Source organism: Zingiber officinale, chromosome 6A (assembly GCF_018446385.1).
Source record: "Zingiber officinale cultivar Zhangliang chromosome 6A, Zo_v1.1, whole genome shotgun sequence".
NCBI classification, from domain to species: domain Eukaryota; kingdom Viridiplantae; phylum Streptophyta; class Magnoliopsida; order Zingiberales; family Zingiberaceae; genus Zingiber; species Zingiber officinale.
The window spans coordinates 149082699-149225706 of NC_055997.1; the positions used below are offsets into that span (position 1 = coordinate 149082699).

At 39.0% G+C, this 143008-nt stretch overlaps 10 protein-coding genes, 1 long non-coding RNA gene and 1 pseudogene across 18 annotated transcripts; 4 read left to right on the forward strand and 8 right to left on the reverse strand.

Moving 5' to 3' along the window:
- Positions 1 to 9349: 9349 nt before the first annotated feature.
- LOC121995486 lies at positions 9350 to 10464 on the reverse strand (annotated as a pseudogene).
- A 1924-nt stretch (positions 10465 to 12388) lies between these two features.
- LOC121998694 (protein LYK5-like) lies at positions 12389 to 14024 on the forward strand. The gene has a single exon (XM_042553714.1). The coding sequence runs from the start codon at positions 12515 to 12517 to the stop codon at positions 13832 to 13834; it is 1320 nt and encodes a 439-aa protein (XP_042409648.1). The 5' UTR covers positions 12389 to 12514; the 3' UTR covers positions 13835 to 14024.
- A 731-nt stretch (positions 14025 to 14755) lies between these two features.
- Positions 14756 to 18010, reverse strand: LOC121998695 (deoxyhypusine hydroxylase-B-like). Its single transcript, XM_042553715.1, has 7 exons — positions 17790 to 18010; positions 16380 to 16513; positions 16058 to 16293; positions 15840 to 15978; positions 15334 to 15460; positions 15063 to 15181; positions 14756 to 14967 (listed from the first exon to the last, which is right to left on the reverse strand). Exons 1-7 carry the CDS (start codon positions 17944 to 17946, stop codon positions 14935 to 14937), a joined length of 945 nt encoding a protein of 314 aa, XP_042409649.1. The 5' UTR covers positions 17947 to 18010; the 3' UTR covers positions 14756 to 14934.
- Positions 18011 to 25404: 7394 nt separating this feature from the next.
- On the reverse strand, positions 25405 to 39410 carry LOC121998696 (ATP-dependent helicase BRM-like). Of its 2 annotated transcripts, XM_042553716.1 has the most exons (14): positions 38831 to 39408; positions 36458 to 37615; positions 35018 to 36313; positions 34800 to 34912; positions 34460 to 34547; positions 34283 to 34369; positions 33141 to 33233; positions 32967 to 33050; positions 32580 to 32783; positions 31209 to 31454; positions 29560 to 31137; positions 28935 to 29456; positions 26799 to 27050; positions 25405 to 26394 (listed from the first exon to the last, which is right to left on the reverse strand). In XM_042553716.1, the coding sequence occupies exons 1-14, from the start codon at positions 39014 to 39016 to the stop codon at positions 25681 to 25683; spliced, it is 6621 nt and encodes a 2206-aa protein (XP_042409650.1). In that variant the 5' UTR covers positions 39017 to 39408; the 3' UTR covers positions 25405 to 25680. The 2 variants fall into 2 exon arrangements, with proteins under 2 accessions (XP_042409650.1, XP_042409651.1); XM_042553717.1 differs by lacking the exons at positions 25405 to 26394; positions 26799 to 27050 and having other exon boundaries at positions 29309 to 29452; positions 38831 to 39410.
- A 1622-nt stretch (positions 39411 to 41032) lies between these two features.
- LOC121998697 lies at positions 41033 to 43425 on the forward strand. Of its 2 annotated transcripts, none has more exons than XM_042553718.1 (3): positions 41033 to 41174; positions 42251 to 42485; positions 42689 to 43425. In XM_042553718.1, exons 1-3 carry the CDS (start codon positions 41159 to 41161, stop codon positions 43302 to 43304), a joined length of 867 nt encoding a protein of 288 aa, XP_042409652.1. In that variant the 5' UTR covers positions 41033 to 41158; the 3' UTR covers positions 43305 to 43425. The 2 variants fall into 2 exon arrangements, with proteins under 2 accessions (XP_042409652.1, XP_042409653.1); XM_042553719.1 differs by having other exon boundaries at positions 41045 to 41174; positions 42256 to 42485.
- Positions 43426 to 43489: 64 nt separating this feature from the next.
- On the reverse strand, positions 43490 to 45676 carry LOC121998699 (pentatricopeptide repeat-containing protein At3g29230-like). Its single transcript, XM_042553720.1, has one exon. It carries the CDS (start codon positions 45530 to 45532, stop codon positions 43835 to 43837), a length of 1698 nt encoding a protein of 565 aa, XP_042409654.1. The 5' UTR covers positions 45533 to 45676; the 3' UTR covers positions 43490 to 43834.
- An 11812-nt stretch (positions 45677 to 57488) lies between these two features.
- LOC121998700 (pre-mRNA-splicing factor SLU7) lies at positions 57489 to 62484 on the forward strand. Its single transcript, XM_042553721.1, has 10 exons — positions 57489 to 57643; positions 58312 to 58475; positions 58567 to 58679; positions 59097 to 59510; positions 59742 to 59877; positions 59976 to 60275; positions 60552 to 60768; positions 61932 to 62035; positions 62116 to 62184; positions 62268 to 62484. Exons 1-10 carry the CDS (start codon positions 57628 to 57630, stop codon positions 62343 to 62345), a joined length of 1611 nt encoding a protein of 536 aa, XP_042409655.1. The 5' UTR covers positions 57489 to 57627; the 3' UTR covers positions 62346 to 62484.
- Positions 62485 to 72058: 9574 nt separating this feature from the next.
- LOC121998702 (probable ascorbate-specific transmembrane electron transporter 1) lies at positions 72059 to 73135 on the reverse strand. Its single transcript, XM_042553724.1, has 4 exons — positions 72977 to 73135; positions 72840 to 72888; positions 72551 to 72750; positions 72059 to 72474 (listed from the first exon to the last, which is right to left on the reverse strand). The coding sequence occupies exons 1-4, from the start codon at positions 73133 to 73135 to the stop codon at positions 72175 to 72177; spliced, it is 708 nt and encodes a 235-aa protein (XP_042409658.1). The 3' UTR covers positions 72059 to 72174.
- Positions 73136 to 73497: 362 nt separating this feature from the next.
- LOC121998703 lies at positions 73498 to 75049 on the forward strand. The gene is made up of 2 exons (XR_006116557.1): positions 73498 to 73893; positions 74485 to 75049. It is a non-coding gene; the product is annotated as an uncharacterized LOC121998703 (long non-coding RNA).
- Positions 75050 to 75262: 213 nt separating this feature from the next.
- Positions 75263 to 79559, reverse strand: LOC121998701 (myosin-1-like). Its single transcript, XM_042553722.1, has 6 exons — positions 78845 to 79559; positions 77139 to 77271; positions 76918 to 77064; positions 76707 to 76837; positions 76416 to 76625; positions 75263 to 76074 (listed from the first exon to the last, which is right to left on the reverse strand). The coding sequence occupies exons 1-6, from the start codon at positions 79217 to 79219 to the stop codon at positions 75601 to 75603; spliced, it is 1470 nt and encodes a 489-aa protein (XP_042409656.1). The 5' UTR covers positions 79220 to 79559; the 3' UTR covers positions 75263 to 75600.
- Positions 79560 to 81916: 2357 nt separating this feature from the next.
- Positions 81917 to 93060, reverse strand: LOC121998704 (katanin p80 WD40 repeat-containing subunit B1 homolog KTN80.2-like). Of its 6 annotated transcripts, none has more exons than XM_042553727.1 (19): positions 92851 to 93060; positions 92597 to 92720; positions 92065 to 92195; positions 91294 to 91411; positions 90657 to 90883; positions 90467 to 90569; positions 89937 to 90007; positions 88196 to 88270; positions 87971 to 88114; positions 87675 to 87864; positions 86880 to 87572; positions 86746 to 86802; positions 86578 to 86660; positions 85161 to 85313; positions 84010 to 84084; positions 83775 to 83887; positions 83565 to 83681; positions 82583 to 82651; positions 81917 to 82271 (listed from the first exon to the last, which is right to left on the reverse strand). In XM_042553727.1, the coding sequence occupies exons 2-19, from the start codon at positions 92622 to 92624 to the stop codon at positions 82211 to 82213; spliced, it is 2508 nt and encodes an 835-aa protein (XP_042409661.1). In that variant the 5' UTR covers positions 92625 to 92720; positions 92851 to 93060; the 3' UTR covers positions 81917 to 82210. The 6 variants fall into 6 exon arrangements, 5 of the variants coding, with proteins under 5 accessions (XP_042409661.1, XP_042409659.1, XP_042409660.1 ...); XM_042553725.1 differs by having other exon boundaries at positions 92597 to 92724; XM_042553726.1 differs by lacking the exon at positions 92597 to 92720 and having other exon boundaries at positions 92846 to 93060.
- A 909-nt stretch (positions 93061 to 93969) lies between these two features.
- LOC121995487 (ABC transporter G family member 9-like) lies at positions 93970 to 96049 on the reverse strand. The gene is made up of 4 exons (XM_042549216.1): positions 95969 to 96049; positions 95114 to 95903; positions 94711 to 95042; positions 93970 to 94626 (listed from the first exon to the last, which is right to left on the reverse strand). Exons 1-4 carry the CDS (start codon positions 96047 to 96049, stop codon positions 93970 to 93972), a joined length of 1860 nt encoding a protein of 619 aa, XP_042405150.1.
- Positions 96050 to 143008: the final 46959 nt, after the last annotated feature.

Below are 143008 nucleotides of genomic sequence, written 5' to 3' on the forward strand. Positions count from 1 at the left end.
GTCAGCGCCATGCGTCCACAATTCAAATATCTTCATTTGAAAAAGGGTTTGGTCGACTGAACAAGAGGTTTAGTCGATCGATCAAGATATTTTATCAGTCAATTGAATGGATGTTCAGTCAACCGAGGTTAGGTAGATCGAACGGATGTTTAGTCGATCAAACAGAGGTTCGATCGACCGGACAGGCAAATAATGGAGAAACATATCAGGATCACAAACATGGTATCATAGTATAATCGGTCAACTGAAACTGTGGATCGGTCGACTGAACCTAAAATGGAAATGACAGAAATTCAGATCGAATCTTCGTTAGAATGGAAATTCAGGGGATCGGTTGACCGATCAAGTTGATCAGTTGACCAAACCATAAATGCTCATAAACGCGCAAAGATCATATCTCGACATAGAAGGAAAGCAAGGTGTTCAGTCTGTAGGACCGTTAGATTCGATAGAGGGGGGGTGAATATCGATTCGCAAAACAAGAGTTTAAGCGCAGCGGAAAAAGATAAAGTAGACACAAATATTTTTACTTCGTTCGGAGCCTGTGACGACTCCTACTCGAAGGCCCGTGGTCCTTGACCACTTTCGTTGGGCAATCACTAGCAAGTCGAAATATGATTACAGAAAAAGTACAGGAGATGCTAGTAATAATAAAGCAATACCGACAAAAGGAAAATTAAACAAAAACCGGAAGAGAACTTTTGTCGGAGCGTCGTTGACGTCGCACTTGAACGTCGAGCAGCAAGATCAGCAGAAGAGTTCTCAGTCAAAGTTTTTTCTGAAGCTCCTGTCTGGGGCTTCTTTTATATGCTGTTCCGGGCGCCTGGAGTGTGACGTAACTGCTCAAATCAAGATGCTCCACGTAGCGACGAGGTGTCTGGATAAAATTCGCCTTCCGGGCGCCCGGACCACCTTGTTCCAGAAAGACTCCTTTTTCCTGCAAAACAAGGTTAGTCCGAGGCAAATATATATCTTGTAAAACAAATGGTTAGCACAGTTAAAGTTCAACAGATAGATAAAGAGAGTATGACTTAGATTCCGCCTTTCCGAGACCGGAATCTAGTCACGATCTCGACTTAGACATCCGAAATGGATCTAAGCCGGATCGACGCCTAATGTCCCCTTCCCGGGAACGCGTCCTCACAGTCACTCCCCTCCAGTGACTTACCTCACTTACCTGCCAGACGTCTGGTCAACCCGTTGACCCGTCTAGACTTCTCGCCAAGCGTCCGGTCAGCCCGTCGACCCGCTTGGACTTCTCGCCAGCTATCCGGTCAGCCCGTCGACCTAGCTGGACTTCTCGCCAAGCGTCCGGTCAGCCCGTCGACCCGCTTGGACTTCTCGCCAAGCGTCCGGTCAGCCCGTCGACCCGCTTGGACTTCTCGCCAGCTATCCGGTCAGCCCGTCGACCTAGCTGGACTTTTCCTGCACACTTGATCAAAGTGTCAGACAACAACACAACTAACTTAACCTATTTGTCATTCATCAAAACCTGGGTTAGACCGTTAGTGCTACCCGCACCAACAATCTCCCCCTTTTTGATGGAATGACAACCTGGTTAAGTTAGTGAAAGCATATGTACGAAACAACATGCATTTGTGTGGTTTTAAAGTCAGTTTGTGTTTTCAAATTGGTTTAGCTAACTTAACCACCTAACCCTCCTCCCCCTTTAGCATTCATCATCAAAAAAACAAGGGTAAATAATCATAGTGTAGAGTTACTGAATAACACTTAAACAATCATAGTTCAGAAAAGTACAATCTTTCAATCCAAGAAAAGAACAAGTTGACTTGGGGGAGTATAAAGTTTTGAAAACTTGTATAAAGCAGTAGTTTTTAGCTTTTAGAAGAATTTCAAGATTTAAATTTACAAACATAAGTGTATAAGGTCTAAATTTCAAGATTTAAATATTCAAAACAAGTTTCAACTTTGAAACGCTTTTTCAAACATAAGTTTTCAAAACAAAAAATTCCAAAACTAAGTTTGAAAAACCTATTTTTCCAAAACTGATTTATTTTTCACCACTAAATTTGTAAACGATTTAATTTAAACCTTAAGTTTTGACAATGATTTAAGTTTGAAAAATCTAACTTTCATAATTTTCAACACTGAGTTTTGCAAATCAAATTTCAGTTTACAAATATTGATTTTGAACTTTACTTTTAGTTTTCAAAGGAGTTTGGGAGAACTAACTTTGATAAAGTAAAATAAAAAAAATCAAACTTTTAAAGTTCAAAAGTACTAGTTTCAAAACCATGGTTTAAAATACTTGAAAAGTTGAGTTTTCAAAGACTAAGTAAAAAGGATAAAAAGTTTGTGATTTAAAACAAACAATTTTGAGTTGATTTAAAAAATTTCACAATTTTAAGCAAGTTGATTTTGAAGATTGATTATTGAACTTTGATTTTCAAAATTAAGGAAAAAGATTTTGAGAAGCTTAGTTTGTAAACTTAAGTTTTGGAAAATCTAATTTCCACAATTTTCAAAACTAAGTTAAATCTAATTTTCAAAATCAATTTTCAATAAGATGTAAAACCTAATTCTTAAAAACAGCTTAGTTTTATAAGAGTTAGTTTTCAAAAGTAGGTTTAAGAAATTTTTAAGAAAACATTTTTCAAACAAAATTTAAAATATTTTATATAAAGGAAAATTTTAATTAATTCCTCCCCCTGAACCTGACATAACTTTAACCAGCTGTCTAACCAATTAGGTACTAACTAACTATCAGAAGATAGTAGCTTTCACTTGGTTAGTCAGATTAAGTTAATTACAACCAGTCAGTGTTTGACTTGACTGATGAACTTTAATCTGATTAATATCTGAATTGTATTTAACGTCCGGACTTATGTTGATACTGAAATTAGCATCTTAAGTCCAGACAGTTGGCCTATGCATCTCACCCCTTTCTATGTTTATCAAACAAAAGCAAGGTAAACCTAAGGTGTTGGTGAGATGCTCAAGAACTAGACCTATGGGCACATGCTTTCTAAGGATTCAAAACTAGTCTAAGGCCAAAACTGTTTTTGAAAGTCTAAGAATGGAAAGTTTGAAAACAAACAAGTTTAGCCTATAAGTTAGTAAAATCATTTTTGAAAGTATTTTTGAAAGATCCTAGTCTATTAAGCACATCCCTAATTTTCGTCGTAAGTTGCTAAATTCACTTTCAGGGAGAGGTTTTGTAAAAATGTCAGCTAAATTTGATTTGGACTCAATGTACTTGAGTTCAATGTCGCCTTTAGTAACATGATCCCTGATGAAGTGGTGTCTAATTTCAATATGTTTGGTTCTTGAATGATGCACAGGATTCTTGGTTAAGTTAATTGAACTTATATTGTCAATTAATATTTTTACATTTGTGATATTTAAGTTGAAATCTTTTAGAGTATGCATCATCCATAATATTTGTGCAACACATTCGCCTATAGCTATGTATTCTGACTCAGTTGTAGACAGAGCAACACAATGTTGCTTTCTACTAAACCAACTAACAAGTGATGAACCTAATAATTGGCATACACCACTTGTGCTTTTGCGGTCTAATTTGCATCCAGCATAATCTGAGTCAGAATACCCTATTAGTTCAAAATTACTTGTCCTAGGATACCAGATTCCTACATTTGTTGTTCCTTTAAGATATCTAAAAATTCTTTTAACCTGTGTCAAATGGGATTCCTTAGCACAAGTTTGGTATCTAGCACACATACTAACTGCAAATAAAATATCAGGTCGACTTGCAGTTAGGTATAGTAGGCTACCTATTGCACTTCTATAATATTTTAAGTCAACTGGTTTTCCATTTGGGTCACAATCTAAGATTGTGTTTACAGCCATCGGTGTTTTTATTTCTTTTGTATTTTCCATTCCGAATTTTTTAAGTAATTCTTTGGTGTATTTATGTTGAGAGATATAGTTTCCTTCATTTGTCTGTTTGATTTGTAATCCTAAAAATAGGTTAGTTTTCCCACTAAGCTCATTTCAAATTCTTTTTCCATTAGATTAATAAATTCTTCTAAAAATTCTGAATTTGTTGAGCCAAATATTATGTCATCCACGTATATTTGTGCAATAAATATGTTTGTATTTAATGATTTGACAAACAAGGTTGGGTCAATTTGACCTTGTTTGAATCCTTTAGATGTTAGGTAAGATGTTAGCCTCTCATACCACGCCATGGGTGCTTGTTTAAGTCCATATAGGGCTTTCTTTAATTTAAAAACATAATCAGGGTGTTCTAAGCTTTCAAAACTAGGAGGCTGACCTACATAAACTTCTTCTCTGATTAGTCCATTAAGAAAGGCAGACTTAACATTCATTTGGTATAGTTTAAATCCCTTATGGGCTGCATAACTTAGTAACATTCTAATGGATTCTAATCTGGCTACTGGGGCATATGTTTCGTCATAGTCAAGTCCTTCAACTTGACTAAATCCTTTGGCAACCAGTCTAGCCTTATTTCTAGTAATTTCCCCAGTTTCACTTAGTTTGTTTCTGAATACCCATTTTGTTTCTATTATTTTCTTATTCTTAGGTGGTGGGACTAGGTCCCAGACCTCATTACGCTCAAATTGGGCTAGTTCTTCTTGCATAGCTATAATCCAATCTGGGTCTAGTAGGGATTCATCCACAGTTTTAGGTTCAATTTTTGAAATTAATGAGATTTGACTTAGGTTTCTAAAGGATGATCTGGTTTGAACGTCTGGGTCACCAATTATTTGATCAGTTGGATGATTTGGGTTTACCCTTATTGTTTTAGGAGGTTGATTCTCTTGATGTTGTTCCTCGTCTTCATGATTTAGAGTTTGGTTGGTTTCTGGAACAAACTCTGGGGGTTGTGTAGGTTCTATGTCTTGTTTAGTTTCTTTAAATTTTACATTAGTAGTTTCTTCAATTTTTAAGGTAACTTTATTATAAATTCTGTAGCTTCTACTGTTTAGGGAATATCCTACAAAAATTCCATTTTCAATTTTAGAGGTGAATTTTCCTAAGTGTTCTCTTGTATTTAAGATAAAAACTGGGCACCCAAATACCTTAAAGTATTTTATGTTTGGTTGTTTATTATAAAATATTTCGAAGAAAGTTTTGTTATGAGTTTTATTTATTGTTGTTCTGTTCTATACATAGCAGGCTGTACTAACGGCTTCTGCCCAAAAGTATTTAGGTAGGTTATACTCATTTAACATTGTTCTAGAAGCTTCAAGTAAGGTTCTATTTTTTCTTTCTACAATTCCATTTTGTTGGGGGGTTTTAGGGCATGAGAACTCATGATGGTAACTTTTTTCTAGACAAAAACTGTTAAAGTTATGATTTTTAAATTCTCCCCCATTGTCACTCCTAATTCTTTTAATTTTAAGATCTTTTTCGTTTTCAATCTGTTTGCAAAAATTTGTAAGAATTTCAAAAGTTTCATCTTTATGTTTTAAGAATTTTACCCAAGTAAACCTAGAGTAATCGTCTATAATTACTAAACAGTATAAGTTTCCATTAATGGATTTGACTCCATGGGAGTCAAAAAGATCTAAATGTAGAAGTTCTAAGATTGAGTTAGTTTGTGGTTGATTTGTTTGTTTGTGGGTTGATTTAGTTTGTTTTCCTTGTTGACAAGCATTACATATAGTTGAATCTAAGTTAGGTAACTTCGGTAAGCCTTTTACAAGTCCATTTAGTTTACTTATATTTCTAAAGTTGGTGTGAGACATTCTCCTATGCCATAACCAAGTTTCTTCTTTTTGTGTTAAATAACACTTAATGGAAGAAATGGTTAAGTTGATGACATAGATGTTGTCTTTTCTAAAACCTTTTAGGCTTATGGTAGGATTATCTAGATGTTTGATTGAGCATTCTGTAGATAGAAACGTGACCTTATACCTAGTATCACACAATTGACTTATACTTAGAAGATTATATTTAAAGGTTTCAACAAGTAAGACATTTGTAATTATAAAGTCTGATTTTAATTCAATATTACCTATACCAATTACCTTGAGTTTGCCGTTGTTTCCAAAGGCAACTGTTCCTAGGCTTTTGTAAGTGAGTTGAGTGAACTTGGTGTGATCTCCAGTCATATGTTTGGAGCAACCACTGTCCAAAATCCACTTGGTTTCCTCATTCGGGCCTTCGGAAACGAGTACGGACTCGTGGCTTGTTTCGGGTTCAGACCCGTCTTCATCTTCCGACTCGTTATCTGTTTCGACTTCGCGGGCCATCAGTGCGAGGTGGCTCTGATGTTTCTGCTCTTCTTCCTCCGATTCGTCCGAGGAGTCGTCCCACGTTGCTTTGAGTGCCTTCTTTTTGGTTTGTTTTGGTTTGTCGAACTTTAGTTTTGGACATTCGTTCTTGTAATGTCCCTTTTTGTTGCAGCCGTAGCAAGTCACGTTCTTTTGTTCTGAGGGAGAGCTGATCTTTTGAAGATCCTTTTTGCTGAAGCTCCTCTTTCTCCTGGTGAACATTTTTCTTACCAAGTTCACCAGGTGTTCTTCGTCTTCAGAATCTTGATCGGAGTCTTCTTCAAGTTCAGGCTTGCTTTTCTTTGAGGAACCTGCAAATAAGGCTACACCTTTCTCGGCTCCAGCATTAGTTTGTTCGTGCAACTCTAATTCACAGAAAAGCTCATCCAATTTTAATTTAGAAAGATTCTTGGAAATTTTGTAGGCATCCACTATTGATGTCCACAAACTATTACGTGGAAAGGCGTTTAATGCGTACCTTATCAAGTCTCTGTTCTCCATCTGGTGGCCTATCGCATGGAGCCCGTTGAGGATGTCCTTGATCCTCGCGTGGAGTTGATTCGCTGTTTCTCCTTCCTGCATTTTTATATTAAAAATTTTATTTAAAAGCAGGTCTCGTTTTGTTACCTTAGCGTCGCTTGTTCCTTCGTGCAGCTCGATCAGTTTGTCCCACAATTCTTTAGCGTTTTTGTGTGGACCGACTCTGTTTAGCTCTTCTCTTGTTAGTCTGCACTGTAGGGTGTTGATCGCTTTGTTTTCTGTTGATGCTTTTTTCTTGAGATCTGCTGTCCAGTCTTCAGGATCCACTAGATTCCCGGCGTTGCCCACTGGAATTTTGTAAGGTTTCGTAATGCTCATCCACTGGTCGAAGTCTGTCTTGAGGTAGACCTCCATGCGCTTCTTCCAGTAAGGGAAGTCGTCCCCGTTGAAGAGTGGAGGTCGCACTGTGCTGAATCCTTCTTGTTGGGACATTCTGTGCACAGATAAATAACCAAGAAAAAATATCCCAAGACTTGGTCTTGGATTAGTAGTGCGGGAAGAAAAAGATAAAAAAAAACTAGATTCGTGTTGCACTAATTTAAATTGATTAGTTAAATATTAAGTTATTGAAACACCAGTTTTAAAATTAATTAAAAAAAATTCACCCCTGTCTGATTGGTGGTTGCACCAAATCAGAGCGGTACCTGCTCTGATACCACTTGTAGGACCGTTAGATTCGATAGAGGGGGGTGAATATCGATTCGAAAAAACAAGAGTTTAAGCGCAGCGGAAAAGATAAATGAACACAAATATTTTACTTCGTGACGACTCCTACTCGAAGGCCCGTGGTCCTTGACCACTTTCGTTGGGCAATCACTAGCAAGTCGAAATATGATTACAGAAAAAGTACAGGAGATGCTAGTAATAATAAAGCAATACCGACAAAAAGAAAATTAAACAAAAACCGGAAGAGCACTTTTGTCGGAGCGTTGTTGGCGTCGCACTTGAACGTCGAGCAGCAAGATCAGCAGAAGCGTTCTCAACAAAGTTTTTCTGAAGCTCCGCGGGGCTTCTTTTATATGCTGTTTCGGGCGCCTGGAGTGTGACGTAACTGCTCAAATCAAGATGCTCCACGTAGCTCCGGGCGCACGGACCACCTTGTTCCAGAAAGACTCCTTTTTCCTGCAAAACAAGGTTAGTCCGAGGCAAATATATATCCTGTAAAACAAATGGTTAGCACAGTTAAAGTTCAACAGATAGATAAAGAGAGTATGACTTAGATTCCGTCTTTCCGAGACCGGAATCTAGTCACGATCTCGACTTAGATATCCGAAATGGATCTAAGCCGGATCGACGCCTAATGTCCCCTTCCCGGGAACGCGTCCTCACAGTCACTCCCTTCCAGTGACTTACCTCACTTACCTGCCAGACGTCCGGTCAGCCCGTCGACCCGTCTGGACTTCTCGCCAAGCGTCCGGTCAGCCCGTCGACCCGCTTGGACTTCTCGCCAGCTATCCGGTCAGCCCGTCGACCTAGCTGGACTTCTCGCCAAGCGTCCGGTCAGCCCGTCGACCTAGCTGGACTTCTCGCCAAGCGTCCGGTCAGCCCGTCGACCCGCTTGGACTTCTCGCCAGCTATCCGGTCAGCCCGTCGACCTAGCTGGACTTTTCCTGCACACTTGATCAAAGTGTCAGACAACAACACAACTAACTTAACCTATTTGTCATTCATCAAAACCTGGGTTAGACCGTTAGTGCTACCCGCACCAACACAGTCGACCGATAGGAGGATCAATCGACCAAATGACTTTTCGATCGACCCAATGAGACTTATAAAAGGGGCACTTGAGGTCCGAGCCGAAGTAACTCTGCCATTTGTTAAATCGGTTCTTTATTTGTGCTCCTGCTATTCTGCTCTCTATCTTCACAAGCAAGCTGCTCCATCAAGAAGTGTCGACGAGCTTCACTTCTTACTCTTTGTCAGTATATTTTATTAGCTTGCATTGCTTTAATTTCAAGAAGATAGCAGTGTGTTGCTATCTTCTAGTTGCATTGTACGAATTGATTCTTTCTGAAGATTTCGCAAAGAATAGTTATAGTGAATTGTCCAATGGTGTGATCAAGGATCGCGGGTCTTCGAGTAAAAGTCAATATAGGCTCCAAACAAGTAACCATCTAAATATTCTGTATTATTTTTTCGTTACTACTTTGATAATCATTTTACGAATCGATATGAAAAAAAAATTAAAGAAGCGATATTCACCGCCCTCCTCCCTCTATCGCTCCCTTTCGATCCTTCATTTAGGACCGCTCAAATATATGTTGTGATTATGTAGATTTGAGTGAAATTCCCCATGTCTTTAGAACTGCTTGAATATATGTTGTGCCTTTGGAGATCTGAGTGAAATCCTGCCCTGTCTTTAAAATCGTTAGAATATATGTTGTGACTATGGAGATCTGAGTAAAATCTCACCCAGTCTGTAAGTCCGTTCGAATATATGCTTTAACTCTAGAGATCTGAATGAAATTCTACTTTGTCTTTAGGACCGCTCGAATATATATTATGACTTTAGATGGAACCATAAAAATAGATCCCTTGAGCCCGAACAGCTTTAGGACCATCCTGTCATATACAAAGTTGTTCGTCTTTCGGAGAAGAGGAAACTAAGTCTCAATTGACCAAACTAACCTATCATATGCAGGGATGTTCGGTTTGAGATTCTCATTTAATACCCCGTATCAAATAGTGTTCTTTGAAATAATCCAAGGACGTTGTGCTCTATATAATAATTGGTAAAATAAAAAATAAATATATCTTTTGAATATTTGGAAATTAAATTCAGTTTTTAGAATTCCACACCATAAGTGCGCCCTAGCTACATCAATTGATGAAAATTGTACGATCATTGAGAGTGTGTGCAATTTTATTTTTGGTGATTCAATTAATTGCAGTTTTATGTGGATTACTAACTCTTAATTACTTCTTTAATTCCATCCATGGCAATTCCGGGCGGCGGTGGCCAGAAGCCGAAGCGCTCGTCGTGGAACGCCTGGAGCCCGAAGTGATCGAAGTCGACGTATAAACAGTCAGCTGCGACCCCTGGCGTCGAGTCGCCGGCGATGCTTATTTGGGAGGACTCATCGGCGGTGGTGCTGGTGGAAGTGGGAAGGTTGAGGCGGGCGGCGCAGTCGCCGTAGAGGGAGTGGGCGACGTCGTCATAGGCGTGGGTGACGTCGAGGGCGGTGGCGAAGGTGCCGAGCCAGAGGCAGGTGCCGTGGTTGGGCTCGCGGATCTCGGCCTCCCACTTGCCTCAGGTCCGCTGGCGGACGCCGGGGAAGGCGCACACCTGGTTATCCGGCCCGCCCTTCCCCTTCATGCACCCCTTCCACGACCGTCGGAGCGAGCACCGCTTCTTCGCCAGTCGCAGCCTGTGGCGAATCCAAGAATTTAAATATGGAAGGACAATCACGATAAATGAGAAGTGATATTCTCCATTTCCATCGGCAGAATTCTATAATACTAAGGATTTCGTCGTTGACAAAGGGACGGCCGCCGATGCCGTCCCCCACTGGATCCGCGGCAGCCCCTGCTGCTTCATCTCCGCGTCGCCATCACATCGGCGACGCGGTGGCGCGGATTCAATCCGATGATAAAAAGAAGAGGAGGCCTGCGCAGGGGCCACGAGGTTGGCGGCGAATGGCCTCGGACAGATGAGGTAAGCAGTGACGTCAAGGATATTTAGGATTGGTGCGGCCTCCATTTTAGCATTCCCAGTCTGCACTACATATTATAATTTTTTTTTAAAAAAAAAACTAAATTATGAGGTTGGTATGCAAAAATGGGAGAGACGTCCCATTCGATGGGAATCATAAAGGGGTGTCTGTTTTTTATCCGGTATATTATTTGATATCGCATCAGTTAATTATATGAATAGAATAAATATATAGGGTAGCAATTATACAATCCTAATTATTAACTCGTTAATATTATTGAATAATTTAAATTTAAATCGTAACCGCTACAATTTAACCATTATTATAATGTGAATCTTAGATCAATCGGTCTGAGTTGTAATATTAGGTTAGCAAATTTAATCTATATATATATATATATATATATAAATGATGATAATTAAATTATAAGAAAATTTATTATTATAGAAATTGTTTTATCCTTTAATAGATATGGGTATAAAGATGGATATTTGATTGAATACGAGATAAAAAATATGAAACTCTTTCTATATCCAATTCATTATTATATTACTAATAAGTACTGATCCGGTGGTAAAGACGGGGCATCCACGTCGGCGGTGGTCAACGACACGTGGAGGTCAAAAGTCAATAGGGGCGGCCCCAAGGTCCTACCGAGCAAACAGAACATCTGATCGGTCGGCAGGATGTCCTCCGGGCCGATCGGATTATAGCTCGACCACAGGTCGAGCTTCTGACGCTTAAGGTAAAGGAGCTTATGGGCCGAGTGGACAGACCGCTCGGTCGAAGCACAGATCACTAAGGTGTGATCCCAGCCGAGCACAGGACCGAGGATCTTCCCGCTCGGTCCAATACATACACGTACTCGAGGGATAGGAGCGCCGAGCGGCAAGACCGCCTGGCCCCGGAACAGACAAGGGACTCAAAAAGACGAAAGGGACAACTAGTAAACATCATCCTCGAGACACCTGCCGCCGACAAGCAGCATGGTCGACGGCCGGACCGGACAGAGTATCGTACAGTGAAAGTTTCCACTGTCACATCAAGGATATGCTCGGACGATTACGGAAGGGTATCAGACGTGCTTTTCTGACACACACATTTGGAGGTATGCTTGGGGAAACGAGCACGCATCGAGAAACGTGCTCGCGCCTCCCCGAAGTCATATATAAGGACCCCAAACTTCGACGGAGGTATGTAGAATTCTCATCAATGTAGCCACAGTTACTCTGCCTCTTTTCTTCTTTGCCTGACTTGAGCGTCGGAGGATCGTTGCCGGGAACCCCCTCCCGGCTCGGCTTCTTTGCAGGTTCGTCGGAGATGCACATCACCAGTCGGAGTCACCGGAGAGCGCCACGCCCCCCAGTGTCTATCGACTCAGCGTTCGGACAAGTTCAAGTACGATATTATAGTAATTATAATTTCATAACTATTATATTATGGGCTTATCCTATTTATAAAACTAACTAATGAAATTAGGTTTCAGGAGATAATCATGTCACAGTGTATCTGTCATTTTTAAAAGGAGCTGATAGATGTCTTTTGATAAAAATATAAAAGGAATATCTCTTTACAATGAAGTCTAGATGTCCAAATATTTTTATCCAACGTAGAATAGGTTGAAAAATTCTGCTAGACTTGTTCTAATTATTTCATCAAACAACACGTAACTTAATAAGTGTGGGCTCATTTACAATTTTATTTTATTTTTCTTTTATAAAAAACGTGATAATAATTTGAATCTAATTAAAGACGAAATCACCAAATCCGGCTCGTCGGGCCGAACTGGAGCACATTCGAATCCGTTCACACAAGTCACGAGTCAAACCGCGAGCTAGAGAAACGTCGACGCACACGATTCGCGTGCTTTGGCTTTTCCGACTGCCGAGTAGAATCGGTACCCACGCGTCAGTCCCATCTCCATCCAATAGAATGACGGATAGTGAATGGGTTTTTTTAGTATTTATTTATTTATACACGGGACGCAAACCGAGTCCCCAGGTTATTCTTACCACATTGATCTCTCTTCGCCGGCGGCGTCACCGCCGTCGTCTCCTCTGCGTCCCCGCCGCTGTCCCGATCCTATGTTTACGATCTATGTGCGGGTCTCGGGCTTCCATGGAGGCATTGGAACCCGGATCCAGGCGTAGATCGCGAGCCTCCGCCACCGCCTCCTCCAGTGCCCCACCCTCTTCCTCCTATGGCGCCACTTCCTCTAATGGGACTCCTACGGATCCTGGAAGCCGACCGAGATTCCGTCGGCCCCCTACCTCAGGCACCTCCTCCTCCTCCAACACTTTTACATCCTCCTCTTCCTCCGCCCTCAGCCTCGCTTCCGTCCGCTCGTCCCTGCCGGAGCCCCCCGCCCTCTACCCCTTCTCGGAGCTCTGCGCCGCCACAAATAACTTCCTCGCCAAGCGCCTCCCTGGTGCCTCTTCCTCCACCTGGCGCTGCAGCCTCCGCGGCCGGGACGTTGTCGTCGTCCAGAAATCCCTCCGCCGCCAACGCGAGGACATCGCCGTCCGCCTCGCCGCCCTGGGTAGATCCCACCACAGCAGCCTCGCTCGCCTTCTCGGCGCATCCTCCGCGGACGACTACGTCTATCTCGTCTACGAGTACGTCTCCGGCGCTAGGCTCGCCGACTGCCTTCGCAACTCGCGGAACCCTGGCTTCACCCCGCTCGCCTCCTGGATCTCACGCGTCCAGGTCGCGGACGACGTCGCCCAAGGTCTCGAGTACATCCACCACCACTCCTCCGCGGCCGCCGGAGTCCACAATCGAATTACTAGCTCCGCCATCATCGTCACCGAACCCGGTTTCCGAGCCAAGATCTGTCATTTCGGCGCCGCAGATCTCGCGGGAGAGGTCTCCGAACAAGTTGCGGAAAAAGTGAGCGAAATTACCCCAATTCCCTCGCCGACATCGACGAGGAAAGGACCGGGCGAGCGGCAGAGGCACATCGAAGGCACACGGGGGTACATCGCGCCGGAGGTGATCTCCGGCGCGCCCATCTCCCCTAGGTCCGACGTGTTCGCCTTTGGAGTAGTGCTCCTGGAGCTGCTTTCCGGCGACGAGCCGCTCAAGTACCGGTACGACAAGCAGCAGAAGGAGTTCGACGTGGTCTCCCTCATCGATACGGCGCGGAAGGCGATGGGCACAGAGAATAAAGAGGAAGAAGAGGATCGGCGTGGGCGGGTTCGGCGGTGGGTGGATCGGCGTCTGCGGGACTCTTTTCCAGTGGAGGCGGCGGAGAAGCTGATCCGTGTGGCGCTACGGTGCGTGGAGGCGGAACCAGCGGCGCGGCCGGAGATGACATGGGTGGCCGGGAAGGTATCGAAGGCCTTCATCGAATCGAACGCGTGGGCAGGCAAGCTTAGGGTTCCGACGGATTTTTCGGTATCGATGGCTCCGCGTTAAGCGTAGGCAAGCACCGGCCCAGTTATTTTCCTCATTTTTTTAATTAACTATATTTTCCTTGAATAATTTTCATACGTAGGCAAAAATTCTGATTGACTGCAATCTGATAGAAAAACAAACACGTCGAAAAAGATACAATTCAATGTATCGGTAAACTATTGATAAATCCTTATTCATGAATGTTTCTTTATGTCTGCTCCCTCTTTAAACAAAACTTATTTTACACTTCCTAAATTTTTTTTTTAACTCTTTAATACATGAATTTATAAATTTACCCCCTCATTAATTCTTTTCCTCTCCCTCATTTTTTTTCTTGCCACATCCGTCGGACATAACAAAAGAAAAGCCCTAACCCTAACTAAGTACGTCAATCTTCACCTCTCCCCCATTTCATTTCCAATCACATTTATCAGTCCATCTCTATAAAGGAAAAGTTCTAACCCTAACCAAACAAAGTCATTTGTCCGCCAATCCCACCGATGACAATGTAAAGCTCTAATCGTCGAGATCCACCAACCGACCGACCAAATCCATCGACAAGGAGACTGAAGCAAACGACGAAAGATTCAATTTGCTTCAGTCTCCTCGTCGATGGATTTGGTCGGTCAGTTGATTGATCTCGACGATTAGAGCTTTACATTGTCATCGGTAGAATTGACGGACAAATGACTTTATTTGGTTAAGGTTAGAACTTTTCCTTCATAGAGATGGACTGATAGATGTGATTGGGAATGAAATGGGGAAGAGGTGAGGATTGACATACTTAGTTAAGATTAGGACTTTTCTTTTATTATGTCCGATGGATGTGATTGGGAAAGAAATGGGAGAGAGATAAAGAATTAATGAGGAGATAAATTTATAAATTCATATATTAGGTAGTTAAAAAAAAATTTGGGAAGTGTAAAATAAAGATGACTCGTATGGGAGCGGACATAAAAACATATATATATGCGGCTAGGGATTTTTCATTAAGTCACATCGAAAATAACAAAAAACGCTGTAAAAATAAATCCAGTTTCTAATTTGATAGCAGAGATTGCCGATTTAAACGACACTTAAGTAATGCATTGTGACTACTCGTCATACGTGAAGGCCTGGCTTTACTGGACTACTGGCTTCTGCATAAAGAGATACTGCACAGGAGGAAAAAGTTCAGGTTTTCCAGTTTTATATTTTCCACAAAATACATTAAAAAAAACCATGATTTTAAGTTCATATTGGACGTTACCTCGAACGACATGCCAGATCTTTCGAACTCGAGCATACTCAAAGCAACTTCACAGCTCTGGGAAACTATCGGATCTGAGTCCAGTGTGAATTCCTTCAGTAGGGCAACACATTCACTGTCTGAAGCAAGAAGAGAAGAAAACAAGGGCACCAAATGAGGAGATCTCTAGGGCCAAGGATTTGATATTAAAGAAACTGACAATTTAAACATCTCCGGGAAATTAAGATGGTGATGAATGAAGACGTATAAATGGATTTCAAGAGCAAAATACCTGCAATCGAACCGAGGGCCTCAGCAGCTTCATGTCTAACCATTGGGTGCTCATTCACATTTTTCAGAACATCAGATAGTGTGGAGGAAGCAATTTTATTCTGCAATTGACCTAAGACGTATGCAACCTGCATAACAAAACAAAGAGAAACCACTGGTTTATCATCTAAATTTTCTTAAAAGCAGTACACTAAATGACATTACACAAATCATTCTTTTATGAGTTGGCATCTAAAACAAGCATCTGCCATTATAAAAAACACAGATAAAATACCAAGAAAAATAACATGATCAATTTAAATTCATATCTTCATGTATCTCTTAGTGTCTGATAAACAAGCCAAAAGGCGCTGTCAATACTCAGCACCAACTATTTCGGGTTAGCCAACCAAAACACCTAACCCTTCGAAAGAAAAATTGCATTTCTTGTTGATGCAGAAATATTTCAAGATGCAAATTAACATACATATTTGTAGGAAAATATAAATATGGAGAACGTAGGCATACCTCGTGACGTAGCAAGGCACTTCCTGCATTTAATGATGAAACAATAGCATGGATCGCAGAATCTCCACCGTCATTTCTCAGAGCAAATAGCGCAGCATACCTTTCATATATCCCCTTGTCTTCACTCAACAGAACTTCCCTTCAACGAGAACAAAATAGCAATTAACCAGATGAAGTTCAATTAAGACTGCCAGGGTAATGAACCAATGATATTGCACCTCAATTGGTCAATTGAAGAGATAAGGGAAGTAGGCAATGCTGGATCAACTGACAGAAAAGGAGAATTTTTTGTAGATGATGTTTTGTCATCATTGTTGATGTTCACTTGTTCCTTAATTCGTCTGATAGCTAACTCGCATGTCTCCTGCACCTCCAGGGCAGGGTCATTTATCAAACTGTCTTCCAAAATTGGTATTATGCTGTTCAATCCAATTGCTCCAAGAGCTTCAGCTGCCTAAGTGTTAATGAGCTAATGAGTAAAATAAAGAGATGCAAGAAAAAAATGCTTGGCAAGGCTGATATTTAAAGAAAAATGTTAACCTCATGTCGAACAATTGGATGTAAAGAATGATCTTTTAGAACTTCCACAAGAGCAGGAATTGATTCAACATCCTGCATCTGACCTAGAGCAAATGCTGCCTCATGTGCAAGCAAATTTGAAGAATCCCTTGTAGCTGAAATGAGTATGAAAAAGATGGTTAGCCAAAATCAATTACCTGCCATTGCATTCAAGCAACAACCTTCAAGGATCACTGCAAAACTGAGTTTAAAAGTACAGACACATTTCTCCAAGCATCCTTTTTTTATGAAAACCAAATCATCAATCACTAAAGTAAAGGAAGAACCTACCAAGGAAAACATCTCCCTCTACCATCATTAGAGGCCAAGTCCAAACAATAAACGATACTTTTGCTACTCTAGCATGAGCATATTCCTAAATGATGGAATCAAAATATCAAATAAGGAAAAAGGAATCTTCACTCCCAACTTTGATACCAGCAAAATAGTGACCAAATTAGAAACCTTCAAATGATGACCAATAGAGGGAAAAAACTGCTACATAACAGTAAATGCACTCCTACTTACTTTGTGTTTTCAAGATTCTAAAAAAAATGATTTTCTACCAAGTCATGATTGGAATGCTAAATCTTTTGAAGCTCACTTGCAATGTTTATTGCAGCATAGATGAGTTTGTTAAGATGAATGTGCTAGGCTGCTAAAAATAAAATCCGAAATATTCCTGTCTCAAGCAGCAGGCATGTAGCACCACTAGAAGAAAAAATGAGAGAAAAATATGTTACGATTGAATTAATATTCAAAGATGACCAATAAATTGCATATAGTCAGGGATAAAATCAAGTAACAAAACTAAAAGGTTATAAAATTATGTTATAAGATTCTGAGGTACTAATTACACCACACAATCATGCATAATTCAGACAAAGGATTGGACAAAAAAAAGAGAGGAAGAATAACTCTAGAAACTGGTTCCAATGGTTCTCATACACAGAAATGAAGTGCACTTAACAGCACGACGAATTTTTTTAACTAAAAACATCTTCTAACATAAACCCAACAGCTAGTATTGCCCTCAGTCAATTTATTCCCTCAGATACCTAAACCACTGCTAACTCCACCGCAGGTCGCCAATCGCTTCCATATTTTATATCATTTGATTTTTTAACTCGCCAACTCAGGATTCAACAAATTGAAACAATCTACTTCCTGCAAGATCTTAGCAGCAACTGAAACGTAATATAATCACCAGAGTGAAGCAGCACCGATTCGATTGATTCGACCAAAAAAGAATAACTCCAACGCAATTAAAGTGCGAGAGTGCAATAAAATTCTAACCAATCAATCACCTGACCCGATGCATATAAAAAAGAACCAAAACTAAGCAGGTAATAAAATAAAAATCGAGAACTAGAGGTGATGATTGGAATGTACCGCTAATTAGAGCCTCGCGAGGTCCAGCGCCGCGGAGATTACGAAGGGAGAAGAGAGCCCTGAAGCGCTCAGAGATGGGTTGGTTGCCATCGAGAAGCCGGTCGCAGAGGAACCGCTCCATCTCCGGGGAGGACTCGAAGGCGCCTTCGCAGCCCATCGCCTCGCCGCGCCTTCGCAGAAAGAGGGAAAAAGAGAACAACGGAACAAACCCTCGCTCAGAAAAAGCAACGTCGCGTCGGAGCAACGCTCAGAGATGCGGATTCAGCGCTTTAAGATTCGCGAAAGTCTGCATCATGATTCGTAAATAGCCATGTGAACGGTTGACATCTCCATCCGCATACGGCTAACATGATGCTTTAATTAAAAAACGTGCGGAAAAAAGATCTGTAAATTGTGAAAAAACCCCACCGCTTAAACTTCATTCCCCGTCCCATGTCAGAAAACACTTATTCGTTAAAGATAATAAAAATTAATTTATCTAATTATCTTGATTTTATACAGATATAAAAAATTTAAAAGATAGTATGATTTTTTTTTTTAATTTAACATATTTAAATTAGAATATAGTCATATTTAGCACAACTTTTTTCCTTCTCGGCAAATTCATTGGGAGTCTTGTTAATTGATTGACTTAAATTGAATCGAAATTAATGGATTGATATGATGTTATGCTTAATTTGATAAAAAAAATATATTAAATATTCTATTTTACATGCATACATAATTTTTATAATATTAATTTTTAAAAATTAGAATCATTATCTGTTTTTTCTCAGAGGATACCATGGACATCATTTGATTTAGATTAGGCCCATATTCGATTTCATTTTTCAAATATCAGAATTATATGTTGATTATTTAATAATATTTTAATATTTACGGAGAAACTGACATAAGCAATGAAGAGTACCGTTGACTCCTTATAGTTTTAAAAATTCACTGGATCTAAAATGGGTTAAATCAGATTTGTCTAGATCTATCAGTAGGTTTCAATAAAAATCTAATAATGGATTTAGACATGTTCAATTTTTCATTTCAAGTCTTATAAATTTCTAAGATGATAAAGAGTTCAACAATATTCTACATTACTTATTTTGATTTTTTTGAAAATATTATAATATTATTAGAAGAATCATTTAGATCATGGTCTATATATGTTGTCTGATCTGAATCAGACCAGATTAGTTGTAATACAGATTCACAGCAAGTGAGGATCGAGCAGAATAAGAAGAGAGTATACGAAAAAAATCAGATTTGACCGGATAAAATGGAAAAAAGATACGAATTTTTAGACGTTTTCAAAGTTTGAGACGTCAATTCCGAGCCCCCCTTCTAGCAATTGCCGTTAAGTACACTCGATACGCGATCAGAAGAAGATAGGTTTGTTGCCTTCGATTCTTATTTACGGTTAATTAATCATGATGCCTTTGAATCAAGGAATCGACGCCGGTTTTGTGTTTTTACCTGTTGCTGAATCGCTGATCGATCGAAGGTTATTCTACTTTCGCTTGCATTTTTCATTTAAATATCGTCAGATTTGGGCCTGTTTGTGCGATCTTGCTTCTTTTCTCTGTCAGATTTAATCGTATTTAAATATTCGTTCTATTATCGAAAAATTCGATAAGATTCTCTGACCTATCTGTTTTACTAGTCTTAGTTTTCCCCATCGAATTACACATTCACTTAATCTGGTGGCCGAATTCTTTGGCTCCATTTGTAGACTGATCTGAAACATTATTAAAATATCGAATTGGGCAGAGGACTGTGAAGAAAATCAGAAGAGAAAAGATTTCCATCTCATCATAAGTTATTATTAGACCATCCACATCGCTGTTAATACTTTAATGTTAATATCCATGTGGATATACAGTAAATAGACTATATCATTAATATGTTTAAATAGTATGATAGATGCTCTTATAATTTATTCGAGAAGGTTAGTTGGATTTGACTGAAATAGAATAACAATAATTTATGTTTCTTGATCCCATGGAAAACACAATCTTTTCTGATTGTATTATCCCAGGCTCTCTTTCGGGAGTTTGTGGCTTTTACAAAATTATCATTTGGATCATAAAATATGTTGCGAATGACAATTTTTACATCCCCATCAATGAGAAGTAAAAAAAAGATTTTTTTTTTTCATTGAATTCGGTGTAGAAGTCGTGGAGAGCAGATTATCGATGATATAGCGTGAAAGTTGATCTGACTGGAGAATTCTGGAAATCACCTGTGAACAATTGTATAAGAAAGAGTAAAATCATCAATAAACAGATCTAGAAGGGGGTTTATGGCGCAACTACTTCGATCATCAAATTAGAAAACGATACTGGCAAAATAATGGCGCAATTTAAAAAAAATAATAATAAAATTAAAATTTAAAAAAAAAACAGTGGCGCAAAACAGAAAAGATAGAAAAAGACTTGAGTATGTGTGCACATATACATGTAGTAGTGGAGAAAGATTTTTTTTACAATGCCCTTACAATCCTTTAGATTTAATGAGACATTATCTTATTGTCAGTTAACTTTTCATGTCAGCATGCTTACACTATATATGGTAATTACATCGCAAGTATGAGGAGAATATGTTACGTATTTGTACACGGATACTATCTTCTGATTTTCTGATAAGCCCACGTGTTGTATTAATGGTGAAATAGGCTCACGGGCTAGGAGGCTTTATTGGAAGATGGACCTTTCATAGAGAGTCCACTCTTTTACGAGGCCTAAATGAGCTGTGACGATATCCCTAGAGGAGAGGGAGTAGAGTTCCATGCGGGTTCGACAAAGCTGGGAGTGGGGCCTTTAGAGAGCTTGTCCGATCGGCGGAACCGATTAGGAGAAGATGAAGAGCAAAGCCCCATGAGGGTTCGACGGAATCGGGAGTGGGGGTCATAGAGAGTTTGTCCTATCGACGGAACTGATTGGGAAAAGACGTGGAACAGAACCCCGTGCGGGTCCGACAAAGCCGAGAGTGTGGCTAGTAGAGAACCTGCCCAATCGGCGGAATCGATCGGTAGAATGAGGCTCTGTTAGGCCAGCTACTCAGCTTTTTAATCTATTTTGAACTTTGACTAACACCTGTACTGGCCTATTGACCCCTAGACCCTATTGGATGGTTGCTTTCTATTCACGGTGGCAAAAGACGATTGGCTCATCGTAACGCCTTAGCTAGTCTGTCCTCAAACCAACACGAAAGAGGTAAATCATGGATGATTATTAACTTTGAACAGTTAAATAGAATATGAAGAGGATAGATATCCTACTACCAGTCAATATTTGACCCCAAATCTCATAATGATAATATCAATATGTACTGACTAGCTGTCCATCCCGAGGGTATGACTATTTTCTATTCACCGTATCACACATGGTTGTTAATCTCAATCTGGACGAATTGAGTTGGATTAGAATCAACTTTGTTCAAAAGCCTAGAATATGAGGGAGATTGATGGAGAAAAGGTAGAGAAAGCTTAACGGGTAGAGTTTGCTAAAATTAAGATGAAATTATTTGAAATTTGATTATATCTGATTTTTTTAAAAAAAACAAAAGATTGGCTGATCTAATGGGCTTTCCTCACAATTGAAGAAGCTTTTATCTGTTGATTGCTCAGCTTTATTCCTGCTCGCTGATTGATCTTGATTATTGCACATACTAAGCACTAACAACTGAAGCAGTGTCCCTTGGACGTGGTTTTGTATTGAGGTTAAATGTTTGTTACTGATACAATTTTTTAGCTCGAGTTGAATCAGGAATAAATTATAAGTTTAAGTTCAAGAAAAGATAGCATTTTGTCTCTCTCTTAGTTGAGGGATTGATGATGATATTGTACAGATATTAATTTAGAATATTTGTATCATCTTGATTATGTTGGCAGCCTGTTCATTTTTGATGGCATTGAAGAAGGTGGCTTCCGAGCTTCACACTACTCAACTCATGAAATTTTGAAGCACGAGGAGGATCTAGCTATGGAAGAACTGCAAGAGGGTCAACATTTTGAAGAGGGAACGTACAAGATGGTAGATTTTACAGCAACCATTGTCGTTCGTTCATGCAAACAACTTGAGAATGGAAAAATAGGGAGATTCCTCCTTCATATTGTTTTTGTGCATCTCATTTCTATAGCGTTACAAAGAGCATGTGTGAGCACGCATAGAAACACATACTAGATTGTTTTAGAATACTATTGATACAGTAACTAAGGCAGGCCCTGAAGTCGGGGACAAAGTAAAGAAAGTTGATTGATGGGACGGTTAAAGTCAAAGAGGGGTCAAGATTGGGGAGTAGCACGGTCACCTGTTTCGATTGAGTGGTCTAGCCAATCGGATCCTGAGTCTCTTAGGGTTGATAAAACCTTGAGTTATTTCAGTGTCATTCAGAGCTAAGTCTTCTAGGTCACTCGGGGCTAACACGGGTACATATCTCGGCCAAGTGGTCTGGTCGATCAGACGCTACGGTTCGATCGGACATGTTAAGCACATGACTCGGACAGGCTCTTTGGTCGAGCAGAGAGACCAAGCGAAGACTAAGTCCCTGAGAGTGTCATCATTCTTTAACCGACTCAACCTTGTATGCAATGAGGTTCAATCAAGCGATAGAGGCGACTAGGTTGGCTTACAATTAGAACATATTAACGGTTCACCAACCCAACGACCTAATATTCCTTTTTGAAGTTTTGTGTAACGATTGTCAGAGAATTAAGGGAATATTCCCTATGCAATCTTTAAGATGGAAGCTTCCATCCTACAAAGCAAAGAGGTGGTGAGTTTATTTTTGGAAAGGTGTTAGAGTGTTAGAATGGTCAGTCTTTATTTGTAAATGTATTGATATTCGTATAAAAAAACTAATATTATATAAGGAGTCTCCTCCTAAAGGCGCATATACGCTACACAACCTTACGCACTCAGATCTTATTGTTCATTTCTACTGTTCACTACATTCTTTTTCCTCTTGGTCACTTGACTGACTTGAGCATCGAAGTGTCTATGTCAGGGACCCCTCCCTGGCCCGGTTGCTGACGTTTTCTTCCCTCTACCTTCTTTTTTGACACGCAGGGTCGCTCAGCGCCTTTTGCTTCCAACTCAAAAGTCTTCTCATGATCAACAGCAAAGCCACCTACCAGTGCATCATCTTTCTCAATTTTAGACATGATCAAATTATGATTATGTGACTGCTCCTGTGTAAATTGTGATATTCAAAAAATTATAGATTTTAGAATATCTTCTGATACGACGTGTTGTGGCTGACCTCAAAGGTAGTGTGAGGTCAATAATCAAGATGATATGTCAGTTAAGGTGTGCTTGGATCAAGTTATCATGTATAACCTTAGTTATATGATTACCAAGTAATCACATAACCAAGGTTACGGAGAATAAAACATAACCAAATGTTGTTTGGTTCAACCTAGGTAATGCAACAAAAATTTATTTTTTTGAAAATTTTAATGAATAACCTAATTTAATGTTTTACTATATTATCTTTAGTTACAAAACCAACCATATATATCTTTTAAACTCTATGTTTTTTTATAATTTTTTCTTTTTCACGTTTTTATTTATTTTTATGTTTTTCCTTTATTTTTTTATTTTTTATTTCTTTTCATTTTTTAATTTTTTTAAAATATTTTAAAGTTTTTTTTATTTTTTTACGTTTTTTTAATTGTTTACATTTTTTATGTTTTTAAATTTTTTTATGTTTTTTCTATTTTTTATAAATTTTTTACATTTTTTCTATTTTTTTATGTTTTCTTTTATTTTTCACCTTTTTTTACTATTTTTAAATTTTTTTTCTATTTTTTTATTTTTTTAATGTTTTTTACATTTTTTTATTTTTTCAAAGTTTTTTATTTTATTTTTTATAATTTTTATTTCTTTCTTTACATTTTTTATCACATTTTTCTCTTATTCGAGGATATTTTGGGTAAAAAAATTTTGTTAATCCCGAAATCAAGAAAAATCTTAGTTTTTCGATTCCGGGTTGCATGCCCCTTTTGCTGACGTGTCAGACATGAAACATTACTCAGGAATCATCGATTATCTAAATCAAACAGGGTTTTCATTGATAACCTTGGATGGATAACCAAGGTTATCAAGGATAACCCCCAACCAAACACACCCTTAAAGTCAAGGGAAGATGACAGTCAAAGTTAGGATGCGCATAGCTGAACGAACCACCTCTAACGGGCCTACAGGGCTCAGCTCTCCACTTTTTATAAGCAAGACTCCCAGCATAAAGTCGGGCAACCCTAGATCCGATCGAACCTACAGGGCTCAACTCTCCACTTCTCATGGGAAAGACTCCCAACATAAACCCTGGCGGTCCTAGAGCTAGCCGGGCATACAGGACTCATCTCCCCACTTATTATGAGCAAGACTCCTAGCATAAACTCGGGTGGTCTTAGAGCTGGTCGGGCATACGAGACTTAGCTCCCCACTTTTTTGTGTAAGTCTCTCAGCATACATTCGGTCGGATCCAGAGTCGGTCGGGCATTCGAGACTTAGCTCCCCACTCACATAGGCAAGTCTCTCAACATACAGTTAGTCGGAGACATAGCCGGTCAGACATACGGGGCTCAGCTCCTCACTCTCCTATAAAAGTCCGGCAGCATACATCTAGTCAGACCCAGAGCTGGTCAGACCTTTAGGACTTAGCTCCCTACTCATGTGCAAGTCTCTCAGCATATATCTATTTGGTCCCAGAATTAGTCATACTTCCAAATTCAGTTCTTCATCTTTCCTAAGTGCGGCTCTTAGTTACATCCGCCTAGTCCCAGATCCAATCGAATTTCCTCTAGGAGAGTATTATCAGGGAATCGTACTAACTTGTCAGAGAATAATAACTATTATCAGAGAATATTCCCTTATTCTAGCACATACACGCAATGGAACCTTCCTTGCCCTAGAGGAAGATTGTTGTACATACTCCATCATCCGATATATTTTGACACCTGACATTATGTGATACCTCATTATTGCGGAGGTTATGAGAGTAAGTATAAAATGACGCTCTCTCTATTAATCAGTACCGTTACATACACATACTCACACGTAGATGAACACACACGCATCCATCTACGATTCTACTATTCATCTTTTTCTCCATTTTCGTCAGGCTACTATTCTGACTTGAGTGTTAGTGTCTGCACTAGGGACCCCCTCCCTGGTTCTCGCTCTAACATTCTCGTTGGCTCTGTCTATGGTGTGCATAGGTCTGCAGTTTTCAGCTCGAAGTCTTTCTTTCGTCAACACTCCTGCTACCTCACCCGTCGTCTATGTACATAGCTTCAGGACGAGATCATCTTCTATTATAGAACATGCTCAATTTCGAAAGTCTTGAGTTTTAGGAAAAGATGAACTTGGCCATCTTGTTCCCCCTTCACATCCTCCTCCAAGTAATCAACCATGCAGTTGATGGTGAGCAATTTTATAAGAAGTAATTTTCACAACTGAAAGTGCTATTCTAAGCAACATGCCCCTGGAACCTGCTATTCTAAGCAACATGCCCTAGTAAATCATGACTTATGGACAAAATGCACATTATAACAACGAATTCTAAGGAACAGTACGGAGATCAGTCTACAACATCTTTACGATCAAGCCAAACAAAATTGACATGGCAATGAAAAATAATGGTTAATCATATTCTGGATACAATTTTTGTTTTGTCCCAACGGCATCTCTTGGTCTACAACATCATCACTATCACCGCCACTTCAAATGCAAGAGTTAAAATGGAGAGAGATTGGAATCGAAGCAGCAGTACAGAGAGTGTGGGTGTGGGTGTGGGTGTGGGGTGGATGACTGACTAAACACCAGATTTTAAAGGTTTACATATATTTGAAGAACGCCATACTAATTTTTTGCTTCGGCTAAGTTATCTACACTAAGACTCACATATGACTCGGCCGCCTTTTGCCAGTATCTGTCCTTGTTCGCCTCACAGGATTTGCCCATTGTACATCAGCCACAGCAGTGGATGATCCATTTCCTCCATCTGTTTGTTTCCTTTCATGATGTGCTCGGCTCAGTGGAGATATCACCTTTTGAGTTGGTTGTGTATCACTCTGAGCTTGAGCTTGAGCTTGAGCTTTGGTGGTGTTCCTTGCCATACTGGATGCATGAACTGATAATCCCTGATTATTAACCATCGACGAAGGCAACCAACCTTGATTAGACGGTGAATTGGGAGTATTTATCTGCTTTGAACCGGTCTTGTCCCTGTCATTCCTCCTTTTCTTGCAGATAACCAAGTCTCCTGGATGTGTCAAAAGCTGTGAACAGTCTGGCACCTGCTGCCTCGCGCCTCCACCAGTTGGCCTTGATTCTTTGTGGGATTTGGAAGAGTTTGACCTGGTCCTCCTTTCGTCGTGAAGAGGAGTTGATCCGGTGGGGAAGGTCTTGCTGAAGGCAGATGCTGATTCTGATTTGTTGGTTAGTGTCTGTCGCTTAATCTCAGTGGTAGAAGCAGGCCTTGGGGAAAGAGGTGAAAATCCAGGGCTGGAGAAGATCACTGCATTCTTTGCTTCACTGAAATCCGCATCCGGAAATGCTATCTTCATGATGTCGAAAAATAGGTCTTGAAGTTTTCGTGCCTCGAACCTCACCTGCGTGAGCAACAATTTAGCGATCATAACACCAAACTTCTTCAGTGAGAAAACAAAAGAAACCATATCCCCGTGAAACCTCAAGAATCTTCACATAAAACATCTTGCCTAAATTTATAGTAAAATAGTGGAAAAGAAAACAGTTTATAGTAATGTTTTGTTTGTTTTCCAGAAGATCAAGCATATTCTATGTAAAACGAGCAAATATAATTCTATAAAGATGTTAAAAAGTTGATGAGAATATATTTTTAACAAGTCATATATAAACAAAATTTCTTAGACAAACACAGACAGATGTAAGCTTTAGAAAAATCAATGAGGGAGAAAAATTGTAATGTTCCACGAAAGACAAATTCTCACTACGTCAAGAAAAGTAAAAAATTAAAAAATTAAAAACCTCATACCTCATAAGAATATTCACAATGTTTCACTATATTTTTCAGCATCAATTGCAAATCTGCTATGAAATCCATCACGCCATTATATTCTAAGTTGTCCACACGCTGTTCGATGGTTTGCAAGTTTATGACACCATTGCTTGAGGAACCAGGAAGAAAGTTTAATTTTTCATTTCTCCACCAGTCTGACAAGAAAGGTACTATTTGACTTCCATCTTTTTCTATCCTTCTTTGGAGTTTGCTAATAACATTCTTGCACTGAGATAAATTTAAAAAAAGCTCATGGATTAGCTGAAGTTTTAGCCTTGCTCAACATGGTAAAGAAAACAAAGCTGGCATAGATGGGCATAACCAACAAAATTTTTAAACAAAAACTAGGCAAACTTTAGCGCGTCAAGGAATGTAAGGACTACAAAAAAAACCTACAAAATATCTAGAAACACGGCATATAACACCCAACTTGGTGAAACAGACTGCTCTGGAAATTGGAATTCAGGCTATAATGTTCAAAATATCCAGTGGCAAGTTGACCACCAAAATGCACCAATTAGAGATGAGCTAAAAATAACAAAACTTGACACATTGCAAGGACATAAATGTGCTAGTTGACCAAGACAAGCTAAGATTATCTATTTTGGTGACCAAGAAAGGATACCAACAAATGACCCTAAAAAAATACTTATTCGGTAAGGATTACCAAAGAATGTGAAGGACATGCAGGATGTTGCTTCATCTCAACGTGAATACTAATCATTGTTCATTCATTTTCCCACATCAAATGACTTGTTTAGTCATTGGTGGTAAACATATTAGGTATATCAGCAGGTTCGCTCTCTTCCCCAATGCTACTCTAGGATGAAATGTAATCTTGAAGGAATACTACCCACCCAGCATGTAGACCTCTTTAGCAATTGGATGAATCTTAATGCCTTATGATCAAAATGCAAAATAGACTCATTTGATAGTAAGTAGTGACACTAACTTCTCAGCCAGAATAATTGCATATAACACTTAGTTGCTAATTGAATGGTGTCAAGTGCCCCCATCCCTAGAAATGATGCCTCACAAGTAACAAGACCATGGAGAATTTGTTTGCTGATAGAGTTCAGTTATGCTTAGTCATTAATTATCCTAATTTTCTAGAGATATGGAAGTGCCTTGGCACAAATAACGAGCACAAGAAGGAGCAACTAGGATTAAGATTGTGAAAAAGGAGTATTTTTTAAGACTCGCATTTAACTTTATGATTTTAAGGAATTTGAGGACAAGACGTACTTACTTCATAGTATATATTACGATTCCATGACAGCAGGCTATCAATAAATTCAGTGTAAAGGGTCATAGAACTTAATTCATTGCCAGTATAAAGGCGATAGGAATATTTGAAAAATCCAAAGATCATAAAAAAACATTCATACAACTCATTTTGTAGTTTATATGCAATCTTTGATTGATCATCAATACTCATACAAATTTAGTAATATTCTCTACACAAGTCAATTTGGAAAATTTCATATTTTGATAGTGATCTTGTTGATAACACCATTATTAGCACTCTATACAAGGCTACATCACTTATAACACTCAGACATCATAAATCACATAATTCACTAGATTTTGTTTTTGTCTCCCTTTACTCACATCTTCAAATCTAATTGATTCAGGCGATCAAATTTGTTGGCCTTCTTTGAACATATCTATAGCATCTCAACTTTCTTCCATTTTATTATGTATCAGAGCCATACCTAATCACTCAAGGGTTCATTATTCTTTTATTAATCTTCACTAGTAATCCCGACAATTTAGTATAGCTTAATTTTCATGCACCGAACTAATTTCTTTTGCAAGATAGTGAACCACAGGGGCATGAGAATGTGAAGCTGATAAACAAAGTCATCTTTATAATGAGAAAAGTAGAATGTAATGGTGATGATACACATAAAAGTCACATACTTAATATAGATATATTCGAACACACATTCAACAAAACATACTTAAGTCTTAAGCATAAAGTGATCATTGCAAACCCATTTGCAATGATAACAGGACAACAGTGACCAAGCAAAGGAAATGTATAGATGATTATCAAACGGAAGCATTAACACGAGCAGGGACATAACAAAGCTACGTGCCTATGCATACCTTTCTCTGTGTGCTGTCTGACATTTTTGTGGTCACAAGGTTTGGGGCATTGGAGCTGATGGTCCTGCTATTCCAGCTTTCCATGGAGTGCTCATAACCATCCTCTGCAGATGTAGACAACCTAGCAGACTTTTGCACAATGGGAGACGAAATCACTCTTGATGGTAAGTTGCGCCTCCGCTTCACTGATGGACTGATCCTATTCAGCCCTCCGGTACTAGGTTCTACAAATGCCTCAGATTCTTCACCTCTAGACTGTGGAAGTTTTTCATGATTAACAAGCGCAGGTGACCAAGAAGCATGCTGGAAAGTGGCTTTAGGACTGTTGAATTTATCTTCAATTTTCTCCAAATTAAATCTTGGACGAAGACGGATGCTGCGTTTACGTTTTATTTGCTTTGCTTTCGGTTGAACGACCTGTCCATCCTCTAGGTAATGCTCATGAACCAAACTATCTGACTGATGAAGATCCATGGTGGAATCCCCTGACACTGCAATTTCCCCTTCCTCTAGCTCATCTGGCTAGAAGAATTCAGAGGTAAACAACCAAAATAAATAAAAAATTAAAAAAGGCATATAGACAAATAATAAAACAACTTTGAGCAGGGCAATTTCAATAACTCACTGTCTTTCTTGAAGAAGGGCCTGGCTTGGCATCTAAAGCAGAAATTGATCCAAATTTTTGTGAAGGTGTTGAAGGTGTCACAGGTTGCAGTAATTTATGACTACTGGAAGAAGATCCTGTTGAACCAGCTTCATCAAAAGCATGAAAGTTTCTGACCCTTTCAATTGCTAGTGAGAATTCATCACCGTCATTATCACAGACCAGGCCATCCTCTGCTTGATCCTTGTCACCAGTCAGCACGTCACCACCACCATATAACTCTTCATCTTCAAGTTCACCCATGTCTCCCTCTACTTCATATCCATTTCTCTCCTCCGATTCAGCATCAGAGTTGTTATTTTCTTCATCTGATGATTCCCTGTATGTAAGATGCTTTTTCATAGCTGAACCCCTCGGGCGACCTCGTCTTCTCTCTGTCTTACTGGGGGATGAAGCAGAATGCAAGCCATTTGGTTCCAGCTCAATTGTGCTGGATAAAATGTTCTTCGATGGTTTCTTAGATATACTAGCAACAACAGCATTTAGTTCTCTAGAACTAACACGAAGCCATTTTGGTACTTCGTTGTATCTAACCATATCACCTGTCCAATCACACTCCTCATCAATTTGATCGAACAATTCAAGTTCTTCTTCACTACGAGCAATCATTTGATTTACCTCCTGAAGAGAAGGAACATCATGCACGGTTTCTTGGAATCTCTCCTCATCATGCAGAAGTGTCTCCAAAGTCACTCGTCTTTCTTCATGTGTTGTTCTTTGATCAAATCGGCCAGCATTTATGACCTCATCAGCCATATCTTTCTTGTACTGTTGAATATTATTACGTATAAGGCTTTCAATTGATCCCATATACCTATCTTTACCAGCAAGATCATCCTCTGAATCCTCTGCATCACCATCTCTCATTTCATCCTCTTTTTGGTAGCTTGATACTTTATCAACAACAGCTTCCAAGTATATGACTTTCACATCTCTTGTCTGACCAATACGATGAGCTCGAGCAACCGCCTGCTCTTCATTTTGCGGATTGGGATCAGGATCATATATCACAACAGTATCTGCAGTCTGGAGATTAAGGCCTCTTCCAGCAGCACGGATACTAAGCAAGAAGATAAAAGAATCTGAGTCAGGGCTGTTGAAATCCACTATTGCTGATTCCCGTTCTTCTAGTGTAGTTGTACCATCTATTCGTCGGTATACAAGTCGTCTCCATTGCAAATACTCTTCTAAAATATCAAGTAATTTTGTCATTGTACTGAAAAGAAGAACACGATGGCCTGCTCTCTCAAGTTTTATGAGAATTCTATCAAGAATCCAAAGTTTCCCACATGATCTAACAATAAACTCTTTAGAGCAGTCACTGAAATAAGGATAGTTAAGTAAAGGATGATTGCAAACTTTCCTCAGCTCCATGCACCTATTATTAAGATTTCTATATGTTTTGACCTGGTACATTGGATTCTTTTGAACCTTCAGCATTTCCTCTTCAGGATCAATCCTAAGAGTACCAGTAGATCTTATCCAATCATATATAGCACCTTGAAAAGCTGACATTCTACATCTTAGAACAATTGGCACCTGCAATAATGCATTTATAAGAAAATACAACAAAGCTTGCAGAAATTTGCCCTTAAGTTCACAACACTTGCCTTGGGAGGAAGTGAACCTTCAACATCCTCAACGCGCCTTCTTAGCATGAAAGGTTCAAGAATTTGATGCAGACGGTGGATGATGATTACCTTCTTTTCAGTCTCAAGCCAGTCATCTTCCTCTGGATTATGTGAAGGACCATCCTTCTGAAAAGGCTTTGAAAACCAATCGTGAAATGCCTTGTGATTATCAAATATTTCAGGAAGAAGAACATTTAAGAGGGACCATAGCTCTTTCAGATCATTCTGTTAAGTAACAACAACATATATCAATCAACTAACATTGAACACGATGACTATATAATCTACAAGTAGAATTTCAAATTAGTAGTCAATTGGTTTATAATGCATTAGCACCACTGTATATTGCAAAATTCAAATAGAGTAGCCAGCATACGGATAAAGCACATCTCAGACTACTCTTTAGTAATTGATTAGTAACAATCCTTTACCTATGCAAATGGTAAGAAATATGTTTGGAGATTTTAGATTAATATATTAAATGTACTGACAAATTATAATTTATAAACGAGAAACTGAACTCTTCAGTATATTAAAATAAAACACAGTAGCAAACTTTTTTTTTCTTACAGTTACAGATTCACTATTGAAGAATAATAATCATCTATCGTCCTCATAAATCTCTTATGTGCTGAATACATGGACTCAAGATTAGTTTTGTTCGCATCAGATTGATCTATAACTTCCATATCAAGGAAGTCTTACCAAAAGAAATGATTTTATCAACATTTCTTTCAACTTTCTATGACATTTTCATACTTAGAAATCTTCACTTACCTATTTTGTTGACTTCATATCAGAAACAAGCATAAAAGACATTTAAGTATGAAAAGGAGTTTAAATAAAAATTTCCCTAGTTGTAGTTTTCTGTTTTCCTAGATCTCATGCCTGCCATTCAACATGAAAGACAAAGTCTATGCTGGATTGGGCTGCCTGACCTATTTGGATTCTACCATCACTTCCCATCACTACAACTACATGTTCATAAGTCTTAAATATTGGAGTCAGCAATCTTATCTTGCCGTCTAAACAAATACCTCAATGACTAATAGGTCAAATTTTTAAAAAAAAAATCTAGCAGATAATCCACATATCCACCATGTAATATATAAATAAAATGCAGATTTTCATCTCAAGTTCTAATAATTTTCTTTCTAAGAAAAAAACCACAATAATGTGACTTGCAAATCATTACAAACAACAAGTTGTGTACAAAAACTTGGTACTGGTTATCTAGTAAATTATAATACGACATTAACAAATAAAGAGGCGCATAGTAACACTCCTATGACTACTATGTCAGGTGAGAATAGCATAGCAGGATCTCATAGAGATCATTCAACAGCAGACCTGCAATGGGGTGCCAGTAAGCAACAACCTTCTTTGGCAGCGATATCTATCCAGATCCCGTGCCAAAACAGATTCCCTGTCCTTCATCCTCTGGGCTTCATCAATAATTATGTATTTCCAATCAATCTTTGATAACTTAGAGCGATCATACATAACAAACTCATAAGTTGTCACAAGTACATTAAACTTAACAGCGCATACTTCCTGCAAAAACATGTCTAAAATTAGGGTTTCCTTAGTAAAGACTTTGGAAGCATATTCTAGTAATGGGATTACCTACGACTCTATATTATACAAACTAACCAGAATCTGAAGAACATTGTAGTTCATCTATAAATGTAAAGTATAAGGACTTTCTTGCACTAATACAGAGGATATACATCTGACCTGTGAGAAAAGCCTTGCCCGCTCATCCTTTCCACCAACATAAAATATACAAGATAACGAAGGTAACCAGTTCAGTAGCTCACTCTGAAGGGTAAATATAAAAGTAGTGTCAAAGAATAGCTTCCTAAAATATAAAAATGACAAGCCAATAACTTGAGGGGAAACAAAATATACCTTCCAGTTAACCAAAACAGCATTAGGAACTATAATTAGGTGTGGACCATAATTTCCTTTAAACTCCATTAGGTAAGCTATCAATGACATAACCTGTTAAAATGACAACAATAAAACTTCACGGCCATTCATATTAGCTTTTTATGTCAACAGTAAATAGATGCAAACATTCTGTAGTATGTCAAATGCATTGGCTGGATCACATGCAAACCAAGAACATAAAGCAATTGCAAATGTGGCATCTGGGAAGGATGAGTGAGAGCAACCTTACAAGTTCCAACTATAAATAGAACAAAGCTTTTAAAACTTAAACCATACGGGCAAAAGAAAGACATAAGAATGCTAAGAAGAATCAAGTATGTCACCCAAATCAAATGGAGCCACATGGTTCTCTTTGTCACCTTCACAGGTTTTAGTCAGAAGGCAAAGTTCTTAAGGGAAAAGTGCAAAGAGGCACCAGAAAACTGAGAACAAACACAATCAATACCTGTACAGTTTTTCCTAGACCCATCTCATCTGCCAGTATTCCGTTCAGCTTATTATTATAGAGGGATAGCATCCACTGTAGCCCAACCTGGAAATTTGCATTTACATTAGGAAACATAAGCAACAAATCGCCACTTGAATTAAACAATGAAGAGAGGCCATAAGAGTTGTAACTGACAAGTTGATAGTCTCTCAAAGTTCCAAAACGTAACATTGAGGGTTGTCTAACAACTTTTTCCATCACAGCATGAGCCAAATTATAGTACCTACAAGGCATGATGATTAAAAAGAAAGTAGTCAATAAGAAAATAGAATGCTATAGATGCCAGTAAACAAGAAAAGGTGCTATGTCAAATGCATTGGCTGGATCACATGCAAACCAAGAACATAAAGCAATTGCAAATGTGGCATCTGGGAAGGATGAGTGAGAGCAACCTTACAAGTTCCAACTATAAATAGAACAAAGCTTTTAAAACTTAAACCATACGGGCAAAAGAAAGACATAAGAATGCTAAGAAGAATCAAGTATGTCACCCAAATCAAATGGAGCCACATGGTTCTCTTTGTCACCTTCACAGGTTTTAGTCAGAAGGCAAAGTTCTTAAGGGAAAAGTGCAAAGAGGCACCAGAAAACTGAGAACAAACACAATCAATACCTGTACAGTTTTTCCTAGACCCATCTCATCTGCCAGTATTCCGTTCAGCTTATTATTATAGAGGGATAGCATCCACTGTAGCCCAACCTGGAAATTTGCATTTACATTAGGAAACATAAGCAACAAATCGCCACTTGAATTAAACAATGAAGAGAGGCCATAAGAGTTGTAACTGACAAGTTGATAGTCTCTCAAAGTTCCAAAACGTAACATTGAGGGTTGTCTAACAACTTTTTCCATCACAGCATGAGCCAAATTATAGTACCTACAAGGCATGATGATTAAAAAGAAAGTAGTCAATAAGAAAATAGAATGCTATAGATGCCAGTAAACAAGAAAAGGTGCTATTGTTCAACTTATATCAGATGGTTACTTGTGTTGAAGTATGTTGCAGAAAAATAGAAAGAAATTATCTCAGAACCTAACCACCAATAAAAACTTCTTCCAATGCATGAATCATTACACACACAAAGGAAATGGCACACATACACACCTGGTGCAGAGAGAGAAAACTTACTTGTTGACTGAAGAACTGTCTTTTGGAGCATTCATTTCAGAGAATCTATGCCTGATCATTATCTCTTCACCTGCACATGCTGCTGCAGCCTTGACCTCTTCTTCTGAAAGTCCCTATTAAATACATGAAGAGAAGGCAAATACAGTAAAATTATATTTTCTAAAGGATGATGATGAGAAAATAAATCAGACAAAAAAAAACCTAGAAAGCAAAGCTACCTGGATACGTGCAGCAGCTGCTGCTGCATTTGCTGCCTCTTGGACCTCTTGATGACTTTTGGCATCTGCAATTTTACCTCCAAGTTTGTGAAGGTACTCTTCGGTCTGGGATAAAAAGGACGAAAGCACTTCGTAACGTTGAGCTGCATCACCAGGAACATTACTTTGCTGCTCCAGTAGCATTTGACGATATCGATCAACATCGTTATTCTTCAGTGCCTCCATTCTTTTATTTCTGCCATCATCTTTCCTCTTTGAGAACTCCTTCAACATCTTTTCATGGTATTTAGCAATTCCTCTATTTCTTGTAGTCCTTGCATCACGGATGGCCCAATGAGTCTCCAGAAGCCTTTTACGCCACTGGAAGATAGATTTTAGTTGCTTGTCTCTTGAGGCTTTTTGGATCTGTTGAACTTGCCTTAAGAGTTCAATGCGCTGTCTTTCACACTGCTTGACAAATTTTCGATAGGGCCTGTCTGACATAGCCATTATCTCTTGCTGTTGCTGATCAAGTTCATCCCGTAAACGAGCTTGACGATCTAAAAGTTTAAGCTTTTTTTCTTCAATTTGCAGCCTCATAACAAGGTCAGGCTGTATCCTTTTCCTTTCCAAATTCACACCAAGTAACCCATTAATTTTCCTTAAATTTTCTGTTCTTTTCTTGCCAAAGATGACCTTACCTTCCTCTAGTAGCAAATCTTTCACATCATAAGTTAATGTCATATTGTTGGAGGTCAGAGTTGTTGAACCCAAAAGATCATGTTTCCTTGTAAATGATGGAAAGTCAAAAAGCGGACCATGATAGTTTCTCATAACACCAGCCCTTGGAACTGGTGTAGAATTAGAGGCAGGTTTCTTCTCTTGTCCAGTGCTGGCTGATGCATCTTCGACGGATACTGCCTTACCCTTCTCATTGCAGTTGTCACCTTTAGCATGTACGTTATGATTTCCCTTTCCAGTCTCCTGTTCAGCAATGATAGGAGATCTGCTTTCCTCAATCTTAGCAGAAAATGCAGATTGCAAAGGTTCCGTAGCTGAACATGCTACATCTGGCATTTGGCAAGCCATAACAGCTTTTTCCTCCCTAGTACCAGGCTCTTCTTTTGGTAGATTTTGGTCTTTACTTGAAAAAGTTGGCTGAAGACCCTCATCCAACTGCATATGCATTCCCTCCATGGCATTAGTTCTTTCCTGGAGACCTGATCCTGATTGAACATGAGACTGTTGTGGCAAAGAATCAGCGGGTAGTCCAGCAATTGCTCGAAGAACTTCAGGGGGAAGATTCCGTTCGCCACGCTGACAGTAAAACACAAAAGTCATTTTATTTGTTGTCCAGATGATTACTTACTGTAGACAACTTCAGTTGATAAATAAACAGAGGATAAAAAAAATCAATGCTTTAGATAGACTGGTGGAGGGTATCCCAATTCTTTTGCGTACCTTCAACCGCCTAAAAGCTAAGATTTGAGCTTTAAGGACAAAAAGTTGTTGTTTTGTAAATCCAAACTGTTGGTTTGGCACCTGAACAGATCCACTCTGAGATGGAAATTGATTCCCACCAACAGCATCATTGGAACGAATTTCAGGTTGTGTCATGGGTCGGTTTAGCTGCTGCAAAGATCTAAGTTGCTGCATTTGCTGTGAGTTGTTCCCAGTATGAACATTCTTAGAATAACACTGTTCCATAATCATGCTACTGGATGAATTTGGTGGATGAATGATTTGACCACCATCAATTGTTATTAGTTGAGATTTGTCTAGTCTCTCATTCTCACTCTCCCTGTTATGAGCCTGAGCTTGTGTCTGCAAGTCATTGGACTTCCCTGTGATGGTTTCCCCTCCACTAGTCATTATATCAGATGAAACCGGCTGTGGGCAAGTAGAGGGACCAGCTTGGCTGGAGTAATCACTTATACTGTTAACATATACAGAACCTTCATTTTCAATGGGTGAAGAAATAACTGATTGCTTCACCGATGGCAAACACAGTTGCTGCCCAGTTGTGCAAGTCTCACTTTGTTTCTGGATTGCAGCTAGTCTGCTGGACTGCCAATGGGGCAGAACTTGTGCGAGCAGATTTAAATTGGCAGGAACTGTTAAATCAATATTATGCTCCTTAGCGCACAACTGCATAGCTTGCATCTGGGCCATTGTGAATTGATTGTTTGCATTACTTTGTGTGGTTGTTATTGACTGCCGTGATTGAGATGGTCTTACCATGTTTGTTGGCACCAACTGTCCAGATGCTATTTGAGAAGGTTTTGGATCATTTCTCTGACCAGAAACAATATTCCCTAGCTCCAACTGCCTCTCAGTATGTGCAAAATGATCACCTGTCTGATTAAGTATAGATGATTGTGAATGGTTAGCTGTCTGAATAGATGCACGCTCTTGAGCTATCAAATTATTTGCAAACATGCCCTGACTCCCAGGACTGGCTGTACTCATTTTTCCCTGTTGATTCATAAACCAATTCCCAGAAGGCCTGTGCTGGGAATTTTGCAAAGCATATTGGAGAAATGCTTGATGAACTGGGTTCTGGACATGGTGCTGCTCTATACGCTGCACTTGTTTCTGATGCTCTTGTTGCTGGAATGCCTGCATGAGAAACTAAATGACATAATAAAGCATTCAATGCTATTTAGAATTGCATTACTCTAGAAGCAAAGTTATCACATGAGGAAGCCAGTTGCAAAATGAACAGAAGAAATAGTTTGTGTTAAAACAGGATGTCACGAAGAATATTGCTGCTTCCTCATCAAAGACAATTCATACATATATACACTAAATGTGGATTGTGAGAATTCTAATTAAATGCATCAGGAGGCAAGTAACAAACAGTAACAGAAGACAACGAGTGCCCCAAGCAAATAAAAAAAAAAATACAACCAGAGAAGTGAATGAAAAGGCATTTGTGAGATCCAGAGGAGAAAATCAGGTATCGACAAGGGCCACTATAACTGCGCAGCAAACTAAAACTCATCTAGAGTTAATAAAGAAAAGGTATGTTACCCAAAGAAAACTTGAGAATGGTTTCCCATTTATTCACATGGAACCGAGTAGATAACAAATTTTCAGACCTAAAGGCTGAAGACGAATTTGACATAAAAGGGGGAAAACTCATCTAATATTAACAACTTCAGTTATAGAACAGCCAAAAAGCTCATGTGCATGAACATACATAGGCCTGGAAATAAAAATACTTCTAGGCAAAATCATCACGAGTGGAGAAAGCCCAATCGTCAAGGATCAAACAGAAGTAAATCGTGAATTCCTTCGAAGGGATTAGAAGGAAGCACAAGTGTAGAAATGCAAAGGACGATACTTGAAAACAGTGAAACATCAACGATAAATCAGGAAGCGTATTAGGAATGACTTTGTCAAACAAGAACGCCATTTGGATAAGAAAACAACAAGTTCTGTTGACAAAAATCATTGGAAGGAGAAAAGAAATACCCATTGAATTTCCAGTTGTGGTGAACCAGGTCCTTACGGTCGTAAATAGCTGACGACCACCGAGTATCGTTTGGTTCAAAAAAGACTATTTCAAGAAGCTAGGAGAAAATTAATCACAGAATCCAAAAAAATCAAGACGCATAACACATAACTTGACGAATCTAGGCCACCAAATCCAAATGAGAAATCATACGAGGTTTCCACTCTACAAATTTAAGAACAAGCCTGTCCCACTTTCCCCCAAATATGGAAACAACATCAACAACCGTCTTTTTCTCATTCCACACATCAACCGCCAGCAGTCCCCCGTGAGAGCACGAAGACCAATAAAAAAAAGCGCGACTTGCGACTACTCACCTGCCTCTGTGCGAGCTGCTGTTGCTGCAACAGCAGCAGCTGCTGTTGCTGCTGGATTGCTTCCCTGCCCAGATGGCCGGGGACTGAGGTCGCATGTGACGACGAGGAAGAGGGAGATGCAGCGTCGGACGGATGCGGCTGGGAATGCGACGCACCCGCCTGGTTCCGCCCGCTCCCGGACTGCATACCGGGGGCCACCTCCAATGGCGCGATCACCGAAAGCTCCAAACCCTAAAAACCCGCAGATCAGACCGCTCCGACGGGATCGACGCTCAGAGCCGCTCAGATCGCTCGAGACCCTCGCTGAAGCCGCACAGCAGCCACCCGCAGCAACGGTGGCAGCGGCCTTAAGGTCGCCCGACGCTGTTATCTACCGATCCTGGCCCTATATCACGGCTCCTCGAGTGAGCACCGAAGAGAGGAAGCAAAATTCTTGACCGGAACACTACGATCTAGCCGGATTCCGGCAATTTCGCTCGAAATCAGCCACCCCACTCGATGGCGTGCTCCGATCACGCCCTAATCCACCGAACTCGCCATTTTTCTCCCCTTTTTTTTATTATTTCTCTCTCTTTTTCTATTTACTAATAATAGTTGTGGTGGTTCGAGGTTAACTTGACGCTGGGGCTGGGTTTAAACTAACCATGGCTATAGACACCATTAAACTGACCACAATATCCTCAACCTTTGTTAAAATTACGAATTGCTTCCTTTGCGCGTTATAATTATTATTTGAAAAAGTAATCATATATATTAATGAGAAAGAATTAAATGATTGGATAACAAAAACAATGATTAGCAGATAGACACGGGCAATGATTGAAGAGTGAGATATTTTAGTAGTTAATCAGACATTAAGGTTTTTAGTTATATTTTTTTTACATGGGAGATAAATCTAAAATATTAGCTTTTTTTTTTTTTAATGATTGCAAACATTTTTTTAATTTATCTTATCTTACTATTTTATTAAAAAAAATTCTCATTTACTAATTAATTTTGATGAAACCTAAAATGAATTTACGTTAATATCCTTTTTTCTATTCACACTAAAAATAATTTTAAAATTTATTAGTAATTTCACAAACGAAATAATCAGTGATTTAAAGTTCGAGACTTAGCTGCTGCATATTATTATTGATTTTTCTCATTATTAAGTTTCTCTGAATTTTTTATATAAAAAATATAATTCTCTTTAGTCTCACATCTTAGAATTGACAACATTATGATCAAAGAAGCTTCTATAAATATTTTAGGCGAACAATATTAAAAAATATACTTTTCTTAGTCGAAAATCCAAACAAATAATTCAGATTTTCAAAAGTCATGTACTTTACCCTAATGACTCTACTAATAACTCTACTTTAATATTTTAATTAATGTTAAAATATTTTAATTAATATAATTTCATTATAAAGGGTCAATGTGATTTCAATGTATTATATTACAGACGTACGTGTGCACGATCACTAGTAGTAGAATTAATTTAGTTATTTAAAAGAATATTACTTAATCTATTTAGCAATTTATGTCTATTATATGTAGCATGGAATTATTATTAGCTTGCATATCGGTGACTACTTCAAGGCTTCAACTAAACCCATAATTAAATAATTTCCCTATTTATATATTAATAACAAGGATAGGAGTAATTTAAAATCTTTAATAATGGCATGTGTTTTTTTTTCCTATTCTATGAAGTAATCTAATAATAAATTTTGTTAGTGGTGTTCTTTATATATTTGTGAAATTAAATTGAATCAAATCATATTTATTTTTTTTATTTATATTAGTTAGAAGTTTTAGGGGGTAAATTGATATTTGTTTAAATGCATTTAGAAGCTTATGGTCATAGTAAAGTATTGTTATAGTATGATTTTACGATCATGAATTCGAATAGTAAATTGGTATTTTTAATTAGTAAAGAAAATGAAAATCATTAAAATTTGGGAGTAAATTGACATTTTCCTCGCATAAATTTATTATATCTTTTAAATCCTACACCATAAGTTATTATTTTTAAAAGTATCTTCAAATTTATTAAAAAAAGTAAAATTTATACAAAATTAATTATTTTTAATGTAATAGATTTATCAAAATTATTAAGTGTGCTAGGCAATCGGGATATAATATTTTGCATTTTTTTTTGGCTTTTAAAAAATTATATATAAAATCATGATTAAACCTATTTAACCCATTACCCGATTAAATAGATCCGGAGAAACAGAAAACCTCGACCCATTCATTTCGCCGCCCGCCGTCGTAGTGCAAGGCGCCTCCGTTTCCGCCAGATTTCGCTTGACCTTGCTTCTCGAGATCTGTTACTGCAACATGGCGTCCTCTTCAGGTAAAGATCTGGATCAACTGTTGGTTCTAATCCGAATGATTTTGACCATTATCTTTACCGAGAAAGCTGGATCACAACTGTTGCTTTACTTTCATAGTTCCATTAGAAAATATTGAATCCTTTAGTTGTTTCGATATAATATTTTTTTTCGCCGATAATTTTTGGCTCGCATACAGAATCTTGGTTAGATGAAGTAGATGGATAGTAGGAACCAATGAATTAGGGTTCCTGCTCACTGTTGTGCATGCTCACTCTTTTGTAATCTTCACAAGAAGAAATTATTGTTTGGTTGCGATTGAACTTATTGGGGAGGTTATTATATGCCACGATGAATTTTAGTTATTCCTGTAGGATTTCTGGTGTGTTAAAGAAGTTATTTTCTTTAATTGATCGTGTTGCATTTTTTTTTTTTCAAATTTAGTAACGTCACTTTGCTTTCATAGATAGTTAGCATTGCATATTATGATTCATGAACTTTAGGAATATCACCTAAGGTTACCATGCTTGCCATTGTTGCGTTCGTTCTTTGTTACTAAAGGATCACCCGAAGGTCAAATAACGCAGTTACGAATTTACTTTTATTAAAGTTGTAAGTTTGTTAGGTTTTATTAGAATAAGTCTCTCAGTTTACAAAGAATAGATTGTCTTTTGAAACTATAAAAGCAGGTCAAATCCCATGAGTGGACGGTCTTGGATTGAATGAAATTATTAACATGGTAACCCTTTGTTGCTATACACTTCTATGGTATCAGAGCCTTTGAATTTGATTCCTTATGTTGCTATATTTTCGAGATTTTCTCAGTTATTTTGTGTGAATCAATTGGTTAATCCTTTGTTGCTATAATGCCTCTGTTACATCACTTCTAATTCCTGCTTAATGTAGCTCGACTTAGATTTCATTTACTAGCTTTCTAGGTCCTCTGTTTCTATTTTGTTTCATATGAACATTCGTTCCAATCTTCTATACTGTTTCATTTCTTTGGTTAGTTATTATATACTTAAAGGATGCCTATGAAACAGTTATACTTCTATAATTTGTTTGCAATTAAATTGTTAAATTGACTGACAATCTGTAGTTAAGGGCGCCAACCATCACATGCGTCAAGGTACAACACTTCGTGAGGAAAAAGCTGGCATAACTCAAGTAGACATGAGTTGCATTTTGAAGACACAACATCTCCAGCGCCTGGCAGCATGGGCTAGTCAAGAGGCCAGAATAAGTCCCCTTGCCGCCCTTTTGGGACAGAAGTTAGCTTCTGAGGCTGAGGCTTCAAGCATCCCTTTAGACTCCTCGATTTTTCTTTGTGAGAGGTAGATCTCTTTCCCTTTAATTTTGAAAAGATGTTATGTTGCTGCCACATAACAATTGAGACACTGATGGCTGGGACTTGAGGGGTGTTAAAAGTGTGGTCATATTGATCCACGGATGTCTGAAATTCTCTTGTTTCGACAGGTTTACTATCTTTTAACATAGTTGATTTTTTTTATAAGTGTTTTCATTTATGAATTTGCAGATGCGAAACTGTGTTGCAACCTGGAACTAATTGCACTATAAGGATAGTAAAAGTTGCCAACAAAAAACGAAGGCGTACTGAGAAATCACGACGACCTTGTCAGAACAAAGTTACCTATACATGTCATTTTTGTTCTCATCAGAACCAAACATGGGGCACAGCCAAAGGCCAAGTCCATGCTCTGGTAGCTTCACAACAGGTTCAAACTCCAAAACCAGATTCTTGCAACTCCATAAGTCACTCGAAAGACAAATGTAGCAAGGGCATTATGATCTCCAAGGAGCTTCAGCATGATGCTGGAAGGCAAAATCCGTCCAATCCAGAGGCCCAATCCGAGCCAAAGTCCAGCACTCCTGAAAGGAAGGTAGCTGAATCCCAGTGCTCGGTTACTCCATCAATCAAACTGGCTAGCAAATCTAGCAAAAAGAGCAACAGCGGCTGCTCTAGACCTGACAAGGTCAGAAGCAACTCAGCAGGTGATGATGCTTCAGGAAAATTGACTGGAACAGGTTCGAGAAAGCAGCAGAGAAGAAGATCCATGAGCTTGCGGAAGATGGTTGAGAATGATTTTAAAGAAAAAAATGTTACTAATTTTGCTATTCCATTTCATTTGTAGACACGGTTGTAGAAGTTGTTCTGTATCCATGGCATATCTACTAGACAGTTTTTTTTCCAAGGAGAATAGCTTGTTATTGTATTGGTTGGATGAGTAAATGATTACTGTGGGGTTCAATCTATCGCCTCTTCTTTTTGTCTGCACTTCTTGAATTTTATATAATTTGTTCAAAAAGGTGAAAATAGTGGTGCAATTTACCTTTTTTATAGTTATATTTGATAGAGAAAATATTGTTTTGTACAAAACAACACTTCTTGCAAATAAAGATAAACATCAGGCAAACAAAAGGTAGACTCTAATAGAGTATTGGCTTGCTTCATATAAAACTTATTGGTTGTACGTACAACCATTCAGCAGAGCATTGGCAGCAGTGAAGAAGAATCATTATTATATTAATCAAGATGATCACTACAATTTCCTGTCCGATCTCCTCTTCAATGCTACTGCTCTTGAACAAGCATTTGAATTGGCGCTATTTAGGAGAAGTTGCAGGCAGTAGACTATCTCTAAGAAGAGGGTTAGAGCATTCATCACAATTCACTTGCCACAAGAACACTGCTACATCCAGTAGCCTTTTGTATACTCTGCTCCTCCATCTTTTTTCTTGCCTTGGACGCCTCATCGTACTGGCTCGAAGTTGCATACATGTTAGATAGAAGGGCATACACCCCGCCCTCCTCTGTTCCCAGCTCTTCTACCTTCTCGATGGTTTCTTCTGCTATTTTGATGTCATTCCTGACCCTGCAGCCACCGAGGAGAGCTCCCCACACACCAATGTCTGGCTCATAAGGCATATTCTTGATCATTGTTTGTGCTTCTTCTAGCTGACCATTTCGGCAGAGCATGTCAATCAGACAGCCATAATGCTCGATTCTCGGTTTGATTCCGAAGCCTTTCTCCATACAACTAAAAATTCGGCGACCTTCTTGCACCAGTCCTCCATGGCTGCATGCGAATAGGACACTCATGAAGGTTAAGTGATTGAGCTGAAGTCCGTCCTTGATCATTTTCTCAAAGAGCTTCAATGAATCAGCTATTCTTCCATGTGCTGCAAATGCTTTAATCATCACATTCCAGCAAAACACATCCTTTTCGATCATCTCAAGGAAAACTCTGAATGCCGAATCGATGTCGCTACACTTGGCATACATCTCTATGAGTGAAGTCCCAACTATGGCCTCTAACTGAAGCCCATCTCCTATCAAATTGAAGTGTATCCATTTTCCTGTCCTCAAGTCTCCAAGTTGAGCACAAGCAGATAGAGCTGTTGAGAATGTGAATCTATCTGGAGCCACGCCTTGCGAGTGCATCCGAAAGAAGAGATCACAGACCTGTCGGAAATCTCCATGGTGCATGTAACCCGAAAGCATGCTGTTCCAAGAAACCACATTTCTCTCAGGCATTTCATCAAACAGCTTCCTTGCTGCTCTAAGATCACCGGCATTACAGAAAGCTGTAAGCATCATCGTCCAAGATACAACATCCCTTATTGGCATTCTTCTAAAAAAGATCAATGTCATCTTCAAATCAGCAGCCTTCACATGGCCTGAAAGCATCGAGTTCCACGATACAACATCTCGTTCAGGCATTTCATCAAACAGTTTCCTCGCAGAATCTAAATCTCCTAAACTGATGTATTCCGATATCATCTTGTTCCATAATCCTATAGTTTTCACAGCCAGACCATCAAAGATCCTTTGAACATCAACCAGTGAGCCTACAGCAAGGCAAGACCTTTCGACTTCGATATAGAAGTTCAACAGTGGGAAGGCTACGGAGGCAAATGCATCGAATCCGCCCTTGATGATCTGACAGTGCGCTTTCTTACCGTAACCAAAGTCCCCAAGGTGCGTGCAAGAGTCAACGACGTACGGGTAAGTGAAGCCGTTAGGCTTCATCTCTCTCTGAAGCATTTCCTCAAACAAGTGAAGGGCGGCCTCGTAGGGGCCATTGTACGCGTACCCGCGGATCATGGCGTTGTAGAGGAGCACCTTGGGTGGGGCGCCGTGCCAGAGGGAGGAGATGACGGGGAAGAGCCGCGCGGCGTAGCTCATGCGGCCCAACTCGGTGGCGCGGCGGAGGAGGAAGGAGGTGAGGGTGGGGAATCGCAACAGGGAGGAGGTGATGAGTAGGCCCTGGATTTGGTCGAGATGGCGGAAGCTGCAGCAGCGGTCAAGGAGGTGGCGGAACTGAAGGTGGGACGCTAAGGAGGAGACATCGGCGCACATGTTGACCACGCGCGTCTTGGTGCCTCAGCGGTGGAGAAGCGCCGCCGATAACGTCGTCGAGGACCGGCGAGCCGGTTTGTGGGTCCAAACAACTCTTGTTTTTTTTTTTTAAATTTATTTTTAAGCAAGCACGGTATCCGACTAATCATTACTCATTTAAAATGACAAAAAAAAATATCTTATAACGCATCGTAATTAAAAATTAGAAACTTCAACGATGCCCTGAACCATAACCTAGGGAAGTTTTATAGCTAGCTCGTAATATGATAATTTTGTACAGACTCATCCATTTAAATTAGGTCTATTAGATTAATCAATCTTATTAAATAATTTAAGTGAGATAAATTAATATTTTATTAATCAATCATCTGGCAGACTTAAACGGGTTAATCCAAGAGGGATATGGGTCGTGGCAGGCTCGGGTTGGCCCGTGGACATGTACAATTATATAATTAAAAAAACTAAAAAGTATAAATTATGATTAAAGTCTAAAGATTAAAGGTTTCAAAGTTTAACCTTCTCAAATTCTCTCTCTGTGTCCATCGTTTCTCGTGTGAGTTGTTACAGTCCCTTCGAGACGGTCTAGTGGTTAGCACATGAGGTGTTGTCATCATGAGGTCCTGGGGTTCGAATCTCAATAAATGTCTCCCTTATGTGCTAATCACTATTCTAAAGGATAGTAGTTGTCTGTGATTTATCTCCTCTGTGTTGGCCCTGGGACTGATTGGCAGGGGCGAGCGTATTCTCCTTTTGTCACCGTGTAAGTTGTGACAATGTCCATGACTTCTTCCTTCGTGAGAATCGTGGCTCGTGAGGGAGGGCAGAGGGTGATTCATATTCCTCATCTTGTAAACCCTAACCCTGTTCCCATTTTGTTACCCCATCCCAACCATCCACCCTCACCGCCTCAAAGTATGTCACCTCCAAAGTTTGAATGTCGCTTCTAAAATCTGAAGTCCGAAGTTTAAATTGCTTATAGAGAAACTCTCCCAAAGAGATCGACACTCTAGCAGCCAGTAGGCGACAACCCAACGACAATCTTTGCACGACTTTCTCAATTCTCCAAACTCTTGTTTGAGGTGAAATGTTTTCCTCCTTTCTTTCTTTCTATTTCCCTTCATTTTTTTTCAATTTTTCTACGTAATCGTGTCTTGTGGTTTGCATAGTTGTTGGACTTTTTGCCTTGTTTGCTCTTTTGCTGGGAAAGTTTGATAAATTAACGTTTTTTCTTTTCTTGTGATGTTTTCAATCTGATATATCTTATTATCTTTAAATAGTTAAGAATTTGTTTGTGAAGTAGCAAGGATTTCAACTTTGTTGATCAGCATTTAATAATCCCCATTTTATTGATTCTAATAAAAATATTATTCGTCAAACCCCCGCTCCACTATAGTCTGAACTGCCAAAAATTATTTTTCGTTAATTACTAATTGCCTTGTTTGTTATTATTGTTGTATTTGATTCAAATTGTTGTTGCTAACATAAAAAATAAGCATATATGATTGTAGTAATTTTTTTTTTATTTGATTGATTTTGCATGAAACTGTAATTTATTATTTATTTTTCTTTTTTCATTATATAATTTGAAATGGACTCTACTTCTCAAAATCAAATAACTCCTTTAGAGGTTGATGAATTGAAAAGTACTAAGCAAGATGATGAGTCGATTAAAAAGTCTAGAGGAACTTCTGATATTTGGATGTATTTTAAGAAAATGAATGGGATTGATACAGCTGAATGTAATGGGTGTAAAAAACAATATAAATGTGAGGGTAAACATTATGGAATTTCTACACTATGATGTCATCTTAAAATTTGTGACAAGTTAAAGTTTCATAATGTAGGACAAATGATTCTTGATCAAGATGGGAAGATAAGATTCAAGAAAATAGATCAAAAAATTTCACGCGGGTTACTAGCTTGTGCAATCATTATATATGATTTACCATTTTCATTTGTTGAGTACAATGGTATTAGAGATTAGATAAAGTACATAAATTCTCATATTGCTTGCATTTCTAGAAATACTATTGTTTCTGATATTAATCGGATCTATTTGAGGGAGAAAGAAAAACATAAGTATGTTTTGACTATTATTCAGAATAGAGTTTGTTTGACTTCATATTTATGAATGACATGCACTAGTGAGTGTTATATTTGCTTGACTACCCATTTTATTGATGATGATTGGAAATTAAATAGTAAAATACTAAATTTTTCTCATATGCCTCCTCCACACTCAAGAGTTGGCTTAGCTGCAAAATTATTTGAATTTTTGAAGGAATGGGAGATTGAGAAAAAGGTTTTTCCTTTGACATTGGATAATGCATTCAGTAATGACAACATGCAAGTTCATTTGAAAGAACAATTGTCTTTGTATGATAGCTTATTGTGTGATGGTGAATTTTTTCATGTTCGTTATTCTGCTCATATATTGAATTTGATTGTGCAAGAAAGTTTGAAAGTTGTTACTATAGCTTTGAATAAAATTAGAAAGTCAGTCAAGTATGTTAAAGGTTCAGAGACGTAGGATGAAAAGTTTGAAGAATGTATACGAGCAGTTGGTAACATTAATACTCGTAATATAGCAAGCTCGTAATATAGCAATTTTGTATAGAGCCGTCAATTTAGGTTAGATCCGTTTGATTAGCCCGCCCTGCAAAATAATTTAAGCGAGATAAATTAATATTTTATCAATCCATCATCTGGAGGGCTTAAACGGGATAACCCAAGCGGGTTGTGGGTTTAGGCTGACCAACCCGTGGCAGGCTCGGGTTGACCTGCAGTCCTGTACAATTATATAATTAAAAAAAAATAAAAAGTACAAATTGTGATTAAAGTCGAAAGACTAAAGGTTTCAAGTTTCAACCTTTTCAAATTCTCTCTCTGTGTCCCATTGTCTCCTGTGTGAGTTGTAACAGTTCCTTCGGGACGGTCTAGTGGCTAGCGCATGAAGTGTTGTCAACATGAGGTCCTGAGATTCGAATCTCGGCAAAGCCGAGGTAAATACTTCTCTTATGTGCTAGTCACTATTCCAAATGCTAGTAGTCGTCCGTGATTTACCTCCTCCGTGTTAGCCCTGGGACGGGTTGGCGAGGCACTGGGGGCGAGCGTATTTACCTTTTACCACCGTGTGAGCTAGTTAGCAGGCTGAGGTCTCGTTCGTTAACGGATTAACCAGACAAATCGCTCCACCAACTAAGAACGGTCATGCACCACCACCCATAGAATCGTGAACGGTCAAGACAATCATCCCCAGGGCGTAGCACAGATGGGGAGTGCATGGTTCTATGGCTGAAAGGTCCAGGGGTCGATCCCCGGGGTGTCACTGCCTGGGGTTAACGTCTCCGCCATGCACTTTCCACCTGTGTACCTGCATTTACCTCCCTCCATATCCGTGGGACCGGCTCTAGGGGGTCGCTGATGTGGCGGCTCCACATTTGTGAACGGTCAAGATGATCTCAATCGTCAGTCGCCTTTGGTCTAGAGAGAGAAACTCTCCCTTCTCTCTAGAATTTCTAGAGAGAAGTTGATTGGAGGTTGGTGAATCATTGGAGTCATTCTTTGGCGAGTGTGAGTGCCCTTAATCCATTCCCCTCCGGCCAAAATTTGCCAAAGAAGGAAAGTCCCTCACGAAATATCTTCTCATTAATGTTTATTGATTATATTAATTATCAATAATCTTCTCATTAATTGGCCAGCTGTTAGTTTATTTGATTTGTTGACTTTGCAAATTCAGATGGTGCACCTTTCCTAGTTTCAACGGCAACACAAATCAAATTATTCAGTGGCCTTAATTAGGGAAGCTATTTCATTCAAGTGTGTTGAGGTGTCAATCCTACACAATGGGAAAAAAGAAAAAGGGGCTCAAATATTTTCCCTTGAGTCAAGCCTGTGGATTACAATTGGCTTCATATGAAGAGCAAAGATTCAGCCACATTGAAGCAGTCAACTTGGCAGCGAATGATTTTCATGAAGTGGACAAGGAGCATGAGGTGGACTCTCTAATTGATGAGGTGGACCAATCTATGGAGGATGCTTTTGTTGATCATGCTTCCAATACCAAAAGTGGTGCTGAGGTGGATGAACAAGGAAGCAAGGTGAAGGAGGTTGCTGATGAGACTATCAATGTTCAAAACGGTGCTGAGGTGGATGAACAAGGAAGCAATGTGAAGGAGGTTGCTAGTGTGACCACCAACGTGAAGGAGGTTGCGCCAGCGGAGGGAGCGATGCTGAATCCAGTACCGGTGGCCAGAGATAGTGATACTCAGAAGGATGGGTTGCCGGAGGTTGTTCTGCCTACCCAACCAGCACAGGAGGCGCAAAAGAAGAAGACTTGGGCAAGTTTATTCAGAAACAATCGGAAGCCAACATTTGGTGTGTCTCTGGAGCAATATGAATCTAAAGGCGAGAGGCTAGCTATTGATTTTGATGATATTGATGACATTGAAGACTCCCTGGGTTTTTGTCTAGTCGGTTGTTTCATGGGACAACATCCAGGGAGAAATGGAGTTTATGCGGTAGCCAACCAGTCGAGGGTTCACTATAAATTCTTTATGCATAAAAAGTGGATGGGTGGTCTACCGTTTTGATACAAAAGAGGATCGCGATAGGGTCTTGCAGGGAGGGTCTTACTTTGCTTTTGGAGTTCCCATCTTTCTGAAGCTTATGCCAAGGTATTTTCTCTTCCATGAGGATGACCGGCTTGTTCCTGTTTGGATATAAATCCATAGTTTACCACCGGATTGTTGGTCACAGAAGGTCTTGAGCATGATTGGTTTGGAGGTAGGGAAGCCTTTATACACGGATAGCTTGACACGATCAAGGGAGCGGTTGGAGTACGCTCATCTTTTGGTGGAGGTTTCGGTCATTGGGGATAGAATTTATGAGGTTCCTATCACATTGCCTACCGGAGTGCAACTTGATCTCAGAATCGTCTATGAAATGGTGTCCGAATACTGTGAGACTTGTAAGAAGATTGGTCACCGAAAAGAAAACTGTGGCGGTCCGTCTCGTGCAGGGAGGGCAAGATCTAAATCAGCAGGTCACTGGGGGAGAAGGAGATCAAAACCGAGATCCAGAAGTCGGACATGGCGACCAAGACAACAACCGCAAAATATGGAGGATCCAGTGGCACAGAATGATTTAGCAATTGTGGTGGTGACTAGTCCTCAGCCTGTGGTAGTTATACATCCCTTAGATCATGATGAGTTGGATGCACAAAATACACAACATGAGGAGGCGGCGAATGCCGAGGAGTTGTCTACTATACCGGAGGTTTCAAGTAGCAAGGAGGCCTCTTCTTCTTCAGCGGATCATCGGTCTCAAACAGATACTGGTGGTGCAAATCAATCCTCGGCGCCATCCTCTTCAGCACCATCATCTTCTGCAACATCATCCACGGCTGCATCTGTAACATTGGGATCGACTTCTTCAGCATCGTCTCAAGTTGATTCTGTGAGACATAAAGGGAAGAGCAAGGAAGCGACTGGAAGTATAGTGCCCCTACAAAGTGGATGACAACTACGGGTCCGAGCAGCTCGAGCGGTTAGTGTCAAATGAAGGTAGCGACATGGAACATTAGGGCCTTCCACAAGCCCCTAAAATATGGGGGAGTGCAGCACCTCCTCAGGCATAAAGACATCCAAGTACTCGCTCTATTGGAGACGAAGCTAAACTTGGTGACGATAGTTTATGGACTGCATTCGATTGTCACTCGGGCACCGCTTTGGGAGGCACTAGAGGAACTTGGTGTTGCGATTTTTGAACCTTGGATGATAATGGGGGATTTCAATTCTATATTATCTATACAGGACAAGAAAGGAGGCTCACAGGTTACCAACCATGAAATGCAAGATTTCCAGCACTTTGTGCAAGCGTGTGAACTGGTGGACCTTCGCTCTATTGGATGTCGGCTTGCCTGGACAAATATACGGTCTCCTCCAAATTGGATAGAGTTTTGGTTAATTCCTTCTGGTTGATGGCAGAATTTGATGCGTATGCGGAATTTATGGCACCGAGATGCCTCTCCGATCACTCTTGTGGTATAGTGCACACATTGGCGAAAGACCGGCCTTCAAACCGACCTTTTAAATTGGACTCTTCACGAGGATTTTCAATCGATGGTGAGAGACTCTTGGACGACCCCCGCCGTAGGACATGCTCAATTTGTACTCAAGCTAAAGTTGACACGGTTAAAGGGCCGATTGCGAGAATTGAACAAAGAAAAATTTGGGCAGATCTCGAAGAAGGCAAGAAGAGCAAATGCAGAATTAGAGACAATGCAAAGAGATATATTAGATGGAGGGGTTGCTCCTACAGAGTATATACATGTTCGACGAAGAGCTACACTTCTTGCGGAGGCTGAAAAACATTTCTACCAACAAAGGGCAAAAAATACATACCTAAAGAGCGCTGACAAATACACTAAATTTTTTCATGATGTGGTGAAGAGAAACAACAAGAGGAATGTTATTATTACACTCACCAAAAGGGATGAGGAGCAAACATCCAGCATTTGTGAGGTGGCGGAGGAATTTGTAAGCTTCTTTCATGACTTGCTTGGCAAAATTGAAACTTGCAGCCCTATGGACAGCAGTAATATCCCTGGAAGGAAGCTAACTGGATCCCATTCAGATGGGTTGATAAGGACGGTGGGTGAGGAAGAGATCAAAGAAGCCCTGCATGACATTGGGTGTGACAAGGCCCCGGGTCCGGATGGTTATGGGGCTAAATTTTTCACTTCATCGTGGGACATTGTAGGCTCAGATTTTGTGGCAGCAGTTCAAGAGTTTTTTCAATGAAAAATTGCTTAAACAATGGAATCATACACTGGCCACATTGGTGCCGAAGGCGGATCATGCCCGGGGGTGTCGGATTATCGGCCTATCTCATGCTGCAATGTTTTCTACAAGGTAATATTCAAGATCTTGGCGAGTCTATTAGCTTCGATTTTGGGCTTCTTGTTGGATCCGGCTCAAGTGGCATTTGTGCAAGGAAGATCGATAAGAGACAATATTAATTTGACCCAAGAACTCTTACGGAAGTATGCTTGGAAAAGAATATCACCAAGATGTACGATCAAGGTTGATTTAAGGAAGGCATTTGACACGGTGTATTGAGATTTTCTTATGGCGGCACTCGTTAGTTTTGGTTTTCCCCAACGGTATTGTGGATGGATTCGAGAATGTGTAACTACAACCTCTTATTCAATCTCCCTAATTGGTGGCATCTATGGATACTTTAGCGGACGACGCAGTTTGAGACAAGGTGATCCTTTATCTCCTCTCTTATTCGATTTATGTATAGAAGTGCTCTCAAGAAGACTGCAGGTCGCTTGTTCGTCGCCCTCATTTCGCCATCATCTTATGTGCAAAGAGGTTGACATCACTCATTTAGCTTATGTTGACGATTTGATGTTGTTTGTTCGGGCGGATGAAACCTCCATCAAGGTGCTAGCGGGCTATTTGGAACAATTTGGTTGTGAGGCAAGGCTCAAGGCCAATCTATTGAAATCTCACATATATATGGCTGGAGTTGATGTGGGGGTGAAAAGTCGGCTTCTACAGATAACTGGATTCCAAGAAGGTACTTTTCCATTCCGGTATTTGGGTATTCCACTAGCGGCGGAGAAGTTGCGGATTGCCAACTATGACCCCCTACTTGAGGCTATTACAAAGAAGATAAATTCTTGGGCAAAACATACATTATCATATGCGGGGCGATTTGAATTGGTGTGATCGGTGCTACAAGGTATAGAATGTTATTGGCTTTCTTTACTTCCTATACCTGAAGGAGTTATTAAAAAAAATTAAAGCAATATGCCAAATGTTTGTATGGTCTACTAAGTTCCCTCCAATTGCATGAGACACTTTTAGTCTTCCTAAGCATGATGATGGATATGACCTCCGAGATCTAAGTGCGTGGAATGAAGCTTTATTAAGTAAAACCCTTTGGGCAATCCAATCAAAGATGGACTCGCTTTGGGTAAGATGAGTTCATCATCACTATATTAAAGGGGTTGATTTTTGGCATTGGAAGACAAAGGCTTCGGACTCGCCACTTATCAAGAGACTTGTGCAAATTAGGGACAAGATTCAAGTCGCCATGAATGAGAGTGGGGCAGTAAATATGAAGTTGATTGAGTGGTTTGCAGCGAGGAAAAAAGGGGTAACAAATGCCTATGACTTCTTTAGACCGAGAGGTGCTTCAGTGACTTAGGGATCCTTGATTTGGAGGTCAGAAATTTTACCAAAGTATCGATTCATTGTTTGGCTACTTATACATGACAAGTTACGAACTGCGGATAAGATGCTCTATGAATCAAACAAAGAGTGTATGCTTTGTCGACAACAAGATGAATCAATTGGCCATTTGTTCGTTGAGTGCCCCATAACGTGTGAGCTGTAGAGGAAGGTCAAGCCTTGGTTGGAGTTTCAACATGATTTCAAATCAGTAGGGGAGTTACTACAAGTTTTCAGACAACATTATAAAGGAGACTGCCACAAAATGAAGGCTCGATACCTTGGTATTTCCAGTATGATTTATACTCTATGGGAAGCCAGCAATAAATGCAGATATGAGGGGATAGCTCCTGATGTTGAGAGAATATTTCGCAAAATTTAAATCCATGTCCATTGGTTCATCGATCTATCCTCGACCTATAACTTATCCGTTCGTGTTGTCCTGATGAATTGTCGTCCAAGGGCTTTTGTTGCTGTTCGAAATTTTGAAGCTACCATACTGTTCGTGGATTTGAAGATGTCCGTTGTTTTGAAGCTCCTATTGTTGTCCGTGGTTTTTGAAATCTCAAGATTTGTGTGGGTGCATGCAAGTGGATTGTTGGGGCTCAAGCATGATGTGACGATGGGGTTAAGCATGAGGTGGCGTTGGTATTTATTCATGTTGGGGCTCAAGCATGAGGTGCCGTTGGAATTATTCATGTTGGAGGCATATGCTATTGATAGGTGGTATGTGATCATTGGTGAGATTATCTTTATTACATGATTTTATTTTTTTGTATGGGAGGTATGGGGGAGAATGGTGCATAGATCTATCATAATTGATCTATCTAGTCCGTAGCAAATGGCTCACGATAAAGACAGTACCAAATCCGTTAATGGCTGGGGCTTTGCCAAACAACCTAAGAGGGTGAATAGATCCACCATAATGATCTATCTAGTCCGTAGCAAACGACTCGCGGTAAGGACAACACTAAATCCGTTAATGGCTGGGGTTTTGCCAAAAAGCCTGGGAGGGTGCATAGGTCTACCACAAAAGACCTATCTAGTCTGCAGCAAACGGCTCGCGGTAAATACATGGTAAATCCATTGATAGTTGACCACTTGCTAAAAGTGGGGCGACGTTCTAAGGCGAGATGATAATTTTGGTGATCCAGGCTCTGATTTTGAGGCTCTGCTTGCTGTTGAGGCTTTTGGTGGTTCATTTGCTGTCCATTGTCTTGCTGACTGAGTTCTCAAAGTTGCTGTTCGAGTTGTCTTGCATCTATGATTTGGCTACTATCTGTGGTTGCTTTGGACTATGGCTCACATCTGGGTTATGCAAAAATCCATTGTAGGCTTAAAACGTGTTTTGATTGGGTAGTTTTTGTTGATGTCATATGTGGGTTATGCAAAAATCCATTGTAGGCTTAAAACGTGTTTTGATTGGGTGGTTTTTGTTGATGTCATATGTGGGGTTATGCAAAAATCCATTGTAGGCTTAAAACGTGTTTTGATTGGGTAGTTTCTGTTGATGTCATATGTGGGTTATGCAAAAATCCATTATAGGCTTAAGAATGTGTGAATCATGTGTGGGTTGTGGTTGATTGCAAACAAGTGTGAATGCATCACATTGAGTGGGATGTGCTCAAGTGGTGTTGTGAGTGGGTTGTTTGGTGAGTTTGCCTCTACTTTTGAGAATTAAGCTCGTGATGGTTGTATGACTTGTTATGCGGTTTGAGAGTTTCTCCCTCTCAAACTACTTTTTATACATATGCACCTTTTTTCGTGAGTTGTGACAGTGTCCATGACTTCTTCCTTTGTGAGAATCGTGGCTCGTGAGAGAGGGGCAGAGGGTGATTCACATTCCTCATCTTGTAAACCGTAACCCTATTCCCATTTTGCTACCCCATCCTAACCATCCAGCCCTCACCGCCTCAAAGTCTGCCACCTCCAAAGTCTGAACGTTGCTTCTGAAGTTTGAAGTCCGAAGTTCAAATCGCCTGTAGAGAAACTCTCCCAAAGAGATCGACACTCTAGCAGCTAGTAAGCGACAGTCCAACGACAATCTTTGCACGACTTTCTCCATTCTCCAAACTCTTGTTTGAGGTGAAATGTTTTCCTCCTTTCTTTCTTTCTATTTCCCTTCATTTTTCAATTTTTCTACGTAATTGTGTCTTGTGGTTTGCATAGTTGTTGGACTTTTTGCCTTGTTTGCTATTTTGCTGGGAAAGTTTGATAAACTAACGTTTTTTTCTTTTCTTGTGATGTTCTTTGTCTGATATATCTTATTCTCTTTAAATAGTTAAGAATCTATTTGTGAAGTAGCAAGGATTTTAACTTTGTTGATTAGGATTTAGTAATCCCCATTTTGTTGATTCCAATAAAAATATTATTCGTCAAACCCCCGCTCCATCGCAGTCTGAACTACCAAAAATTATTCTTCGTTAATTACTAATTACTTTGTTTGCTATTATTATTGTATTTGATTCAAATTGTTGTTGCTAATATAAGAAATAAGCATATGTTATTGTATTATTTTTTTTTGTATTTGATTGATTTTGCATGAAACTGTAATTTATTATTTATTTTTCTTTTTTCATTACCGAATTTGAAATGGACTCTACTTCTCACAATCAAATAACTCTTTTAGAGGTTGATGAATTAAAAAGTACTAAGCAAATTGATGAGTCGATTTAAAAGTCTAGGGAAACTTATGATATTTGGATGTATTTTAAGAAAATAAATGGGATTGATAAAGTTAAATGTAATGGGTGTAAAAAACAATATAAATGTGGGGTTACACATTATGGTATTTTTGCATTATGACATCATCTTAAAATTTGTGACAAGTTAAAGTTTCATGATGTAAGACAAATAGTTCTTGATCAAAATGGAAAGATGAAATCCAAAAAAAAATCTTTAATAATGACATGTGTTAATTTTTGTCTATTTTATGAAGTGATCAAATAATAAATTCATCGGATTGTCTAGACCACAATCCTTGATTCACTCTTGGACCAGAGGTCATTCATAGGTAGAATTTTATGGATCCCACCTATATAATAGGTGGGGTCTATAAAATTCCACCTATTAATAATGTAGTTTATTCTTTAGATCGTATTTTGCGTTTCAAAAAATTCATGCCTTAATAAATTAGGTTAGTTGTTCTTTTTATATGTTTGTGAAATTAAATTGAATCAAATCATAGTTAATTTTTTATATAATATTATATAGAAGTTTAGGGGGTAAATTGATATTTATTTATATGTATTTAGAAGTTTAGGCAACAATAAAATTGTTATAGTATGATTTTATGATTATGAATTCGAATAGTAAAGATAATTATTTATAATACAAGTAAGATCGAATATAATTCTTTTTTAAAATTTTGCATTGGCAAGAGTTTCAGAAGATTATCCTTTTTATTAGAAAGTTTAGAGTGTAAATTGGTATTTTTAATTAGTAAAGAAAATAAAAAATCATTAAAATTTGGGAGTAAATTGACATTTTCCTCGCATAAATTGATAATATCGTTTAAATCGTATACCATAAGTTATTATTTTAAAAAGTATATACAAATTTATTAAAGATGTAAAATTTATACAAAATTAATTATTTTTAATGTATTCATAAAAGTGTGTGCTAGGCAATCGGGAATTCGGGATATAATATTTTGTATTTTTTTGGCTTTAAAAAAATTATATATAAAATCATGGTTAAACCGATTTAACCCATTACCCGATTAAATAGATCGGGAGGAACAGATAACCTCAACCCATTCCTTTCGTCTCCCTCTTTCGCCGCCGTCGTAGTGCAAGGCGCCTCCTTTTCCGTCAGATTTCGCTTGACCTTGCTTCTCGATATCTGTTCAACATGGCGTCCTCGTCAGGTAAAGATCTGGATCACCTGTTGCTTCCAATTCGAATGATTTTGACCATTATCTTTACCGAGAAAGCTAACCCTAGAAGATTAGATGACGATGCTGTCTGTTCTTCTTGATCTGTTTGCGTCAATCCATCGAGCTTATAGGGAATTCCTCGATACAATTTGTTGCTTTACTTCCATAATTCCATTAGAAAATATTGAATCCTGTAGCTGTTTCGATATAATATTTTTTTTCGCCCTTTTTTTATCAGATAATTTTTGGTTAGATAAAGTAGATGGATAGTCGGAACCAATGAATTAGGGTTCCTGCTCACTGTTGTGCATGCACACTCTTTTGTAATCTTCACAAGAAGAAATTATTGTTTGGTTGCGATTGAACTTATTGGGGAGGTTATTATATGCCACGATGAATTTTAGTTATTCCTGTAGGATTTCTGGTGTGTTAAAGAAGTTATTTTCTTTAATTGATCGTGTTGCATTTTTTTCTTTTCAAATTTAGTAACGTCTCTTTGCTTTCATAGATAGTTAGCATTGCATATTATGATTCATGAACTTTAGGAATATCGCCTAAGGTCACCATGCTTGCCACTGTTGAGCTCCTTAAAAATGTTCTGTGTTGCTAATCACTTCTTCTCTTTGTGAATTTTTTAACAATTTGTTTCTTGGTTATAGTATCTTTTAAATCACGAGAAGATCATCGGAAGCAACTTGAATTAGAAGAAGCACGTAAGGCTGGACTTGCTCCAGCTGAGGTGGATGAAGATGGAAAAGAAATTAATCCTCATATTCCTCAATATATGTCTTCTGCACCTTGGTATCTCAATGCGGAGAGACCAGTATGCTTCTTTTGACTAGTGTATATTATGTTTATTTATGACGATACACCTGAATTAATTTGTAATGACTTTCTATTACTGCATCCAATAGAGTCTCAAGCATCAACGGAAGTGGAAGTCTGATCCAAATTATACCAAATCATGGTATGATAGAGGTGCAAAAATATATCAAGCAGATCGGTATAGGAAGGGTGCTTGTCAAAAGTAAGATGAACTTTTTTTTTCCTGAACATTTTTCAACCTTTGATAAGATCATAATGTGAAAAATTTCTCTTTTATACATCAGAAGAGAACTTTCTTGTTGCTAATCCATTTGTGTTCATATTTACAAATCTTGACATTTGCATTTGGGTTCTGCATGAAGTTTTTTTTTTTTGCACTGCAACAATAGTTCTCTCTGACATAATTCTTGCCAGGCTTTACATGCCACATACTGACATGAAGTAGCATTCTTCCCCCTACATACCATGCTTGATTATGTGCCCTATTAAATTATTATTTACAGTTAAACCATTAGTAACTAATGTTTGTTTATTCACCTAAAAAGCATCTATGATTTTACTGATTGCTACATTATCCTAGACTTGTATCTCAACTATTTTTGTATTTCTTATTTTGTAGCTGTGGAGCAATGACTCATGACAAAAAGTCTTGTATGGAAAGACCTCGGAAGGTTGGAGCTAAGTGGACAAACATGCATATAGCTCCAGATGAGAAGGTGGAGAGTTTTGAACTGGATTATGATGGTAAACGTGACCGTTGGAATGGTTATGATGCCTCCACTTATTCTCGTGTTATTGAGCAATATGACGCTCGGGAGGAAGCCAGGAGAAAGTTTCTGAAGGAACAACAATTGAAAAAATTGGAGGAGAAGAATGGCCAGCAAAATGATGAGGATGTTGCTAGTGATGATGCCGAGGATGAAGATGATCTAAAGGTTGATGAGGCTAAGGTTGACGAGAGCAAGCAAATGGACTTTGCCAAAGTAGAAAAACGTGTTCGTACCACTGGTGGTGGAAGCACTGGGACTGTAAGGTAATTTTATGGGTTTTCTGACCTACTCCGAATTGTAAATTTTTTATCATATGGAGTCGTGACCAAATCTTGTTTCTGACCTACTCAAACTGTACTGAAATATAAAATGCTGAATTGGTTTCATGTAACGTTTCTTTTGATCATCATATGTTTTTTCTCATTATTCAGTCAAAAACAAAGTTCTTTGTTTTGTTGCTTATATGAATAGATTTGATGTTTTTTTCCTTATAGGAATCTGCGTATTAGAGAGGATACCGCTAAATACCTCCTGAATTTGGATGTCAATTCTTCTTACTATGATCCAAAGACTCGTTCAATGCGTGAGGATCCTTTACCAGATAGTGATCCAAATGAGAAGTTTTATTTAGTATGTGCTCAAAGACTTTGATAATATTCTATTTCTGTAAGACTAACATGTTGTCACTATGTTTTCATTATCTGAATGTTTCTTCTATTTTCCTGTAGGGTGACAACCATAACAGGATGAACGGTCAAGCATTGGATTTCAAGCAACTGAACATACATGCCTGGGAAGCATTTGAGAAAGGACAAGATATCCACATGCAAGCTGCCCCATCTCAGGCTGAATTATTGTTCAAAAATTATAAGATTATTAAGGACAAACTGAAACACAAAACTAAGGATTCTATCATGGAGAAATATGGAAATGCTGCTTCCGAGGAAGAACTGCCACGGGAACTTCTTCTTGGGCAGAGTGAAAGAGAGATTGAATATGATCGAGCTGGTCGGATAATTAAGGGACAGGTGAGTTTATTGCAGTGAACCTTTCTATGCAATATAAGGATGCTAATAAACCTGCATTTTTTTTATAAGCTCCAGTTTAGGATTTTTTTAATGATATCTGCATTCCCATCAGTGCTCTCCTGAAATTCATGGTTGTACTTTTTTCTTCGTTTTCTTCTCCTATGCTTTGTAATTTGATTACATAGCATGGATTTTGTGTGATGATGCTCATGTGCTTGTATTTGTGTGCCAGTTTTACCGTGGCTCATGTAAATTGTTCATGATGATATATTTCAGGAGGCCGCACTTCCAAAGAGCAAGTATGAAGAAGATGTCTTCATTAACAACCACACGACAGTTTGGGGTTCCTGGTGGAAGGATTTTCAATGGGGTTACAAGTGTTGCAAGCAGACGATACGTAACAGCTATTGCACAGGTTTAGCTGGAATTGAGGCTGCTGAAGCTGCAACTGAACTCATGAAGACAAATATGGCTCGCAAAGAGGCCACACAAGGTATTTTAAAATATTTTTTAGTTACATAATAAGAACAGTCATAAGCAGCAACATTTTTGGTTAAATGGAAGTCTTATTACTCTCATTCATGGTAGATATACTTTTCTCAAGTTCCTCTTCTCTCAATTTGGTCTTATATTTGACCATTTATTGGAACTACACCTGTTACTCACAATTCTTGGATATTAGTATTGTTTATCCTTTCTGTTAAATCCATACATTGACTCCACACCTGATATGGGACTTGCCTTACAACTTGATTTTATATCATATGATTTGGATTTTATCTATTACATTACAGCATGCAGGGTGATAAATAAAGATACTCATCTCAACTGTGTATTTGCAAGAATTTTACGCAAACTTGTAGATTGTTGAGTTTTCCTACATATGATCTGGTTCGTCTAGGATTGCATTTATGCGACAGATCTTTTTGCCATTAATCTGTATCAAGCAACCAGAAAAAGTTGTGGTTTCAGTTAGTGATAATAGAGATCAACTCTGTTCTGATCTTGTTTTGTTTCTGGGGTAGTGAAGACTGAAGAGAGAACCGTTAGTTGAGTCACTACCGACTGTTCTAACTGATCAGTTTACTTAACAGAAAGTCATGGTATACTTGGCATCTGAAACATTTCTTAATAAAACTTTTCATATACAAAACTCAAATCTGCCTTTCCATCTCCTTGATATAGTTCTTCAGACTGAAGTTTTATTGAGTTTGTTGCTATATATCTTTTCGGTATATCTTAGGCAGCAATCTTGGGGATTTCTGTGTTTTGCAAATAGTACGACTTAAAAAAGCTTTATTAAGTTAATGGATTATGTTAGACTTTGGTAGAATTTGATTAAGTTAGACTATGAAAGATTTCTGTGTTTTTCCCAATTGTTTCGTTTATTTTAAATTCCAATTGCAATTATATATTTGATTAGTTGGACTATGGAACAATTCGAACAGAATGCTTATTGTTGATACTTTAACATCACAACACAAAATTATCTGATGACATTCCAATTAAAATAATTATATCTTATTTCTTTGTTTTAATTATCTGATCACTATCAACTCAATCTGTTTGCTCTCATTACTCGTTAGCATCAAAATAGAGCAGTAAATTTCCTGGCAAAATTCTTGACTGCTGCTATTTCTATTTTGTTCCTCCCAGATAAAACGCCGGAGCCGGAACAAAAACAACTTGCAACATGGGGAACTGATGTCCCTGATGAGCTGGTTCTCGACAAAAAATTGCTCGACGAAGCCCTGAAAAAGGTAAGAATCTTCCCATTTTTTTTCGTCCAATGATGATTTCTTATGAGAAAGATACTGAAGAATGACCCCCTTTCCAACAGGAGGAGGGAAGGAAAAAAGAGGAGAGGGATGAAAGGAAGAGAAAATATAACGTCAAATGGAACGATGAGGTATCTGAACTGACCTAACTAGGTTGTTATCTGGTCCATTTTCGATTGTTTTGGTTGGGGTTCTAAAATTATTCTCTCTACAGGTGACTGCAGAAGACATGGAGGCTTTCCGTATGAAGAGGATCCATCACGAGGACCCAATGAAAGATTTTCTCCACTAACAATTTACAACCTCAGTTTTCAGTGTTTTAATGCTTCATGTATATACGTGTAGTGTATCACTTGAGAAGTGTTGAATTTCTCAATGTATCTGTGTGACAGTTTTTTTTTTCTCTTGCAAACTTGGAACTTATGGGACTACTATTATCTTTGTCTCATATGTTTGTTGATGGAAATCTTTTACAGCTTTTAACCGAACAGAAACTTTTCCAAATATTTAAATAACGTATGTATTTTCAAAATTATTAAATCATCCGATATCCATTTTATTGATTCGTATTTATCTCTATAGCAAACGATACGGGTTATTTTTTTTTTATTAAATATGTAATTTTTTTAAAGATTAATTTATGTTTAAAAATTAATTTTTCTCAATTTGATATTTTGAAGATATGTATATAATAATATATATTAGATGAATACATTAAATTTAATTTCATATTAATCCAAATTTTCTAATTTCATCTATCGATTTCAGTCAATTTATTTTTTGAACATAAATATGTTTGGAAAATTTAATTCATGTAAAAAATATTATCGCACTCAATATATTTGATTAAATTGATATTTGAGAATGTAAATATAATTAGGAGATGGATAGAAAATGATTTTATGTCATTCTAAACTCTCTAGGTTCACCTATAATTTTACTCGAAATTGGTCAAAAATATTGATGTATCTAAATAACTCAAAATAACGTGGAATCAATTTTCATGTATTCGTCTAGTTCTTCTGATTATATCTATCCGTGCTCTCAAACATCAATTTTGCATACTATATTGAGAGGATTTATTTTTTGAACACGAATATGTCTGAAAAATCTAATTTGTGTTAAAAAATAATCGTTGCACTCAAATATATTGAGTGAAATTGATGTTTGAGGACATTTATAATCAAGAGAATTAGACGAATATATAGAATATGATTCTATGTCATTTCAAGTTCTCTATATCAATCAACCAATTTTGACCAAATTTGAGACAAATCAGTAGATGGACATAAAGAATTCGAAATTAGGAATGATAATGGGTTGGATTCGAGTCAAATTTCATATCCTTCATCCCTATACCTATCGGATATTAGATATTTATTTTTATACATATACCCATTAAAAAAAATCAGATATCTTCTATATTAATAATTATTCATCTTTTTATTCAACTATCATCATTCAACAAAAGCATATTAGAATTCATAACGTATTAAAAAAAATAGATTAAACATCTATATAATCCACTTCTAACATAAAAAAAAATAGTTAGTAAGTTTTGATTTTTTTTTAATATATATGTATATATATTATTTAATTGGGTATTCGGGTCGGATATCAAATATCAATAGTCACTCCATACTCTCCTCTATTCGGGTCGGATATCATATCTTCCATCGGATTCGGAAGAAATTGTCATCCTTACTCAGAATGACATGAAATCAAGTTCTATGTGTTCTCTAGTTCTTCTGATTATATTCATGTTCTTAAATATCAATTTAATCTAATATATTGAATGTAGTAATTTTTTTAAATATAAATTAGATTTTTCATATACATTTGTATTCAAAAAATCATCGCTCTTAATATATTATGTTAAATTGATATTTAAGGACATATATATAATCAAGAGAACTATACGAGCACATTGAACTTGATTACATGTCATTCTGAGCTCTCTAGGTGGACCTAGAGAGCTTAGAATGATATGAAGCTAAGTCTTATGCATTCATTTAATTCTCCTGATTATAAGGATAATACTGGGGTGGGACGGGAGTTGATTTGTGATATGTGTAGATTATAGCTATTTTAAGCATCATTTAGCATATATCATGTTGCATTTCATAAGCATGATTTGTATTCACAAATTCTATTTCTATGTGATTTTGTTACTTTTACTCGTTTAGTTCGGAGGACGGTTCTTTTCTTATTTTCATTGATAGGATGTGTTTTCAGATAAAAAATGGAGTATAAATCCTTTAGAACATGAAGTTGGAGCAAAGAGCACGCACTAGTCGTGTCTTATGACACAGACATACTCCTATGACCAAGAAAGATAAAGAATGAAGCAGAAAAGACTCAACACTAACTAGTCATGCCTCATCATCGAGCTAACGCATAAAGCATTTGGGAATAAAAAGGGATTCAAAAACCATCAAAATAAAGTTTTAATCAAGAAACATTTTCTAATCGTGTCCCATGAAATAAGCATGTTTGTACGAAACAAATCAGGTATAAAACAGTGCTAAAATAGAGCCAACAACTTTCACCATAGCTGGGTCATGCCGGCGGGCATGACCATCTCAATTCTGGCCATGTTCCAGTTTTAATCACGGCCAGGCCATGGCGGCGGGCATGACCCTGTCAGCCTCTGGATTGCACTATAGATCAAATTTTGAACGGTCATAACTTTTAGCTCGGTTTGAGCCACAAGTCGTACGACCTATAAAAAGTTAGATAATTTTAAGATCTATAACTTTGATTCATGGTCAAACCCAATAAAACTATGTTTAAGGGTCATTGGCGGAGCCCAACATATTTGCAAATCTGGACCGCTTGGGGGCGATATAAAAGGGTGAAGGAAACTCTTATTTGGATCATCTTTGACAAGGGGTTGTTAGAATTTGAGAGATATCCTAAGGGATTGCCTTATAGTTTTATCTATTTATTTGATAAGTATAGATACACTATTTGAGTGTATATTATATGTTTGATTGTCCAAAGGTTTCTGCGACTATCCGTCCACCTTCGGAGCAAGGAACCATTCCGAATACACCGACAATTTTCCCCCTAAGCATTTCTTCCTCTCTATCCTCTATTTTGGATTATAAGGATGCTTTTCTCAGTGGCTTTGGTTTGTAATTCTCTTGCAGGGATTGACTTTTTGATATGTAAATACTATTTTGTTAAATCTATTGAATTTGAATGTTTCTTATTTAATGACATGTGTCTTGTGGTCCAGGCATTCTATGTATACACAATCTCAATGCCAAAAGCACAAGATACGTATCTCATGAGGTGCGAGGATAAACTGAAAGGAGAATCCAATCCTCCAACCCGTAGAAACTCGAGACGTCGATAGTCATTTACTAAAGTAGATTGATTTGTCACGAGGAGCAATAGGCTATCATAGATCTTAATAGATCAGTTTCAATTCGTCATCACGCAGTAAAAGAAGGCAACTCAGGGGTTGTTGGATCACGTGATAGGAATCTCCTTAAGAAAGTAATCTCTCAGCTTCGTCGCTTTGAAAGTAGACGACGAATTGAAATAGATAAACCGGTGTAGTCTAAAAAGTTTACATCAGATACTATAGGATAGTCTACCTACATAAATAATCATTGAGGATAAGAAATCAAACATAGATTATGTATTTACAATCATAATGATGAAACTGAAACCCTAAGATCCTTTCTCTAACTCAGATTTCCCATGTCCATAACTCTCTCTCTCTCTCTCTCATTCTTGAACTCTTGCAACATATGATTTCCTTATAACCTACTTTGCAATTCTAACTAGTACTTGATTCATAGTCCTTGCAAGATCGTATCTTTTATTACTTGACGACATAACTGTTACTTGTAGTTACACAATAAGTTTTTAGCGTCATTGCCAATGACTGTATTAATCGATATTAGTTAGTTAGCAATCTGGTTAATCTACATTTCTTCTTTTCTTTTCTTTGTTTTTATGCCTTCTTTGCATGATTGACAGAGAGTTGATCTTATGACCATAAATAAGCATTTTTTGGGAGGCAACCCAAATTTCTTTCTTCTATTTTACTTGAACGCCAACCTCCTACTTGGTTTTTCTTGTCTAATATTCTTTTTGCAATATTCAATGATTAGGAGGAGTGCGAATACCAGATAAAAGGATAACTTCGGAATATGAATAACTTAGACATTTGGCATGTATTGTAAGTACCTCAGGTGAGTTTTGATATGATCAACTAAGTTAAGTTAGGCTCTGCGGTTTGATTCCTTGTGTCTAAGTATACAGAGACTTAGTGTAGGATCATAGGCACGTGAGGTGGGGTTGGGGGGGAGGGGTGGGTGAATCACGTGTATTTTAAAAATAAGTCTTTTTTTGAACTTTTAAAATAAGTGCACAGCGAAAAGAAGATACAAACAAAAAAGCATAACACAAGTAGTTTTACTTGGTTCAGAGCTTTCGGCGACTCCTACTCCAAGACCCAAGCTTTTTGGACCTATCGACGGATAATCCACTAAAATTCTCTATCGGTAACTCTTGGTAGAGTAATTGATTACAAAAAAGAAATGAAAAGTGTAACACCTACACTTCCTTTGAGCAATAAAGTAAATAACTTAAAAGCATTACCCAACACAAAGGATATCAAAATATGTGAGCTTAGGTGTTGGCATCGGTTTGCTGGCAGTGATCGGGCGTAGTCGAGTAGTAGTATCTTTGCAACATAGCAGTAGTACGAGGTCGAAGCAGATGAATGATAGAAGAAGCATGTAAACGACTTGTTGAAATTGATGTCTATGACTACTGTTTGAGACTCCTTTTATAGTCATTTCTTGGTGCCTGAACCACCCTCAGGTGACCAAACTGAGGCCTATTTGATCCTGCTTCGTCGGCGGATTATCCACCTCTGGCCTAGATTGCTAATGTGATTGCACCTTAGCGAAGCTCTATCCACTCCCAGGCACCTAGACTAGCCCTGGGCTCCTGGATGTTGACGTATGTCGACCAATCAGAACGCTCCAACTCATCTGCACAAGAGGTTGGATTCGGGCCAATCTAGTTGCTTGGACCCTACGCAGGCACCTCGAATCACTTTTTCTAATTTTCACTTTCCTACACCACAGAGTTAGTACAACAAGTATAATATGAGAAAATAATGTTTTGACAATCTCAGGACTGTTCGATCCTGACTTCGGATTTTATTGAAACTCTAGGTCGGATCAACGCCTATTGTTCCCTCAATCGGGAACGGATCCTTACTAGATCTCTCCTCCAGTTGCTTACCTGACCTTATTTGTCAAGGATCTGGTCCTCTAGAGCTATTTGGGCTTTCTCTAGTCCTGCTTAGTGTCTGATTAACCTGATAAACTAAGACTTTCGTGCAACACCAAGTTATCACAATAGATAAAATATTAAAGCAAATAAATGTTAGCAGCTTTCAAGATTCACTGCTTCAGTTGATCGCGCGTGATCGACCGAAAACCATTCAATCACACATTACCTAGGGTTATCTTTTCCTAGGATTTCCTACTGCCTAGCTTCACTCATTAGGATTTTCTCCACCTAATTTTACTCACTAGGATCTAGCTTCACTTACTATGACTTTCATTGTTTGGCTTCACTCACCAGAACTTCCACCATCAAACTTTACTCACTAGGGCTTCCACTACATGGCTTCACTCACTAGGACTTTTACCACCTAACTTCACTTACTATGACCTAATTTCACTCACTAGGGCTTCCATTGTCAGACTTCCAATTAGGACTTACCCTTGCTAGTCATCTAGTCTTAACTATACTTCTTTTTTCCAAACATCAAGTCATATTTAGATCCACCCTTGGTCAAACCGACCAGACTTGGATATATTGTCAAACATTAAAACCTTAGAGGTTGATTGCACCAATAAAATCATGCTAACAAACACATACGGTTAGTATGTTTGAAAATCTAAAATGAGTGAGATGCTAGAAAAAGTAAATTAAAAATATTCTTGAAAAGATTTTTAAAAATTCATAAGTCTACTTTCTTAAAATTTATTTTCAAAATTTGTACGATTAGTTCATGATTAATTAATATCTTGAAAACTCCTTTAATTTTTTTTTTTAAAAAAAGTCATTTTGAAAGTTTTTTTAATTATGCCTCGAAATTTGTTTTTACATTTACAAAATTATTTTTCAAAATTATCTTGCAAAATTTTGAAAATATTTTGACAAATATTCTTAAAAAACTTTCAAGAAGGGTTAAGGAAAAACTTTAGACCAAGGTGATTAATGTTGGTGCAAATAAAAAAAAAACTTAGGTACTTTTTTTTTTTTTTGATAAAAAGGGAAACGAAACTTAAATTAAAAAAATCTAGTAACCTTTCCATATTGATAAAAATCTATAAAACACATAGGGAGTTTTCTTTGTAATTAATAAGGATTCTTAAAGATGTATTAGATTGAGTGGAAGACTTGATTGAAAGATCTAATATTAATTTTGTAAATCCTTGAATAATCTTTGAATTTTTTAAAAACTGTTTTGAAAGTTTTGAGAAAATACATTGAAATTATTTTTCAAAATTCCTTTAAAAGTTTTGAAAGTATAATTTAAAAAATTATCTTATTTCAAACATTGTTTTTTTAAAAACAGGTGATTTAGCTTATATTATTCTAAATGTTTTTTTAATAAAAACTTATTGTTGATTGCTCGCCACATGTTCTTTTATACTTTGATTTTTTTTAAATATGTGTTAAAGGGGGAAGATAATAGATTGAGTTAGAGAATTCATGAACAATCATTATTCCAAATCATGCCTCATGCATATATCGATATTTTTTTTCTCTAATTTTAACTCAGGTTATCATTACATGCATTAAAAGGGAGAAGATTGTTAATACAGTTAGCACTAATAATCAAACTAAAATTTTGATGTATGACAAATAATTAAAGTTAAATTTTGTGTGTTCTAATCTAGTTACCAAGTGTGCAGGACTGAAACACTTGATGGATCTAGAGGATCTGACACCAGACTGAAGTCTAATCAGACGTTTGGCAAAAAATCCAATTGGGTTAGAGAGGACCAGACAGTTGGTAGGAAGTTCAATGGGATCAAGGAGGACTAGATGACTGCTAAAGTCTAGATGGGATATCTGGTAGGATGACTTGATGAGTCAAGAAATCAAAGTCAAGTGAATCTACAATCGGTAAGCGGAGGCAAGCACTAGAGGAGAGAGATTGATGATGCATTCCCCATTGAGGGAACAATAGACGTTGATCCACTTAGGATTTTAGTGAAATCGAGAGTCAGGACCGGATAGTCCCGAGATTGTCTAAATATATTAATATTTCATATTATGTCTGTTTTGCTAACTCTGTGATGTAGAAAATTAAAGTTAGAGTTAGGGCATCAGATGCTCAGACATTTGGACGACCAGAGAGGATCCAGGGGCTCAAAATGGCCAGAATCCAGCTTCGCAAGCATATGAGTTGGCAAACGTTGGTTGGCTGACCTACGTCAGCTTCCAGGCATCCGGGAGTGATTCAGGCGCCCAAGAAGGGATAAAGGTGACTTGGATAGAGCTTTGCTGTGATTTTCTAGATAACTTATTTTACAATTCCGACTAGTATTCGATTCACAATACTAGTGAGATCAATATCTTTTTTACTTTACGATATAATCGTACACTTGCAATTACATAATAGTTTGTCATTCTAATCTCTGCCCCTGAATTATATCCTTGCCCTCCTCCCCGGTTCTATTTAAATGGGGAATCACCACCCCCGACCCTGTGGATATTAAATATCCATCCCCGTCCCTATCATCACTTCCCATCCCCGAGAATAAATCTAAAAGAATAGTCATCCCCGCTTCCCATCTAATATTTATCGAACTAATCGAGAAATCTTCATCCTCGTTCTCATCCCGATCTCCATCCTCGTCCCCATCACGATCTCCATCCTCGTCCCCATCCCCATTCCCTATAATGTCGTATCAGGGCAGGTTCGGGGATGGGAATAACATCCCTATACCCGCCCCCGTTCAAATGTGGGGTTTTGAAAATTCCCCGAACCTCTATCCATACCCGAAAAATACTTCCCGAACTCGCCCCTGTTTCAAGTTTTCCCCATGGTGTCTCGAACCCTTAGACGAAATTGTCATCCCTACGTGATTATATTTATATCATCAAATATCAATTTGACATAATATATTAATAGTAATAATTTTTTAAATACGAATCAAATTTTTAATGGTTAAAAAATAAAATTAACTGATTATTAATATAGCAATTAATTAAAGTTGTTTATGTAATCGTGAGCAATAATTTTAATCGGCTACTCTCTTTAACAATCTATTAATTTTTTTATGATTAAAAAATTTGATTGATGTATTTTTAATATATTATGTTAAATTAATATTTAAGGATATGTATATAATAAGGAGAACTAGACGAATACATTAAACTTAGTTCTATATCATTTCGAGGTCTCTAAATTCATCAACCAATTTTAAATTCGGAATGACATAAAACTAAATTTGTATTTGTCTAGCTTCCCTTGATTATATTTATGGAAAAATTTGCATGCAATCCCCATTATCAAACAAAACTTTACATGCAGTCTCCATTAATAAAAAAAACTTTATTTCCACTCCATAATCAAACATATTTACCTAATTACTCGATATTTTTAGATATAAAAAGTCTAAAAATGATAATAATTCTTCTTAAATTCAGTACATTAAACTAGAATTTAATATATTTTCTACACATGATTCTTTTTCCACTTTAATTTGATGGAAAATTTATTAGATTTTCTTTAAATAGTACTCAATTGGATGAAAAAAATACTATATATTTTTTAAATGGTACTGAATTTAAGAGGAATTATATTAAATAGGAAAAAATCATGTTTAATTTAATAGAAAATATACTCGATTCTAGTTTAAAGTGATGAATTTAACAAAAATTATTCTCGTTTTTAGATTATTTATACCTAAAAAATATGAGGGGTAATTTTGATAGAAAATATACTCGATTTTAGTATAAAGTGCAAGAGGAATTATACTCATTTTAATATATTTTCAATCAAATTAAGCACAATTCTTTTTCACTCAATTAGATGGAAAATATACTAATTTTTCTATAAATGACACTCAATTGGATGGAAAATATACTATATTTTCTTTAAATATTGCTGAATTTAGGATGAATTATATTAAGCAGGAAAAAAATCGTGCTCAATTTAATAGAAAATATACCCAATTCTAATATAAAGTGATGAATTTAACAGGAATTTGTTTTTAGACTTTTGTACCTAAAAAATATAAGGAACAATTAGGTAACAATATTTACATTGGAGAGTTGAAGCAAATAAAACTTTACATACAGGGAGTGGAAATAAAATTTTTTATAATTAGAGACTGCATACAAAATTAAAGTTATGATTGGGGATTTTTCTCTAATTTATCATATATTTATACTCTCAAATATTAATTTAAGAGTAATAATTTTTTAAACATAAATTAATATTTTTTAAAAAATCTATATATTTAATAAAAAATTAATCTTGATCAATTGACGCAATAAAATAGATATTTGATAAGTGATATAATAATTTTAAAATATAATATATGATTGGGGTATTTTGAAAAAGAGAAAATTATGTTTTTAGTCCTGTAACTTATATTTTTTTCAATTTTAGTCTTGTTACGAATCAATTTACATTTTTAGTCCTGTAACTTGTAATATTTTTCAATTTCAGTCATTTTTCCTCTAAAATTGAAAATTTTCAACAGAAAATGATGAGTTGTAAATTGAATTTGAAGATTTTAATTTTTTATGACCCATGTGTTTTTATATTCTAATCATAAACTAGACATTTTTTTGTTAAAAAATTTTAATTTTGGATGAAAAAGGATTGAAATTGAAAAATATTACAAGTTACATGACTAAGAACATAAATTAACTCATAACAGGACTAAAATTGAAAAAGATATAAATCATCGGACTGAAAATATAATTTTCTCTTTCCAAAAATTTCTTAAACGGTTCGGTATGAATATTTTATTATAATCATTTGTGCTAACAGACAAAGATTGATTGAGATAAACACGGATTAATAATAATAAGGCGATGGTAGATGATATCTTAATTCAATCTGCAGAGTAAACCTTGGTGCTTTCCAGGTGAGAGGCAATGAGAGAAAGAACAACAGAGACCCCCAGCAACAGCACCGCCAGTGCCGTACAGTTCACCAGGAAAGCTTCACCGCTGAACCTGTTCACCGTTCCAAAGGTCTCAAGGAACGTCAGCTTCTCCAAGAACCCTAACTCAGCGCTCACAATTCCCAGCAGGTAGACAAAGACCCCGAAGACCGCGTGCCAAGGGAGGAAGGTTGCTTTCAGTGACCCTGAAGCTCCAGGGAACAAGAATGTAACAAACCCCAAAATCCACTGCGATGAGAGAGAGAGAGAAAAAAAGGTTAAATTTTTTATTGAGAAATAGTGAAACTTTACAGTTTTTGATTACTTGAATCCCGTAGAGGGAGATGGTGCCGAGGCCGAGCCAGGAATGGAGACTGTAGAGATTACTGATTCCTAGTTCATTATGAAACTTGAAGGCTGCAGAGATTCCAACAGCTCCGAGCACAAGGGCAAGGCCATGGAGGATGAGATGGATGCACTTGTTCACTTGTTTGCTCCACGGAAGAGCTCTAAAGCACATTGTTGCTGCAATACAAAAAGGTTTGATTAATGGCAGATCATCTCTCCTTCCTTTTTTTAGGATTTCAGTTAGTAGCTGATCGATTACAGATTACCTTCGCTTCCCATGATGATGAACCCGATCAGCATCAGCACTGGATGCACCTGTTCGAAGGCAAGAACAAGGAAATCTTCTCAAACGACTCATGAATCATGATGGAAGTTAAGGAAGAGATCGTTGTGTGGTTGTTACATTAAAGATGAGCGATTTGTCGCCGGCAGACTGAAAGGCTAACCCTCCCCGGAGGTGGATGCACCACACCAGGACCAGGACCGCCGCCGCAGCCGCGAGCACCTGCGCCGTGAAGAAGAAAGCCTTGGACTTCGCCGTCGTCTCCGCCGGAACACCCATCTCTACCGACCCAGAGTGGTTGGCTCCTTGCTCTTCTCTGCCCCCTGCCCTATGCTATAAACAAAGGGCCGCAGCAACGGACACGGAGCGACATCGACGTCAGAGAAGAGGAATCCGGAAGGAACCATTCCTGATCGCCGATCGGCCAATGATCGGGATCCGTCAGCTTCAGATCCGATGGCGAACAAGATCCCCTTCATAAAAGCGAGAAGGACGTGAATGAGGTGCCGTGTTTTTAGCCAAAAGGGAATCCGTGGAGGTGGTGGCTTGGGGAGATTTCAGTGGGCACAAAGATGGCGCGAGGCTGGGCGGAAGTGGGAGGAATCCGGCCACAGACGTCGCCTTCTCCGGCAAAAAGTTGGCTTTGTTTGCATTGCCGGGATGCGGACCGGCTCTGCTTGTTCTAGAGCCAGCACCTTCTACTCGAATCAAAACTCCAATATTGCCTCTAATCTAGACCGTTCGTTGAATGATACTCGCTATGCGATTAGGGGAGTAGTGGGCCCCAGGAAGATTCCTCGAATAGAAGAGCGGGTAGAGTTGTATGTGGCGTCTCAACTGAAAACCTAACCCAAGAAAATTACGGAATATATATAACAGTCGAAGAGGGCCGCTATCGTTCGGTTGTGTCTCTCGACGGGCTCTGTCGTCTTCTCCTTCGATTTGCTCTACCGCTAATTTCTCCGCCCTTCTCTTCGGCGGTTCAATCCCTGATCCAGCCGATTCTAGTCCACAGGATCCTGCTGCCACTTCTCCAGGTTGGTTCTTCCTCTTCGAACTTATTTGAGCATGAATCAGATCCGTTTTTTTTTATTTTGGTATATATTTCTTTTTTTTTTTTTTTGAGGATTTTCTTCTTGAGACGCGGTGGCGATGTTTGCAATTGAATTCATTGAGGATGAGAATGAGCTAGTAGATGGATACATGGTAGTAAAGGTGGCTCTTGGAATCGTAGAACAGGACTAGGTTAGGATTTTGGATAGTCCAGTATAGCATGCAGCTCTGCAGTGAATTTGTCTGACCTAGGTTTGCAGGAGTCACCGCCAGATCTACCCTACAGAAATACCCCCATGTTTTTCTTGTTGAATCTTGTGTGAGGAAGCAAATAGTTTTTTTTTTCCCTTTCCTTTAAGTAATTTATGATGGATTCATCTTAATTTGTCAACTCAAAATAGTGGACATTTATTTATATATTGAAACTTGTAGAATTTCTTGCTTCTACAATTGCAATGCTGTTTGAGGGGAAGAAGAAATCAGAATTTTACTATCTCAATGGTCCTTTTGCTAATGCTGCTGTTGTCATGCATGTCTCTGTTCCTTCATGATAATGATTTGTTGGCTGTATACAGTGTGCAATGTCACCATTAGCTACAAACATCGCTGTCCAACCCTATCCGATAACCTCTTGGGCGTGGATCCTTGCCAGATTCCAACATCTGAAAATGAGGCAGCTAATTGGTTGGTTGAGAGATTCAAGCTGAAGGATCAACTCTTATCTGATTTTACCACTCATGGACATTTCCCCAATCAAGGAACTGAAGGAGATCTTTCGATATCGGTGTGCCTCGTGAAATTCTTCATGGTAATACTCAACTACCATCTTTGTCTACTTGAATGTCCTACCATCACCAATACTACTTGACTCTGCAAAGGGTTTGTTCCATAGCAAAAGCAAGATTTTGTAAATGTATTACCTTACTCTTTTTGTTTATCATTTTGTGACCTATGTTTCCACATTTGCCATTAGTCATTTCATGTCTAATATTTTCGTATGTTTCAACATTTGTCATTAGTCGTATGGTGTCTAATATTTTCAACTCTAGAGATTCATAACAATATGTTTCTGATCAATCTTCTGCTGCTGTAGAGGGAGGATTATTGAAAAAATAAAACTGATGAACACTAGCTATATTCTATAGGAATGTAAAAATTTAGGAAGGACTTGACTGATCCAAAATATGATTGAGATTTAAGAGAAACAAATTTTGAAAGTGACAAAAAGTGGCTTAATAAATAAGTAAATGGGTGACATGGATTAATCTACTTGTCAAGATAAACTAATTTTAATAACCATTTACATGGTATATTTCTAGGATGGTTTACTTAATTTTAGAAGGAATCAAAATTGTTTCTCCATGACAATGCATAAGATTACCAGTATTCCCCAATTAAGGGGGAAACAAAGTACAAACTAAATATAAAAAATACAAAATTCATGAACACACTTCTCTATCTTCTCTACATGTAAATTTCAATGATTCATAGAAGGGGCAATTCTCTGCCTGAATCTTGACAATAATGTGTGGAACCTACAAGCAATATGAATCATACAAGGCTTGCTTCTTTGCGTCTCTGACGCCGCAAACAATCACTCAATGAGTTGGATGTTGTAATCGGATGAACAATGTGATGGTATCACTGAAATTGTAATACCAGAAGAACAAAAATGGATTCAGTTGACTGGGTCATTTTATTCTAGCAGTGCACCACCAATGCTTCCGTGTGCCTACTTTCTCTTCAGGACTGCCGAGCTTTAGTAATTCCATCTTTGCCTCCCTCAATCGCACCTTATAATCTTTTTTCCACGAAGCAAAACGAGCTTTGAGTTCTCGAAGCTCTTGTAAATGGTTTATATTGGCTGCACATTGCTCTGATTTTGCTCCATTGACTAAAACAGCATCATTGTCGAATATCCTTTGTTGCCGATCAAACTCCTCCGTAAGCTGAACGACCGAACTTGGGGCAGCATCACGGTTTCTCATTGGCACTGAATTAGAATTCTTTTGGAGTTTTGATAGCATGTCTTTGAGAGGTTGAACCTCAGAAGAAGAAGAGGTTTCAAAGTTACAATAATGGTTAGGTTTAGGTGTCTCCTGCCTTCTGTTTTGCTTTGGTATCTCCTCCAAAGCATGGGATTTTCTTGCGGCTGCAAAGTTCATCTGCATAAGTACGACAAATAAGTCAATATGTTTAACAATCTCACTAGGTTGGCATTGATATAAAAGTTATAGTTCTAATGAAATCAGTTAGCTATATAACATTCTGTCGAAGTAGAGATAAAGAATATATGGTCCTGCAGTAAGAATTATGGAGCACTAATGTCTTGTACAGAAGAAAATTCTTATGTCTAAGATGATTTGTTGTTGCACAAGACCATTAACCAAAATATTGGAAGCAAACAAAATCATGCACACATAGAAGAGTGTATCAAAGTATGCATTCAGAATCTTCAGTCTATAATCTCTCTGGTACACTGAAAACTGATAGTAAAATATTTGACCTGCAAAGAATTCAATTGTCCCTGCCATGTCGCCTCCATCGATTTCATTTTCGATTCATAGTTTGACCACCTTATATCATACTCCTGAAGCCTCTGTTTCAACATAGCATTTTCTTCTTCTTTCTCCTGCAGTGCTGCTTCAGTTTTCAGCAGCTGACTTCGGAGTTCAGCCAAAGCATGGTAAATCTGACTCTGCTCATTGTTTGTGTCCTGCCAACCAATTTGGTTAAAAGTTGGAAAGAGACATGGAATCACCTAGATAGTGATCAGGATTACACAATAAGATTGTACCTTAATAACTTCAACATGGTCACTTGTTGATTCTCTCCTTGTGTTTCCTTCAATGAGGTTCGACGTTTGCCTTCCCTTCGAAGCAGCACTCGAGACAATGACTCCTTGCCTTGCTAGCCAACCACGAATGGCTGCCGAGGAAGGACAAATTATAACACACCAAATAAACTGAAAAGGATACCAAAGAGGGGAGATGGTGTGGGCATGGTACCGGACTGCAATAGCACAACATCCCTGAGTTGGGCGTTAAAGGCAGCCGTAGCAGATCGCCGTCGTGCATGCTTTTGGATCACAATAGCTGAACAACACCTCCTTATCAACACTGCAAACTTTTGCCTTTCGCTTTCACCTCGAACAACTGTTAATCAAAATTTTCCGATAGTATCAATGGTATCATCTTCAAATAATTGCTTGGAAAAAAAAACACAGTACATGATTGTAAATGAGTTGCTGCTGCCTTCAGCTGTTTAAAATGCGAACGAGCTTGGAGACCTCGAAAATTCTTCTGCACCCAAAGAATTGCTTGCATAGTTTGATTTCTAGCATCATCTTCCAAGCCAGTACACTGTGAAGGCCAGGAGATGGAAGGATATGAGATGCAAACTAGTTAAGAGTTATCTATATGATGACATCTTAGTTCTACAATTTATGGCTGAATGCTGCATGGGTTGCCTTTTTCTAGAGGTATGATATGGTGTATATAGATAAACATTCTTCAGATTATTTTTCTAAAGGACTTGACCAAGATTGATTCTCTTGCTAAGTATTTTTGGCTACAGAGAATTCTCATCACCTTCAACTAGATGCCTATTTTGCATCATCCTCATTAACCTTAACTGTGCAAAGAACCACATAGAAACAATCTCTGGCCAACTCGACCACAAGGCATGTCGGGAGCTACTTCTCGTTAACCTACACTCCGTAGGTTAAGATGATACGATTATATGCTCAACGAAGGTCAACTGTGTAGGGGAGAAAACACCTATCCAATGGAAGCAAACACTTCTTCATTCAAAGGAAGTCATTGTTTAGTATCATTAGAGGAGGACTTAATTGGAGGAGCCCAAATGAACAGAGCATAGCTGAAACTCGATAGGGTTAGTTACATAAGAAGGGGGAAAAAAATCTGAACACATGGCTTCTAAACATTGTCTACTATGCTACAATTTTTTTTTTTTTTTATAATCCGGGTATCTAGCTCTTCAAACTCCTAAGGTAACCGGTCCGGCTCCACAAAAATTTCCTATCGGCCACTAGGATAAATCTAAAATGCACAAATGGGTCCTAGCGGACGACCCAGCATCGTGAGTGATTCGAACACCGTAGGTATATAATATGTCATACGAGATACTTGAATCCTCGTTGCATGAGAGCCCATCTTACCTCTTATCATCACACCATACCCAGGGGACCTTTACTATGCTATATATTTTTTTGATAACCCAGGTTTTCAATTCTTGCAATTTAACTAATCCTAGAGGTGACTGTCCTTACCCACCGATCCTTGAAGGTAAATCTTGGAAGTGCAGTATCAAGGCGTTGGCAGTCGACCTCTGTAATTTTCGCCATCCTTGTAACACGGTTCAACGCCGAATTGGTATTCTGCTTGTAAAGGCAAACTCATGGATTTTGTTTTCAGTTCATGGGCACTTCAGGCCCCGCTCGCCCAACCTAAGTTTTTCACTAAATTCAACGTTGGCGCATATCCCAATAGAGTATTGAACCACGAGACTATGAAGATCCCCGTTAAGCCTTTATCGTTGCACCAAGCCTGGGTTTTTTTTACTTTTAACTATGTTATATTTTTTTAACTAGCATCATGTATCCAAACCCTTCGGGCCGACTACTCTTGGAAATGACCAGTCCAATCCTATGAAAGTTTCCCACTATAAATTTGGAAGTGCTCACAATGGGCAGCCCAACATCTCAGATTTATCATTCCACTAGAGGAAAATGTATTGTAGTGCACCGTAACTAAGAATCGGATCGCGAGGGCTTGGGAGATTACCTGGGCACCCTCACCATAGTGGGAGCCTTTTACTATGATACATTGCTCTTAGTTCACATCGTTCAAGATGAAACTATTCAGAAAATTGTGGCAATGCAATCAGATACAAAGCATGACCAGAAATGCTTACCTCGCTTACGGTACGCTTGTCGCTGCCTCCGCAATCCAACTTCTTGCAAGGCACAAACACTGTGATATTGGCAGCCTGCACTGTTTCCTCATAGCGCAGCAGTTCTGGAATCCCCAAGCACTTCTTGCTGCCAAAAATTCCACTTTGGGACACCGCCACATCCTTATCATTCATTCCTGGATCACTGGCTTCGTGATTAGGCCTCGCGGACACAAATCTCCTTGAAGTGGGCAGGCGACCCCTCGAGGTTGGCCGAGCGGGTAGAGCCGGCGGCAGATCCTTAGGCTGCTCATCCCCCTGCCGGATGGCGTCCAGCATCGCCTCCAGAGTGCTCCGATCGAACCCATCGCCGCCCATGGCGCGAGTAGACAACATCAAAAAAAAAAAACAAACAAACAAACCTCCGTGCGATCTGCTCCGAATCCGCAGTCAAAAGCGTTCGTCTTCCCCAGAGCTCGCCATTCTGATCAGATTCAGCAGGGAAAGAGGTGGGCGACTGAACCAGAAACCCACCCGAAAAGCTGAAAAATCTTGCACTTTAAGCTTCGGCTTCTCCCGCAATCTTCGGCGACCAAAAGAGAAAAGCGATCACTGCGACCTGAAATCCATGAATCATAACCCTAATCTTCAGTTTCCGCCACGCTGGGATCGATTGACCAATTTTAGGGCTTTTGATCCGCCGAAGATTCAAATTTCCGGACGAGCACGCCTTCGATGGCTATTTAAATACAGACAAAAGGAAACGGCCAAGAAAACCTAGAGCCCTCGTTGTGCATTAAAATTACGAGCAAGCCATCGCGTAGAAGGATTGAACGCCTTCTCCCATGATGGCATTTTCGATATTTTCGCAAGAAGCAACTAACAGTTGGCGGAATGACCAAATTGACCCTTGGATTCCTATTACTGCACCGCCACTACTGCTAATGCAAAGATTAAAATAAAATTAAGTGTGAATTTTGTGATATAAATTAATTTGTTTTTTTTTTGTTTTGTTCATGATGATATTTACCTGATGCATGTATTGGATAATCTTTGGTCAATTTTTCAGGCATATAAAATATTTTATCAAATGTTTGACCTTCTTATATTAAAAGATAAAATAAAATGATCTCGAAGGATCACTGATATGGGACTGATTGAGATGAAGGCTATCACTTTTTCTTTAATGTATTGGATAATCTCATCTTATGGATAACTGAATTGATACTTGGATAATAGATTATCATATAAAAATAGAAATTAAATTTTTGAAAAATAATTCTCTCGGGAATAAAATTCCTTTACACTCGATCATCCTAATTTATCTCCCTTGCCAATTTTGTGGGACGTGCGTAGAGAGAGGAGGCGCATGAGTGATCTTTTGTCACCTGTCTTGGATGGTCTTATTGGATTAAGAGTGACTTTTTGGTTATATATATAAATTAATGTGATTATTAAAAGGAAAATGCTCCCTAAACTTTAAAAAATAATAATCATTTTAGCTAAACTATTTGCATTATTTTTGACTTAATTGAACATTGATGTGATCATTTTCAATTTCCATATTATTTTTGTTTTTTTAAAGATATAAACATGATCTTTAAATTTGTCTTGTGTTGGTTCATAATAACCACTTAATTTACTTTATTATTATTTTTTTTAATAATTTAGATATCTAATTTGTTTGAAAATGACTGATATGATTTTATGAAAAAAATTTATCGACTATCAGAATAATTTTAAAAATATAAATAGATATCGACTGATAATCCAACATCACGAGTAATTCAAATATCACAAGCATACGAACAAAGAGATATTATTCACTTGAATTTTGATAGTAAAATAACATTTTCTTCTTCTTTTATATTAGTAATCATAACCCTAACATGCCATGCAGCCGAATCAACACTCACTAGTAACTTTGGATAAAGTGAGGTAGTAAGCTTCACCTTTTGACCGGCAGGAATACCATATTTTTCCTTTCTTCTTTTTCTAAAATGTGTTGTTTGTGTACTTGCATCGTCAAATTTAATCATCATCTTTGTTTCATTGTAGCGTGTTGTACATGATTTATGATTACAACTTTATCAGAGAGAAATCAAATTTCGACAGATGTATATCCTAATTTTTTTTTTCGTTTGGCTTAAGATATCAACATACTTGATTAGAAGTGATTATAACTTTATGTTTGATTTACATTGAGATAAATGTCATCAACAATTCGAATCAGTAGGGTGAATAGGTGATTATCGAATCTCGGTTGAATCAGATAGTATAAATTTTTAGTTCGTGGAGATATAAATTCCACTCCTGTTCATGATTACCATGATCATATGATAGCAAAAAGTGATTATGCAAATATCCCTTAGTTCTCAAATTATGAGAAATGAAAATTATGAAATCAACTTATGTTAATAGTTAAAATGTGAGTGAAGTTTTTTTTTCTCGAAGACATGTGTCCATTAGAAATTAAGCCCTTGCTCGAGAGATTACAATGATCACAACCTCTATGGAGTGATGCCAATTACCATGTAGTAGATCATATTACACAGTTGATGCAACAAGAGACCACAGAGGGAGCAAAAAGGCAGAGACGACTCCGGGGTCGTCCATCTCCATGACATCCCTAGCAGGACCAACAAAATTCTGAAATGTCCATCTCCATGACAACCCTAGCAGGGTCAACAAAAATCTGAAATATACAAACTCAGAGACCGACCTCTAAAATATTCATCCCTAAAAGATAATCTAATGCACGAAACTCTCACTATGCGAAATCTCAAGAAAAAATTCATTATACACAATCTTATCCAGCTTTTTTCTTGTAAGAGACTGTTTTCAGGATTCGAACCCGTGATCTTTTAGTCACAAACCAATAATTTTATCGTTACGCCATGACTCCCCTTCAAAATATTCATCCCTAATGAGATTCAAATCCTAGTCCTCATACTTGTTCCAAATCCTAATCCTCAGGAAATCCTAATCCTCTTGTTCCTGAAGTGTTTTGCCACTGCACTACTCAATGCACTTCCTGATTATAGTAAAAATATGATCTTGATGGTCTTTATATCTCTCGTGTAGGTGGAAAAAAAAACACAATATAATTCTCCTTTTTCATTGTAAAATACAATATCACCTATCTTTACAAAGGTTTGCTGAGGCATAATATCTTGTAGAGAGTAGAACCAGCATGTCATGCCACTCTGGGGAAAATAGGCAAGAACAAATAACAAGACATTACCATATCGATATATCGTGCAGAAATGACTAGAGTCGGCCATGCTCCACTCGAAGCATCCAGCATGAGGCGATGTTGCCTAGCAAAAAATCTTGATCATTAGACTATGAACAAGGAATAATTAAGGGCATCAGGTGTTAATTTGATCATGAGTTGTGTAAAACTAAGTTGAGTTCTCCAGCATGCTTTGCTAGTACCCCTCCTCTCCTGCACAAAGTAGGGAAAGTACTTATGTGAGAAGGCATGCCGATATAGAATGATGGAATAAATTCGACGTTGCGCTAATCCAACAGAGTTCACAAATTTAACAGATTTGAGCTCGAATGTATTCTCTCATGTCTATCATGTTCAAGAGTTACAGCGACAAGTCGCCCCTATTATAAGCTAGACAGAAAGGTAGGAAAAAGGATCTAAAATGAAGTCATTTAAACTGGAGAAAACCAAAATCTGAAGCAATTTGTTGTAACTGAAGCTTTCATATCCAACTTTTTTCAACTACAATTGAAGGAGCTACATACCTAATTAACGGAGGAAGAAGTTGCTTTATCTTTTCCAAATAGTTGAAACAGTGGGTGCATCGCTCCCGCCTGCCACAAATCAAATATAAAAGCACTCGATTAATTTAAGATAAGAATCAACTATCTTCAACTAAGCAACTAAACAATGTGCAATAACTATTTTGTTCCCTATGAATTTTGTAGAATAAGTATTTCTATATTTGATTGGAAAAAGGAACTCAGAATACTGGTTCTATGAAATTATGATTCCCTGTCAATAAGGAATAGCTTTTTCCTACTTTCCTAGAATAAGGAATAACTTGTTATTTGTTCAAATCTTCAAAGCTTACTTATTCTTTAATGAGAAAAGAAAGTTCAGTTAGGCCAGACGGACCAACTGGGCTATAAATATTTCATACTCTATTCGATCCCAATTATTACAAACAAGAAAAGCAAACTGATCATCAGATTGAATGAACAAATTGAGCTCATCGGCTTGAGTAGGCCAAGCGGAGCAAGACAAACTGCCAATAAAGCAAACTAAGTGAAACAGATGGGCCAATCGAGTGCCAAGACAGTCAAATAAGTCAGTCCAAGCTGGTCAGACTGGGTGGGTAAAGTACACTGATGAGGCCAGTTGGGCAAGCTGATTGCATAGTCCAGGGTGGACGACCAGACCAAACGAGCATATGTTGGTTGGGCCTATTGAGTAGATGAGTCAAACAAGAACAAGCATCTCATGTGAATAGATGAATCGGAAAAATATTAATTTTATCATGGTAAAAGCTAATCCTTGTTTATTCCCTATCAAAGTCTTATAAATCAAACATAAGAATAATTATTCAATATCCATTCTATTCCATGAATAAAACTAAGAAATATTTATTCCTGTCCTATCCCTTGTCTATTTATTTACAAAGAGTGACTATTTCATTCCTTTCTACTTTATTCTGTGAATCAAACACAGTATAAGAGCACAACCAATAAATTCAAGTAAGGTTACCTCTGTTCTGCCTGAATATCAATCCCCACAGATGAAGATGCAGTTATTGTTGAAGTGATAACAGGTTTGAATGTCTTAACAAGTTCTAACAGCAGACTCAGGGTAACAATAATCTGCCTGAAAGATATTTAACATTAATCATTCCTTAACAGATCCTACTTTTCTACTTCTCTGATAATAGGGATTCATGTTGATAAGTGAGTTTTGTACCTTTCAACTTTGCTGCTAAGTAAACCAACAAAAAGAGGCAACAAGAGTGAAAATAGATCAAGGGTAAAAAGCTCAGTTTTCTCTTTGAGAATGTTGATCACATCAACCTGAACCTGCATTCAATTTAACAAATTATTAATCCAAAAAGACATGAATGAAAAGGAGGGGAAAGAAATCCCCTTTTCTCCCTAGATATACAGTCAAGTCAGTTCCTGGCTTAAAAATCAAAACTTACAGAATAGTCAGGCAACTTGGTCACTGCACCTATCGCACCTTTAATGCCATTTTGTTCCCAAAAATGTCTTACCATCTGAAAATTGAGTTGTTAATGTTGCTATTAGGAAAACAGTGATTAGAACTAAAAAGTAAAACTACTTAAAATTTCAATAATTGTCAATAAAATATCTTATTGAAGACACAATCACAGCACAACAAGGACGTTGCTGTTAGAGGCAAACACAAGGAAAATAAATAAGGTTTCACAAGCATGCATTCAGGGATTGACCTCCCATAGACTATTGATATAGAGGACAGCATTTCTCTACAAGAGTTCTCTTAGGTCTTACAAAAGATGTAATTTATTACTTTTGAAGTGTGCATTTAATCCAGAAAAGGCTCAACAGTAATCAAACTTATTGGCGGAATAAAGAAAAAATACTGAGCTCAGAACACAAAAGTTTGAATGTATTGCTAGAGGTGAGGAACTAAAGATTGTTTCATACTGCAATTTCCTGCATAACCAATTAGTAATTATGACTTACCCTAACCAACGGTAGTCTAGTTCAAAGCTATATAAAGCTTGTTACTCTACAGTGAAACAGTTTACTAGTAGCCTTGTAATTCATTGAATAATTTTTCCAAATAAATGAAATGCCAAAGCAGTCTGTTCCTTCCAAAGTACATTCAGCTTTCTATGAATATATCTTACAGTTGGCCGTGCTTATTATAATGTCGACCCCTTTCCTACTAGATTAAGCTATTAGGAAACCAAGTCCTTTTTTAACACAATAATGAACATACAATGTCCAATTTCTGTTACTCAGCAAAAGCATGCTTTTGTGCATTCTTATTGAGGACCAGTAAAGGGGTACAAGACGCAATGAGTTTTACCAATCAACAAAATATGGTGGCATTTACTCTGAAATTGTCCAATAAACTGGTTAGGATAAGAATCCTAAGTTAATGGCATCGCATATTGAACACAGTAATTTTTCAAATAAATAATGCTACTTTAAAGTTAATTTTTTTGTTCACATCCTGTTCACTAATACTTTTCACAGGAGATAAGCTGTAACCTTTTGGATAATGAAATGAGCTTCCATAGTATGGATGGTATCTGGCAAAGGTCTTAACAGCAATTATAATCTCAAGAAGAAGAGAAAGTACCTGCAACTTTGTTAGGCGAGATTTCAAAGAATTTACAAATGCATCATGGTTGTGAATTAATGTCTCAGGACTGATATCAACTTCTACCACGGAGAAGTCCCCTTCAGAACTCTGACCCAATCCTCTCTGTTCATCCTGTATCAAAGCTCCTTTCTGTTCATGTAGCAGCATGGCTTAAGATGACTAATAATCGAGAAGCATTTCAACATAAACACATGAAAATTTTGAGATGATCAATAATAGCTATACTTTTCTAACTGCAGCACCTCAATAAGGTGTAACATGCCAATACTTTAAAAACCCTATAAATACAGGTTTATATCTGAACATTACATCCATGTTGAACTGGAAAACTAATTTAAGAAAACCATAAATATTTTTCTTAGCACTCAGGCCATCATCTGGTGAAATGTAAAATTGGCATGTACTTAGTGGGAACATAATAAAGTCTCCAGATATCATTTTTCCAAAAACAAAATGTCTCCAGATATCACATGAGACTGTCTAAATTAAAGACAAGTGCATGGCTTGACAATGTTTCAGTTGCAACCAAAACAACAGGACACTTAGATGATCAGAATCAATTTGTGATTCACTAGGACTTGGCCAAATGGGACAAATCTAGATCAGTTAAAGAAAAAATTGAGAAATAAAAATAAAAGGCAATATATAAAGATAAACCACAGAAAGTAACTCAGATTACCAAAAGTAGACATTTTGGATCCAAATTTGTTCTCTGTTTGATTTACATAACATAATTTAAAAGACAAAATGCAAGAATAAACAGAATAATTCCTCCTCCTCGTTTTACATGAAAAATGAGTCATTGAATATGCAACTAGATTTGGTGAAAGCAATATCGTCGCACAAGAAGTTGTATGAAAATAAGCATACATTTGATGGATGTAAAGCAACTTAAAGGGGAAATCAGTTCAATTAAGTTTGAGCTTGCAATGAAGGTAAGAGGAACTTAGTCCTCAGATCATAAAAAATGTTGCCCTAATGATACACAATGGGAAGTCTCAAACCAATCAACCAAGAAATTCTTAGACGCATGCTTTTAATATTGCAAAGAGAAACTGTATTTGTATCCCTACCCTAGATCACTAACGAATAAGTTATCCAACCAACCAAGAAATTTTTGGAAATATGGATTTATCTCTATTATGTTATCCAATCTGATTGCTTGTGATCACCAAATTGTAGTTTTCAAGTGTGCGGCCAATTGCTTGTATTGGGTGGCGAGGAGGATAAATGGAAACACTTGATATGGATAAAGATTAATAAATCTGGTAACAATATAATTAGTCTGTTGATATTCTAAATCCATCAGGAAAACTATATAGAAACAACATATGAATGGCATCCCAATTTGAGTTACAGGCTGTCAGATATAGAAAGTGGACTAAATACTCACTATTGCCACATTCCCACTGCTAGATTTTTCTCTTCTCTCCCAGCATTCCACTAGAGTCCGTGTCTTTCCAAGTTGCACAGCAACTACAAAAATGAACAAAACACCAGTGTTTGCAAACAAACTTAATCGACTATAGCTTGAGACATGTAATGGTTTTAGTAATATTACCTCCTCTCACATATTTCACTGACTTTGCTTCACTGCTCGAGCATGACAACTCATCACCTGAAAGAAAGAAGCAACAGAAAGAATCAGCAGGGAAAAGTATTGCTCTCCTTATTAACCAGGAGAAATAAACATACCATTGTCAATCTGAGATTGTAAATGCTGCCCTAGTGATATTACTCTTTCAAAATCTTCAGCAATATCTCTGGTTTTGTCAGGTTCTCTTTTATCAGATTCTGAAGCAATTTGGCTCCCAGGAACACCAAAGGACAAGCTTGAATTAACATCTAGATCACTCCTCTCACCCATACTCACAGATGCTTTCTCTACCAGTTGGCCTTTGCTATCGCTGGCAGCAAATGATGGCTTATGCTTATGAGTAGGTCTGTTCAATCTTAAACCATGGGAAATTGTCTCAGAGGTGGTGTTCACTACTCTGAAACTGTCCAGATCTTGGTTGTCTCTAGGTACAACAACAGGCATGGGCATTGGAGATTGTGTTCCTAAAGATGCTCGCAGCAATGGGCGTCGCTTTGTATTTGACAAACTAATTGCTTTTGAAGTACTAGAATTCAAACCAGAACGCTTGGGAGGCAAACTTTGTGAGCTTCTATTTGTGGAAGTAAGAGAACCTCGTATAACTTTCACAGATGTGGGTGTGGCAGCAATGCTGATGGATGCTTCTGTAGGCATCCTAGAATCAATCTTTTGTGGTTCAGTATTGCCACCAGAGGGGGTTTTATTCCCAACTCTGTGCAAGATCACTGATGGGCTATTGGATTCATACTCTGAATTAGATCCAGGCATGATACTAGGCACAAAGTCATCAGCTGTTTTAAATCATCAAGAAAGTATAAATAATATAACCTGATACTTGCTCTTCCAGCAAGGAAGATTGAGATCATACGTTAATAATGAATCTATTTGCTTACAAGTTAAGAATGCTCCTCCTTGGGACTCCTTAGTTTTAACTCCAGTTTCCAGACACTCAGAAGCAGGTGTTATATTAGGTATCATACTGATATCAGTTGATTTCATGGAATGAATTTCTCCATGAATATAAGTAGGCTCAACAGCCGCATTTACTTTGGGAACCACTCCAAGAGCATATGGAGCAATGAGCTGAAACAAAAAAGATAAGTACTTTATCAAATTTTTTTGAGAATGGATTGCTTTATCAAACTAATCTAGTGTTTATCTGGGCATTGTATCATAATATAATAGTTACTGATATATCAGCTAGCCAAAGTCCAATGCGATTTTCATGGTGAGAGCATCCCAAAAGTTTTCCTTCATAAACACTGAGATCAGCCAAAGTGGACCACCCCATATCAACAGCGTCATGGCATCTTATTGGCTCCCAAGAGAAAACCTAGTAATTGCATTTTACATCAGATGAGCAGTGGCAGATTTACTGTTTTATATAAAGCACTAATTTCAACAAAAGAGCTACCTTTAAGGTTGCATCCAACCCACAGAAGAGGGTTTTTCCATCAGGATGAAAGATCATTGAACATACCCCAGTAGCCTGAGAAATGAAAAAAAAAAAGAAACAAATATCCATAACTGAAACTAGTACTTAGTAACTGGAATATTTAAGGTAGGTTTCTGGTATCAGTATATTTTTAAAGTACCAGTATGTGTATAGATTATATAAAGCAGTCTAATACAATCAGCAATGTGACATGCGTCCCTTTTCCAAAACTTTAATACTTTATTTCCAACAGTTTCATCTATCTTTTTTTTCTATTCAAAACATAAAAGAAGAGCGCAGATGAACAAAAGTGTTATCTCTCCCACTACACTTTCTTCCTTTTTTATGATCCTCAGAGGAAAAAAAAGGTGTTACGTAAAAAAAGGATGAATTAATTTAGTTCTTGAGAAACTTCCAAAATGTAACTTCTCATGTTTTCTTTTTCATTTTTTTTTTCCTACAAAGAAAAGTGAGGAGATGAATGTGCTCCAACCCATTTAAAAACAAAGGAGAACAAGGATAGTATACTACATAAATACTATCCTCTCTAATGTGAGAACAAGACCCACCAAATAACACCTGAATTTATTTTCACACGGGAGGTTGTGGTGTAATGAGAGACTTTATTGGCTTAGATGAGTAAACTATGATTAACTTGAGATTAAGCATTTGGCATCTAAGTAGTTATGTAATTGATATCAGAATGAACCCAACACTAGGCATGACCCTCTTTTGGATTCCTGGAATAACTCTCAAAAATATTTTCCCCATATGAAGTATTTTAGGAGTATTTGTGTATGACAAAAGTACCATTGACACTCACATGCTGTAGTTTAGAGACACTTAAGAGTTATGAGCTGGTTTTAAGTGAAGAAGCATTGAAAGGAAATATTCACAATTTTTTAATGTGCAGCTCAGGCCTCTGTATAAAGGTAATTTGTTGCCAGGAAACTTGCTAAAAGAAGAAATTGCACTCAATAGGCATATACGCAGTAGCTTCCTACTAGCTGATTGAGTACACTGAGTACATCATTGTCTTACCTTCCTATAACTTCATCTACATCTAGGTAATACCACCCGTCAAACTTTTCCTAGAAATTGCATATGCATTTTATGAGTCTGGGATGTCAAAACAAAAATGAGATCAAACATTTAAGGTACATTTTTAGTCATTTTTTCTTCAGTCTAGTTTGCTGTTAGATGACAAAAAAGACAATCGAAGCATCTAGAAGAACTTTGGCTCAACCACCAGACTCAACCATGTAAATTCTTTGCAAGGTCTGCTTCTAATCATCCATGCTGGTAAGGAACTTGGAGTAGGAAAGTGAATTCAATGACAAAACATAGTGAAAACTGCCTCATGACTAACTGAACTGCCATGAAGTTTCAGTCTTTACTTAAATTGTCCAGAATGAGAATGGAAGGCAGGGGGTGGTTCTGCAGCTCTTTTGCAGTTCTACAGATGTGAACTGCACATGGATAGGGCAGTTCAGCAGCTCATGGAAGCATACAGAAAAGAATTTTCCCTCCAGTATCTCCTATAAGTGGCAAAATCTATCCAGTTATGGAATTTTGAGATCATCACTAAAGCTGAAAAATACAAATTCTGCTTTAAAATGCAATTCACCAAAAGTCAAGACAGACCTTAAAATTAAAAATTGCAAGTCAAATGGGAATTGTGCCTTAAGTTTAGATAGGAAACACTTGGCAATTTATATACCTCAGGCCCTGCAGAGCCTATTAATTCAAAAGTCTCTAGATCCCAGAATTTCACAGTTTGATCAGCAGATCCTGGAAGTCATTTTGCATTAAATTCATTAGAAGTATATTATACAGAATGAGAAGCTCACACCACATAAACACAGAAACTTAACAGAAGACAAACTCGAAAAAAACATGTTGCAATGTGTGCTCACATATTTCCTTTGCTGGAAAACGTTCTTGTTCAGACAATTTACCTTTAGTTTTAGAATGCTAAGACCCAGTTATGATAAAATGTAAAGGTTTCCACCCATTTTCAGATTTATGTGTAAACATCTATTGCAGTAACTCATATGCCAAAGCTCAGAATAATCAAAAGAATAGTTTGAAGTTGAAAATAGGTATAGGAAGTTTAAGGCCTATAAAATCCAGAAGTTTGCTTCAAATAGAATTAGTCTATAATAATATTTGTTGATAAGGTCAAAACCTAGCCATAATCCAAACTATGGAAATTAAGGAACAAACTACAAACAAAAATGAAGAACACACCTGTTGCAAGTAGAAACTCATGAGGATGGAAATCAATACACCTAATTGGCCCAATATGGAACTTAAAATCATGCAGAAGCTTTCCTGCTGTTAAATCCCACAGCTGTTAGAAAAGAAAAACCGTTTTAGCTGCTCAGGGCTTAAAGAAAGAACCAAAAGTCTTCCATGCAGTGCCAATATCCACAATTACCTTCACCATGTTATCTGCTCCTCCTGTTACAACCCACCGTCCATCTGGTGTAAATCTAATTTTTGAAATTCCCCCAGTGTGGCCCTTGTAGGTATGAATGCATCCCTTCTTTCTAATATCCCATATCCTAAGATCAGTGTCCAAAGAACCAGAAGCAAAGAATTCGCCAAATGGATGGAATTCAACAGAGGTGCAATTGGATCTGTGCCCAGTAAGTGTCCGAACAACTACACTTTGACACCAAGAGACAAATCAGAAAGGTTTAAATACAATCTGCAAAACAATGACCAATGCATTTGAAGTCAACCAGTGCTTACATGTAGCAAACAACTGGGATTTGCATTGATAACCATTGATCGCATCACTTGATTTTTACATTAGAATCACACAATTCATTGATCGCATCATATATTACATTTCATTTTTGTCAATCAAAACAAGATAATTTTAAATGAATTTCTGGAGATCAGAATAATGTTTGCTAGAAAATAAAAGGGAAATTATCTTCAGTTGGATTTAGTAGCATTGTACTTGGGACCGACCCAAGTTCTTTTTCCATTTTTCCTGTTAGTACAGTCAATTTTCAATGGAAGTAGACTCAAGATTGTGGCAGATAAACTGGGTTAACATCACTTACTCTTTGCCTCTTCCAGATCCCAAAGTTTAATTATGCCATTTGATGATCCTCCAAGAACCAAGACCTCTGCTGAATCAAACGCCACTGACTCTACAGAACTCATATGACCTGATAAACTCTGCAGATAATCAAAGAGGTTTTTAAGTAAAAAATTGTTCATATTAGAATGAACTGTTAGACAAAATGAAGGTAAAACAATAGTCGCTTGCATGTCCAGTTTTTCATTTTACTTAGCATGCAGTGAAAAGGAGTGATAACAGTTTGAAGACCTTATTTTAAACTAACATTGTATGCAAACAAACCCAGATTGGCTGGCTCAATCAGTTTGGCTAGTTTTCCAATCCAGTCAGATTGAAGGCCGAGATCCAGAAAAGTCAAGAGTTTGTCAAATTACATGAAAAGCAAGGTGAACCATATTGGTTGACCGAGCTTAGTTTTAAAAAAATAACTTGTAATCAATCCAACTGAACCAGTATGACCAATGAAACTCAAGTCCTGGCTCCTTGAACATTTAAAGATGTTGCTTAGAGATAAGTTATTTATTTGGATTCATGCTAGTGAACACATAGAGGCTTTTGAGTGGTAGGAGGGCCATTTTCATGTGAAATCACCCTTATCAGTCAGACACTCAGACATATAATAAAAAAGAACCATCTTGTGAAAGAGACTTAATTGAATATTCATTATTTTGGAGCTTGGACTAGGAAATGTATTACAGGAAGTAATATAATTATGAACACATAGGAAGAAAAAGAGAAGGATGGTACTCACCAATACAGGATTTGGTCGACCAATTGCCCATAGATTAACTTTGCGATCTTCACCGCCCGTAATAAAATTTCTGTTCGATTTCTTCCCAATCGACACGCACTTCACATCAGAAGCATGCGCTACAAATTCCTCTAGTTACCAAAGGTCAAGGAAAATCCAAAAGAAACAAAATTATGGTTCAATATGCTTTTGAATCATCCTTTTTCCCTTAAGAAACAGTGAGTGAGCACGCATGACTAACGCACAAAAGTTGTTTTTTTTTTCAGCTTAGTTCTTCGAACGGATGCTTGCAAATGAGGCAGATGAACTTCGAAAAAAAAGTCAAATACTATCGCAACTTCCATAAAGCAAAAAAAATTTTGGATCGGGTCTCAAACAATCAATTTCGGAACATACAAGTGAGAAATCCTAACTTCAAACCACAAATTCCAGTCTGCGAACATTTTTATGGCAAAAATAATTCGCGCGTGACGAAGAAGATGCGTGCAATCCAAATATTTTCGAATTCGAAGTAAGAAGAAAAGAAGGATACGCAGCTTGTAGCCGCGATTTAACGCCATCCCTTTCTCCAGATCTCTCGGCCAGCTCGATCTGAAGCCTCGAGACGCAGCGCGACGAGAATCGAGCTCAATTTCGGAAGATACAAGTGAGAAATCCTAACTTCAAACCACAAATTCCAGTCTGTGAACATTTATATGGCAAAGAGAATTCGCGCGTGACGAAGAAGATGCGTGCAATCCAAAGTTTTTTAGAATTCGAAGTAAGAAGAAAAGAAGGATACGCAACTTGTAGCCGCGATTCAACGACATCCCTTTCTCCAGATGTCTCGGCCAGCTCGATCTGGAGCCTCGAGACGCAGCGCGACGAGTATCGAGCTCAACCTACAGAAAGTAGAACTGCGGAAGAGAGGAGGAGGTGGAGGTGGAGGAGGAGGAAGAAGAGGTCGGTGGGCAAAGCAAGCACACCGCTGCTTCCTCATTTCCTTCCCCCTTCTTTACTTTTATTTCCCTACCTTGTCCGGATCTCGTGTGAGCGTTGTTGACGAAGGGCGTCTTAGAATTCCATCTTCCTACTGACACGCGGTCCGACTGTCGGCCAAGAGACGAGAGACTGAACTCCGAACGACTTCTACATCACCTGGTTCAATCGAGGCAGCAAACATGATTCCTCATTCCATTACCTGTCTTGTAATGTCGGCCCCACTTTATATTGAGTTTCCACTCGTCAAAAGGGACCTTTGTATAAGATGCTAACGCACCGAATGTTAATCGAGCGCACACGTCAGTAATCGGATACGTGACGAGTTCTGTTGGAAAAGATGAAGCCGTACTGAGCTGTCACTTTAAGGCGGTCCCACCCATTTTGAAAAGGGTTAGATTACGTGGGCTTATCGAAGAGCGAAGCGGGATACGGGACGAGTTCAAACAACGTGCTGATTGCTTTAATCGTGTTTAGGACATTCAATAGTTAAAGTTGTAAATTTTAATATATCATATCAATAATATAAAAATTTATTAAAATATTTTTAATCATTAAAATTTTAAATAAATTTTTTCTGATCCAATTCATAACATATATTATATGATTTCATATATATTACATCAAATTTGAGATAAAACAACATATTTATATTTTTATTACTATTTTTAAATTACAAATCTCAAACCTCATCTTTATAATAATTGAAGACTTTTTATTCAACTTCTTAAATTTTACAAATTTCTCATAAATTTTGTATTGAAGATATCTTAATATGATTCAATAGTCCACGATTAAGCTTTAAAATGGAAATTATATTATGTGATTATCGAAATTTAGCAAGAGCATGGGAATGTTTAATCCTACACAACAGGTGTGATAGATTATTTATACTAAAATGATCGGAATAAAATATCGTCACGCAGTTCATTTCTTTCCGGGGCCAATCCGCATGAGCGCCACATACGCAACCAGCCTGTAGAAGACGAGCAAGACGAACATGACGACGACGGCCAGCCACGCGTCGCGGAGCCCGACCACCTTCACCGACGGGATGTCGTCGACCAGGCACCGCGTCTCCTGGCCGCAGTCATAGGTCTCGTGCGGGCTGTACTGGGACAGCAGCTGCAGCCTGAAACTGTAGAAGTTGAAGGAGATGTACTTGACCCACGAGATGAAAGAGGGCATGTTCTGGACGAAGAATCCTCCGGCGAGCATGAAGATGAGCATGAAGATGGAGCAGAGCGTGCTGGCTTTCTTGAGGTCCATGAGGACGGCGCCGATGGCAAGGCCGACGCCCTGCGCCACAAGGACGGTGACGAGGATGGACGAGAGTAGAATGAAGAAGTTGCCGGCTTCGGACTTGAGGCCGCACATCCAGTAGATGATCAACACGAAGCAGGTGGGGAGGATGAGCTCCATCGGAAGGTCGCCGGCCGTTAGAGCCATGAAGTAGGAGGAGAGGCGGTACATGCCGGAAGACCGCTCCTTGGTTAGAATGGTGCGCTCCATGGGGAAGGTGTAGATGCCCTCGAAGGCAGGGTACATCCCCCAGAATGAATTGACGAAGTAAAGAAGCCCAACCTAATGATCGAAGTCTCAGTGCTTTGCATGGCTTGCTGATCAATGAAAGTAAACGCGATTAATTATATAAAAAGTTAGATGTACCTGATCTGTAACTTTATCGGAGGATTTGAACCACAGTATTCCGACGATAATGGCCACCACGAAGATCTGAATCAGATGCCTCGGGGAGAAAGCCTCGTGCCTTCTTTCCTTCAAGCTCCTGCGCAATAGAATTTCGAACTGTTCCCACCAACTGGTGCACCATTCCTGCTTCATCTTCTTCGTCGACAGCTCACTGCCCTGCTCCTTGAATTGCTTGCTCAGGGTCGTGAGTTCCTCGCTCACCAGAGGATGCAGGTGTACTCTGTAAGCTTCCACTAGCACTTGTTTAGTTGCTGCTTTCTCTTCCAATGTCTCTTCGTTTGCAGATACACCTGGTAATTTGATATATATGCTATTGAGTGTGAGTGAGTTTTTTGGGGGAGATCAGAGATGAAGACCTTACCGTTAGCAAGGTCGAGCAGGAAGTCTGAAGGATTCATGGCGATCTCCGGCGTGTAGCCGATTCTGTTGAAGTAGTCCAAAGCGTCGGAGCCTTTGCCGAAGTAGACGGGATTGCCGTCGGAGAGGAGCAAGACCTTGTGGAACATGTAGAAGAGGCGGCTGGAGGGCTGGTGGATGGTCATGGCGACGGTGCGGCCGCCCGTCTGCGTGAGTTTCCACAGGAGGGAGACGATCCTGGCGGCAATCGTGGAGTCGAGGCCAGAGGTCGGCTCGTCGAGCAGGAGCAAGCTGGGGTTGATGAGCATCTCCTGCCCGATGCTGACGCGCTTGCGCTCGCCGCCGGAGATGCCGCGCACGAGGACGCTGCCGATCATGTTGTTGCGGCAGACGGTGAGGCCGAGCTGGTCGAGGACGGCCTCGGCCTGCGCGGCCTTCTCCTTGCGGGAGAGCGTGCTGGGGAGGCGGAGGAGGGCGGTGTAGTAGAGGGTCTCCATCACCGTGAGGTGGGCATAGAGGACATCATCCTGGGTGACGAAGCCGAGGGTGCGCTTGAGCGGGCTGGAGAAGGGCCTGCCGTTGTAGGTGATGCTTCCGGTGAGGCGGCTGGTGGGCGCCACCCGCCCGCCGAGGAGCGTCAGCAGCGTCGTCTTCCCGCTGCCGGAGGGGCCAAGCATTGCCAGCAGCTCCCCAGGCTGAACGCACCCGGAGACGCCCTTCAGGATCACCTTCTCCCCACGCTTCACCTTCACTTTGTACACCACATCCTGCCACTGCACCACCAAAACCAGCAATTATCATTCAAAAAAACAATTATCTGATCGAGAAAACACTATTTGAAGTTTTGAACACTGCGCACACTGAGAGTGACCGGAAGCTTAACACCGGAGAAGATCGAATTAGCTGCGTCGCCGCTCTGGTTCGCCATCTCCCCTGCCATCGTCTCAATTCCCAAGTACTCTTCCTGGGAAGGCAGTCAGCCTTCTTATAAGGATGAGCATGACATGAAAGCTTTACGAATTGAGATCGACGCTTCCTTCCAAAACTCGTTGCAGATTTAGTGCCTCAATATGGAAGATAATGCTTCTATGAGAAAGCAGAATCGAGCAAGGGATATCCATGGATTGGGGATTTGGGAGATGCCCTGCTTGCCATTTGCAGGATCTCCAATTAAATCCTTGGTGAATTTGGGCATTTATTCCAGCAAAAGAAGGATGAACATGGAAGGCTTAAGCCTCGTCTGGATGCACAAAGCCTATTTTGGCAAGAAATCTATTGTTCCTGCATGGGTTTAAGCAATTTTAATATGAGCTATAAAATAATATTTTGTTAATTAAATGAATAAAAACCTCTTTTCTTGTTTGTCTTCGATACTTTTCTCTCTCGGTTAACGGCCTTTTTCTCTCCCTTCAGCTTCTCTCCCCCTCCTTCCCCTGGAGTAAACAGGGACTTGGGAAAGGAAGACCCGGTTGCCGAGCACGGCGGTGGCCGGGCCTGCGGGAGGGGTTGGACTCGTGGGTGGCTGGAGAAGGCGCTGCTGCTGGGGCGGGCGTTTTTCCAGGGACATGTACTCCCTCAACGCCGTCTCCGGCCACCACGTCAGCTTCGGCCCGACGGCACCCATCCTCGCCAAGCGCTTCTACGGGAAGTCAGTCCGGCTATTTTCAGTAGGGTCAAAAAAAAAAAAGTGTGATCGGGAGCTTGCTGATTTTGGCCTTCGCTTGGCCTCTTCGCTTGGGCAAAGAGTTTAGTTAGATCATGTGCCCAGTATATTTGATCAGGCCACATGTCCGATCGATTGGAGCACTGGGTCGGGCTACCTAATATTTGACTTCGAGCTCCATCAATACTTAGGAGATCAGGACTTAGGGTCCGATCGGTTAGAGGGGATCGGGCAATCTCTCCATCTGAATAATGATAAAGCTTGACTCCGAATGCTGACCACCTCTTGACGTTAATCATCACATCAGTCAATCCCCTGAACTTTAACCCATCTCGAGGGGACCCCCTTAACTCTAAACCCTAAATCTGTCTCAAGAGGACCCCCTTAACCATTGTATCACAAACCTTCCCCTTAAATCTAGTCGAAGAATATTGTAAGTCCGACTGACTAGACTCCGGTGTTGTTTGTGTTAGTATGTATACTAAAAGGCTAGCTTTTTGTATGAACATTTATTTTGAAATGAGGATCACATTGGTCAAATGTCTGCATTTAGTTAAATGCAGTTGTCCATTTAATTTATATTTTAGATAACATGATGTGTGGTGTCACACAGAAGATCATGTTATCAGTTCCTTATAAATTATAAATAGTAGCTCACGACCGAGATGGATAGGGACAAACCATTAGAACGATTATAGTGTAATTTAGTATTAGTTTATCTTGACTATAAAATTACACTAGTACACTATGTGTGTATTGAGCAGGACCATTTGAGGTTGTTCTTTTTATACTGACTCCATAAAATAACAAAACCTCTATTATTATGGATGTGTGTACTCTTAATCCCGATATAATAACAAACACATATACTTAGTATTTATTTCTTTAATTTATCAAATGATGAGATTTATTCAGTTAAATCAATAGGCTCGATAAGTTGTGAAATAATATTATTTATATAGTGTGTTGTTTATTATAAAAGAAAATTGTGTCCTACTAAACTAGGTTGATGATGTCCCCTTAGGTTGATGATGTCCCCTTAGGAGCTCATAAGGATTATCATGTAAGCCCTGCAAGTAGACTTAGTCCGACATGATAATAAGGTTGAGTGGTACTACTCTTGGAGCTATATGTTAATTAAGTGAGTTGTCAGTAACTTATTTAATTAACGGACATACGATATCTTAAACACAGGGAGATTAACATACTCATGATAAGAAGGAGCCCATATTGTAATATGAGATTGGTGCGGTAGTTCAATAATAACTCTTTAGTGGTATGAGTTATTATTGATGAACTTGAGTTGGGTGTTCGGGTCGAACACAGGAAGCTCAAGTCCATCAGGAGGCCAAAACCAATTCCTCCTCTTAGTCCCTATTGTAGCCTCTATAAAGTCTCGCATTCACCCGTTTTGATTTTGCTTCTTACCCAAGAAAGGGGTCGGTCACATCCTTGCTTGGTGCCCAAGCAAGGGGCCGGCCATGCCTTGCTTCCTACCCAAGAAAGAGGTCGACCAAACATTGCTTGGTGCCCAAGCAAGGGGACACCAAACCAAAAGAAAAGAAAAAAAAAGAGATTTTTTCTCAACCGAATTAGAGATTTTTCTAAAAAGAATTACGTTGATTCTTTCTTAAAAATTTTCTAAAAAGAATTATATTAATTCATTCCTAAGAAATTTTTCTAAAAAGAATTATGTTAATTATTTCCTAAATATTTTTCTAAAAAGAATTATGTTGATTATTTCTTAGAAATTTTCTAAAAAGAATCATACTAATTCTTTCTTAAGAAATTTTTCTCAAAAGAATTATGTTAATTCTTTTCTAGAGATTTTTTTATAAACAAAAATCTATTACTTTTTCTCCTTTTTTATCTGGGGCAAAGGGTTATAAAAGGAGAGGAGATTGTGCCACGAAAATCAACAATTCAATTAAGAATTGATAAGTTCCTCTCCTTTCCCTTAAGGTCAGCACCCCATCCTTTTCTTCTTCCCTTTCTTCCCTCTAAGGTCGGTGCCCCACTTCCCTTTCTTCCCTCTAGGGCCGGCACCCCATCTTCTCTTGGTGGTCGGAGCTTGGAGGAAAAGAAAACGAAGAGACGAAGCACCTTGGTGGCCGGCGGTTTGGAGGAGAAGAAGAAGAAGGAGGCACCCCTTTTCGTTGCATCATTTGGTGGTAGGCGGCTTGGAAAAAAAAGGGTTCGGGTGTTTCTGTCTTGGTAGATCATCGCCTACACGACGTTCAAGAAGAGGAGAGGAATACGGTAGAAGATCAAGAGATTTTTGTCTAAAAAAAAGGTACAACTAGTTATTTATTCCGCAGCGCAACTAGTTTTGTTTTCTTTGTATGGATTTTGAAATACCAACACAAGAGGCTAGTGATTTCATGTTTTCATTTTTGTGCTTCAATTTTATGTTTCAATCTTGTGCTTTGATTGAGGTATCTGTAGTTAAACCTAAGGTTAATATGAGAAGTTTAAATATTCAATTTATTTGAAAGGCTTTGTCTAGGAAGTGGTGGATGATCCTATAACCAAGAAGGTCTAGTGCCTCGCCAATGACCTGGAAGTCAATCCTTGAAATAAATATTTAATCAACTTCTGTAATATGATTTAACTTCTAAAGAACACAAGGGTTGAACTTGGAGTAAAAATGTTAAGTTTCGTTTCCAATCCAAGTTTAACTTTGAAGAACGAACTTGGAGTAAAAATATTAAGTTTCATTTCCAATCCAAGTTTAACTTCTGAAGAGTACATGGGTTGCTAGGAAAAATTCTGTGCTTGTACAAATTTTTGTACAGGGGAAACAGAACGGTATTCCGAGTAGCACCCAACAGTTTGTGCTTCTTGTTCTCCAATTGGGCATTCATTTGCTTTGAAAGGATGTTATACTTAGTCGTCAGTGTTTCTAAGTCCCCCTATTTTGCCGACCGGACAACCATATTTTCTACTGTCGTTCGTCTTAAACTGATGAAATACTTAACTACTACTGCTTCATGTGTCCTTTGTCTCCTGACCGGACGATCATTTTTTAAACTGTCGCTTGGACAAAGTGACATCACCCTAGCTTCTTGGAAATCGAGCAAATCACTTATCATTAATACAAAGCATGATGAGCATGACTTTTTATCATAAATCTACTCATTGCTTCCCATCTCTCATTGATGCAGCCTTTGTCTTGTTGACACATGTTGTACGTCTGCACAGACAAGGCAACTGCTAGGATTTGTTGTGACTACCGACGGTTTAAATTTAATGCTCTAGATTAACCATCTCTCCTCCATCTTTTTGATTGAATGGCTGTAAACAACCATCCTTAGGGTTTTTATATTGCATATTTTGACACCACTGTATCACTTGCGTGTTTCTCCCTTCGTCTTCTCCTTTCTTGCTTCCTGTTCATTGTCGTCGACGATTAGTGTCTAGTATGTCTCATTTTTCTTCTTTTTTAGATCTTCTTCGTCCTCTTTTCATGGCCTCCTCCCTTGCTCCTCCTACTATTCCTGAGCTCTGGTATACCTCCACCTCCTTATATTTCAGCAGTGATGAGGTACACCACACCAAATGTGGCTTACTTACTGGATTTCTTGTGACTACCATCACGTTATCCCCTCTGTTTATTACCGCCCTCATACTCCTTCGACCGACTTTATCATTTTCTTCAAAATCAACTTTATGTCGGCTTTTGCTTCCCTTTACATCCCTTTTTCTCTAAAGTTTGTGCCTATTTTCATATTTCTTTGCAACAACTAGCGCCTAACTATTAAGTTATTTTGCGGAGTTGTTATACAATTCCGCTTGTACAGAATTTTTCTATATCCCGCGTCTTTCACTATTTTTATTATTCAAAAAAGCCCGAGCCAGGCGTATTCCTCTTTCAAGCTAGAGTGGGAGCTGTATTTTTTGATAAGATGCCCTCATCCACCAAGGGCTGGAAGTCTCATTACTTTTACCTCTAACTATCCCATCCAGTAACATTCCCAACCGGATGACAAATGGAATTGTCCAACCCAGCTGAGTTAGGCAAACATTGATGGGAGCCGGTCTACGTCGAAGGCTGTGCTCAACTGATTAACTTAAAATATCACATTCACAAGCTATTACTCGAGGGCGTATTGTATATGTTTAGGCTGAGTCTCATCTGCGCTCGGCTACCCAACTCTTTTGGTGAGAAATTCTTTCCTCTGCTTTTGTTGGATCTAATTGATGTTATTTTCTATTTTGCAGCTAAAACAATGTGGAAAGTCCTACTGAGTGACTCCATCAAATTAACTGATGTCGAGGTTGAAGCTTGAGGGGAAGTCGAGCTAGAGAGTCACGGGCTAACGTCGATCGACCCATCTGAAGAATCGATCGGCGAAGAGGGGGCAAGTTAAATTGTAGGTCCCAGTGTAGCTTGTAAGAGGAGAGTGAATTACTTGCAAAAATATAAATAACCCTTTTCTCGATCTTTCAACTTAATTGGATAGCACAATTAAAATAAAACATAAATAAACTGAATAACCAAAGAAAGTAAGATGACTATTTACTTGGTTACAATCTAGGTAGTTGTTAATCCAAGACGTTGAAGAAAATTCCGAGAGAAAGTAATCCTTTGCTGAATGCGGAGTAGCCTCTTACACAAATTTAAGCTTACAAAAGACTAGGAAAATGAATACAAGATTTGTAGCTTAGTTGTTGTTTAATTCTTAGCTCTAGGGATCTTTTTATAACTCCTAGAAAATCTTATCTATGGTTTGAATGTGTTGGTGCGGGAAGCATCTGACGATCGAACCTTGGTTTTGATAATGGCAAAGGATTCAAAGTTAAGTTAGTGTGTGATCTAACATGTTTGAATGAGTGTTTCAGGAAAGTCCTAGCTGCGGTTAGGCAGGTGAAAAACCCTAAGGGGTGGTAACCTTAGGTCCTAGGGGGCGGTAACCCTAGGTGGAGGGAAACCCTAAGGGGCGGTAACCTTAGGTCCTAGGGGGCGGTAACCCTAGGTGGAGAAAAACCCTAGGGGGTGGTAACCCTAGGCGGTAAGTCCAGTCGGTCTGGAGGATCGGACTGGCATCAGGTAATCTCTCCTGAGGGGAGTAGGTGAGGACGCGTTCCCCGTAGAGAGAACAGTAGGCGTCGGGTCGACTTAGGGTTTCCGGTTGGAAATCCGAAGTCAGACTCGGACAGTCCGAAGACTGTCAGTTATTACTTACTGTGTTTTATCAGATTCTAACACTGTCTTGCAGGGTATTTTTGCTCGGACTAACCTTTGTTTGCAGGTGAGGAACCTGCTGGAAAAAGGTGGTCCGGGCGCCCGGGACCAAGTTTTATCCCCTGCGCGACTTCGCCACGTGGAGCATCCTGGTTGGTTGGCCACGTCACACTCCAGGCGCCCGAAAAGGATCCAGGCGCCCTGAACGTCATATAAAAAGAGGGTTGAGGTGCAGCTTCAACACAAGAATTGAACAAGCCTTCCTTCTGCTGTGTGCTGCTCAAGAAACGACTTTAAAGTGCTGTTACAGTCGCCGACGACCTAAAGCTTCAGTTATTATTTTGTTGTCGGTATTATTTCAATTCCAGTTGTACTTATTTCCTTGTACTTATTCACGATATTATAGTTGTTGCCCACCGGAAGCGATCAAGGATCGCGGGCCTTCGAGTAGGAGTCGCCTTAGGCTCCGAACGAAGTAATTCCCTGTGTCTCTGTGTTTGACTGTCTTTATTCCGCTGCTTATTACTCTATTAGTTTCACGTACGATTTACGATTTCGAAAAACGAAATAGCCACGAGCGCTATTCACCCCCCCTCTAGCGCTTTCGATCCATCAATTGGTATCAGAGCTGGGTCATTTTGAATCGGTGCAACCACCATTCAAAATATTTTTTTTGTGGTATTTTTTTATTTTCAGAGTCGATTAGAATTTAGCCTCATAGCTATATTCTAATTCTTTTTTTTTCTCGAATCGGTTTTTTCTCGGAATTGGTGCAACACCACCCGAGTTCGTGATCCATTCTTTTTCCCTACCGCACTACTAAGCCAGGACCAAGTCCTGGGACAATTTTTTGGTTGTTTTTCGCTTTAGGTAAAACTGAAATGGCCCTTCAAGAAGGCTACAGTACTGCCCGCCCGCCGCTATTCACCGGAGACGACTTCGGGTACTGGAAAGGTCGGATGGAGGCATATCTCCAGACTCACTTTGAAGTCTGGATGATTGTCAAAACCGGATTCAAACTACCATCTGACACCACCGGCAAACCACTACCGTACGAGGACTGGGATGCATCCTTAATCAAGAAAGTGGAAGCTAATGCCAAGGCAACCTTCACCCTCCAGTGTGGTATATCAAAAGAAGAACTCAACCGCGTCAGCCCCTTCAACAGCGCCAAAGAATTGTGGGAGAAGCTAATTGAACTTCACGAAGGGACATCCGACACCAAAGTAAGTAAAAGAGACTTAATTTTTAATAAATTATTTAACATCAAATTGCAGGAAGGTGAAACAACCGCCCAACTCCATGCCCGGATTCAAGATCTGCTCAATGGTCTTCATGCGATTGGACAGAAGGTAGACAACCGGGACATCATAAGGTATTCTCTAAACGCCTTTCCAAGGAACACCTTGTGGGCATCCATGGTAGATGCCTACAAGGTCTCCAAGGACTTGTCTACCATTAAATTAGATGAACTGTTTGCAGAATTCGAACTTCACGAACAGACTAATGCACGCCCGACCGAGAAAGGGTTGGCTTTGGTTGCAGGAACAGGGAGATCGCGTGAGTCAAAGGTCAAGCGAAGAACCGAACCTGAGTCAGAAGAAGAACCAGACTCAGAAGACGACGATGAACTCACAATCGAAATAGTCAGCTTAGTAAAGAAGCTCTGCAAAAAGAAGGGCTTCAACAAAAAGGATCTCAGAAAGGCCATTCAGTCTAAAGAAGCCCAACCAAGCTCGAAGGTCAAATTCGAAGTGACATGCTACGGGTGCAATCAGAAGGGTCACATCAAGGCGAATTGCCCGAACCAGAAGGATCCAAAGAAACCCAAAAGAAAGAAGGCATTGAAGGCAACATGGGACGAGTCTTCTTCTGAGGAATCCGACGACGAAGAACAAGAACAGACGAACTTTCTTGCCTTGACAGCCCGGGACTTCACCAACGGATCCGGAAGTGAGGACAAATCGGAAGCCGAGTCCGAGAGAAGCCACGGATCCGCATCCGTTTCCGAAGGGCCGAACCCCTCTGTAAGTAAAAGTCGGTTATATAGTTTAATTAATTATTTAATGCATAAAGTAGCTAAGTCTAAGATTCGAATTAAAGCGCTTCTAAAGGAGGTAACACTCCTTAAAGAAACGCCTAACAACGAACCCTTAACTGATCAAGTTCAGACTGGAACCTCAACTCAAGTTCAAAAACTTGAGGAAGAGAATTCCAATCTGAAAAGTCAAGTCAAGGATTTGAAAACAACTCTAGAGCGATTTTCCTTGGGATCCAAGAATCTTGACTTAATTCTTGGAACTCAAAGGGCAATCTACAATCGAACTGGACTAGGATATAAAAATAAGTATAAATCTTACCTATCCTTAATAAAACCAAATAGAAAAATAGTCCAGGCATGGGTTGCCAAGTCCAACCTGATCAATCAAGTTGGACTTGGATATTATTGGGTTCCTAAGGATCAAATACATTACCTCAATAAACCTTATCGAGGCTATGATCCAGGGGGAGCTAAAATAATAAAAATCCGAAATTAATTATTGAAATTCAAAATTCAAATTCGAAATTAATTATTCATTCAAGATTCGAAATTAATCTAAAAACACAAAATTTAAAAATTTGAAATTAATTATTGAAATTCAAAATTCAAATTCGAAATTAATTATTCATTCAAATTCGAAATTAATCTAGAAATTAAAGATTCGAAATTAATCTAAAAATTAAAGATTCGAAATTAATCTAAAAACTCAAAATTTAAAAATTCGAAATTAATTATTGAAATTCAAAATTCAAATTCAAAATTCAAAATTCGAAATTAATCATTCAAAATTCAAAATCAATTATTAAAATTCAATTTCAAAAATTCAAAATTAATTCAAAAATCCAAAAATCAAAATAGAAGGAGGGTCCAGAATAGCTGGCAACTCCGAAATCTATTTACCCGACTGGGTAACCGAACTTAATCTACCCGAAATGGGTAAACAAGAGTAGATTACCCGACAGGGTAAATAAGGATAGATTAAAAAGGGTTAGATTTAACTTGAAACACAGTACTGGTGAAGTTTTTGGATGATAGTACGTTGGGGAAATTTGGGCATCGCATGTCTAGGAAGATATGGCTTCGACCTGGTGCATTTGGCCAAGTGGAACTAACCGAAGCTACCCTTAAATGGATCCTAACTAGTTAGACCAAGGTTTAGTATTAAGCTCAATGGGTAGGACTATTTGGGAAACCTCGAAGGCATGGTTACTTTAATGAGCTCCTTGTGACTCACCATAGCCCAGAAGTTTATCCAAAGAACGCTTACTTGTTGAACCCAGAGCTAAACCCGAATCTAACATAAAGTTAAACAAAATCCTATAAATTGAACTAATTCATCTCACAGAATAATAGGAGCCCTTGATTGAAAACATAGATCGGGTGAGATGACTAAGCAAACTCAATTTTAAATCTTACTTAAGTTAAGTCAAACTCAATTTTAAATCTTACTTAAGTTAAGTTAAACATTTTTCAAAATTAAATTAAAACATCAAATCACCAAACAAACCCCCATAGAATCAACTCAGATTAGGTAAGATGCAAAATTAGGAACTTACCTCAATCAAACTGTCTTTTGATCCATCAACTACTTTATGTGTAGGAATTGGATCAATGGATGTTGGACAGTGGATATTCCAGACATATGACTGGAGATCGGTTGAAGTTCACTAAGTTAAAACTAAAGAACCTAGGATCAGTTGCATTCGGTAACGATGGAAAACTGAAAGTAATCGGAAAAGGTAATATCGAACTTAATTCTGATTTTATTATTCGAAAAGTACTCTTAGTTGAAAATTTTAATTTCAATTTATTAAGTATAAGTCAACTATGCGATACTGGTTATTCAGTCAATTTTACCAAGTCTGAATGTATAGTCAAACATATCAATAATCCAAAAATCATACTTAAGGGCACTAGAAAAGATAATGTCTACACCGTCTATCTACCATCATCCTCAATAAAGTGTTTTCTAACACAACAAGAGGAAACTGAGTTATGGCACAGAAGACTCGGTCACACGCACACAAGACTCATTTCAAAAATGAGTCAAAATGGACTAGTTAGAGGGTTGCCCAAATTAAAAGTTATTGAAAACTCAATCTGTAATGCATGTCAACAAGGAAAACAAACCAAGTCCACCCACAAGTCAACCAATACGGTTAGAACTACCCATCTACTTGAGCTCCTTCACCTAGATCTATTTGATTCACATGGAGCTAAGTCACTAAGCAAGAACCAATATTGCTTAGTTATAATTGATGACTACTCCAGGTTCACCTGGGTAAAATTTCTAAAAACAAAAGATGAAACCTTTGAAATATTTAGTAATTTTTACAAATTAACAAAAAATGAAAAAGATACTAAAATTAAAAGGATAAGGAGTGATCATGGAGGAGAATTTGAGAATCACAACTTCACTGAATTTTGTGAAATAAATGGGTACAAACATGAATACTCCTGCCCTAGAACCCCCCAACAAAATGATTTAGTAGAACGTAAAAACAGAACCTTACAAGAAGTTGCCAGAACCATGTTAAACGAATATAATCTGTCTAATCAATTCTGGGCTGAAGCAGTTAGTACAGCTTGCTACATTCAAAATAGGATCTTAATTAATAAATTTCAAAATAAAACCCCCTATGAAATTTATTATAATAAAATTCCTAACTTAAACTATTTAAAAATATTTGGGTGTAAAGTCTTTATTTTAAACACTAAAGATTACTTAGGAAAATTTACATCAAAAACAACCTCAGGAATATTTTTAGGGTACTCAACCACTAGTAGAGCATATAGAGTATATAACAAGAATACCCTAAAAGTAGAAGAAACAACAAATATAAAGACACTATAGTTGAAACTAAGGATATAGAAAGTGCTAATCCAATAAACAGAGAAGATGACGAAACTCAACCTGAACCTATTGAATCTGAAGAACATTCAAATGACATACGACCAACCAGAACAAGCACAAATCACCCATCTGACCAAATCTTGGGTGATCCAACTGTAGGAGTAAGAACTAGGTCATCCTATAGAAACCAGAGTCAAATAGCTTTAATCTCAAAAATTGAACCCAAAACCATAGAAGAAGCCCTACCAGACCCAGATTGGACTATAGCAATGCAAGAAGAATTGGCCCAATTTGAAAGAAATCAGGTATGGGAATTAATGCCTAAACCCATTAACAAAACAATAATTGAGACTAAATGGGTTTTTAGAAACAAATTAAATGATCAAGGTGAAATAGTAAGAAATAAAGCCAGGCTAGTAGCCAAAGGGTTCAATCAAGTAGAAGGGCTAGACTATGATGAGACATATGCTCCCGTAGCAAGACTTGAATCCATTAGGATGCTGCTGGCCTATGCAACACACAAAGGATTCAAGCTATTTCAAATGGATGTAAAATCCGCGTTCTTAAACGGATTTATTAAAGAAGAAGTATACGTAGGTCAACCTCCAGGATTTGAGGACATAGAACATCCAAATTATGTCTTCAAATTAAAAAAGGCCCTGTACGGACTAAAACAAGCACCTAGGGCTTGGTATGAACGACTGTCCAACTATCTAATATCAAAAGAGTTCAACCAAGGTCAAATAGACCCAACCCTTTTTGTAAAAACCTTTGAAAATGACATCTTTATAGCACAAATTTACGTCGACGATATCATTTTTGGATCAACCAACTCAAAATTTTTAAAAGAGTTTACCAAACTAATGGAAAATGAATTCGAAATGAGTCTAGTGGGTGAACTTAATTTCTTTTTAGGGTTACAAATTAAGCAAACCAAAGATGGAATTTATATTTATCAAACCAAATATGCTAAGGAATTAATTAGTAAATTTGGAATGGAAAACTCAAAAATCATTAATACACCAATGGCTACTAATGTTAAAATTGACTCAGACTTAGAAGGTAAACCAGTAGACTTGAAATACTATCGAAGTGCGATAGGAAGTCTACTGTACCTAACTGCAAGTCGACCAGACATCATCTTTGCAGTAGGTATGTGCGCAAGATACCAATCTTGTGCAAAAGAGTCTCACTTAACCCTAGTAAAAAGAATCCTTAGGTATGTTAAGGGAACCCTAAACGTAGGACTTTGGTACCCTAGATCTTGCACCCTTGATCTAACCGGCTACTCTGACTCTGACTATGCCGGGTGCAAGCTAGATAGAAAAAGCACAAGCGGCAGTTGTCAATTTTTAGGGCACTGCCTAGTAAGTTGGTCAAGTAGAAAGCAACACTGTGTTGCCTTATCTACCACTGAAGTTGAATATATAGCACTAGGTGAATGCACATCTCAATTACTATAGATGATGCATACCCTTAAAGACTATCAACTTGAATATCAAAAAACAAAAATTTCAATCGATAACATAAGTACAATAAATCTAACAAAAAACCCAATTCATCACTCAAGGACTAAACATATAGAAGTAAAACACCACTTTGTAAGGGATCATATAGCTAAGGGTGACATTGTACTCAACTATGTTGAGTCAAAATCAAACTTAGCTGACATCTTTACAAAACCCTTACCTGAACTTGAGTTCAGTACACTTAGAAGACAAATAGGAATGTGCTGGGTAGAATAGATACTTTCAATTCAGTCCTTTTAATGTTTTGTTTTTATAACTTCTAGGCAAATTTGATTTTTCAAAATCCCCACTTTACTAGACTTTCAAAAGTTGGGTTTAGCCTAGGATTTCCCCTAGAAATCATGTTCCCCCAGGACTCAGCCAGAACATCTCACAAACACCTAGGTATACCTTGATTGTGTTTGTAGAACATAGAACGGTGTGAGATGCATAGGGTACAACCTGGACTCGAGAATGCTTATTTCTGTGCATCAATATGAGTCTGGGCGTTAAATACGTCACTAAAAGTAATCAAATCAAGTCTTCCAGCCTTAGTCAAATCTAACTGGATCAATTGACTTGACTTGACTAACCAAGTGAACACTGTTGCCCTCTAGGCAATCAGCAAGTAGCTAAACGGTTAGACAGTTGGTGGAAGAGATAATAAGTTTAAGCATCTCTGTACTTAAGGGATCTGATACCTGATCAAAACAAATCTTGACTCATGCTTGGACTTTAGGGCTCTGATACCTTACTAAAACAAATGGCAAGCTATTAAAAAAAATATATATAAATAAATAAGGTTATCACTTCTCCTTTGCCTTAAGTATTCTTGAAATTCATTTCAAAAACATGCCTTAAGCAGCTTTCTCAAAAACCTTCTCCAAATTTAAAACTTTCAAGTGTCCTCTACTTTGAAAATTTTTGTTAGAAAGGCATTTAAGCTGAAACTTTTTCAAAAATTCGTTAAGTTAAAATTATTTAAAACTTTGAATTTTTTTTTAAGTTAAATTTTTTTCTGAAGTGGAGAATTTTGTTTGAAAATTTGTGAAATTGAAAATTTTGTTAGAAAATTTCTGAAGTTGAAAATTTTGTTTGAAAACTTTCTAAAGTTGAAAATTTTGTTTGAAAATCTCTGAAATTGAAAATCTTGTTTGAAAATTTCTAAAGTTGAAAAATTTTGTTTGACAATTTCTGAAGTTGAAAATTGTGCGTTGAAAATTTTTTCAAAAACTAGCTCATTTTTTATATATGGCAAAGGGGGAGAGTAGAGAAATTCAATTCAAAGAAAGAGTAGAGAAATTCAAAGAAAATATTTTAAAATGGAGCCTGTATTAAGGGGGAGCGATGTTTATCTTGCTATCACGCTTATCCTGTTTCTTGTGCTTATACATATCTTTTACTTAACATTGAATTTCGGTTGCCATTATCAAAAAGGGGGAGATTGTTGGTGCGGGAAGCATCCGACGATTGAACCTTGGTTTTGATAATGGCAAAGGATTCAAAGTTAAGTTAGTGTGTGATCTAACATGTTTGAATGAGTGTTTCAGGAAAGTCCTAACTGCGGTTATGCAGGTAAAAAACCCTAAGGGGTGGTAACCTTAGGTCCTAGGGGGCGGTAACCCTAGGTGGAGGAAAACCCTAAGGGGCGGTAACCTTAGGTCCTAGGGGGCGTTAACCCTAGGTGGAGAAAAACCCTAGGGGGTGGTAACCCTAGGTCCTAGGGGGTGGTAACCCTAGGCGGTAAGTCCAGTCGGTCTGGAGGATCGGACTGGCATCAGGTAATCTCTCCTGAGGGGAGTAGGTGAGGACGCGTTCCCCATAGAGGGAACAGTAGGCGTCGGGTCGACCTAGGGTTTCCGGTTGGAAATCCGAAGTCAGACTCGGACAGTCTGAAGACTGTCAGTTATTACTTACTGTGTTTTATCAGATTCTAACACTGTCTTGCAGGGTATTTTTGCTCGGACTAACCTTTGTTTGCAGGTGAGGAACCTGCTGGAAAAAGGTGGTCCGGGCGCCCGGGACCAAGTTTTATCCCCTGCGCGACTTCGCCACGTGGAGCATCCTGGTTGGTTGGTCACGTCACACTCCAGGCGCCCGAAAAGGATCCAGGCGCCCTGAACGTCATATAAAAAGAGGGTTGAGGTGCAGCTTCAACACAAGAATTGAACAAGCCTTCCTTCTGCTGTGTGCTGCTCAAGAAACGACTTTAAAGTGCTGTTACAGTCGCCGACGACCTAAAGCTTCAGTTATTATTTTGTTGTCGGTATTATTTCAATTCCAGTTGTACTTATTTCCTTGTACTTATTCACGATATTATAGTTGTTGCCCACCGGAAGCGATCAAGGATCGCGGGCCTTCGAGTAGGAGTCGCCTTTGTTGGTGCAACCTTAGGTCAAGGTTGACCTGGTTGACCCGACTCGAGTTGACCTGACTCGAGTTGTATTTTGATGTTTGACAAGAACAGAAGAGTTGTAATTTGATGGGAGATTGTTGGTGCAACCTTAGGTCAAGGTTGACCTGATTAACCTGACTCAAGTTGTATCTTGATGTTTGACAAGAACAGAAACTTGGGAGGTTGTGGGTGCAACCCTTGGTCAAGGTTGACCTGGTTGACCAGAGGTGAGTTGACCTGACTCGGAAAAGTCCAAGCAGGGAGCTTGGCACGGGAAAAGTCCAAGCAGGGAGCTTGGCATGGGAAAAGTCCAAGCAGGGAGCTTGGCACGGGAAAAGTCCAAGTATGGAAGCTTGGCACATGGGAAGTCGGAGAGGGCTCGGTAGCTCGTTCTCCGGACTGTGGTCAGAGAGGGCTCGGGAGCTCGTTCTCTGGACCGGATGTGAAAAGTCCTGGTGAGTGAAGCCAGACGGAAGGAAAGTCAGGCAGAAGGGAAATCCTGGTGAGTGAAGCCGGTGAAAATCCTAGTGAGTGAAGCTAGGTGGAAGTCCCAGTGAGTGAAGCAGGCGATGAAAGTCCTAGTGAGTGAAGCTAGGCGGTTGGGAAGTCCTGGTGAGTGAAGCTTGGAAAGTCTGAGTGGGGTCAAAGGTTGAAAACCACGTGAGTGAAGCCAGGTGAAAACCCTAGTGAATAAAGCTAGGTGAAAGTCCTGGTGAGTGAAGCCGGGCAAGGGAAAATCCAGATGGATCAAGGGTGATCGGACATCTGGTGTTGAGAAGGTCAAGTAGGTCAAGGGAGTGACCGGATACTTGACACGAAGAGAAAAGTCCAAGTGGGTCAAAGGGATTGACCGGATACTTGGTGAGGAGTCTTAGCAGGTCAAGGGAGTGACCGGAGGCTAAGCATGATGTACCAACATGTCAAGGTTGACTGGATGTTGGTTTGGAAGGCTTGAGACTTGGTTTGGGCGAAAACCAAGCTCTGGATCGATCAGTGGATCGATCCAGTGATACACTGGGTATCTGGATCGGTCTGGTGACCAATCAGTAACCACACAGTGAGCTTCTGTGTGTTATCTGATCGGACTGGAGACCGATCAGTGATCGATCAGTAGCATACAGTGAAGTTCCTGATCGGTCTGTAGACCGATCAGGAGACGATCAGAAGGAGACGATCAGAAGGAGGGAAAGGCCCTAATCGGTCATGGGACCGATCAGGGAAGGACCTGATCGGTCACCATGACCGATCAGGGAAGGTCCTGATCGATCCTGTGACCGATCAGGACCCTTGTGGACCGATCAGGATGAAGCCTGATCGGTCCACATCCTAGCCGTTGCGTAGCAACGGCTAGTTTCTGTTGTGTCTTCTTCGCAGGTTATAAAAGGGGTTGAGGAGCTACTGTTTACTTCTTCTTCTTCCTTCTTGCCCCTGCTCCTTGCTGTGCTTGAGCTTTGCTGAGCTCTCTGCTTCGTGAAGCTTCGTGTGAGCTTCCCCGGCTGGTCAGTTGCTGCTGTTCTTCCGTGAAGTTGCTGCTTCATCAACGGAAACCAGTCGAAGACAAGCAAGGTGTTTTACATTCATATTGTTTGTATTTCTTGCTGTATTTCTATCTTGTTGTTGCAAGTTACTGTGGCGAGGTTTCTCCACCCACAAGGAGTATTTATTAGTCGGTTCTCTGGGGTCTCATCCACCGACGGATTGATAGACTTCGTCCACCTTACGGACACGCCGAGGAGTAGGAGTTTCATCTCCGAACCTCGTTACATCGCTGCGTCTAAGGTTTGATCTTCTCGTTCTCGTTTCTATTATATTATTTCCGCTGTGCTAACCTAGTTTGTAGAAAGAAAAGAACGAATTTGGGGTCGGCTATTCACACCCCCCTCTCTAGCCGCGATCATCGATCCTAAGAAGTGGTATCAGAGCGAGGTCGCTCTTCGTTGGATCAACACCCGAGGGAGCACAAGCTAGAGATGGATCAACTCGGAGAAGACATCACGATTCCACCCTTCTACGATCGCGACGACTTCGCGTTTTGGAAGGTAAGAATGAGGTATTTTCTTATGACTAACCTTGAAAATTGGAGTTGTGTTCAATTAGGTTTTACTCCTCCATTGGATAAAGAAGGAGAACTTTTGGAGAAAAAGAAGTGGACAAAGGAGCAAGTCCACCAATCAACCGTCAACGATGAGGTATTGAAAATTTTTGAATTTTCTTTACCTAATGATGTTTTGTGTAGGATAGGTGGATACAACAATGCCAAGGAGTTGTGGAACAACTTGGCTAAGTTCCATGAGGGGAACTCCACTTCAAGCCATGAAGAGGAGGCAAGTGAGCCAAGTCGCTCACATCATGGAGGCATGGATTTAGAAGTTGAGGGTTACTCAACATCTAAGGAAGAAGAGGAGAAGAGTTCTTCCTCAAGTACGGAGCAAGAAGAAGAAGCTTCTACCTCCGGAAGGGATGAAGGAGAGAGTGTTCAACCATCCTCAACCCTAGGTAACTCAAGCAATTTAATTTCTTGTAAATTACATATAATGTGCTTTGAGTGTAGGGAGTATGGACATTACAAGAGTAAGTGTCCAAGGAGGGTTAGGAAGACTCCACCGGCGCCAAAGGTCAAGGAAGCCGGAGTCCCAACACGCAAGGGCAAGGAGCACGTGGTGTGCTTCAAATGCAAGCGAAGGGGACACTATAGGAGCCAATGTCCGAGGGGGAGGCAATCTCACAAGGACAAGAGATCGAGCACATGTATAGGGGGAGCTAGGGCAAACCCTAAGGTAATCTCTAAGGCACATTCTTGCAATTCTAGTAGGATGCATGCTAGTAGCCTTATTGCTATTGTCAAGAATGATAAGCATGCTAATTATAGGAATCAATATACATGCTTAGGTGCCAAACATGTGAGCCTAGATAAGGATAACACTAGGAAAGTCAACCCTAGGACTAACTCATCTAAGGCTAAGGAGAACCTAGGTAGAAATCCCAAATCAACTAGACACATGCCTAGGAATACCTCCAAGAAAAATGAAAAATTAAAAATTGAGGTATTAGAGAAGGAGAATCAAGTCTTGAGGTCAAGACTTGATACTTTGGAAAAGACTCTTAAGAACTTGGAGAAGTCATCTCTAGGGTTTAAGGGTCAAAAACCAATGTCCAAGGACAAGAAAGGTTTGAGTCACAAACCTAAGTCCCAAGTGGTCAAGCCCACTTATCACAATGTTCCATTAGATTATGGAACAAAATCTAGGGCAAGAAAGACCATCACCAAGGTCACAAGGGGAGTCACCCATAGAGTTGATCTTGATGAGTCCCAAATGACCAAGGCTTCAAAGCCTAGGAGGGTCATTAGAAGGGTTGCTAGGGAAGTCATCCCTAGTGAATACTTAGTGAACCCAATGAGCTCCAATAGGTATTGGGTTCCTAGGAGCGTGATTTCATCACGCTAGATGAGTTAGGGTGTGCCAACCTTACTTGAATAGGTAGTTAACCTAATCATGGCAAAAGGTGGCACTTTAGGAATTTTCAAGGTGCAATCAAGCCTTGAAAATGAAATTGAAAATTATTCCTAAGGTGATTAGGATGTGTCAATCACATTTGAGGAGTTCTCTTAGGTCAATTTAATTGGCACATAGTGATCTAAACATCCTTGGTATGTGATTTTAGGTCTATTACACTTAGGAATATAGAACCTATGGCGAAATGATCAAAACTATCAAAAATGGCAACTAAGGCTAGAATTAGGTATTTTCTATACCTTTATGTGCTATTTGCCATATATTGTTTGCCATATGCCATGTCATGACATCATATTTATTTTATGATCATTTAAAATGTCATGATAATGCTTAGGTTAGTTTAAATGTTATGCTTTATTTAAGTTTCACACTTTATGCCATGACATCATGACATTGGCACATGTTATTATGTATGATATCATTTTATGACATGTCATCATTTCTTGCATTTATAATCAATGAAATTGATTTAAGGTTAAAAACACAATTTGATATGGAGATCAAATTGATGTTTAGAAAATGCATGAGACCTTAGCCTAAGATAATCTAAACCCATATCTCACATCAAAATTGACTTGGATGTGTTTGATACATCTTAGATGTGTGTGAGATATTAGGATTGTGAGTTAGGATCAAGGTGCATAGTTCTTGTACCTAGATGAGCCTAATTCTAATTGGGGATCATAGGGAAAGCTTATGTACAAGTCATGTACATATAGCCCAAAGATTGTGGTCTCAAATTAAAGGGTTTAAAATCATTTCAAAATTGATTTGAAAAACCTTGATGAAGCTTTTCTAGTGATAGCATTCATCATTGAGCAAAGTGATACAAAGTTGAGTTAAACTTGAACTATTTCAAAATTTTTCGAACTTTGTATCAAGTTTTGAAAATGGAAGTTATTTTCATAGAAAACTATTTTTCCATGATAGTATGTGGTATGAGGAATGTATCCTCAAAATTTCACAATTTTTGAAATTTTCTGTAATTTTCTAGAGGTTTCTGAATTTCGGGAGAAGAAATCAGAAATCAGAAATCAGAATTGTGGACCGATCAGAGGGGATTCTGATCGGTCCAGGGGTGCCTGGATCGGTCACCGTGACCGATCCAGGACCGATCAGGGCGTGCCAACCTGTTGAATTTCGACTGTTTGTCTGAAATTGCAGCTCGGGAAGTGGTGTTTTATGTTTCTAAAGGTTTGAAACTCTCCAAGACATTGTTGGTGCAATGGTCAAGGGGGAGTTGACCTTTAGGGGGAGTTTTACCTATTAGTCAAGGAGGAGTTGACTTTTAGGGGGAGTTTTTACTCGTCGAAATTTTTGAGGATGAGTGATATGGGATTATCACTAAGTTAATTATTGACTCTAGTGTCAAGGGGGAAATTAAGAGTTTCAATGAAAGGTATGAGACTTTCATTAGGAAGAAACTCTTGACCTTGATTCACTCTTTTTGATGTGTGTCAAAAAGGGGGAGAGTAGAAAGGAGAATAGAGAATGTCTAGAGAATGTTCAGGGAAGAACATTGGAAAACCTAAGTTAGGTTATCGAGTTAACCTAACTTGATTATGGGTTTTTGTCAATGGGTTTTGTCAAACATCAAAAAGGGGGAGATTGTTGGTGCAACCTTAGGTCAAGGTTGACCTGGTTGACCCGACTCGAGTTGACCTGACTCGAGTTGTATTTTGATGTTTGACAAGAACAGAAGAGTTGTAATTTGATGGGAGATTGTTGGTGCAACCTTAGGTCAAAGTTGACCTGATTAACCTGACTCAAGTTGTATCTTGATGTTTGACAAGAACAGAAACTTGGGAGGTTGTGGGTGCAACCCTTGGTCAAGGTTGACCTGGTTGACCAGAGGTGAGTTGACCTGACTCGGAAAAGTCCAAGCAGGGAGCTTGGCATGGGAAAAGTCCAAGCAGGGAGCTTGGCATGGGAAAAGTCCAAGCAGGGAGCTTGGCACGGGAAAAGTCCAAGTATGGAAGCTTGGCACATGGGAAGTCGGAGAGGGCTCGGTAGCTCGTTCTCCGGACTGTGGTCAGAGAGGGCTCGGGAGCTCGTTCTCTGGACCGAATGTGAAAAGTCCTGGTGAGTGAAGCCAGGCAGACGGGAAAGTCCTGGTGAGTGAAGCCAGGTAGTTGGGAAATCTTGGTGAGTGAAGCCAGGTGAAAATCCTAGTGAGTGAAGCTAGGTGGAAGTCCTGGTGAGTGAAGCCAAGCAGTCGGAAAGTCCTAGTGAGAGAAGCTAGGCAGTTGGGAAGTCCTGGTGAGTGAAGCCAGGCAGTTGGAAAGTCCTGGTGAGTGAAGCCGGGCAGATTGAAAACCTGGTGAGTGAAGCCAGGTGAAAACCCTAGTGAGTAAAGCTAGGTGAAAGTCCTGGTGAGTGAAGCCGGGCAAGGGAAAATCCAGATGGATCAAGGGTGATCGGACATCTGGTGTTGAGAAGGTCAAGTAGGTCAAGGGAGTGACCGGATACTTGACACGAAGAGAAAAGTCCAAGTGGGTCAAAGGGATTGACCGGACACTTGGTGGGGAGTCTTAGCAGGTCAAGGGAGTGACCGGAGGCTAAGCATGATGTACCAACAGGTCAAGGTTGACCGGATGTTGGTTTGGAAGGCTTGAGACTTGGTTTGGGCGAAAACCAAGCTTTGGATCGATCCAGTGATACACTGGGTATCTGGATCGGTCTGGTGACCGATCAGTAACCACACAGTGAGCTTCTGTGTGTTATCTGATCGGACTGGAGACCGATCAGTGATCGATCAGTAGCATACAGTGAAGTTCTTGATCGGTCTGCAGACCGATCAGGAGACGATCAGAAGGAGACGATCAGAAGGAGGGAAAGGCCCTGATCGGTCATGGGACCGATCAGGGAAGGACCTGATCGGTCACCATGACCGATCAGGGAAGGTCCTGATCGGTCCTGTGATCGATCAGGACCCTTGTGGACCGATCAGGATGAAGCCTGATCGGTCCACATCTTAGCCGTTGCGTAGCAACGGCTAGTTTCTGTTGTGTCTTCTTCGCAGGTTATAAAAGGGGTTGAGGAGCTACTGTTTACTTCTTCTTCTTCTTCATCTTCTTCCTTCTTGCCCCTGCTCCTTGCTGTGCTTGAGCTTTGCTGAGCTCTCTGCTTCGTGAAGCTTCGTGTGAGCTTCCCCGGCTGGTCAGTTGCTGCTGTTCTTCCGTGAAGTTGCTGCTTCATCAACGGAAACCAGTCGAAGACAAGCAAGGTGTTTTACATTCATATTGTTTGTATTTCTTGCTATATTTCTATCTTATTGTTGCAAGTTATTGTGGCGAGGTTTCTCCACCCACAAGGAGTATTTATTAGCCGGTTCTCCGGGGTCTCATCCACCGACGGATTGATATGCTTCGTCCACCTTACGGACACGCCGAGGAGTAGGAGTTTCATCTCCGAACCTTGTTACATCGCTGCGTCTAAGGTTTGATCTTCTCGTTCTCATTTCTATTATATTATTTTCGCTGCGCTAACCTAGTTTGTAGAAAGAAAAGAACGAATTTGGGGTCGGCTATTCACACCCCCCTCTCTAGCCGCGATCATCGATCCTAACAGCCTTAGGCTCCGAACGAAGTAATTCCCCGTGTCTCTGTGTTTGACTGTCTTTATTCCGCTGCTTATTACTCTATTAGTTTCACGTACGATTTACGATTTCGAAAAACGAAATAGCCACGAGCGCTATTCACCCCCCCTCTAGCGCTTTCGATCCATCAGAATGCACCTCTAAGATGGTCTAGGCACCTTTAATGTGACAAGTTTTATCGCCAAAAATAAAATTTTATCTTCGGCTAACGTTCATTTGAAAGTGCCTTCAACATGCTTGAAGGCACCTTCCACGAGGGCTCGAAGACGAGCTTGAAGGCGCCTTCCTCCAGTAGCTGCTGGCAAACTCTAGCAACTTCGTATGGGTGATTTCGACCATCAAAAATTAGACTCACCCGAACTCATCTTCCGCCTTCTCCTCGAGTAGACTTCTGCTCCGGCTTCTTGTCCCTCGAAAATGTCACGTGCATCCTTCTCATTCACTGGTGTACACTTCTACAGTTTCTCGTCCCTTAGATGCACCGAACCCATCGACTCCTTTCTCGTGTCATCCTTCTCATCTGTTGCATCTTCCGTTCAACTTCTTGTGCTCCTAAATTCTTACACACTTAGACACACATCAAATACAAACAGGACTTAACTTGATTGACCAAAGTCAGAAAGTTTATCCCGAGTTCAATGGATTTGATAAGAACAGGTTTATCTATAAAAGAAGGTTAGATGTTCAAGAAAAAGACATCAATCTTCTACGCTAATCCTTGACTGTCTGATTGTTCTGACATCATCTTACTATTGTGTTGTGACGCTCCTATACACGACTACTGTAGACGGACAAACACCAAAGCATGAGTACATTCAGATTTCTGTCCAAGTATTTAGTAACATTTTGTTTACAATTAATTATTGTATAAAGAAAAGTGTAGGTGTTGTTACACTTTCTTCTTCGATTTGTGTATTCAATTATGACTTGATAGTTGATTACTCGTCGATAGGTCCAAAGGGTTTGGGTCTTGGAGTAGGAGTTGCTGAAAGCTCTGAACCAAATAAAAATCAACTGTGTTCTATTTTTCTTACTTAGTTTATTCTTTCGTTGCACACTCATTTAAAAAAATCGAAAAGAAAGTTTTAAAATACATGTGATTCCCCCCCCCCCCCCCTCCCCCTCCATGTGCAATTGATCCTACACTTGCCTCGCAAATTATATAACAGGTCTAGGCTTGGCAGGCATCATTGCACTTTCGGCTCCCTGTTCCTAGTTTTTTCTTAGGGGGTCTAGCGATTCAATAAAGCTAGAAGATAGCTCATTCTCTTCTTCCTCTCGGTTTTAGCAACTTGATCAACATCAGTGATACCTCACCGCTAGTCCATTCCTCATCGATTTTAGACAGAATCAATACATATTGATGACACCTGACTTACAAATTCCCAATGTGCCCAATAGTGACAAGGTAAGTTTCGTCGTCCATGTAAGCCCTAACACCCAGGTTGGCAATCAGGATAAACTATACAATCTAGTCAGTCGGACTCAAACCTTTTTCGACTAGACTTGAGGAGGAGACTTGTGATGTGGTGAATATGGGAGCCTACATATGGTAGAGCAGGTCAGGAGTCAAATAACTTAGTCAAAAGTAAAATATAGGTGTAGGACAAAGAGGTAGATTTGACCACGGTTCGGAACCGACAGTTCGATGGTTCAGAACCGATGGTTCAGAACCGCCAGTTCAACGGTTTGGAACCGCTGGTTCGACGGTTCCAAGAAAGTCGACCCTTAACCTTAACCGCCCAAGACGGTTACAGTTCACCGTTCGAAACCGCTGGTTCACGATTCGATTCACGATTTGCCACGGTTCACCATGGTTCAAGATTATTATGTTAAAAAAATTAAAAATTACAAATTAAAATTTATTGTAAAAAAGGACTTGCACTTATTTAAGTTGCCTACGTATCTCCTTAGGGTATAGGGGAATCAAAGTCCACGTAGTTCTTTACATTTTTATCATTTACATTGTCACTCACATCCATTTTCCGTTCCTGTCGTATTCGTTCCTTCAGTATCAAAATCTTCAACTTCGTCATCTGAAAGTTGCATTCTTTGGATTCTTTTCTCCGCTCTGGTCCAATCGTCAAATAATGCTTGAGCTTCTAATGAATCGGGAGACAAAGTTGATCGTTGTTCATCTAATATGTTACCACCGACATTGAACGTCTACTCCACAGCAACAGTTGACAGTGGACAAGCTAAAATTTCTTTGGCGGTCACGGAGAGGACGGGAAAGCTTTGAGCCTTCTGTGACCACCACTTTAAGATATCAAAATTTTCACTATCTGCTTCATTAAAATCAAAAGAAGTCGTAAAATAATTCCTAAGTTCCTGTGTGGAACTTGAGGATCCTCGTAGACGTTTTGTCCATTCTTTTAATAAAAGTTATACTTTTGTAAGTTTTAAATTACTACTAGTAGTTTGTCTTAGAAACATTAATTTATGTTCCATATTTTACATAATATTGATTATAAATATCATATAAATAAATCTTAACATTATATATAATATTAACTGGATTAAGAGAAGAAAAATCTTTAATTGGAATTAAAGCGTCATATTAACATTTCTTGTAAAACTTTTAATTTAAATCTAGGATCTAAAGCAAATACAATTAAATAAATTTCAAGAATAAAATAAAAATATTTTTCCCATTTAGTTTTTATAGCTAAGATGCAAGGAGATAAAGATTCATTATTAATACGTTCATTTAAAACTAATATTATATTAGATTTTTTTAAAAAAAACTAATTGAGTAGTGGAATAATAAACATTGAAAAGTTGTTCGGTTGCATAATTAAATACTTTTAAAATTTCATAAATACTACTACAAATATTCTTTATAAAAATAAATATATATTAGTATTAATATTTTGTACAAAAAAATGAACATAATAATTTTTATATAGAAATGAATCTTGTAATAATTGGTATGTTGAATTCCAACATGTTGGTATATCACGTGAAAATTTTTTATGTTTCATTTCATTAGTTTTACAAAATCTGCTCCATTGTTTCATTATAGATAGATGAGACCATAAATAAGAAATTACAATTTTAATTGGTTTAATATAACTTTCTAAAATTTTTAATAACACATAAATTTAAACATACACAACAAATATGAAAAAATAAACTGCCAATAATAGGTTGACAAACAAATTTTAGATCATCTATACAAGCGGTATTGGAAGTAGCATTATCTAATGATATTAAAAATATTTTATGAGTTAAGCCATATTTTTCTAAAATTAAACATAATAATTTTGCGATGTTATGAGCATTATGTGATTCATCAATAACTCTATAAACTAACAATCTTTTTTGAAGGTTCCAAGAGTTATCGATCCAATGGTAAGTCACACTCATATACGAATGTGTTTGCCAATGATCACTCCAAATATTAGAACATAAAGAAACTTTATTATTTAATTTACTAAATTCATCAATTAAATTCATTTTTCCTTGTGATCCTGTCCGAGCGCTGAGTCGACGGACGCTGGGGACGTGGCACGCTCCGTTGTCTCCGACTGATGATGTAGCTCTCCGGCGGACCTGCAAAGAAGCCGAGCCGGGAGGGGTTTCCCGGCGACGGCCCTCCGACGCTCAAGTCAGGCAACGAGAGAGACAGAGTAATGTGGCTACAGTAAAGAGTTGCACATACCTTCGTCGACGTCTGGGGGTCTTTATATAGGACCCCGGGGAAGCGCAGGCACACTTCCCGATGCGTTCACGCTTCCCCAAACATACCTTAACAAGCCTATGTCAGAAAAGTACCTCTGTCGCCATTCCGCAATTGTCCGAGCATATCCCGGATGTGACGGTGGAAGCTTCCACCGTATGATTCTATGTACGGCTCGGCCGCCAACTCTGCTGCTTGTCGGCGGTAGGTGTCTCGAGGATGATGTTATCCCCTATCTCCTTTGTCCTCTTGCGTTCCCTGTCTGCTCCCGGGCCGAGCGGATCAGCCGCTCGGCAGGCGTATCACTTCTGCATCGGTCATATGCTCGGATGAGACTGCTCCTGCCTGTGTTGCCTTGTGTATCGGCCTAGCGGACCGCCCGCTCGACCCTTGAAACCTTCTTACCTTGAGCATCAGAAACCCGACCCCTAGTCGGGTTGTCTGTCATTCGGTTCGGGAGATTCACGGCCGGTCGGCCTGCGGTACCCGGTCGGTAGGCCTGCTTCTTCCGGTCGGCCGGCCTCCGGGTTGACTCTCTTGACCTTTGACCTCCACGTGTCGTTGACCCTTCGCCAACGAGGATCCCTCGTCCTTATCACCGGATCACCTTGTTTTACTAATTTTTTAATTGTATGAGTAAATGTAGTCTTAGGAACACGTTTAACACATGGATTAAGAGATTCTTTATAAAAATCTTCAAATGTGCATTTAGATTCAAAACTAAAAGAAAGATATTTTACGAAAACAAATTTAGCTAATAATTCTCTTAATTTATTATCTGAATATAAAAATAAACCAGAATCAGTACTACCACTAGTTGAAGAAAATCTTGATAATTGTGTTTGAGAACGGTCGAGTCCATATTCTGTCGGGTGCTTCATTGTTACATGTCGTTTCAATGACTCACAGCCGTCACCGACATAGAATTTGTAGGAAACATTGTAGTGCTTACATTTTGCATGTATTTCTCCCGACAGAAGTATGAAATTCTCAAAATATTTAGTAAAAATAGAAGACTTTAGAGGAGGAAGTTCCCGAACCTTAGAAGTAATTGCATCGGTACTTTCTTGTGTTTCGGGTGTCAGATTTGGAAGGTGCTCAATCTCATCATCGATTGATTGAATGTTGGGGTCCTCCTCCTGCGGATTCATTATTTCCTTTCTCTTCCGAGCTTAAGATGATGCACCTCCACGACCTCCTTCCATTGTAATTGAAAATTGGAAACGAAAGCGTATAAAGAATATGAAATTGAGATTAAGAGTAGAGAAGATGTGTGTGAAAATGATGAAATGAGCTCTCTATTTATAGAGTTTGGATAGTAACGGGCAATAAATCATAGTCATTGATCAAAAAATGATCAAATGATCCTAATCGTTGAAAAAAAATATCTAAAAAAACCTCCACCCTCCCCAACGGCTAGGAACTACTGGTTAATCGGCGATTACAACGACTAGGAACCGCCGGTTAACTAGCGGTTCAAACCGTAAAAAAAAAATTGGTTGAACCGGCGGTCCGTCAGATTTTCACCAAACGAATCGGAACAGGCCCAACAACTTGCCGGGCCAGTTCTGGTTCGATCCGACGAACCGGGTCAACGGGCAACCGACCTGTTGACCCGGTTATGGGCCCGGGTCGGATCCGAGCCAGACCTAGCACTAGGTCGGGTCTACAAAGAGGTGGAAGTTAAAGCAAACCTCTCTAGCTCTGCCCAACCTCCCAGACTCCTCCAGACTCGATCTCCTAGACCTCTCCTGCCCGTCTTCCCAGACTCCTCCAGACTCGATCTCCTAGACCTCTCCTGCCCGTCTTCCCAGACTCCTCAAGATCGGTCCATCTGATTCTTTGGGATTAGTCCACTGAACTCCTATGACTCAGACCACCCGACTCCATTAGCTAAGTCACCTTGGACTCCCTCATCATGGTCTCACCCGACTCCTTTGACACGGTTAATCGGACTTCTTCGACTTGGTCCACCGGATTCCTCCGACTCAGTTCACCAAACTCCTTCAACTAAGTTCGCTAGACTCCTCCAATTTGGTTAGCAAGTTCTTTCAGTTCAGTGATCCTCAATTGGGACCTACATCCTATTTGGCTGGCCGAACTATTTCTCTTAGAGGACATGGGCAACATAATCATTTCTCTCGGAGGAAGTGGGTAACGTAGTTGTTTCCCTCAGAAGACATGGGCAACGTAAGCATTCATCTCGGAATGTGTGGGTAATGTAAGGACATAATTACAACTTTTTAAAAGGTCTCCTACTCTTACGTGCACAAAGACATTCAAACTCTTCTCCTCTATAATTTTTAATTCTCTTTCTCTATCCTCTCATGGTAACTTGAGCATCGGAATGGTCATACCGAGTCCAACCTCGGTACCCATTCTAACCTTTTGTTGAGTGCTTGTAGGAACTTTATGAGCCCCCTTTGCCATCATATCACTTGCAAGCTTCTCCACGACAGTTGCTTTTTGTTGAATCACCTAACAACTATCTTAAACAAGAACAATGTACGTGAGTTTAGAAATTACCAAATCATGTATCTCATACCCGTTTTACCCCTTGTCAATGTTGTATGCAATCCCTCATGACAGTCAAGTGCATCTGAACCGAAAGAGAAATCTGAACCACATAATTTTTCTTCACCACATGTGCCCAAACCAAAATTGACGTCTGCAACGGTGCATATAAGAAAACCTAAACCTAAACATCACGCCATCTCTAAATGACCGACAACAAGTTTTCAACTCAACAAAAACAAGCATCCCTCCCCTCTTGATCACCGAAGTCCTAACTAACGAAATGCAATGTTCCTCCCAACCAACTCTGGCTGCACCAGTCCATCAAAAATCAACTATGTCCTTATTTTCGACTAATACTCAAATCTTACACTCGGGTGAAGCAATCTTAAAATTCAAGTATCGCGCTTAGGGTTGGTGTAAACCACTGTTTATGTAGCTCAAAAACTCTCGACATAAAAAATCTACTCTAAAATTCCAAGCATTCCAAAAAAACTTCAAAGCGTCGACGACATCTAAAATTCTACCAACGATAAAGCTTTTCCCTCAGATCAATTGAGATATGTATGTTTTCATCTACCAACTTTTAGATGTCTTTTTCCCTATTTATATATTAGCATTATCAATTTATATGAAGATTAATATTGTTAATTTTTAAATTAAAATTTTATCAGTGTTAACTCTTTAAATTAAAAACCTAAGTGTGTTTATGATCTAAAAGTTAATTATTTCTAAAAAGATAAATCATAAAAGGTCATAGTATAACTTTTAGAAAGATATGCATTTTATGATCTATCGACTTCCTCCACTTGGCTATTGTGTTTTTAAAATATTCACAATCTTAATATTATTTTTGTTTATGAATATATGTACCAATAATATGTTATTCCAAATATAAATATATGTACCAATAATATGCTATCTTCAACTTCCTCTAGTGTTATGGTGAATACTGAAGACACTTTTAATTACAGCTTCAATTTGAATGTACAAGCTCATAGTTTAGAGGATAATCCAGTACATATGAGTGTTGGTTAGTCCTAGGAAGGTCGTACCGATTCCACTGTACAAAAATTTCGTACAAGTGTCGAACCTTTCCTAAATAACTTATTGTGTTCTTTAGAAGTTAAATTAGGAATCGCAGATGGAACTTAACATCATTGATTCTAAATTTAACTTATCTATTCTTGATGGTTTAGATTTGAATCGCAAGCGGAACTTAACACTATTGATCCAAATCCACCTATGTTATTAATTCCATTAAATATTAATTTCCAAAATTGACTTTCAGGACTGCATGGCGAGGCACATGACCTTCTTGGGTATGGGAGCATCCACCACCGCCTAGATAAAGTCTTTTAAGGAAAGTTAATATTTAATTTCCTTAAATAACTCTAGGTTAACCAAAAAGAACAATCGAATCACAAATTCAAAAAATAAAGAAAACACAAACTCGAAAATAAATTTGAAAAAACTAGATCTAATGCATCTTGTGTTTGGAATTCTTACAAAGAGAAATAACTAGCATGATGCGGAAAATAATTGCTAATTATACCTTCTCTTTGTATGCTAATGACCTCGAGATCTTCTGCAGTATTCCTCGCATCGCCTTGGACGTCGTGTGGACGACGATCCTCCAAGAAGAACACCACCCAAAAGTTTTCTTCCTCTTCCTCTAAAATCCGGCCACCACCACCACCAAGGAAAAGAGAGCAAAAGGGAAAAGAAGAGGGGAGAGGGAGGGCCGACCACCTAGAGAGACTCCACCAAGAGAATAAGAATTGTTATCTCATGAGGCCTCCTCACCCCTTCTTTTATATTACTTGCCCAAGACAAATAAGGAAAGACTTTTAACAAAAGTTAAAATCTTCCTCTTGTTTTTTCCTTTTCCCTTTTATTTTTCCTTTTCTTTCATCTTGATTGAATCAATCACCAACCATTAATTGGATGATGATTTTTTTTTTATTTTGTTTTGGCTGGCCCCTTGCTTAGGCACCAATCAAGGTGGCCGACCACCTCATCAAGGAAATAAATAAAAAAAAATTTATAAGCTCTTATAAAATTTTACAAGCTCTCTTTTAATTTCCTAAAGCGGAGGTTAAAATTAATACCTTATTTTAAAATTTAAAACTTCTCTTCTAAAAATTTCCTTTTTTAACATAGTTAGAAAATTTTAAATTTTAAAACTTCTCTTCCTTTTTCTTAAAACTATGAGAATGGTTAAAAAAAGGAAAGTTTCAAAAAAACTTTTAAATTTTCTTTTAAATCATGTGGCCTAATTCAAATAAGGAAAGTTTTATAAATTTAAAATATCTCTTTTACAACTTGTAGATTTCTACAAAGAGAAGATTTTAAAAATTCAAAATACCCCTCCTTGTTTGAATTATTGTGGTCGGCCCCTCTTGCTTGGGCACCAAGGGGAAATTAATCGAATATGTCACCAACCAATGCCGGCCCGCCCCTTCTTGGACACCAAGATAGGCTTATATTTGGATGGACTTGAGGTTTAATGAGACTACGACAGGAGAAATTGGTTTGGCCCTCGATGAGCTTGAGTATCTCATGCTCGCACAACTCAAGTTCATCGATAATAACTCATTCCACCAGAGAATTAACTACTTCACCAATCCCAAATTACATTATGGACTACTTCTTATCATGAGTGTTAGTCTCCCTGTTTAAGATTACGAATGTCCACTAATTAAGTAAGTTCGACAACTCACTTAATTAATATCTAGCTCAAGTAGTACCACTCAACTCATTGTCATGCCGCTAAAGAACATGACAATCCTTATGAGCTCCTCTTGGGGACATTCTCAACCTAGATTACTAGGACACAGTTTCCTTCTATAATCAACAACACACACTATAAATAATATCATTTCCTAACTTATCTGACCTATTGATTTATCGAGCTAAATCTCACCCTTTGATAAGTTAAAGAAATAAATACTAAATATATATGTTTGTTATTATATTAGGATTAAGAGCACACATTTCCATAATAACTAAGGTCTAGCTCTTTTATTAAGTCAGTATAAAAAAACTTACCTAAAATGGTCCTACTCAATACACTTAAAGTGTACTAGTGTAATTTATTAGTCAAGATAAACTAATACCTAATTACACTATGACTATTCCAATGGTTTGTTCCTTTCCTGTTAGAGTGTATACTAAAAGCCTAGCTTTTGTATAAATATTTATTTAGAAATAAAGAATCACAGTGGTTAATATCTACATTTATTTGTTAAATGTAATTTGTTCAATTAATTTATATAGTAGACAACATGGTGTGTGATGTCACACACAGAAGATCATGTTGTCAATTATTCTTTATAAATTATAAACAGTTGCTCGTGACTAAGATAGAAAGGAACAAACCGTTGAAGTAGTCGTAGTGTAATTAAGTATTAGTTTATCTAAACTAATAAATTACACTGATACACTCCAAGTGTATTGAGTAGGACCTTTTTAGGTAAGTTCTTTTTGTACTGACTTTATAAAAGAACTAAACTTTGGTTATTATGGAAGTGTGTGCTCTTAATCCTAATATAATAACAAACACATATATTTAGTATTTATTTCTTTGACTTATCAAGGGTGAGATTTAACTCGATAAGTCAATAAGCCCGATAAGTTGGGAAATGATATTACTTATAGTGTGTGTTGTTGATTATAGAAGGAAACTGTGTCCTAGTTATCTAGGTTGAGAATGTCCCCAAGAGGAGCTCATAAGGATTGTCATGTTAAACCCTGCAGGTGGACTTAATCCGACATGACAATGAGGTTGAGTGGTACTACTTTTGGAGCTAGATATTAATTAAGTGAGTTGTCAGTAACTTACTTAATTAGTGAGCATTTGTTATCTTAAACACAGGGAGACTAACACACTCATGATAAGAAGGAGCCCATAATGTAATTTGGGATTGGTGCGGTAGTGCAATAATAACTCTCTAGTGAAATGAGTTATTATCGATGAACTTGAGTTGTGTGTTCGAGGCGAACACGGGATACTCAAGCTCATCGGAAGGTCAAAACCAATTTCTCCTCTAGGTCCCTGTCGTAGCCTCATTAAAACCTCAAGTCTATCCAAATATAAACTCATCTTGGTGTCCAAGAAGGGGGCCGGCCCAATGCTTGGTGACCAAGCAAGGGCCGGCCACATTATCCTCTTAAGGGGCCGACCCCTTGCTTAGTGCCCAAGCAAGAGGGGGGTCGGCCATAATAATTCAAACAAGGAGGGGTGTTTTTGAATTTTTAAAATCTTCTCTTTGTAGAAAACTACAAGTTTTAAAAGAGAGATTTTATATTTAAAAACTTTCCTTATTTGAATTAGGCCACGTGTTTTACAAGAAAGTTTAAAAGTTTTAAAACTTTCCTTTTTTAACCATCCTCATGGTTTAGAAAAAAAAAAGGAAGAGAAATTTTAAAATTTAAATTTTCTATCACCATGTTAAAAAAGGAAATTTTATAAGAGAAGTTTTAAATTTTAAAACATGGTTTTAATTTTTTAAAACTTTCCTTTTTTAACTCCTACTTTAGGAAATTGAAAGAGAGCTTGTAAAATTTTATAAGAGAATTTCTTCTTCTAAAATTTTATAAAAATATATATATATTTCATTCCTTATAGGGGTCGGCCACCCTTGCTTGGTGCCCAAGCAGGGGGTCGGTCAATAGGATTAAATCATCATCCAATCAAATTAAAACTAATCTATGATTGGTGATTGATTCAATCAAGAGGAAAGAAAGGAAAAATAAAAAGGAAAAAGGAAAAACATGAGGAAGATTTTAATTTTTTGTAAAAAGTTTTTCCTTATTTGCCTTGGGCGAGTATTATAAAAGAAGGGGAGGAGAGACTTCATGAATTAATGTTTTTTTTTCTCTCTTCTCTCTAGTCTCCTCCTTAGGGTCGGCCCCTAGCTCTTTATCATGCTAGGGCCGGCCACATATTGCTTGTGGTTCTTTTAAGTGGCCGGATACAAGAAGGAGGAGAAGGAGAAGAAGAAGAAGAAGAAGGAGGAGGAGGAGGAGGAGGCATCTAATTCTAGTTTCTTGCTTGTGCTCTCTCATGATGGCCGGATCTCTCCCCTTCCCTTTCCCTTGCTCTCTTTGATTCCTAAATTGGTGGTGGTGGCCGGATTTTAGAGGAGGTAGAAGAAAGCTCTTTGGGTGGTGTTTATCTTGGAGGATCGTCGCCCACACGACGTCCAAGGCGAGGCGAGGAATACGGTAGAAGATCTCGAGGTCATTAGCATACAAAGAGAAGGTATAATTAGTAATTGTTTTCCGCATCATGTTAGTTATTTCTTTTTGTAAGAATTCCAAACACAAGAGGCATTAGATCTAGTTTTTCGAATTAGTTTTTCGAGTTTGTGTTTTCTTTATTTTTCGAATTTGTGATTCGATTGTTCTTTTTGGTTAACCTAGAGTTATTTAAGGAAATTAAATATTAGCTTTCCTTAAAAGGCTTTGTCTAGGCGGTGGTGGTTGCTCCCATATCCAAGAAAGCCATGTGCCTCACCATGCAGTCCTGGAAGCCAATTTTGGAAATTAATATTTAATAGAATTAATAACATAGGTGGATTTGAATCAATAGTGTTAAGTTCCGCTTGCGATTCAAATCTAAACCATTAATAACAGATAAGTTAAATTTGGAATCAATGATGTTAAGTTCCGTCTGCGATTCCTAATTTAATTTCTAAAGAACACAATAAGTTATTTAAGGAAAGGTTCGACACTTGTACAAAAATTTTGTACAGTAGAACCGATACGTTTTCCTAGGACTAACCAACAATTGGTATCAGAGCTAGGGTTTGCCTCTGTGTGTTTAGAATTCAAATAGGTTATGCACATATCATACATAATTTAGGCAGGATAATAGTAGGATGTGCTAACTCTTTGATTGCAGGCTCCAACTATTATGACTTATAAATGTTGTGTGTGATTGGACCCTTGGACATGTCAAGGGCATTATTGTGTGTGTGCATGATTGTATGTAACTAATACAGCCCCTAGGATTTTAGAATTTTATTTTTGATCTAGATTACATGTACATTCCCTCGAGGAATATAGGATCGATAGATGTAAAATTCTATTTTTATCGCGGATCGAATGCTTGCGAGGTGTGGTACTTTTGGAGCACCAGAGGCACAGCGGAATAAGAAGCAAGATGGATGCGACGATTCGACTCGATGGTTGTGGCTAAAGATGGCAGCAGTTAGGGTTGGAGCACACGGGGGACAGTGATGGAAAATGCCATAATAGTTGGAAAAATAATTTTTATATTTATTGCTTTTATTTACTGTGATGTGTATATATACATGTGATGTATGATAGGATAGTTTAAAATTCCTCACTTTAAATAACTAAGTGGGAGAGAGATTTATTTTAATAAATTTCACGGTCTCCATTACTGGTTTGTAAGTGATGCAAACAAACTTGCGCGTTGGCTCTGAGTGTCTTCCTCCATATCAGATGAGTTTGTTTGCGGATCACTAGATCAAACTTCCTTTTAGGATGACTATAGAAAATTAATTAAGAGCGTGTGATCTTCCCCATCGGAAGGGGCATAATCTTATTAATGGACTTAGTGTCAAGTAATGGTATACACTTAGACACGTCTAATAGTATTATCCCCATCGGAGTCACTGCTATTATTTGTGTGACCAAAGGAAAACCAACTATTAATTTGTCAAAAAAATAAGTTGACAAGATAATAAAATTAAAACCCCCCTCTTACAAATGTCGAGTTTTTGTATACATCCACACTATCGTGGCATACAAAATTCACGGTGTATGAGGTAATTTTATTTGTCAGGATGACAAGAAAATAAAATTAATGGGAAAAACTCCTCTTACAAATGTTTGGTTTTGTATACGTCCACACTATCATGGCATACAAAATTCATGGTGTTTGAGGTAATTTTATTTGTCATAAAGATTCATTGACAAGATAATTAATGGGTAAAAGCCTCCTCTTACAAATGTTCGAATTTGTATACGTCCACACTACCGTGGCATGTAAAATTGCCGGTGTTTGAGGTTGATCCGGCAGTAAGGACGAGGGACCCCCTTAAGAGGAGTCAACGCCACGTGGAAGTCAAAAGGTCAAACGACCGATCGGAGAAGGGTGGACCGATCGGCCGAACGGGGTCTAAACGGAATCGAGGAACCCGACGAGGAAGTCGGGTCTCTGACGCTCATGGGGAACAGGGTCGCCGGGCCGATCGGGAAGCCCGCTCGGCCGAGGTAGAAAATAGCAATACTGTGAACAGTCAGCAGAGCACCCGACCGGGAATCTCCCGAGCGGACCAGCACATACGACCGGCCGAACGTGAGGGGACGGCCGACCGGCCGAACGCTCGGCATGGGGTAAGAAGAGACAAAAGGACAAGGGAACATCATCTGACAGCGAGTATGTTCAATGACCAGGTCATACGCAAGATCTTATGACAGAGGGTTCCGTTGTCCCATCAGAGATGTGCTCGGACTGTAGCAGTATGGTGTCAGGTAAGCTTTTCTGACAAGCACATACTGAGGTATGGGCTGAGGACACGTATTCGCGTGAGCCCCTTCACAACTCTATATAAGGAGCCTCACACTTCGCCGGAGGTAGGCATTCTCGGAGATTGAGAGCCACTTCTTTGTTGTCCACTTGTCTGACTTGAGCGTCGGAGGGTCGTCGCCGGGAACCCCTTCCCGGCCCGACTTCCTTGCAGGTTCACCGAAGGTCCGTACGACCGGTCGGAGATCCACGTCAGCAGTTCGGAGAGCGCCACGTGCCCAGCGTCCGTTGATTCATCGTTCGGACAGGATCAATTTGGCATCGTCTGTAGGAACGCTCCTGCATCCGATCGGAAGCAATGGACGAAGTTGGACAACCGCACTCGGTGATGCTCTCCACAGAGGAGCTCGACGCTCTGATCGAGACAAGAGCAGCTAAGCTTGTGGAACAACAGAGACAGAAGTTGCAAGCCGAGCGGATTGAGCAGCAAGCGACATCAGCATCAGGGGGCCGAGCGGAAGCACCCCCGGCCACGATTCCATTTCATCGGGCCCTATTCCGCACGCCTCCTGAAGCCGCAGCAGGTAATCGTGATCGAGGATCTTCATCAGATGAAGTACCAATACGAGACAATAGAAAAGGCAAGGCCCCCCGAGCGGACGCCTCCCCCGAGCGGATCAACCGTCAATTCTCAAAGGCCATCCTGCGGGACCCTCTGCCAAAGCACTATGTGCCCCCGACGATCGGTGAATACAACGGAACCACCGACCCGGACGATCATTTGGGTAAGTTCAACAAGACGGCTACCCTTCATCAATACACAAATGGAGTGAAGTGTCGGGTTTTCCTAACCACCCTCTTGGGATCGGCTCAACGGTGGTTTCGGAGACTGTCGGACGGATCCATCGCAAGTTTCAAAGACTTCCGCACGACCTTCCTCCATCACTTTGCAAGCAATCGGCGCTATCAGAAGACAAGTGTCAGCCTGTTCGCCATCAAGCAAGAGCCCAGAGAGCCGCTCAGAGCTTATATTCAGCGATTCAACCAGGTGGCCATGGACATTCCAACGGCCACCTCAGAGACAATGATGAACACATTTACACAAGGCCTCGTGGACGGTGACTTCTTCCGTTCGCTCATTCGGAAGCCGCCCCGAGATTATGATCATATGTTACACCGGGCCAATGAATACATCAACGTGGAGGAAGTCCAGGCGGCCCGAAGAAAAGAAGTCACAACTGACCGACCAACACCTGCCGAGCGGAAGCCTGTCACTCGCCAGGAGCCGCCCAGAGGACCGCGGGCCGAAGCAGTTCGCTCTCACCATGCGAGGTCCAATGTCCAAGAGGTAGCTGCCGAGCGACCCAAACCAAAGAAGAAGGTATGGACCCCCCATGTTCTGCTCTTTCCATCGGACCGATACACTGTTGGAGTGTACACTGAAAGCCTAAGCTTTGTAAACATTCATTATGAATAAAGAATCACATTTGGTCAAATTGTCTACATTTGTTTGTAGTTGTTCATATAATTTATATTGTAGATAACATAGTATGTGGTGTCACATACAGAAGATGATGTTATCAGTACCTTATAAATTATAAACAGTAGCTCACGACTAAAATGGAAAGGAACAAACCATTAGAAGGTCGTAGTGTAATTAGGTATTAGTTTATCTTGACTATATAATTACACTAGTACACTCAGAGTGTATTGAGTAGGACCATTAGAGGTCGTTTCTTTTATATTGACTTTATAAAGGAACAAAGACCTCAGTTATTATGGAAGTGTGTGCTCTTAATCCTAATATAATAACAAACACATATGTTTGATATTTATTTCTTTAATTTATCAATGGGTGAGATTTAGTTCGATGAATCAATAAACCCGATAAGTTGGGAAATAGTATCACTTATAGTGTGTGTTGTTGATTATAGAAGGAAACTGTGTCCTAGAGATACTAGGTTGATAATGTCCCCAGGAGGAGCTCATAAAGATTGTCATGTTAAACCCTGCAGGTGGACCTAGTCCGACATGACGATAAGGTTGAGTGGTACTACTCTTGGACATAGATATTGATTAAATGAGTTGTCAGTAACTCACTTAATTAGTGGACATTCGATATCTTAAACACAGGGAGACTAACACACTCATAATAAGAAGGAGCCCAAAAATATAATTTGGGATTGGTGCGGTAGTTCAATGATAGTTCTCTAGTGGAATGAATTATCATTGATAAAATTAAGTTGTGTGTTCAATGAACACGGGATGCTTAATTTTATCGGAGACCAAAACCAATTCCTCCTCTCGGTCCCTATCGTAGCCTCTTATTTGTAGGGTTCTATACCCACCTATACCCACCTTCTATTCCCACTCAATAGGGGCCGACCAAGCTAGCTTGGAAACAAGCTAGGGCCGGAATTGGGTGGTCGGCCCTAGCTTGAACCCAAGCTAGTAGGGCCGGCCAAATTAAATTAAAAAGAAATTTAATTTTAATTTTTATTATTATGTGGAAGATATAATTTAAAGAGAATTAAAATTAAAATATCTCTCTTGTAAAAGATCTATAAAGATTAAAGAAAGAGATTTGATCTCTTTCTTTATTTGTAGATTGGAGAGATGTTTTATTTTCTCTTTAAAATTATTCACATGTTGATAAAATTAAAATTATAGAAATTTCCTTTATCAACCATGAAGAGATTTTAAAAGAAATTTTATTTTTAAAATTTCCGAAACAAATTAGGAAGTTTTAATTGTTGATTAAAACTTGTCTAATTTTTTCCTTCATTGATGTGGCCGGCCATTGGTTTTAATTTGGGAAATTTTATTTTATTTTTCTCAATAAAATCATGTCAAGGAAATTGAGGAAATTTTATTGTAATTAAATTTCCTAATTTGCCTAGGCCAAGGAATATAAAAGAAGGGGTGGGGGTGCCTTCATGAGATACAACATCTATTATTCCTCTCCCTCTTTTGTTCCTTGGTGTGGCCGGCCATCCTCTCCCTCTCTTCCTCTTGTGGTGGTCGAACCCTTCTCTTCCATTGGAGCTCTTGTGGTGGCCGGATACTACTCGGAGAAGAAGAAGAAGAAGGAGAGAAAGCTAGCATCTCTTGGAGCTTGGTTAGTATTTTGGTTTTCCTCCTTGGTGAAGTTTTTCCTTTGTGGCCGAACCTTGCTTGGAGGAGAAGAAGGTGGTTGGTGGTTTCTCATCTCGGAAGTGTTGGTGCAATATTCCTCAGGTCAAGGTTGACCTGGGTAACCAAGCTGAGTCTTGGTTTGGGTTTAGATGTTTGACAATAAGATATTGATTGAAGAAGAGTCAGGTAGGTCAAGGTTGACTGGATACTTGACTGGGAAGTCCTAACTGGGATGTTAGGCAAAATGAAAGACCTAGTGAGTGAAGCTAGGCAGTATGAAAGTCCTGGTGAGTGAAGCCAGGCAGAAGAAAAGTCCTGGTGAGTGAAGCCAGGCAGAAGGAAGTCCTAGTGAGTGAAGCTAGGCAGATGGAAATCCTGGTGAGTGAAGCCAGGTGAAAGTCCTAGTGAGTGAAGCTAGGCAGATGGAAATCCTGGTGAGTGAAGCCAGGTGAAAGTCCTAGTGAGTGAAGCTAGGCAGATGGAAAACCCTAGTGAGTGAAGCTAGGTGAAAGTCCTGGTGAGTGAAGCCAGGCAACGGAAAATCCAGATGGATCAAGGATGATCGGACATCTGGTGCTGGGAAGTCCAAGTAGGTCAAAGGATTGACTGGATATTTGGCATGAAAGAAAAGTCCAAGTAGGTCAAAGGGATTGACCGGATACTTGGCACAGAGAAAAGTCCAAGTGGGTCAAAGGGATTGACCGGACACTTGGTAAGGGAGTCCTAGCAGGTCAAGGGAGTGACTAGATGCTAGGCATGAAATACCAACAGGTCAAGGTTGACCGGATGTTGGTTTGGGAGGTTTGGGACTTGGTTTTGGACAAAAATCAAGTGCTGGATCGAAGCTCGGATCGATCGGTGGATCGATCCGACTGCGAACAGAGAGCCTCCGGATCGATCCGTGATCGATTCAGAGGTCCCAATCGATCGCGGATCGATTCAATCGCTTGACAGCTACCGGATCGATCCGTGGATCGATCCAGCGCGCTTCAGAGCACAAGCGCTGGATCGATCCGTGGATCGATCCAAAGCCTCCCGATCGATTGGGAATATTCGAATCGATCGGGATCCGACCGCGTCGTTTATAGCTGCAGGCGTGTGATGGCTGCGGCATCTCTTCACGATTTCATCTCAGATCTTCGCCAGCTCCTCCACAGCACTCTCAAAGCTCGTGATCGCCAGTTCTTGAAGGTTCTTGGAAGCTCTCCGAGTCAAGAGGCGGATCAAAGGCAAGAAGAGAAGCTAGGGTTAGGGTTTTCTGCATTAATTGTAAGCCTTGTGCTTGTATTTTGTATCCTTTCCCTCTCTTCTTGTATTGAGTCTTGTAGGGCTTCTCCGCCCTTGGTAGTTACCATAAAGGAGAGTTTTATTTAGTGGAGGGTGTGTGTGTTGGTGTGGATCCTTGGATTAGTCACCTCTTGTGAGTTGGATACCAAGTAAAACCAACCGTGTTAGCGTTGTGTGTTTGTTTCTGTATTTTCCGCTGCACATCTTTGAAGGAACAAGCAACGCCGAGCAACGAGCGAACGCGACGAGCTATTCACCCCCCCTCTAGCTACTTTTGGTCCTAACAAGTGGTATCAGAGCAAGGCCGCTCTTCACCGGAATCATCGCCGGAAGGGTCAAGCATAACAAGAAAAGCTAGAGGGTGAAGAAGTTGGAGCAAATTCTTCAAGTTCAAGATTTTATCAAGCTCAACTTCAAGATGCAATTCCAAGATGAACTTGGATTTGACACAAGGGTGGCTCCACCATATTCATCTACAAGCTTCGATTCTTGGAAATCAAGAATCAAAAATTTTCTTATGATGGAGATAGAGCAATGGTTTGCTCTCATGGAAGGTTTTGAAGCTCCCACAAATTCCAAGGGCAAAGTACTCAAAAGGAGCAAGTGGAGCAAAGACCAAATCCAAAGATGTGAGGCCAATGACAAAGTGACCAAGCTTTTGGTCAATTTATTGCCAAGCAACATCTTGGAACAAATTGGAGAGTTTGAAGATGCCAAGGAGCTTTGGAGCAAATTGGCAAGAATTCATGAGATCCCCTCCACTGTACCAGATCAAGGAGAATCCAAAGAGGGCGACTCATTGGATCAAGACCAAGAGGAGGACTCCGAGGTTGAGAGATGCTCAACCTCCGAAGAAGAGGAAATCCAAGAAGCTTCATCCTCAAGGGAATGCAACGAAGGGAACAAGGAGGGAGCATACTCCTTGTTTCATATTCAAGATGATGAAGCCTCCACCTCTAGGATTGAGGGGGAGCAATTTTTGGTGACGCCGGATCAAGAAGAAGGAGAAGCTTCTACATCCGGGTCAAGTGAAGAAGAAGAAGATGGTGCCACCTCCGAAATTCAAGAAATATCAAATGGAGGAGCAAGTGCCATCCCTATACAAGAAGGTATAAATGTTTCAATTAAAAATAAAAATCATATAATATGTTTTGAGTGTAGGGAACATGGGCACTATAAGAGCAAGTGTCCCAACTTGGCCAAGAAGAAGGGCCAAGTGGCACAAAAGGGCAAGGAGAAGCCCAAGGAGACCATCCTCGGAATAAAATGGAGCAAGGAGCACATTGTGTGCTTTTCTTGCAACCAAAAAGGGCATTACCGAAGTCAATGCCCCAAGGGGAAGAAGATGGTCAAGGCTCAAGGAGGCATTCGTCAAGGGGGAGCCTCCAAGGTAAAGAAGAAGGTAACATTTATTGAGCCTACCCCTTTACATTATGGTAAAAAGCATGATAGTTCTAACTTTTATCATTTTAATGCAATTTACCATAAGAATAGAAAGCATGAGGGCTTTAAGGAAAAACATGTGGCCCTACATGCCAAAACTACCCAACCTAAGGTTAGGAAGGTAGATAGACACTTGGGCAATAACTCTAAAGATTTTAGATACAAGCCCAAGAACAAATATGCTCATGAATCAAATGAAAAATCTAAAACTAAGGACTTAGTGATAGAAAATCAAGTCTTGAGGTCAAGACTTGATAAAATGGAAAAGACCCTAAAAAGGATGGAAAATATCCTATTAGGGCAAAATGAGCATAACCTAGGTTTAGGGGTACAAAAGCCATCCAATGGCCATAGAGGTTTGGGATACAAACCAAAGGCTAAGAAGGATGTGCCCTCTTACCATAGAGTTCCATATAGTTATGGAACAAACCCTAGGTCTAGTGGTCAAGCCAAAAATACTAGGGAAGTCATCCCTAAGAGTATTTTTGCAATAAATGTGACTAAGACTTCTAAGAAGTCTAAGAAAGTCACAAACAAGGTCACAAGGGAGGTTATCCCTAGAGTTGACCTAGAAAATGTGACCAAGGCTTCTAAGAAGCCCAACAAGGTCACTAGGAAGGTATCTAGGGAAGTTATCCCTAGTGAGTACCTAGAGCATCCAAGGAGCACCAATAGGTGTTGGGTTCCTAGGAGCATCTTCTCTACCCCATAGATGGGTTAGAGAGTGTCAACTCCGATTAGAAGGGTAGTTAACCCAACTTTGAGGAAATTGACACTCAAGGAGCATTTTCAAGGTTTTAGTTAACCTTTGAAAATGAAATGGAATTATTGATTACTCCTTGAAAGAGTAAAATGTGCCTAATGGTGAAAAATTGTTTTTATCTTAAAATGGCACAAATTGGGAAAACCTTGAGAAATACCAAGTTGGGATTTTGGTATGTTCTCAGGCAATTTAAGGCAATCCGGGCCTTAATTTAAATGTGCTACTCTTGAGGAAAAATGGAATATGCCAACATTTGAGGACTTGTTTATTTTCAATTGGCATACATTAAAATCAAGGAAATTAGAAATGCCAAATTTAGGCTTTGGCATTCTCTTGTAGCACTTTAGGGCAATCTAGGTTTAAGTTGTAAGTTTAGCTAAGACTTTAAGGATACTTAGATAGTTAATCTAGGTATATTTTATTTATGCTAAATCTTGCCATGATTGTTTGTCCATAATATGCCATGACATCATGTCTAGTTTTGCATTCATGTTTCATTATGAAAAATCCAAAAATACCATGTCATGACATTCATACATCATGTAGTAATAGGATATTTTCTTTTGAAAATTATTTTCTTTTGATGTATGCCATAACATAATCATGCATTAAGTTTAATTCCTTGTAATTAAGGACAAATGGCATTTAACGACACTTATTGACAAGTGACATCCTAGGTGGATGTCTAATATTTCTAAAATGCCTAGATAAATATGTATGATCCCTAGATTAGGGCAAAAAACCAAAATCTACATCTCACAAAGACTATAAGGTGACTTGTATGTGTTTTAGTGCATATTATATACAAGTGAGATGTTAGGATGATGAACAAAGCTCAAGATGTTGATTTAGTGCATTCCTTTGAGTTTTAAATTCATCAAAACACATAGTTATGTGTTTTCCCATCATTGGGAAAGCTAATGTACAAGTCATGTGCATTAAGCCCAAGGAATGTGATGGGATATTGGTTTTGAAAATGTTTTTAAAATGTTTTTGGAAAATCTTGGTGAAGGCTATCTTTTGATAGTAATCACCATTGAATAGTTAAACACAAACTTGAAGAGAAATACTAAAGTTTTTGCAAGTTTTCAAGTTTTCAAGTTTGTGTCAATCTTTGAAAATATGAAGTATTTGTTAGGACCAAAAGTAGCTAGAGGGGGGGTGAATAGCTCGTCGCGTTCGCTCGTTGCTCGACGTTGCTTGTTTCTTCTAAGATGTGCAGCGGAAAATACAGAAACAAATCACACAACGCTAACACGGTTGGTTTACTTGGTATCCACCTCACAAGAGGTGACTAGTCCAAGGATCCACACCACGCACGCACCCTCCACTATGAAAACACTCCTTTTCGGTAACTACCGAAGGCGGAGAAGCCCTACAAGACTCTCAATACAAGTAGAAGAAAGGGTAGTAAAGAATAAGCAAAAGCTTACAAGAGATGCAGTAAAAACCCTAGCTTCTTCTTCTTCTCGTTGCAACTCGCCTCTTGACTTGGATGAACCTCCAAGAACCTTCAAGAACTGGCGGTGAGGAGCTTAGAGAGTGCTGGGGAGGAGCTGTGATGAATCTGGAATGAATCGGTGAAGATCTGCCGAAGGAATCGCACGCCAACAGCTATAAACGACGCCAACGGTCGAATCCCAATCGATTGGATTGCTCCCAATCGATCGGGGAGGCTTTGGATCGATCCACGGATCGATCCAGAGCGCCTCTGTGCTCTGGAAACATGCCTGGATCGATCCACGGATCGATCCAGCGCTTATCGCGCGAAGCAGCAGCGTCCCAATCGATCCACTGATCGATCCACGGATCGATCCAGAGGGGTTCTGTTCGCGGGGACTCACCGGATCGATCGGCGGATCGATTCAAATCTTCTGGATCGATCCACTGATCGATCCAGATCTGCTGGATCGATCCATGGATCAATCCAAAGCTGCTGGATCAATCCACGGATCAATCCAAACCTGCTGGATCAATCCACGGATCAATCCAAACCTGCTGGATCAATCCACGGATCAATCCAAACCTTGGTTTTTGCCCAAAACCGAGTCCAAAGCCCCCTAAACCAACATCTAGTCAACCATGACTTGTTGGTACATAAGACCTAGCATCCGGTCACCCTTGACCAGCTAGGACTCTCTCACCAAGTGTCTGGTCAATCCCTTTGACCCACTTGGACTTTTCTCTTCTTGCCAAGTATCCGGTCAGTCCCTCTGACCTACTTGGACTTTTCTTTCTCGTGCCAAGTATCCGGTTAATCCCTTTGACCTACTTGGACTTTTCTTTCTCGTGCCAAGTATCCGGTCAATCCCTTTGACCTACTTGGACTCTCACCAGATGTTTGGTCAACCTTGACCCATCTGGATTTCTCTTGCCTGGCTTCACTCACCAGGACTTTTCCAATTGCCTAGCTTCACTCACTAGGTCTTTCACCTGGCTTCACTCACCAGGATTTTCCTCCTGCCTAGCTTCACTCACTAGGACTTCCCAATTGCCTAGCTTCACTCACTAGGTCTTTCACCTGGCTTCACTCACCAGGATTTTCCTCCTGCCTAGCTTCACTCACTAGGACTTCCCAGTCAAGTATCCGGTCATCCTTGACCTACTTGACTCTTCTTCAATCAACCTTGCATTGTCAAACATCGAAACTCAAACCAAGATTCAAGCTTGGTCAACCAGGTCAACCTTGACCTGAGGGATGTTGCACCAACAATCTCCCCCTTTTTGATGTTTGACAATACCAACACTATCACTTACAATACCACATGTAAGTTAGGCTAATCTCATAGCCTAAACCTTCTTCATGCCACTAGGTAATGAATACATAAGTTAAGCCCTTCATTCTCCCCCTAAGAGGGCAAACGCCCTCTAGGTAATGAAAGCCTAACTTACTCCCTTTCATTCTCCCCCTATTGGCACACATCAAACCATCTTTGAGCACACATCAACCCGTGCCTCAATTTTGGGCACTCTTCAACAAATGCCCCATTGTTGAAAACTCTCCCCCTGAAGAGTTGCTCATCGTTGTTCACAACTTCACTCGTTGTGACCAACACGATAATGAAGGTCCCATACCCTTCATTAACCTTAACCCTACATTCTCCCCCAATGTAGGCAAATGCCCATCCTTGAGCATTATCCACTTGAAGACACTTTAACAATGAGGATATCCACTCCCCATTAAAGTTCAAATGCTCAACCTTGAGCATGTTCTTAACGGAAGGTTGACCACCTTCCAAGGTTCATGAAAAATAATTTTCATGTCTTTAAAGAGTCCCTCCCCCTAAAGACATGGTGGTAACTTCTGTCATTGCACCAACAATGACTTGGAATTCCTAAACCTTTAGGAAACCCAAATTTAGAAGTTTTGAGGTTCAAATATTCAAAATTTGAAACAAACCTCAACCTAAACTTCAACGAAGTCTTCCTTAACCATTCCATCCTTGTTTTCAACACGAAAACACCCTTGTATTGTATACAAATGTATTTTAGGGGTTTGGAATGGTTGCATAGACTAACCATGGTTCAAAGATGCTGAAATCAGGCCTTCCCAGCCAAAATCAGCAACTTGGATCGATTGGAGTTGGGATCCAATCGATTGAACCTTTCTGAATCGATCCACTGATCGATTCAGACTACCTGGATCGATCGGCTGATCGATCCAGTGAGCTTCTACTCGCGGGAGACTTGCCTTCTGAATCGATCCACGGATCGATTCAGGCACTCCAATCGATCCATGGATCGATCGGAGCTCTGATAGTTGCTGAAATTCCATTTCAGTCAACTTCAGAAACCCCTAGAAAATTCTACAAAAATCCAAAAATCATGAGATTTCGTGTAGACATTATTTAGGGCATATACTATCAAAGAAAAATAGTTTTCTATGAAAATACTTCATATTTTTAAAGATTGACATAAACTTGAAAACTTACAAAAACCTTAGTGTTTTCTTCAAGTTTGTGTCTAACTATTCAATGGTGATTACTATCAAAAGATAGCCTTCACTAAGGTTTTTCAAAAACATTTTAAAAACCTTTTAAAAACCAATATCCCATCATGTTCCTTGGGCTTAATGCACATGACTTGTACATTAGCTTTCCCAATGATGGGAAAACACATAACTATGTGTTTTGATGAACCTAAAACTCAAAAGAATGCACTAAATCATCATCTTGAGTTTTGTTCATCTTCCTAACATCTCACTTGTATCTAATGTACACTAAAACACGTACAAGTCACCTTATAGTCCTTGTGAGATGTGAGATTTTGATTTTTCCCTAATCTAGGGATCATGCATATCTATCTAGGCATTCTAGAGATATTAGACATCCACCTAGGATGTCACTTGTCAATAATTGTTGTTAAATGCCATTCGTCCTTAATTATAAGGAATTAAACTTAATGCATGATTATGTTATGGCATACATCAAAAGAAAATAATTTTCAAAAGAAAATATCCTATTACTACATGATGTATGAATGTCATGACATGGTATTTTTGGAGTTTTCATAATAAAACAATGAATTCAAAAATAGACATGATGTCATGGCATATGATGGGCAAACAATCATGGCAAGGTTTAGCATAAATAAAATATACCTAGATTACCTATCTAAATATCATTAATCACTTAGCTAAACTCAAAATATACCACTTGTTTTAACTTAAAACGATACCACTTGTTTTAATTTAAAACATTAAACCTAGATTGCCCTAAAGTGCTTCAAGAGAGTGCCAAAACCTAAATTGGCATTTCTAATTTCCTTGATTTAATGTATGCCAATTGAAAATAAACATGTCCTCAAATGTTG

Bases quoted from the DNA above. Each gene is read 5' to 3' on its own strand.
- LOC121998694 (XM_042553714.1), top strand. From the start codon at position 12,515: ATGTGCGGGTCTCGGGCTTCCATGGAGGCATTGGAACCCGGATCCAGG.
- LOC121998695 (XM_042553715.1), bottom strand. From the start codon at position 17,946: ATGGGCTGCGAAGGCGCCTTCGAGTCCTCCCCGGAGATGGAGCGGTTC. The intron at 15,182-15,333 runs GTATTTTGCTCT...TTCTTGCTTCAG, and splicing joins GGCCCTCGGTTCGATTGCAG to ACAGTGAATGTGTTGCCCTA. The intron at 14,968-15,062 runs GTAACGTCCAAT...CCTCCTGTGCAG, and splicing joins GATCTGGCATGTCGTTCGAG to TATCTCTTTATGCAGAAGCC.
- LOC121998696 (XM_042553716.1), bottom strand. From the start codon at position 39,016: ATGCAGTCCGGGAGCGGGCGGAACCAGGCGGGTGCGTCGCATTCCCAG. The intron at 37,616-38,830 runs GTGAGTAGTCGC...TTTCTCATGCAG, and splicing joins AGCAGCTCGCACAGAGGCAG to GCATTCCAGCAACAAGAGCA. The intron at 33,234-34,282 runs GTATTGATTGTG...TCATTTTAACAG, and splicing joins GTCTAGGAAAAACTGTACAG to GTTATGTCATTGATAGCTTA.
- LOC121998697 (XM_042553718.1), top strand. The intron at 42,486-42,688 runs GTAGATCTCTTT...ATGAATTTGCAG, and splicing joins TCGATTTTTCTTTGTGAGAG to ATGCGAAACTGTGTTGCAAC.
- LOC121998699 (XM_042553720.1), bottom strand. From the start codon at position 45,532: ATGTGCGCCGATGTCTCCTCCTTAGCGTCCCACCTTCAGTTCCGCCAC.
- LOC121998700 (XM_042553721.1), top strand. The intron at 58,476-58,566 runs GTATGCTTCTTT...TGCATCCAATAG, and splicing joins ATCTCAATGCGGAGAGACCA to AGTCTCAAGCATCAACGGAA. The intron at 60,769-61,931 runs GTATTTTAAAAT...TGTTCCTCCCAG, and splicing joins TCGCAAAGAGGCCACACAAG to ATAAAACGCCGGAGCCGGAA.
- LOC121998702 (XM_042553724.1), bottom strand. From the start codon at position 73,135: ATGGGTGTTCCGGCGGAGACGACGGCGAAGTCCAAGGCTTTCTTCTTC. The intron at 72,751-72,839 runs GTAATCTGTAAT...TTTGTATTGCAG, and splicing joins CATCATCATGGGAAGCGAAG to CAACAATGTGCTTTAGAGCT. The intron at 72,475-72,550 runs GTAATCAAAAAC...CTCTCATCGCAG, and splicing joins TCTCCCTCTACGGGATTCAA to TGGATTTTGGGGTTTGTTAC.
- LOC121998701 (XM_042553722.1), bottom strand. From the start codon at position 79,219: ATGTTGTCTACTCGCGCCATGGGCGGCGATGGGTTCGATCGGAGCACT. The intron at 77,065-77,138 runs GTACTGTGTTTT...TTTGATTAACAG, and splicing joins AGCAACTCATTTACAATCAT to TTGTTCGAGGTGAAAGCGAA. The intron at 76,626-76,706 runs GTACAATCTTAT...ATTGGTTGGCAG, and splicing joins ACCATGTTGAAGTTATTAAG to GACACAAACAATGAGCAGAG.
- LOC121998704 (XM_042553727.1), bottom strand. From the start codon at position 92,624: ATGGCGTTAAATCGCGGCTACAAGCTGC. The intron at 90,570-90,656 runs GTAATTGTGGAT...CTTTTCTAACAG, and splicing joins GAGCAGATAACATGGTGAAG to CTGTGGGATTTAACAGCAGG. The intron at 87,573-87,674 runs GTAAGCAAATAG...GATTTAAAACAG, and splicing joins AGGAGGAGCATTCTTAACTT to CTGATGACTTTGTGCCTAGT.
- LOC121995487 (XM_042549216.1), bottom strand. From the start codon at position 96,049: ATGGCAGGGGAGATGGCGAACCAGAGCGGCGACGCAGCTAATTCGATC. The intron at 95,904-95,968 runs GTGCGCAGTGTT...TTTGAATGATAA, and splicing joins AGCTTCCGGTCACTCTCAGT to TTGCTGGTTTTGGTGGTGCA. The intron at 95,043-95,113 runs GTAAGGTCTTCA...TCAAATTACCAG, and splicing joins CCTGCTCGACCTTGCTAACG to GTGTATCTGCAAACGAAGAG.